The 144179-nt window shown below is 39.9% G+C and overlaps 3 protein-coding genes across 6 annotated transcripts; 2 read left to right on the forward strand and 1 right to left on the reverse strand.

Annotated features, from left to right (window-relative positions):
- Positions 1 to 1107: 1107 nt before the first annotated feature.
- Positions 1108 to 7811, reverse strand: CMPK2 (cytidine/uridine monophosphate kinase 2). Its single transcript, XM_066994903.1, has 6 exons — positions 7779 to 7811; positions 7223 to 7342; positions 6986 to 7100; positions 6042 to 6243; positions 4215 to 4448; positions 1108 to 2464 (listed from the first exon to the last, which is right to left on the reverse strand). The coding sequence occupies exons 1-6, from the start codon at positions 7794 to 7796 to the stop codon at positions 2344 to 2346; spliced, it is 810 nt and encodes a 269-aa protein (XP_066851004.1). The 5' UTR covers positions 7797 to 7811; the 3' UTR covers positions 1108 to 2343.
- Positions 7812 to 13278: 5467 nt separating this feature from the next.
- On the forward strand, positions 13279 to 21781 carry RSAD2 (radical S-adenosyl methionine domain containing 2). Its single transcript, XM_013172803.3, has 6 exons — positions 13279 to 13810; positions 14003 to 14164; positions 14609 to 14838; positions 15669 to 15818; positions 17846 to 17878; positions 18411 to 21781. The coding sequence occupies exons 1-6, from the start codon at positions 13438 to 13440 to the stop codon at positions 18573 to 18575; spliced, it is 1113 nt and encodes a 370-aa protein (XP_013028257.3). The 5' UTR covers positions 13279 to 13437; the 3' UTR covers positions 18576 to 21781.
- Positions 21782 to 22938: 1157 nt separating this feature from the next.
- RNF144A (ring finger protein 144A) lies at positions 22939 to 84826 on the forward strand. 4 transcript variants are annotated; one of them, XM_048078570.2, is made up of 9 exons: positions 22940 to 23141; positions 38408 to 38497; positions 59160 to 59305; positions 72824 to 72928; positions 73129 to 73189; positions 74188 to 74395; positions 76120 to 76267; positions 77483 to 77572; positions 80203 to 84826. In XM_048078570.2, exons 3-9 carry the CDS (start codon positions 59171 to 59173, stop codon positions 80332 to 80334), a joined length of 879 nt encoding a protein of 292 aa, XP_047934527.1. In that variant the 5' UTR covers positions 22940 to 23141; positions 38408 to 38497; positions 59160 to 59170; the 3' UTR covers positions 80335 to 84826. The 4 variants fall into 4 exon arrangements, with proteins under 4 accessions (XP_047934530.1, XP_047934527.1, XP_047934529.1 ...); XM_048078572.2 differs by lacking the exon at positions 22940 to 23141 and adding an exon at positions 23175 to 23441; XM_048078573.2 differs by lacking the exon at positions 38408 to 38497 and having other exon boundaries at positions 22939 to 23141.
- The last annotated feature ends 59353 nt before the right edge of the window (positions 84827 to 144179 follow it).

Genomic DNA, 144179 nt, shown 5'->3' on the forward strand with positions numbered 1-144179 from the left:
GTCACGTTAAAGGGGACTTAGGGTCAAACACCTGCCTGTTTCAGAACCCTGCTATGGGCTATCACCAAGACAGTTTCACAAAATTGAAAGCATCTGCAGTCCAACACTTGTCTGTTTCAGAGCCCTGCTAAGGACTTTCACTGAGATGGTTTCACAAAGTCGAACATATTTAATAAGGTGACAGACATAACAGATTTGGAACTGTCATTGGTAAGTACGCTTACTGCAATAGCACCAATATATGATAACAGTGCTAGCAAAATGCCGCACAGAGCTTACCAAGAAGGTGTCCCTGGCTTGGTGAAGGAGAAGGAGCACAGCCTGTCAATTGCCTCCTCTAGGTTTCAAATTACTTTTTTCTTCCCCCCAGCTCTTCTATTTTCCTCACACTATTTTTTTTTTTTGCTAACACTAACTTTTTTTTTTTCTTCTTTTTTTTACACTAACTCCTAACACTCTTTTATATCCTAACCTTATCTATTCCCTTCCTGAGGTGACATTTAGTATGATAGGGTGAAGAGTCGAGTACTATAGTCATATATGTTTAGCATGTACTTCATTAAGTTCATTATCATATTCAGAGTGTTAATTTTTATATTCATTTTATACTTAATGAAGCAAAGGTTTTACTCAAGCACCATGGCCCTTGAGATTCTGTTCTGCCACCAAAACACGGCCATCCAGCCAACACAAGACTCCCTCCTTCAGCAGCCTCTCACACCAAGCCTGCAGACTTCCATCCACAAATTTTGTGTCAGAGATAAACAAGAACAAGCTGCCCAACTCCCCTTTGCCCAAGGCTGGTGGTTATCAGTAAGGCTAAAAAGCCCAACTCCTCTCCACAATGCTATGCTTGGCATTCCTCAGGCCAAGTGATCTCTTACCTGGAAAAGCTAGGGCTACAAAATGTTTAGGGCATATTATTGGTACACTAGTCATCCATGTGTAGTGATACCCTCTAGACGTGGATTTCCTTTATCCAGAACTGAATACCTATATGCTTCATAATATTTCTAAAATAAGTGTATCACCTACAACTATGTATTTCTAGCTAGCAAGAGCAGAAAATCCCAAGGCTACACAAATAACACACCAAATGCAGCAGTATATATTAGCAGTATGTAGAAATTTATATTAGCATCATATACTCACAAATATCAAACAGTGCATGAATAAAATGTATTTAAATTAAGAGCATTCTGTTTCTAAGATTTTCTTTGTACCACTTTCCATATAGAGATTGGATATAGTGAATGCAATACTGAGTTCAGTTTTATTTACAAGATGGATTAATTGATAATTGCACTTGCTTAACACAGGAAAGTAAGCATAAACAGAGTTTCAAATCAAATTGCATTTTAGTTGTGTTCTTTCTGGAACTGCAGTTTATTTCTGACCTCCCAAAGGCTTATCCATATGTATTGTTTTATACTTAGGAGCAATAGTGAAACAAATGAATATAAAAATAAGCCTTTGCAGATCTGAAGTCTTGCTGGTATCCTGCGTTCACATTCAACGTGGGGAGAACAAAAAAAAAAAACACAAAAAAAACACAGAGTGAAAAGGCACAATTGTTCTCATAGCTCCAATTCTCTACATTTTTTCATTTAACATTCCCTCAAAAGAACGAAAACTCACCTTAATAAACCTATTAATAGGATAGAGAAACTGTTTTTTGAAAAAATATTTAAACAATCATTTATAAAATATATTTAACCTCTGTTTCTAACATGTCAGAATGCTTTTTCCCTCTGAAAAGAATTGGCATTTCCTTTGCATATGTTGACAAGCTTGGACTTTATTTCTTTGAGTCCTAGATACTTAGAAGCCCTTATTTATGAGAAATTTTTTCCAGGATGCCCATCACAGCAGCAGGTGCTCATCTGCTAGTCCAGTAAGCAACACTGGAATGATCCTAAAAGTTGTGATCATTTTATTGCTTTACTGCTGGATTACCTTTCAGCTTCTTCTTGCACTTCTAATGCTCCTGCTGCAATCCAATGAATCCTGGTGTGTGGCGAAGGCAGGAGCAGGTTCTCATCATGATGATGATGCAAACCAATAGCATCTTGAAAAGTCAGTGTCAGAAAGCCCTCTCATGTACTTCCTACGAGACCATTTGTGGCTTTACCGGGAATGTTTAACAATGTGTGAGTGCTATTTTGCTTTATAGAGAAAAGTACAGTACATATCAGTGAAAGAGAGAATCTCCCCAGATTACTGTAGACAGATGAAATAAAAGGTTCTTCTGTGGAACAAAATATATCACAGTGCCTTTTCAGCTATCAGATGCAGAGGGGCAATAAAAAGTATCTTTTAGGTGCTAGGGGAGAAAAGTTACTTTCACAAGGCACAGTGTTTTTTAATTAGTTGCAGCACTGTTTTAAGAACCTCTTCCTTTGAGGGGCTGGCATCGACCTCTTGGCACGCAGGATTCATCATCCTTCTGTACGACTCTTCAATTCTAAAAACAAAACAGGAGAAATAAAACTACAAATTGCAGGGATTAGTCATGAGTCTCAGAAGAAAGTGTCAGCACTGAAGAGACATGGGAAAAAAAAAAAAAAAGTGAAGCTAAGAATGAAATCTACTGCAAAGAGCAATAAACCATTAGCAGCTATTACAATAGGAACCCCAAAGTGTAAATTTTCTTTGACAGTGATCAGACCCCTATTGATATTCATATGGCATGGCATTAAAGTATTTCTTTCTTTATGGCTTAGCACTGGAAACTATCCACTATCACAGTACAGTGGGCAGCCTGCTTCTAACCCCTGAGTTAATTTATTTGGAGCCCACTAAGGCGTCTCTGAACTATATGGCATTGCACTGTGTACACGTGCTCACTGACTGATCTCAGCTTTGAGTCACTGGAGAACAGGAGACAGATTACAGGGTTCACACATCATTTAACACTTTACTCTGATTAACTTTGCTAACCAGATGAATACTGGGATGAAATACAGGATGGAAACCTCCTTGCTTAGACTAGAGGCCTTCTCATAATGCAGCACTCTTCCACTTTTAGTCTGAGGATGTGAATGAGGATATGAATATCATTTTCTCTGTTCCCAGAAGAATTAATAATGTCAAACATTCAGGCTGTAAGTTGCAAGACAAATAAAGCAAGACTCTGAATGTTCCCACATCCAGGTTGACATAATTAACAAAAAGAAATAACCAAAGGCTTTCTGGAGGGAATAAGCAACAGAATTAAAACGTGAAAGATCCTTAAATGTCAACATGTTCACTTAGTTCACCCAACCTTATGCAGGTCCTACTGTGTGAACTGAATGTCTGAACAGAGCTGCTGTCAAAATGAAGCCATAGATTTTTATTAAATATATCAACACCAGAAATGTTGAAGCCCTAGAGGTAGGGCTCAGCTTTGAGATTTGTAGATATGGACACCTATATTCAAGTGTTCATATGGAGGTATTTACATAAGCACTAGGTATTCAAGCTCCCACTGTAAACTATGGTGATCTCATTGATATATTTGGTGGTGCCTAGACAGCAATTCAACTCACTCTGAAGGCGGACACCTAGGGCACCATTCAGATGCCTAAACACATGTACTGAATACTGCTTGAGATGACCTGGCCTTTGCCATTTAGCTTCCAGTTGCTGGTCCAGAAAGGGTCCACAGGTGGTGTGTCATACCTGTTAGCCTCATGAAGATGCCTCAGAGTATCAAATGGCTCTAGATATTTATGCTTAGATCACTGGGCACCTAGCAGGTGCTCAACTGAATCACTCTGATGGTTGCATTGACTGTGTTGGCTATACTGGGACCCGAGACACTTAGCACAACTACAGATACCCACAAAAGTAGATCTAGATTTTGTTCTTTTAGTCTACAGCTGAATTCCAGACTTTTCTGGGTTATACTGATTTCCTGTTTCTCAGTTCTAGAACTTTTACATCTCCATCCTTCATGACATGGGTGAGAAAGGCACTACAATACAAGCAAGTAGCAAGTATTTGACTCTGATCTCCTTTGCAAAATGAAATTATTCACATATAGCTTTCAAATACTTTCAATCAGAAATGACAAACTTTACCCTCCTTGTCAGCCATGAATCTTTTCCAAAAAAAAAAAAAAAGTTAAACATATGGGAATCCTTGCCACAGTAATGTAAGCAGAACATTTTGCTGCTGACTCCACAGGAACCAAGGATGCCTCCATCCTCTTATTCCTCGCAAAATTATACCTTTGGCGAAACAAGCTGTTAGCTTCCATCTCAGCCTCCTCCTTTGTTTTCTCCAGCCCTCGACTCTCAAGTCTCCGGGCTCGCTCCTCAGGGCTGACAGTCAGCAGAAGAACAAGATCAGGTTTAAGCAGATCTTCAGGCCACTGGTACACCCCATCTTGAGCTGGTGGAAGATTTTGGACATCCCCATTTATTTCAGTGGCTATTGTATAAGCAGCTGTGCTGTGCCAGTATCTGTCAAGAAAATACAGAATGGAAAGAGACATTTTAGAAAGCACACTAATTCTTCAGTAATGTAGAAGGAAGGTGGCAATATAATCACAAGTGCAAAAGGGACTAGGTAGGTGAAACTATGAGTTGAAGGCTATTGCAAGGACCAATTCTGTGCCAGCTATTATTTCTTAAAATAGCATTACTACTTAATAATAGTCAGACTTACTGTGAATTAAGATTTAAAAGGTATGGTAGAACTTACACATTAGGCAAAGTGCTCCAGATACTCCCTTCAAAAGAAAGTCTTCTCGTATAATGAGAGAGACCAAAAGGGCAGTCACATTATACATCCAAATACAGTACTCAGAGTCCCCTTGTTTGTAGTTCCCATCCCACTTTATGCAACAAATTTAGCAGAGAGCATGCAGTCTTCAACCACACGTGAATGAAGACATGTTTTATTAATGGTTATGTATTTCACATGCAATTAACGTTCCTGCCACTACAAGGCACTGTATTATATACACTGTAGTGGTTTTGAAGTGGGCTAAAAATAGCGTTCACAGATACACAAACAAATTCTCTGTGTGTGCATGGGGTAGAGAGGTTATAGTACATCTACTGAAACAAGCCTGGAGTTTCAAAGTACATCTAGATATTCCTTATTAAGAGTAATACTGAAAGCTGTGTACACAGTGAACACAAGAATAGACACAAATAAAACAAAAAAGGGGGAAGCAGACTTCTGGCTTTACATCCACAAAAAGTAAGTCAACTTAAAATTTGGTCACTCTGAACCACTCAGACAAGATCAGCAGCCCTCAAAGCCCTGCTGCGGTGCAGGTTGCACGGGCCATGCCTCCATTCCTGACTGAATATACACTTGTCATATGTGCCAAAACCAGTTATAAGAATTGGGGTCCACAATATAAAAAGTTTGTAAAGATACTCAAAAGTGTCCAGAGGAGGACAACAAAGCTGGTAACAGGGCTGGAAGGCATGTCCTGTGAGGAGAGGCTGAGGACACTTGGAGAGTCTGGAGAAGAGGAGGCTGAGAGGTGGCCTCACTGCTCTCTGCAACTACCTGAGGAGGGGAAGCTCAGAGGGAGATGCTGGTGTCTGTTCTCTGGGAACCGATGACAGGATGCATGGAAATGGCACAGAGCTGTGCCAGGGGAGGGTCAGACAAGGTATTAAGAAAAAAATATTTACCATGAGGGTGGTCAAACACTGGAACAGGCTTCCTAGAGAGGTGGTTGATGCCCCATGCCTGTCAGTTTTCACAAGGCATTTGGACTATGACCTCATTAATATGCTTTAACTTTTGGGTAGCCCGGAAGTGGTCAGGCAGTTGGACTTGATGGTTTTTGGAGGTTCCTTCCAACTGAAATATCGTATTGTATTGTATTGTATTCTATTCTATGCCATGCCATGCCATGCCATTCCTTCCCATTCCTTTCCATTCCATTCTATTCCATTCTATTCCATTCTATTCCACTGACATAAATTCCTCACCTGACTTATTATACATATTACTCTTCAGAAGACTTAATGTTTATACAATTAATTAAAAAAAAAAAAAAAGATATAAGAGGTCTTCTTAAATATACAAACCTGTCTACAATCACAGGTGCCTGAGTGGATGCTTTTGCTATTTCTGAAGCAAGGATGTAGTTGCCCGCAGCATAAAATGCCCTTCTAATGGGTGTTGGCTCATCATCAAATATCGTCCTCCACTGGCTGATGCAAGCTGGTGGAGACCTTAACAGAATGGCATCCAGGGCATCCTTAACAGCCTGGGTTACAGTGGTTTTGCCTGCATTTCATTTACAGAAGGAAACATTTGTTATATTACACATTAGATAAAACTGGCTTTTAAAAACTGAAAAGTGATCTGATTTTTTCACTTGAAGTACATGTTCTGACCCCCAGCCATGAAACCTGAGTATCTCGTGATAAGGTTTTCAGTGGAAAATGATTATGAGGCTGGTTCAAAGATTATGACTCCACTTCCTACTCTGGGTCTTCCTCCCCTCCCTCCTTTAAATGAGTTATGAATGGCAATCTCTCTATATATCCTTTCACAGTATTTTTCTAGGAGATGTTGCCAATACTTGCTTTTTAAAAGGGATTTTCAGTTCTCTTTAACTGAAAATGCAGAAAACAAAGTTATTCAGAGACAACTCATATTTCTCTCGGAGACAAACTGCTGCCACTTTCCCCAACTGCCATTATTTTAGTTCCACCAGTTTAGTTTACTCACCGGTAAAAACATGCTTTATAATCTGCACAAGAAATAAATCTACTTTCCAGTACGCCACACTTTGTGTTTTTTTATTACATATATGAGGAATTCAACCACTGAATGAAAATTCGTGTGGACTGCTAGATACTTCACAAGTAAGAGAAGACAGGTATCTATAACAGCTAAGTACAGATGTCACGAGTTTCCAGCACTTCTTGACATTTTAAGCATTGGGGGGGGGGTGACAGTCACAGCGGTTGCTCTTCCCACCAACTTCTCACCTACAGCTCTTCCCCTCCCGCTGCTCTCCTACCTGTGGCATCCAGCCCTTCAAAAACCACGACGGGGAAATGTCCCTTGCGCTGCTGCTCGGTGCACTTCTCCAGGATGGCGAGCACCTCTCTGGCCTCCGGGATCCGCGCTGCGCACTGCAAGGAGAGACCAAAACCTTGGCACCCATACACCCATACGCCGTGCCGGCTGCTCTAGCAGATCCCTGTGAAAGCCGGGGGCCCCCCACAACCCCGCAGCCCCCCCGGTGGGCGCTCACCTCCTGCAGGCGGTCACAGACAGCCGGGACAGCGGCAGGCAGGGCACGGCGGAGGGGGTCCTGTGGCCCCCGGGCGCAGCTCCGCAGCATCGCCGCTCGCAGCCTGGGAGCAGAGCCAACCTGTTTCAGAGGAGGCAGAGAGAAACGAGAATCGAAACTTACCGCACCAACCGGGAAGGCACGTGTCATTGGGGAAAAGCAAACACTGAGGCTCAAGGAGGCTGGTCCTACACTGCTCCCTCCCCCCGAGGTTGGAGAGTCACCGGAGCGCTCCCCGTGGGAAATCGCTCTGTGCAGGCTGGCTGTGGACGGGGTGGAAATGAAAGGAAAATATATAAATAAATAAATAAATAAATAAATAAATAAATAAATAAATAAGATGGCGACAAATAGTTGTTTGTACATTTTGTGACAGCTGCCGTGAGTGACGCAGTCCAAAATGTGGATTTCACATTTTGCAAATGTGTAACTTGAAAAGCAGGATAAACTGCAGCTCTGCAGAATCCCACTTCTCCCTTTCAATAGCTGGAAAACTGCCACCTATGTGATAACTAACCTTAAGCTTCTCATGCATCTCCTGAAAGAATATAGAAGAGATGCTCACTCTGCAAGAGAGTCCTCAGAAACTCAACGTCTTCCTCTGGTCAGCTCGAAGCACGTTGCACAAATATTTGTTTAGCAGCTCTGCAGGGGGAAGGCTGGGCCAGAGGAGGAACTGGGAATACAGCTCCAGAGGCTCTTCAGCTGTAGCAGCAGGTGCCAAACTGGCTCTTGGCAAGGTGAAACGTGCCCTTTTCACATAAGCAAACTCCTGTGTTGTTCCACGTCACTCAGATACACGGAAGCTGCTGGGCGCAGATGCCAAAAGACACAGGGCAATGTAATAAACCAAAAGATGGTAATTTTAATAACATAACAATACGCACTACTGAGTCAGATTAGTGCTTGCTCTAGCCCAGTATTTTGTCTCCAGCACCAGTAGAATGACATGCTGTACATAACCCTGGCTTCTCTGTGGTGTCTTAGTCCTCATGCTCCTCTAGCATCCACAGTCACCAGATGAGGAATGTTAGACAGCAAATCTTCACTTCTTCCTTTTTAGCACCAATTTATGGACCCTCGCTCTATAAATCTGTCTAAATACGTTTGTGACACCACAACGGAGTCCACCTCCACAAAACCCTGTGGTGTCCAGTTTCAGCAGTGTATATCCCGTGGTGAAAAAACAACTTTCTCTGATCTGTTTAAAACTCATATCCTACTTATTTCAGCAAGTGTCCCCTTCTGATGAAATTGCTGGCTTTGGTAAATAACAGTTCAACACTCAGGTCAACAGTTCAAACACCTTCATGATTTTGTAAGGCTCACTCAGATGTCCCCTTCAGCTTTAGCATGTCTGAAGTGAGAGCCCCCTCAGCTGCTCCATTACCTTGATCATTTTGGTTACAATGATAACTTCTTTAACACCATGAGGTCCTGCTGAGATGTGGAGACCTGAACTGTACCACTGCTCAAGTTATAGCTGATATATGTACAAAGTTTTCACAGAACAGTGAAGTAAGGCCATCTCTCTTGTTCTCAGTACTTTTCTAGATAGTACTAAGTTTTTGTTGACTTTTTGAGCTGCTGCCTTCCACAGAGCAAATGGTTTCAGAAGGGTAACTGCAGCGACTCTGAGATCTCTTTCTGGAAATCTAAGTGCCACTACTGAGCTCAGCACTATGTAAATATGGTTTTGATTAGTTTTTCTTGCATGCACTGTGTTACGTTTCTCTGCACAGAAGATTATCTGCCCCAGTTTTGTTAATTCAGTTTTATGAGGGCTAGTTGGCTTGCAGCCAAGTTTCAGTTGAAAAGCTGACCTTATTACTCACTGACCTATCAGTTTTATTATTCCTCTGTTTTCCTGGTTTCCAGATGCCACTGTTGCCTTTCCCTGATGACTAAATGAGAAATGTTTACTATCATTTTCTGTTTTCCACTCCCACTGCCTTGATCTGCTCCTGTTTACAGGCATTCCTGAACCAAGTAGCTGGAATTTCTTTTCCTATTCATAGCATGCTTATGAGATCACCTATAATAGGTGTGACTTCTGCCCTATTGGCTATTTACTTAAAACATTACTTTGTGAAAGATTCTAGGCATTTCCCACCAAATTATGCAGAAACAGTTCAGGTAAAAATAGAGGAGGGCTGAGTTGCCTTTCATCTGCAAGACAGATCTTTGTATTAAAAAACTGTATAAAGTATAAATCTGTTCTGAAATTAACTTATTAAGTATTTTTTGGTTTCTTCAAGAGGACTTTTATCATTTTTGTCCTTCTGTATAATAGGAAATGAAATACCTAAGTGCATAGTTCTGTAATGTAAATAAATGGTTGAGATACAAGGCAGGAAATAAGGGGTATTTCTTAATTTGAAGGCCCATAAGTGCATAAGTACATAAAATACATGACTAAAATATAGCTGTTTTCATGTAGAATAAAGGGCTTCAGTGAAGGGCCCTTCAGTAAAAGTAAAAGTCTGGGCATAAGATCTCAAGAGCACAGAAGTTAGTATAGTGTTAGGCCAGAGACCCTGCTCTCCTGCCCATGACAATGGCCAGGCCCAGATGTTCAGAGAAGAGTATAGAAAGGACACAGAAGGATCCTTCTTCCAGCTTCTTTTGCCACTGTTTGAAGTCATCTGTTCTTGTACTTTCTGAGCTCCAGATCATGTACAGCCCATGTTGTATTAAGGGCCTGTGGTGGACCTCTTACAAATGTTCCTGATCTGTACCTATAATTATATGGTGTGTTTGATAACTTGATTGCATGTGGGTTATAACTTCTATTTGGTAATTTCAGTGGGAACCCCTCAGCTTCATGTGTCCCAGGGAGGGATGAGTCACTCCAAGTACTAGTCCTTGACCAAATCCCATTTATGGTTACGGCAGATGCAACGGGGAGATCATTTCCACCTGGGAGTGGAGCAGCAAGCAAAACAGTTACTGAGTGCTAAAAACTCCAGATGCCATTGCATGACTTGCCTGCTTGTCCTTGGATTATTTCTGGTCATGTCATGCCTCACAGGTGACGTGGTAATGGCTCCTCCTTACATCAGGTGGAGAAGTCACATATTAAAAATATTATTTATATTACTGCTTCATGTTGGCAATTTGCTTTCCCTGGGAAGATACTGTTTTGCTAGAACTGTGAACTAGCCACAATGGAGAAAGCAATTGCTGTGTTTGATTAAGTAAAATAAAAATAAAAAATAATTAAAAAAGATAAATAATAGATTATTATTTTAAATTTTTGTTTTTGCTTTTCTAGCAAGTAGGGACTACTGCTGCATTATTCATGTTTATCCAGATGGATCCTTCTATGCCAGTTGTGTGTCTATCTACCATCCAGTTTACCACTAATACCAATATTCGATCATTTCTGCAAAATTATATGTATGTTGAAAACATTTTTTTGATGTAAATTAAATGAACTGAAACATATCGAGTACCAGCATGCCAACCTCCCATGCCCCACAGGGGGCATGTCCAGGTTTGGGTTTAGTTTGCAGTGACAATCAGACATGGGCTTTACAGGTAGTGCAGAGAGTGTAATCTGAAAACATACTCAGCTGAGGCAAAAATAGAGAGAGCTTTTATAATTGCCATTGACTAAGAATGCACAGAGAAAATTATGAAGAACAGGAAGTCTTAAGTATGTTTTAGTGGTAAGCTCTCCATACTCAGCTGAGGCAAAAATAGAGAGAGCTTTTATAATTGCCATTGACTAAGAATGCATAGAGAAAATTATGAAGAACAGGAAGTCTTAAGTATGTTTGAGTGGTAAGCTCTCCATACTTTTTGTTCCTTGAAACAGAGATCCTCTCTTTCAAAAAACCACAGTTCAAAGATGGTCACCTGTTGGTGTACTGATTCATTGAGCAACACTGTTCTGACATACTCTTGGAGTCATTTTGTATCAGGTGTAAGTCTTGTGTTGAGCCAAACTGGTAATCAGCAAGGACTTTAACAGATTTTGGAAATGAAATATCTTGAAGTTTGTAAGTTTATTTGCCTATCCAGCTGAGGCAGTAGGCAACAAGCCCAGGAGAAAGGCTGCAGTAGGTCTAAGTCACTCTGCCAGCTTCATGGCTATCCAGTCAATATTCTGTGCAGAAGGCCAAGTCAATATTCAAACGTGCAGAAGACCAAGGAAGTTTCTGAGACAAGTGATAATTTGTCACCTGCAATGAGATCTCTATGCAAAGCTAAACACAGAGATTGTGAACTTGGTGGCATACGTGTACAGATACACACACACACACACGTATACACACAGACACGACACACAGAGTATTTCCTGAGAGTTTCCTGAGTATTTCCACAAGTGGAAGTCTTGAGATTGTCTTCAAGATCTTATACCTACCACAAGTATTCTCAGTAAAAGATTTTCAACTCAAAGGAGAGAGAAAATTATACTCCCTATTAGCTGTGTTGGCTCAACATGACATGAACAAAAGTTAGAAATGAGCTAAGAGAGGAATTTGAATTGGGGACAGAGAAGATACAAAATGGGAGAAAGTTCCTAACATGAAGCAGAAGGGATATATGAGTGATAGGGGAGCAGAGGGTACCAGAAAAGTCTGCTTTCATCCTTAAGCTCGTGCCTTACACAAACCTGAAGGAACTTGAAAGGCACATTTCTCCTGTAGGTAACTCATTGAATTAGTCTCTACTGATAAACTCTGAGACAATTTTGGAAAGTCTCAGGAGCTGAGATATTTTCCATCATGCTGCAACCATCCATTTGCGAGGTGGCATTATTAAGGCTAGATACAGCAAGAAGCCTCCCTCACTGGCATGAATTGTTTCCAGCAAGGACCAGCTGATAGAGAAACTGAATACTGGCTGAATGGGAAAACCTGAATCCATATTATGGTCCAGACATTAATGGGATGGTAGATCAGCTCTAGGAAAGCAAAGGAAAGGTGATGGAAAATTATGGATAGTGTGTAAGAGTACTCATTAACATACAGGAAACATTTTTATTCATAAGTAAGTATTGTTTCCCATTAGAAATAGCGAACAAGATTAACCTAGTTCTTCAACCCCTTTCTCAAGAGGACAAAAAAAAAGTCAACATAAGTACAAGACTGTCCCACTATGTTAGTCGTTCTGGCAGGTAAATGTGTAGGGGATTGAAGCTCTAATTTTTTGCTAGAGCCATCATGCAGCTGGTAAGTGCTGGAATTCAAGTGTGAATCAAGTGGGATTCAAGTGTACCTTGGCAGAACTGGTGACACTAAACTGGCCACGCAAAAACGAGGACAGCGTGACTGAGGGAGGCACAGCGCGTGTGGTGTAGGTGCTGTGCTGTAGGATGCTGTTACATATAGGTGCTGTGATGTAGGTTGCTCCCGTCTTGGTAATTAGCTGTTGTGCCACCAAGGACTCAAAGAAGATAGGAATTGTCTGCTTGGCCCTGCTCTCTCCTGATCCTATCAATTTGGGGCACTTATTTGCCCCTACACTGTGCTACCCCAGGCAGCTGCCACATTTTCTGCTATTAAAGCTAACCTATATTCAACTTGGTGCAGTAGCTTTGCTGGAGGTGTTTTAGGCAGTATATGAGACCAAGAATTAAGACACATTTCGGTATTTTCTTTTCACGACTCTGCGGAAGTCATTGGGCTCCCAAACCTTGACTGCTCTGCACTGCAAACCTCTTTAAGCCTCCCAGAGCTCACGGCCCTGGGCTGAGAAGGATGTGACACAGTTCAGCAAGCACAGCTTTCACCCTGCTTCCCAAGCCTCGCATCCTGACCCGCTGGAAGAGCACAGTGCCACTGAGACCACTCACATCAGGGGGTCCTCGGGCGCTGGAAGTGCCCCAGCCTCCAACGGGGGGGCAGCGGCCACACCAGGGCAGGAGGTGTTTCTGGTGAAGCCGCTCAGGGCGGAGAGTCCGTGGGCTGGAAGAAGCAAAGCAAGAGAGCAGAAGTGGCTCGGCGCCAAGTTTCCGTTCAGCGAGAAAGGAAAGCGAAACCCAGCGCTTCCCCGCGGCATGGCACGGCACAGCGCAGCGGGGCGGGACGGGATGGGGCTTTTAAGAGACGAGCTCCGGGCTCCTCTCTGCAGCGTGCGAGCCGAGCCGAACCGGGTCGAACCGAGCCTGATCGAGCCGAGCTGAGCCGTGCTGAACCTACCCCAGCCGTGCCGAGCCGAGCCGAGCCATGCATCTGGGCGTGCTGCTCCGCCTGCCGCTGGCGCTGTCGCGGGCAGTGCTGGCGGCGCTGCGAGGACGGCTGGGCGCCCTGTGTTGGAGCCTGGCGCCTCTGTACCTGTCTCTGTCCCTGCCCTTGTCCCTGTCCCTGCCCGGCTGGCGACGGGGACCGGTCCCCAGCCCCGCCGCCCCTCCGCCCCCCCGCCGGGAGCGGGAGCAGCGGGACCAGCGGGACGAGGCGGCCCCGACGCCCACCAGCGTCAACTACCACTTCACCCGGCAGTGCAACTACAAGTGCGGCTTCTGCTTCCACACCGCCAAGACCTCCTTCGTGCTGCCCCTGGAGGAGGCTAAGCGGGGGCTGGAGATGCTCAAGGAGGCGGGTGAGCCCGGGGGGACACCTGGGACGGCTGGGGAGGGATGCGCAGTCGCCGTAATCAGGACCAAGTGGTGTCCAAGAAGTTATCCCTGTAACTGTCATGCTCGGGGTTCCCTCTTAATATCGGGCACCGTATTGGAGGGGAGCGCTCCATAGGCAGTCAGGCTCACAGCAGCTTTCTTTGGTCCTTTTCTAGGAATGGAGAAAATTAATTTCTCGGGAGGAGAACCGTTTCTTCAGGACAGAGGCGAATTTGTAGGCCAGCTTGTCCAGTTCTGCAAAGAGGAGCTGAAGCTGCCAAGTGTCAGCATCGTTAGCAACGGCAGCCTGATTAGAGAGCGGTGGTTCAAGAAGTACGGTAAGAGAAAATCACTGCACAGGAGTGCTGGTGTGGTTTGGGAGCCTTGTTGGGGTAGCCTCATGGAAAGATGGGAGTCTTGCTCTCAGTGCAAGCGGGAGATGGTTTGTTTGGAGTTCATTGACAGTACCTGCAAACCAAGAGTAACTACCCATGAAATATTGTTAATTACATGATCTGAACAGATTCAGTTTGTTATATTGCCTCTCTGGTATAATAGTGTAATAAAATAATAGCTCAGAACATCACCATAAGGCTAGAAAGGAGAGGGCATGCATTTTGAAGATGCCACTGCTGTGGCTTTTGTGGTTCATGTGATGACTCCACAGAACTGTACTTGGGTGGCACTTCGTGACAGATCACAAGGAAGTGAAAATGGGCAGACTCCTGACAACTTTCAATTAAAGAACTGACTACTAATCAACTTTTAAAACTTGTTTTCAGGTAAATATTTGGACATTCTGGCAATTTCATGTGATAGTTTTAATGAGGAGGTCAACGTTTTAATCGGCCGTGGTCAAGGAAAGAAGAACCATGTGGAAAATCTGCATAAACTGAGACAGTGGTGCCGCGAGTATGCTGTTGCTTTCAAAATAAATTCCGTGATCAACAGATTTAATGTTGAGGAAGATATGAATGAGCAGATCATGGCACTCAACCCTGTGCGCTGGAAGGTAAGAAAGCAGCGTGTAGTGTAGGTTTCATGTTCAGTGAAAGATAAGGATGAAGTGAATTTCTGGAGTTCTCTGCACCTCTAATAACCTCAGGCAGATCTCCAGCTCCAGCTTGGGGTGGTGTTAGTGGACTTCTCAGTATTACATGGTGTTGCAATGGGTTGTCACTCTTTCTGAACTTAAATGGGGCCCAATATATCAAGAATATTTTCTGTTGTGACATTTATACTTAGTTTCCTGGGGTTTCAGAGCATGTTGATGGAAAAGGCACATTTTTTTCTCCAAAGTCTCGTCTGTATGATTTGTCATGTAGAAGGAAGCCATTCAGTAGACAAACTGTTTTGTTTCTGGGGAGTCTTCTCTATATTTTCTGCAGTTATCTGATGATAGCTGAATTTACAGTCCCTAATCAAGTTAAAGTCATAAAGGATACAGATTGACTTGATAGTCTGCAAGGCACGTAGTACTTATGACATTTTTAATATAGCCATACTAATTTAGGTTCAATCAGAAGTTTGTTTGGGCTTTGATTATCAGTGCCCTTATTAAGAACAAAGCAGTTAAGATTTCTGTGGAAATCTGGTTAGGAGCCATGACTGTGTAATTACATTTAGAACTATGCAATGGTCATTTGCTAAAAATAAATCTGCACTGTATCCTTTGCATAGGATTCACTTAATCACAGTTTCTATCAGTGTGGCTGCAGTTACAGAAAAATGAAAGACATTGCTACTGAGACAACTGATGGTATTTGTAATAATGGAATAGAATCTGTTATTCTCAAGACAAGTAAAGTCCTAAAATCTTACCAAGGTACCCTTTGTCTTCAGGTGTTCCAGTGCCTGCTCATTGAAGGGGAGAACAGTGGTGATGATGCCCTGAGAGAAGCAGAGAAATTTGTTATCAGTGATGAAGACTTTGAGCAATTCCTGGATCGCCACAAAGATATCTCCTGTTTGGTGCCAGAATCTAATCAGAAGGTAAAACTGAGACAGTCCTTTCATAACTTTATTTTGTGGTTAGCTAGAAAGATGACAAAGACCTAGAAGCTTTCATGGAAATTAACACTTTTCCTATTTGTATTGGGTTAGAAGAGGTACAGTACAATGTAGCACCTGGTTTTGTTACAGTGGAAGCCAAGATTTTTTATTTCCTTTAAGATTTTTTATTGAGCATGATGTTACTAATAGAAGAGTAAAAACTCACTGATCCCAGTCCTGTGGAAGCCAATGAAAATTCTGTCACAGTGTCTTGTGGCCCTCTGAGTTAGCTGGATGTAGAAAGTATCAGCACAAAAAGAGTAGAAACTTTATTTTCCACAACTGAGTTGTGAACTCTAAACAATAGTTAAAACCTCTGGAATTGGATAGGTCTTCCCCACCAGGGCACGTGAGTCTGATAAGGTTGAATATCAATTTAAACACACTTTGTACCATGCGCACAATTTCCTAATAGAGTTTCATCATGACGTTATGCAGTGTCATTGACCCACATGAAGTAAAGAGATCATCCCATTCAGTGCTATATTGGGTACTGAGGAACGAGAACTGGTATTTTTGCCTGACATATCTTACTAGTAACTCTTCCCTAAAGCTGTATTTTTAACATTGTCTATCTGAACTCCTTTGGATTGCATTTTCAGGCAATTTCCTTATTCACAAGGAAACTCCTTGTGCTACTGCATTGCTCAGCATTCAGCTTGCTGAGCTGCCATTTAAGTTAAATTAGCTGCAGTAAAAGACTTCAATGCCTAAGAGTGGAGCCCAGGACCTTTTTTAGATGTCTACAGACCCTACAGAAGGCAGGAGGAAAGTTAAAAATTCACTGTTCCAAAGGTTTATGAACTGAATAAATAGTAAGTTTAGCCAACTTAAGGAATGCCTTAAGTCTACCATCTCTTTCCTTTTCCTCTCCAAAGATTAAGACTCTTCATACACAGCTTACTTCCTCATGTATAGAGAGCTCTCAAGTGAACAGTTTGGGTTGTCTTACTACGTTACACCCTTGTGGCTTTCCTTTCAGAGGAAAGACATCTCTGCTGACCTTAGCCTCAGTGAATAACTCGAGCAGTAAGAAGGTGTCTGAACTGTAAGACTTCAGGCTATCATGGGATACTTCTCCAGTCTTCCTGGTGAAGTTGTGCCACTCAGTTGCAAAAAGTTCCAGATTAGCTGATTAGTCATAGAAGGGAAAAGTAACAGAGAACTGGGGAAGGAGGACGTGTTCAGATGAGAACCTAGAACTTTCTGCTCTTTCAAATTTATTTTCCATTTAAGAAGTCCTACAAAGAAAAAGTAGACATCCTTCAATAAGTTTGGCTCTCTTTTCATGTAGTAGAAGATTTCGTGCTTCTCATTTCCATCAATCCTGTGTAGAAGATGGACACCAAATTGATCAAACAGATTTCTTGCCTTGCACAGCAGCAAATGCCACTAACTCAGAGAATATTTTTTTCTTGGGGAGGTAGGGGGAGCAAGTAGGAGATGACCAGTTAGCTGAGCAAATATGTTAGATTTCTGCTCTTTGTCTATTTCATGGTGCAAACCTGAGAGCTTTTTGATCTGGGAGATTACCACTAATACACCTTTGTGTGCTGGGTTGATAAATAAACACCCTCGCTAAAATAGTCATGTCATTTGTTTGGCAAATAACTTAATCATTCCAGTATGCAAAATAATGTAATTACTGCTGACGTTGAGGTTAATAGCAAACTTGAACATTATTTAGAACAGCTTTATCTAGTTGGGCACCCACATTGAATTTGATGTTTAAGACGTCATATTCAAACAATTGCTATTTTGTTCCTGTATTGAGACATGATAGTAATCCTGTCACTTATCCTTGTAAATTTGATCCAAGCTCACTGAAGTCGTTGGGAAGACACAACCTGGTTCAAAGAAGATTTGTATCAGGCTTTGAAAGAGTAATTGTTTGTCTTGTCCTTGACTTTCTCAAGAGTGGAATTTTCATTTGTATATTAATCTGTTCTTATTTTGATCTATTACAGATGAGGGATTCATACCTCATTTTGGACGAATACGTAAGTCTTTGTTTGATACTTGGTATTTGCATGCTGATACATGCCCATGGTTAACTACAGTTATAACCAGCTTAATTTCCTCTGCATTCTGTAAAATAATGTTTACCATGTACTACAAAGAATACATGTCATTTCTTCGCACAAACATATTGAGAACTGAATATAAGTCTGACCTAAGGAGGAGTTGCCATCAGGTTGCATGCATAATCTTGTGAATCTTAAAGTATAGATGTGTCATTGCTGCTTTTCTGTAATTTAAAAATATAGAATTTGTCCTGAAAGTTAAGTTTCAAAGAGCTTACTTATTTTACACGTAACTGAAGAACAAGCATTTAATCTTCAGGGTTTTTGGTGTGGCTTTGTTTCTGCTAAGGTGTGTCAGTGTGTCTAACCATGAGCCTCTGAGCCATCTAAGGAGTGTTAATACGTTCACATTGGCTTTTGAGGGATTGCAGTGCAAGTTGTTTAATTCTGTAGAAAAATAAAGCTCGTACAGATTAACTTTCTAACGTCTTACCTATTGATTTTCCAGATGCGTTTTTTAAACTGCACAAATGGACGGAAAGAGCCTTCCAACTCTATCCTGGATGTTGGTGTAGAAGCAGCTATAAAATTCAGTGGATTTGATGAAAAGATGTTCCTAAAACGAGGAGGAAAGTATGTGTGGAGTAAAGCGGACATGAAATTGGACTGGTAACTCAATATACTGAGTTGTGACAAGTCCATTCTGTAACGAAAATGTGTGTGTACATGTGTATATGTGTATATGTATATATGTATATAATGTTATTAAGTACAATATGGTATACTATACAGACTGATGTTCAGTGCAATCCTATATTTGAAAGTGTTAAATGTTTTTAGGATGTAGATTATGTTCTTATCTGTTGTTGGGTTGAACATTATCAACTACCTACAGTGTTTTCATATAAATAGATCTCTGAAATCTACCTACTGTTCCGTTGTATGAAGGACTTAAGGGCAAACTGTTAAGATACTGACACACAGGAAGCAGTGTTAAGATAATAGATAAGGTCTGCTGGCAGGAAAACAAACCAAAATTAAAACATAAAAAAAAAAAATAAAAATCTGAAATTCATTATAAACAGCTGTAATGAGTGGTAAGTGGAAACCCCTATCTGGAAATGTTTTCTGCATAGGTCGTTATGGACAGGTTGTTGCAGTTCCTCAGTAGCTCACAAGAGGGCCAACTGGAAGGCCTTTGGAAGCAGCCCTTGTCTTTTTCAGAAGTAATAGAAGGTCAGAATCCAGTTATAATTTTCTATAATAAACAATATATTTAAAAGGAAATCAAGATTAAAAAAAAGACAGTTTTCATGCTTAAAGACTGAACTGTAAAAACATCTGTTGTTTTTCTCCCTCTCTTCCATATACACATATGTTTTTTGCAAAAATGTTGGGAGATGTAATTTTCTCTGAAAACATTTTTTTTTAGTCACGAGAGATTATTACATTTTTCCTAAAACATGAAAGTGAATTTTACTCGATAACAAGAAACTTCTTATTTCACATTGGCAATGACCTTACTTCTAACAAATATTTACAGGGGAAAGAATGTTTGCATTTTATTCATAACTTCCTCCATTTTCCTTTTATCTGCAAATATTGATTTATTATTCTTTATCAGCCTCATACATACAGTTCTGTTGAAGACCTCCTCTGAAATGAATGAATAATATGTAACGTACTTCAGATGCATCTTCTCTTGAATACTGGCACTATTACTCTCATGCTTTTTATTTTGCTAGGGCATGGTGTTACAAACAACTTATATCATGTACCTTTCTTTTAAAGGTTACTTGTTTTTCACTTTTGGCTTGATTGCCAACACACAGATGTTAAGTGAACCTAATTGGGCTTTGTGATAGCTGTCTGTGATTTGAAGAGATGGCAGCACCAACATAAAATAGAAAATAGTTTAAAAAACCTACACAGGCAATAATTAAATATGCTGCCTGATTTCTTGGTCTTCTGACAATTTTATAGCTTTACAGTTACAGTTTTTCAAATGTAACTTGTCCCACCCTTCTAGATCTCTGTATGAAGGGCACAGGGATGAACATTGCACAAAAGAGAAGTGAGCTGGCACTACTCATTCTTACTGTCTGCTGAACTTGATACCTAGATTCATGTGTTTAAATATTTGCAGTTCAGCACACATTTAATGTACAGTGTAGAGAAAATTACACCTTCTTTCCTTTTCCTGTTTGTGTTGGTATTTTTAAACGTTTTTTCAAGAGAAATGTTTTGCATTCACCTAATACACCTTCAAAGTTGAAAGGGAAAACACTTAAAATAGGAGCTGCTACTTCTGAGTAGAAAATGGTGCAATCTCTGAAAACACAGTGAAAATGTTTCAATTTATAATTCCTTCAGTTTCTGTTTTTACTGTCCTGACTGTAACTATACTGTCTCAATGATGCTCTTTTGTCTTTTTTGCATTTCACAAAATAATCACAACACTTCCAATACATTTCAGTATTTTTTTTCTTGTATTAATACTAAGTGACATTTTAAATGTGGCCCACACACATTAACCCCACAGTCTTTTGGCAGCTGTTTCGCTGACCTCAGTTGGAGTTTTGCCTGAGTAGCAACTACAGGCAGCGCAAATTTGTGTAACTGTGGTGGTTGACTTCCTCTGTGTTCCCATTGCTCAAACGTTAAGTCTAGCATCTTCCTCAGCACTGACGCTGCATGATAGAAAAGAAGTATTTTCCTTTGCTGCTGGCTCAGTCCCAGCCTGAGGAAAGATTTAGTGCATCAATGTAGCACTAAATCTACCAGCTTGCTGCTTCTGCAGAAAATGCCAGCTGTATCGCAGCACACAGATGCGAGGCGCACAAACTCCCATTCAGAGCCAGAAATCCTGCCATTCTTCCCCGTGCATTTTTCTCTGTAAATGGCTATTGTTGTGCTGCAAGAGATCCTCTGTGCCTGAGGAGGAAGCTGCAAAATAAACAGAAGGTAGCTGAAAACATGAAAATGCATTAAATAGTTTAAATGTTAAGACACTGAAGATGGCTTTTATCATAAGGCTCGCATTTCTTATTTCTTAAAATTTTAAGGAATTTACATTGCATCTTGCTACCATACGTAATTAAGGAAATGTGTTTGCTCTGTATGATACTCTTTTCCAAAGAAAATGCCAGTTGTGTACATTTCAAATGAAGAATTTGACTAAAACAATTTGACAACACATTGAAGTTAATAAATAGCTATTGGTATTTTAATATGCAAAATTTGTTTTTGTGTGAAAATAATAACAAAAAAGTTGGCTGCATCTCGATTAACCTGTATATATATACATATTTTAATCTGTAAACATAGTTCATGTTGGACTAAAAAATGGATTTGAGGCTTTTATTTTGTACTTGGGCCTAACTTCAGCATGGAACTAGAGGAATAATACTGAATTCAATAGGGGTACTCCCAGACTGAAAGATTACATGCGCATTGTGACCCTGAAGAGTCAGGATTTAAATTTAAGTCCTGTAAACACAGATATGCTTGATTGTATTTTCATGTGTAATCCCGTAGTACTGCAGCTGAGCAGTTGCTAAAAATGCTGGATCAGGCAGTAACTTACATTGCCGTTTACTAGCATTATGCAGCTGTTCATATTTTAAAAATTTGTAGAGATGAAAGTTTGGGAGAATGAATTGATTCAGTAAAGAAGTGAATGTACGCATGAATATACCTTGAGTAATGAATAAAACTGTCATTTAAGATGCATTTTACAGTGCCCTCTTTTTCAATGTGAAAGAAGCTTAATGTATTTGAATGCTGAGATGAAGTTTTGAATGATACTGCCACATAACTTGAGCTAGGTATTTTATATGAATATGTTGCACATTGCAATAAATGTTTCTGTTTTCTTAAGTTTGTCTGTAATTTCTTTCTTATAAAACAAAACAGAACAAAAACAGAGCCACAATAGCTGAATGTATGACTGCATTCACAAGAGAGCTGTAATTCAGGATGAAGCCTCTATTTAGCACCGGGGTCTGCTTGCGCGGCGCCAATGGCAGCATCTAGGCCGCAGTGGAGAACAATGGTGGTGATTCTCCTCGTGATGAAAAGCATTCGTTATATGCCTGAGTGGACTGTGCCGTGCTGGGGGAAGAGAAAATACATTGTGCTGTTCAGATGACAGCCATTACAAAAGTCACAACCGTCCATAAATATCCCGGGAGAAACAGATTGTCTTCTCTCATGGTAAATAAGAGAGAAACCTCGTCAGGTTGGAGGAGGAGTAAAGACAAGAGGCTTCTCGGGCTCATCTCCTTGTCTTCAGGCTGTACTATGAACTGTTTCATGTACCAGGCAACCCAAAAAGGCACTTTCAGCAGTAATTTATTGTGTGTGTGTTGGAAGCTTAGCATTTTTTCCATCTTGCTTTTGCCTTTTTTCTCCACATTCTAGTGTCGGGCAGGTGCCTGGGCGTAGAGCCACAGCGAGACGCTGTTCCCTACCCCAATCCCAGGGGTGCAGTACTGCCCTCACCCCTCACTCAGGGCAGGGCAAAGGCTGCGTGGCAGTAAATCAGCCAGACACCTGCAGACCATCTCAGTGCTTTTCCTTTGTGTCTCCCTGCGTTACAGAAGAAAACCATGCTAAGGGCATAAACCAACAACAGGAAAGCATCTGTTTATTTATTTATTTATTTATTTATTTAGGTAAATAATGCTTGCAAAACAGCAGCTTGCCAACCAGCCGTGACCATCATGGTTTCCTTCCTTTTCTCACAAGCAAGGCTGAAAACCCTTCCTTTGTAAACTCCACAAAGGTTTGTACATCTCTCCCTGGCACGAGCTGGGACGACCTAAGCCGCGACCAAAGGGGGCATGAAGGAAGGGCAGCAGCTCGGCACGGTTCGGCTCGGCTCGGAACACCTCCGGGAACTCTCCGCCGGCTGCCAACCGGGGAAACCCCCGGTATCCCCGCGGCCTCCGTGCCGGGAGGCGCCTCCCGGGGCCGCCAGGGGTCGCCGCAGCGGGGCGGCCGCTTCAAAGCGGGCGGGCGGCAGCAAATGGCGCCCGCCCCCGCCCCACCCCGCTCCACCTCACGCCGGAGAAAAGCCCGGGAGCGGCGCTCGCCTCACGCGCCGAGGGGGAGACCATGCCTCGGGTGGCGGCGGCGGAGGAGGTGGTGGTGGCTCTGGTGGCGGCGTCCGGCCGCGGCTCCACGGGATAGCGTCGCGCACCTCGCCACCCTTCCCGGCCGAGGCTGCAGCGGCGCGGTAAGGGCGAGGCGGGGGTGCTGCGGGGTGCCCTGTGTGGGGTCGGTGTGTGGGGTCCCCGCTCTCCCCACGTCCCCCAGATCCCTTTTTATCAAGGGATCTGCTCGATCCTCCTCCGCGGCCTCCTCCGAGGGGGCGACGGGGCGCGGCGTCGCGGCCCTGCCCGGGTGCCCCGGTGTCGCCGGGGGCTGGCTGTGGGACGAGCGCTCCGATCCGGAGGTGACAGCCGCCGGCCGGGTAGTCGCGATAAATCGCGGGCTGCGACAGAGCGAGGGCTGCCGGCAGCGGTGCGGCTCCCAGGTAACGAAAGCAGTTCCTTGCACTTGCCTGTTTTCTGTTCTGCGATTTACAGAAATGAGCTAAACCTCCGTGGGGCAGCCCAGTGCCCTTGGGACGCGACGGCTGCTCTGGGAGAGGGTTTTAAAAAAAAAAAAAAAAGCACCCCAAAACCACCCAAACAAAGCGGCACGTGGAGTGACATCCTCATCTTATGTTCTCAGGAGGCAAAGTGTGCCGTGCGGGGGGAAATTGTGTTGTTTGGGTCTCCGGGGTGAAAAAGTAGTAGTTGGAGATCTCTTTTCTGGCTTGTAATTCTTCCTTCATTCACTGCAATTAAGAGAGGCTGCCATTGATATAAATATATATTTTTCAGGTGTCAGAAGAAACAATATACGTGATAAGGGTGCTGTCCTTTCAGCCAGTCCCCCAGTGTCCCTTGAAACCAAGATTATCTTCATGAAATATCAGGCCCTGTATCACTTTCTTTTTATATCTTCTAAAGAAGTGGAACAGGGAGTGTCAGGGGGGCAGGCTGGTGGGAGAAGATGCAAGCTGCTTGCATTTCCCCTGTGTTCTTGGAAATGCTCTTGTTCCTCCCCTAGAACAAATTATTCTGTGTTCTACAATAAGGGTGATTTATAAATAGATCCGTTTGTTTGTATTGTTTGTGGTGTAGCCAAACAACTGTTTATGTTGTGAAATGGGATTGCTTCATTGTACGTTAGTTTATCAGTGCTGACCCAGAAATGGCTGCAGCTGAAGTTGCAATGTTCTTGGGCAGAGTGCTACTGGAAATTACATCAGTTCCAGTTGTCTGGTGATAAAACTTGTGGTTGCTGCCCTTTTCTTTGCCTGTGTGTGTTTTCTTTGTGGACCTGAGATCTAGTGAAGGGTGGGATGGGGAGAAGGACGGAGTGTGGGGATGCTCAGGGCAGATTTGTGCCTTTAAAGAAAGTGCTTTGTTGGTACCTCGAAGGATCTTTACAGCATAGGAGAATTTGGATGACTATCTCGTGATAATGTTAGGCAGTCAGTCAAACTGGCCTGACTTGAAGTTTGTTACATACAGAACAGAAGCAAGATTAAATGAAAGAGTAGGGAGGGGAAAAAATTCCTTTTGTTTAGGAGCTAGTTGAATAAGACATTATTTTTTTTTCCCCCTTGGGATGAAGTTCTGTTCCTTCACTCCTCCTTTCCCTGGCCATCGTGTCTCATTATCCTCTTGTGCAATTGGAATATTGGTCATGATGGGGAGAAACCATCTGTGCTTGAAATAAGAGTACGATGTTTCAGTCTGATTTAACTTCTTTGATTGAGACGTCCTTTAGGTAAAACAGAGTTGATTTTTGTCCTTTCTGAATCACCCTGATTCCTATTCTAGGAGCTGCTAGACCAAATCATGTGTTTATTGTGTACAAGCTATTGTAGACTTTTGCCCTTGAAGCATAGTCTAGTTTTGAGTAGTCTTCATTACAGTCTGGATTTCACATATTTTGGCATTTTAAAGTGCTAAATGGGGGGGCAAGGGGAAAGGAAGAGATGTCTTTAACTGTTTTTGTTTTTAACACTTTTTTCAAGAAATAGATTCCAAGTCTTTGTTACATTTTGTGTGTTTTTTTTTTAAATTTTATTTTTCAAATAACTTCTGACAACTTTCCTTTCAGTTAAGCCAAAGGACAAGACTGCTGACTTAACCATGAGTTTTGGCTGCAGTGCCATACTGAGGGTATGAATGGCTTCAGTGTATCTGCTGTATTTACAAGAATGCTCTCATAGGCTGGCAGAAAACTGTTGTTTGCCCTTCCTGTGCTGATTCAGGGTAAAATAACAACTCCAGTCGTCCTGTAGCTTGGTCTACGTGTGTAGACCCTTTCTGCCCCAGAGGGCTGGTGTAGCAGGGGAGTTAGAACATGTTAGTTTCTTGTCGTGTTTCCTGTGGAGTTGTATTGATAGGCAGCTGTAAGTAGTCTGTGGTTTGATTACCAGACTTGCTTTTAACTGCATGTCTTTTCTTATATCTTGAGTTACAAAAAGGAAATGCAAAACTGTTACAAAGAAACTCACCACTCAGTTTGGTTTGGTAATTCTGCTATGCACAGCTTAAGCCGTGGTCAGCTCTCCTTTTTATAAGACATGATCCCTTCCTATTTGCCCCTGCAGAAAGGAGCTCATAACGTTCATCTTTCATTTTCCTTTTGAAGGAGGTGAGACAAGAAGATCATAAAGATATATATTTTTTCCTAGTTCTGATGCCTGTGCTGTGCAGAGCTGTTGGAAATACTCTTGCTTCTCTGGCTGCAAAGTAATGGGAATGATTTTCTATTTTATGATCTACATGCTTCACATCATATCAGAAATGCTTTCAGTTCTTACACATGTGCAGTCATTGGATGCTGGAGCTGACTGCTTTTAAAAGTTGGTTTTCAAATAGCTTGATTGTGTGCTGATGGTGATATTTCAGGGTGGTACTGTAAGTGGACTTCCTCAAAAAACTGAAGAAAATGAGGAACAGAGAAAGTGAAACAATATCTGGTACTTCCTATTTACTGTGAGAAAGAAAGTCTTAATCAGATGGTTCTAGTCTTGCCAAGACAATAGTATTTCTTTTCTGTAGGATCACTTCCAGTGTTTCAAAGAATAGCAAGCAGTAGCTTGTTACATTGCAAGACTTGGCTATGTTATCTTCCAGGTACCACTATGTGAGTTTAATGAAGCTACGTCCTGTTCATATTGAATGGAAACAATTTAAGGTGGAAGAGGTGGACTAAAGCTTACCTCATACTACCTTTTTCCACCACATAATATCCAAAGGATCATCTGAAATACTTGAGGATGAAGATGGGTCTTGCAGGTTGTCTGGACAATAAGATGCAGATTTTGTATGTTCAGGCATGAGTTTATTGCTGTATACAAGTGCTCAGTTTTGTTTGCACTGATCACAGCTTTGCTGTTGAGCACCTGGGTTTGGAATCTTCGCATTTGCTTTTGAATTTCACTTGAGAAATTCTGCTGATGATCCAGTTTCTGGAGTGTATGTATGTGTGTGAATATATATGTGTATTTATATAAACTTTTCCCCTGGAATTTCTCTAAACAGTGTCTGGAAGGGGGCTGACCTGGCAGAGCTGTCAACAGCAACTGAATACTGTCCCACCCCCACTAGCTTTCCCAAAGCACTGCTTATCCTGATCTCTCTGGTGCCTTTCTCTTTTGCAGCACATTGCCCTTGAGGTACGTCCCCTCCAGATTTGGATATGCTGATCACAAAGCTTTAGTTTTGCTGACCAGTGCAGGCTGGGAGCAGCCTCCTCCTGTGGCTGTTGTTGGTACATGCAAACCGTGACAGCCCCCTGGTCCTGGTGGGGTGGCAGACATGGCGAGGTCAGCGAGGCTGTGCAGAGCACCTCTACCTACCCAAATGCCTCCTTATTCTGGGGTGACAGACGGGGTCACGAGGAGAGTGGGTGCCTCAGCAGGGTGGTGAGTGGAGATGTCATTGTCTATTTCATAGCTACCCCAATGTAGCTGCCAGGGCAGGAAACTGAACTCTACCTAAGCCAGCACACCTTTGAGCTTGTTTGTATATAGTTTTTAGGAACTGATGAAACAAATGCAATACAGTACTCTGTGAACTTGGTTACACTACTATGAAGGTGTTCACATCACAATTGCCTTAAGAAATATGGGCCTGATGTCATAGGCAATGTTCATGTCCTCTTGGGAGGAAAATAAATGTTATTTTAATCTGTTTTTCTTCTACTGCTACTTAAAGAAGGAGTTTTCTCTTAATTTCTCTAAACTGATATTGAGAAATTCATGCATCCAGACAGAATCAGAGCAAAGCCCTGTGATTTGAGTGGCTAGGTTTACATTTTCAGTAACGGCAATGAAAATTCAAGACCAAGCTATTTGCAGTCAGTGCATATATTATTAGCCTGGCTTTCTAAGAAAATAGAGATTATGTACAACTCCCTCTGTGAATGTCTGTCTTTCACTGTAGCTCTTAATAACTTTTAAACCTTTTGACTAATTCCAGTTACATTTGCAAGAGGGGTAGAAGCTTATCTCCAGTGAACCCACCAGTTGTCTGACAGTAGGCAGCCTGAGCAGATGGAGAGATCGCTGTAGAAGGAGCTGCTGCAGCCTGAACTCTTCCTACCACCCTGACATACGTGCCTAGGAAACTGTATTTTGCTGTCTCAGTTCCTTAGAAAATAACTTATGTTATACTGCTATTTTAATTTTTTTGACCTTACCTCAAATCAAACTATTACTTCCTCCTTGGATATTTTAAATATGGAGGAAGAGCAGGTATTTAATTTTAGTGTTTAGCCCCAGATTACTTTATAATACTGCAGAAAGTGCATGATGGGGGGCATGGGACTAGAACCCCAAGTTTTCCTTAATTGTATTATAATGTACTTCAGATATTATGCTTCTCATAATGTTAATTCCATTTTGTTAAAATAGCTATTTTAACTTGCTTCCTCCTTTTGTTAGTGTTTTCTTGCAGTAATGATTCATTAGAGACCCAGAAGCTTCAAGGATTTTTGTAGCTGTCTTTTATAAGGACTGTTCCCTGAATGGAGCATGTCGTGTGACAGGACACAAACTGATACACTTCAGTTTTATTTCCTTATTTCTCATTTGTATTTGTTTTGTGTAAATACAGTCTGGTTTGCTTGTCTCTTTTGCTCACCAGTACCTGTTAAATACATTTTCTTGTCTTCTGTTTCTTTCTTCATGGTAGTTTGATTAATGTTATGTCATCATCTTCCTTCACATACAATGTATTTCTTGTCATGTGTTTGGAACCTAGAACACCCACTTTCTTCAGATTAATAATACGTTACTTTTACCTTTGTGTCCTGTCCTTTCTTAATTTTGTGGGGAAAAGTGCTGACCAAAAGTACACATTGAGGATATGTTTAAGATGTGTATGATTTTGTGAAGAGGCAATAATCCATATTCAGTTTTTGGAGAGAGGGGAAAACAAACATGCATACATGCAAAAAATGCAACCCCCCTTTTAATAAACCTTTTCATTTTTTTATTCCTTATGCTCTTTGTATTTCTGCTATTTGTTGACATCTTGGATCTTGAAGTTTGCAGGTGACACTTCTCTCTACTGTAAATTAGTAGGTCACGTTTGCGTCAGCGATCGTTCCGTATTTGTGTGTGTAGCTTTCTAGCAAAGATGTAGTGGGAACATCCACCAGGTTTTACTTGCTGCAGCTGGAAAGCTGGGAGTGGTGGGACGGCCATGGTCACTGCTGCAGGATGCTTGTGCCAGCTCTGAAGAGGTGTTTGTGCTCACAGCATCCCGAGGCCTGGCCTGGGCTGATCCTCAGGACCAGACTTGCCATCTGTGCAGTCAGGCGTGCTTGCAGGGCTGCCTGGGAAAGTACGGGAGGGCTCCTGATGGATCAGGGTGACACCAAGCAGCTAAGTCACGTGTATGCGGAGTAAGCGGGTAAGCCTGTTGGGCTCTGGCTTGCTCCTGAGGCCACTGCTGCGGTCAGCCTTCATGCCACGGGTAGGCTGCAGGTGGAACAGAGTTTGCAACTCTTCTTGCTGACTGCTGGGAGGTAAAACCTCTGAAAGCCATTAAGCACAGTATGATGGTGACCTTTGTAGTTACTGTGTACTGACACTAACCACTTCCTAAGGGTGCGGCATGCGTTATCTCATCTGCAGCTCAGATTGTAAACAGTTACAAGCCCAGAAGTTCATGCTCTTCATCTGCTCGTGTTCACCTGTAGGGTGTAAGTTTATCTCAGGGCTTCAAGCTAGCTTGTTTATCTTTCAAGTGACATGACAATCGGTGGCCTTGGGGAATGTTATGCTGGGCGTGTTTGTGCTGTGTGTCTTGCACTAAGCAGTGCTGCTGAGCCTGGCAACTGTCCATGCTGTTGTTGGCTCCAGTACGTTTGTTTGGTCCTGCCCTGTACTTTGGAGCTGTATGACTGAGAGGGAGCCCATCTCCACTATGTGATTTTATCCTTCTCTCTGCTGCAGTTTCTCATCTTTGCTGCTTGCCTGAGCAAAAGCCACCAGGACTTGGCTGGCATCAAATGGCTTCCCTTACTGAGCATCATACTTGGTGGTATTCTGAGTACATAGTGCCCCACACTTATCTCCTTTCTTCCACGATGTGATATCCTGTGGGAACAGAAGTCTCAGACATGGGCTTTGTATAGATTTGTCTGAAAATCCATTCCCAAGTACTTCAATGGCTGTTATTTAGGGTGAAGTATGTAATTCTTGCTTGTTTTCCTGTGCCCTCTGCATCTGTGAAGAGGCATGTTAGTAGGATGATAACCCACTTTTCTTTCATCTTTTGTTTCAGGTTGACATTGTTTGAAAAATCTAACTTGAGAGGGAGCAAAATCTAGTTCTAGCTTCAGTTCACGTTGGATATTTAGTTTAAAATCAGGTTATGACAAATCCTTAGACGACTCATAAATCCGAAAAGTGTGATAGTCTTTTTAGCAAACTGTCAGTTAGCGCTAAATATTTTCACCAGTCATTTCACATTTCCATTAGCTCCTTAAACAGCTGAGGTTCACAGATTTGAATGGAATATAATGTTTATGGCTGTGTTCCCTGCCTTTCAATTTAGACTACTGCTTTGAAGCTTTATTGTAGTTAGAGGTAGATGTGTTTTCAAAAAGTTGATCGTGCGTTTGATTTCTGTTGTCTGAAAGATCTGCGTGGCTTATCTTTTCCCTTGTCCCCCTCCATGATTCTACTATACTGGTCTCCAGACCAACACTGGCCTGTTTGTTATCTTTCTTTGATGGAAATTGTTGCATTTGAATGGATGGGTTGGTGTAGCTGTAAGCAAGGGAACAGGAATCAAAGAATCATGGAATATCCTGAGTTGGAAGGGACTCTAAGGATCACTGAGTCCAACTCCTGGGTCAGCACAGGACCACCCCAAAATCAGACCTTATGTGTGAATTCATTGTCCAAATGCTTCTTAAACTCTGGCAGGCTTGGTGCCATGACCACTGCCCTGGGGAGCCTGTCCCAGTGCCCGACCACCCTCTGTGTGCAGAACCTTTCCCTAACACCCAGCCTGACCCTCCCCTGTCCCAGCTCCATGCCATTCCCTCGGGTCCTGTCGCTGTCCCCAGAGAGCAGAGCTCAGCGCCTGCCCCTCCGCTCCCCTCGTGAGGGAGCTGCAGGCCGCCATGAGGCCTCCCCTCAGCCTGCTCTGCTCTGGGCTGAGCAAACCAAGGGACCTCAGCCACTCCTCATGCGTCTTCCCCTCTAGACCCTTCAAAGGATGCTCTCTAATAGCTTTATGTCCCTCTGATACTGTGGGGCCCAGAACTGCACACAGTGCTCGAGGTGAGACCGCAGCAGCGCAGAGTGGGAGAGTGGAGGCTGAGGGAGGGTTGACCCATCACGTCCCCTTATCGTGCCAATAAAAGCGTTACACTTTTTCTGGCAAGCAAACCTACAGCTTCAGGAGGGATCGCTGGAAGGCAGCAGGGACACTTGGGATTCCTGCTTTTTTCCTCTCACCTTTTCTCATATAACTTCAGTTCTCACCCCTTGAGGCTGATGTGCTCTTTTCATTGAAATAACTGGGTATTTTTCACTGTGATACCATCAGATTCTAATCTTCAAGTGTGAAAGAAGGACAAAGATGGTGCTCTTCTCTCTTCTTTTTGAGTAACAGCTTTTGTGCTGCCCTAGACAGTGTTAACTAAAACTACAACTCAGAGAGGGCCAGAGTAAACCAGTATGTGGATGTGCACATCTGTATGTACTATCAAAGTCACCTTAATGGACATGAAAATCCACTTACCTTCTAAATATGTAGGGAGCTTTCATATGTGACTTTAATATGTGTGACATGGGAATTGTCGAGTACTGCTGTTTGATGGTTTTGAAGAACTTGGAATATCTAGAGTTTGATGTGAAAGACGAAATCCTTGTTCTGTCTCAAATTCTTTGCAGTGAAAGTAACTTAGGGGAAGCAGGCTTAGAAGAACGATGCACATTCCTGCCTATGCTATCTTAAATGAGGACATGAGATATAGGCACATCATATTTTAATGCATGTAAAAATGTTTAAGAGGGCTTCAATAGCTCTGTCTTCTGTGGTGCATCATTATATGCTTAGGGATTCTAAGTGTGTCAAATTGACTTTTTCTTTAATTTAGGTGGCTTATGCCATTTATAATTAATATAGAGCTACGGTGTTCAGAACTCTGCAGGGATCAGAGAATATTTTGTGATTTGCCTGAGGTTTTTTCAAAATACAATGTTCTCATATTTCTCTAAAACCTTCTCTAAGTTTGTTTTTAATAATAGTAATAATAATTTAAAAAAAAAAGCACTTCAATTTCTTTTTCTATTCAGCACTCATTCAGTACGTTGAAACAGATAAAAATAGGATATATTTTAAATACGGATGGTTTGCATGAATTATTTCCTGAAAGAAGTACTTGTTGGTTTTTAATGTTGCTATTTCCTATGGACGTTAACGGTTAACTAATTTAATGGAACTGTCAAAGAAAACAAGATGTGAGCTGCTCAGAAAAGAAGAATGCAAATACAGTTAAATAAAGTGGTTCTCCTCTGAATGCAGTATGCTTAGGCAGGTGTAATCTATTCTGGGTATGTACCACATATGCAAAGCACATAAACACAAAGAGTGGCTTCAGGGCAGTCTGTCTCAAAATAAACGACTCTTGGGCATATGGTGGTACACATTAAAAGTTCATATACTTGAAGATGTAAAGACTTGAGTATATGTAAATGAGTGAGCAGTGCTGTACGGCAGGGAAGACTGGAGTTAGTTCAGAGCCTTCTTGGAGGATCGTCTGGTGTTAGCAGTGGAGGCAGTCAGCCTGAATGAGGGCCTTTATTGCCATGGCGTTATGAATTACAGCATTGCATACCATGCTCTAAATGAGTAACAGCGTACACAGAGAAGGGGTTGTGTACTCTGTGTACAGCGCTGTATTTTCCTTACCATGGTTCTTGTTCAGATCATTGCCATCTTCTTTTACACCCTCCCTTTCCCTGTGTTCTTGAGTATTTGTCTGTGTAGGGGATTTGTTTTGGTTTTTGTTTGCTTGTTTTGAGGCTAAATATTAAATTTGAGGCAGAAAATTAGAAGATAAATTCCCTATGTAACTCCCTTTACCATCAGAGGACCATTGTTCTCTCAACAGTGCCTCTGGTAAGTGTACTGATACAGTACACTTAGACCAGACAACACCAGACATGGGAAGAGCAATGACAGTCACTGTACAGTTTCCATCCTACAGGTGTGGGGAGAGTACCCCCAACAAAATACCACTGCTATAGGGAGTGTGAATTTTGGGATAGCACTGTTCTACCAACTTCTCCCTTGCCTTCTTTGTTTTGGCAGTGCAGCTTCACTACCAGCCCAATTCTGTCTATATAGCTATAGGCTACATGAAATGCAGTTGTACTCCTGTTAAAATCCCATAGTATGTGAACAGCTTGTGGTCCAAAAGAAATTACTCCATATATTTCTGTTCACCTAGTCAGTTTGGTGTGCTCAAGTTTCAAGACAGAATGTAAGTGCTTCAGGGCTGCAGAAATAAGAATCTATAGTATTTAAAAATTTCCTTCATAAAGTATCCTACTGAAGAACAGTAGTATTTTGTTATATATTTCAAAGTGTCTGAAATGAGTAGCAGTCTCTCTGTGACTGATTGTTGAAATGAGGTTAGGTTAAATCTGTGCAGAATTTTAGGTCAGCTTGAAGCTGCCCTTAAACAGTGGTTTAAGTGAATAATAACTTTGAGGAGTATTTGCAAATGGAGGAAGAAAAAAATTGCTTTATGTTCTCATACGTGTCTGAAGGATGGCTAGAAATTTTCCAAAATTCAGCCTTTTTCTTTTTTTACTTTATACTGCTTGGCACTTCCATCCAAATCATAGTCAAATTATTTTAATATTTCTCCTTAAAAAGCTAGACTACCAAGCCATATGGGAAATGCAAGTTTTTCCCCACATTGTATTCCAAATGTTTAAAGTGACATGCCTGCATCTTCCTTTTTATAGGAATCTATACAGTATCTCTTCAACTTAACTAAATTTAAAGAGCATTTGGAGGGATTACAAAACCTTCTACGGTACAATAAATATGCAACGCTGATTTCATTATGTTAACAGTAGCTTTTGAATGTTTGTTCTTCACTGGAGGGAAAAATAAATATAGGGAAGACACCTTCCGTTCCAACTTTTTAATGAGCAGGTGTGCGGGGGGAGTTGCCTTCTCATGAAGGCTTAATTGTGTGTGCTTTCCTATTACACATATGGTAAACCTGGTAGTTAAATACAAGTTAAGACCACCTCTTCTTATGAATCTAAAATGACAAGGCTTCTTTTGTAAGTGCATCCAGGAGTTAGCCGAGTAGTAATAGCTGTCAGGTTCAAAGTAGACCTGGTAATTAAATCTTCTGGTCTATCATGTTGGAAACTTATTACTCTTCCCTGTTTTCAGCACACACTATCTCATGTATTGGTGTGAACAGATCTATTAAAGCAGCTTCTCTCACTACTTTGAGCACTTCCATCTTCATGAAATTACATAGCTGCTTTCTGGAAGAAGCTTCCTAAAAGCTTCCCACGTGGGCTCTGATAAGAAAGCATCTTATTGTCATGAATCAGCTAGATGAATAACTGTTCAGCTGTGGTAGCCTGAGTAATATTTGCCAAGAGAGAATGATGTGGAATATGTATGGGGTAAAACAGAAGGGAAGAAAGGGAGGATTGTAGCAGGTGGGTAGCTTCAGACTCTGCTCCTGGGAGGCCATGGGAATTTCGCTTCTTGACTTGAAGGACGCACTGACACTGAAAACTCCTATAATTTTTTTCTGTGTATTAAATAGTACAGTTGCATCCTGTTTACGTGTTTCAAGATGTAACTCCTCTAGCACAGGGATCACAGGACTTGGGTTTGGTTGTGGCGCTGTGCTAAGCCGTGGTCACACCCTGTGACCAATGCATTGTGCCCCAGCTCCTCCGCTGCCTAAGGGGGTGATTGCTGCCAGGGGGTCTCATCTTCACCCTGCAATTCTTACCTTATTGACAGGATATGGCTGCCCAAATGCTGCCTCCTGACAACATCAAGGAAGCCAGTGAGGTTATTATGTTTTGCATAATCACACATTGTCCCCACCATAAGTAAAAGTGAGAATCCAAAGCTGAAATTGTGCATATAAACTGTCACATTTCATACTCTTTCCCATGTGTCCCTAAACTTTTGTCCTTGGACCCTGTGGCTTATGGGCCATGAGCTGTATCATCAGCTCTGACAGAGTGGAGTGGAGGGAGATGAGTTTCACGGCCGTTCATGCCTCCTGGCTACTCTTGGCTGACACAAAAAACAGATGAACCATGGGCTGTCACACAAATATAGAGCAGATCCTACAGCCTTTCTTTCCGCATCTGTCACTGGTCCTGTGCTGAGCCTGACACAGGTTTTCTAATTCTGCCTGTCAGCTTGTGGCTTTGTACAATGGAGCTTTCTTGTTGAGAGAGGCATTACAGCATGTCAGCAAAAACACAGTGGGTGAATGGAGCAGCAGCTGACTGGGAAATATTAACAAGTAGATGTCTGTGGGAAATAAACTGGGAATGAAGATGCTCCAGAAGGACTGGGCCTAGACCAGACAGCATTTCACAATTTCATTTTCTTAAGAAGAAGCCAATTATGCTGATTACCAGTCTGTCATTCCCAGATTTCAAAGATAACTAAGCAGCCACAGAAACAGATTTATTTTTAATGAGTGAAACTGAATGTAGGTACGCAGGATGTTGCTGAATGCAGTCAAATTTCTTAGTGAAAAGTTTTCTGGACATCCATAGTACAGGAGACAGACGCTTGGAAGGCAGGAGCTCTGCAAAGATTCAAAGGAACGTACTGGATATAGAACTTCATTTAAGGTACCATTGTTAGAAGGAGTGCAGAGAGGGCCAGGGATTAAATTATCCTTGGCTGGGATTTGTAAAACAAATAATTTTCTCTTTGCACAGCATTAATGACAGTAATACACAAATTCTGCATCTGGTCCTAGTATTCACATCTTTAAAAGGTCTTTTTAAAACTCGTAGGAGGGATAGAAAAAGAGCCACAAAGATTATTAGTGCTGAAACAACTCCTGGTAATGATTTAATGGGGAAAGGATGAATTATTAACACCTTTTATTTACCCCTGCTTTTCTCTTTTATGGATCCTTGTCCAGGTAGTTTTAGACAGGCTTCCTGTCATCCAAAGACAGATGCCTGAAATAGGTCAGATGGGTCGCTGTGTCAGGTGCATCCCTGTGCAATAGGGTGTCCTCCAGCACCAACAGAGCAATGTCATGAGGAGGGCTGATCAGAAATAGGCAGCTGGTTCTTCAAACATTACTGAAAAATGATCAGAAGAAAATGGGCTGAGAAGATTATTGAAATTGCAAAGGAGTTTTTATTGTTGTTTTTTGAGCAAATTAAACACATTAAAAAAGGGATTAAAGGGGTAAGGTGGCATGCAAGGAATATGATCATTTCTTTAGAAATACTTCTTAAAATCATATTTCATTGGTTGAAGCCCAAGAAAAGGAGGAAGATTTTGAGTGCCTGAGTAAGTATTTTGGTCGTCTGACTGATCAGAAAGAAAAGACTGTATTTTATGTATATTTATCCATGTTCTTTTTGCACGATCTAGGGAGGCTGGATCTCATTGCATACAATGCTCAGCCCACAGGCTGGGTGACTGGCAGGATGCTGGCTAATCAAGGAAGAGCCTCTTGGGAAAGCCTTGTGTGGGAGGGGAGATAAGAGCTTTGTCTTTCTCTGTGTAGAGATTAACCTAGTAGCTGGATATCTTCAGGAAAATGCCAGAGAGGAAGACTGAAATTTCTCCGTGGATACAGAGAGAGAGGCCTGCAATAGGAGGTAAATCCATGAGATCCCTCTGTAGAGAGGCTAGCTGAATTTTTGGGGCTGTAAGAAACAGGAGAGCACTGACAAAAGGAAATTGTTTCCTCGGGTTGCTCCTCCCTTTGAAAGACAAATGAGAGGACGTCCCAGGGAGGCAATATTGGTAGAGCAGTTCGTGGTGATAGTGGTAAGTGGTAAATAAGGTGCTGGCAAGGGGAAGGTTTTGAGAAGAGAGAGGGTCAGGAGACACCTGAGTCAGACTAAGCTGACTGATGCAATGGCTGAGAGTGCTGGCTAGGACAGGTTTTGTGAGAAGGAAAAACAAGGGCTGACAGGAGAGGAGCTGGAAAGCATGTGGGCAGGAGCTGTAGGAAGGGAGCTCACAGGCATCCCTCACCCAACTATCAGGAGACTGAGCACCGTAGTGCTGCCTTGACTAAGAAACTATCTTGTATTAACTTTTCTCCTACCTTCTTTTTTCCTCTTTCATTTTTCCCCTTCTTCCCATTTAGAGAGAAATATAACTTGAGTCACTGACTGAAGCTGAAGTAACTCTAAATGAAAAGAAGCTATAGCTCCCCAAACCAGTAAATTGCTCTTCTCACCATTAGAGAAAGCAGTAGATCTCTTGAAATGTCCAGACCTAGGCAGGTCACGTGCCCTGGAAGTATTTGTTAGCTATGTACAAGTTGCCTCACTTGCTTTTGGACTAGCTGGGAAATGGGTAACCTGCAAAATTCATGTCAACAAGCTAATGCATCCAGTGGGCCTTCCGACCTTCAAATCCAGGAAGCCACTTTCCTATTTTATAAGCAGACATACCACAATAAAAATAGATATGTTTGAAACTTTTTTTTTCCCTCCTAAAATGTCAGGAGAATGTGGGAAGAGGGTAATAATGTGTTTTTGTCATATTTGCTAATTTTCAAGCAAAACTTGAGGCAAAGCAGCAAGTAGGAGGGGAAGGTTAAAAAAGTGAGGAGAATGTGCAGGAACGGAGGAGGGAACCTCCTCTTGGTGGCATAATGGTTGTTTGAACAGCATGCTGGATGGCTCTAAAATGTTATAATGCGTATATACACACACATGCATATATAAAAGCTTGTTGAAATAAGCTCCTTGTTGCCTGAGCTCTCAGGTTGTTCCTTTAGCTGCTGCTGTTTTTTTTCCCTTTTTTTCCTATAAGTAAGGTGGAAAGTTTTCCATATCACATCTGTCTCTAAGTGGAAAACTGTGGAAGATGAGAATATTTCAGAAGTGAAATGCTCGTTTTCAGAAGTTCCAAATGTTAACCCACACCTTGATAACTGCAACTATTTTTAAATAGCATATTGTTTAAAACTGTTATGATTTTGAAATTAACGCAGACCACAATCTTGTTTGACTATAAATTAATTTCCCAAAGCTGCATTTAAAAAAAAAAAATTATGAAGGATGTTTTTTATGTTTAAAATTTACTCTACTCTGAGCATATAGAATAACATTGGGATAAATCTGAAAATGGGAAATAGCTTGAAGTGGAGCTAGAACTCTTGCCAGCTGCTGTGTTCTGAATTCCTCCTCTTCCCTTGAATCTCATCATATTTAATAAAATGCTCTGCCTACAGTCCATTTTTGCTCGAAGTAGTGGGCTTTGCTTGTGGTTTTGTATGTGTATGCTGTCCTGGTACTGTTTCTTGGAGTGCTTTGCTAAATGTGTGAAAAAATGTCTTATTTTGTACACTATGAAGTGTGTGAATCTATTGCTGGATGCAGTCTGTGATCCTTCAGAGTATGTTTTCATGAAGTTATGATCATGAGTACTTAAGCTATGTGAGGTGTCATAAAATGTATTTTTCCCCTTGAGGTTTAAAAATGCATTGTATTGAAAATCTCTCTCATATCAGTTTGAGACTAATCCCATCCCATATACTTACTGAGCCAGAAAGAGTTAAGAGGTGTATTTCTTCGCTAAGATCGCTTGTGCCACTGCACGCTTTTAAAAGCTCATTGACAGAACAGAGCTGTTAGTTCCGGTTTTATACAGTCAATCTAAATAAAATCTGAACCTTATTTTTGTTTTTCAGGCTTGTCTAACTCTACCTTGAGCCAAATTCCTAGACTGGTTGGTGCTTTCTCATGGGATCCCTGTGACTGACAAAGGAGAGCTTGTTGTGGTAGGCGTTTGCATTTAACTGTCTTGACAACACTTGGCCTGGGCACAGACAGATGCAGTTTCCAATGCAGCCACTCTTTCATAGGCCTCTTAAGCCAACAAGAGCTGGAAAAAAGCTCCTGAGAGAGGGGTTTTTGGAGTCTCTGGATTTGTTGATGTGTTTCCCCCATAAAAATCGAAACCATGTAGCCCAAACTGCTACAGAGGACTGAATTTGTCAAAGCTTGTTTTTAGTTATGGAGCTCTAGAATAAAATGAGCTGGTTTATTTACAAAATTAAATGTAGGAAAACAACAAAAATCTGCATTCCTATTTACCTTCTAGAGAAGTGCAGGGCATAGAGAGAAACTTGTTTTGGTGCAGTTCTATAGCATAGTTCAAAGCATAGTTTTACTGTACTACTTTGAATAGTCTCATTAGGTTTTTATTTTTATATTGAGCTCTACAGCAGAGCCTTATTTCACAGAATCACAGAATCGTCTAGGTTGGAAGAGACCTCCAAGATCACCTAGTCCAACCTCTGACCTAACACTAACAAGTCCTCCACTAAACCATATCACTAAGCTCAACATCTAAATGTCTTTTAAAGACCTCCAGGGATGGTGACTCAACCACTTCCCTGGGCAGCCCATTCCAATGCCTAACAACCCTTTTGGTAAATTTGCTTTCATATGTGTTCCTTGATTTATTAGCTTAGTGTTCCACAATACTACACTTTCAATTTTAATGGGCAGTAATACTCTAAATAAGGAAACAGGGTAATAAAAAAGTGATTTCCTTTTAGAGATGGCTAAAACTTTATAGATGACAAATCTATATGTACTGATATCATGGCAAACTGTTGATTTATTTGATAAATGCATTTCCAATCAGTCAAAAAAAAAGATGTAGCACACATGCTTATCTTCCCTACTAGAAGGCAATAAAAATTCTGTTTCAATAATGAGTGTCCATTTTTTTCTGATAGTGGATTGAAAAAAATCATCTTGTAAATATCACCAGTTCTATAAGTGCTGCATTATGCTTACCCTAGTATGTTGCTATATGTGGAAATTAATGACACTTTTAGATTCTTCATTTCCCTGAACTTGTAGTTAGCTGTTAATAACTTTCCATTTTCCTGAGCAATGCCACTTCTGCTTGCATGCATCTCTTGGAAATAGTATTTAACAGTCATATACTTACAGGCTGGCAGACTTCTTTCTTTTTTTTTTTTCCCTTTGAAACTCATGTTCTTGGCTTAATCCTCGAACTGTAATAATGTTCTTGCATGACTTTTTCTGAGCACAAGAAGAACCTAGTGTGAAGAAAACATAACCATTTCCGCATTGGCTTGAGTTTAGCTATTGAGTTTTTATATAACAAGATGAGTGTTCAGCTTGAGTAACATGTTTTAGTTCGAAGAAATACTGTTTAAATGTAAAGCTTGCTGAAATATTTCACCTGGTGTTTTTTCCAGCTCACTTTTTGAGTACTAATTGGAAAAAGCTTTTTTTGTTTACCTTTTTACTAGCAGAAAAACAAAATGGGAAAAAAGCAGAGAAATTTAATTTGAAACCAGAATGTATCATTGTTTTCTGTACCTCTTAAAAAAAAAAAAAAAGTTGAACAATTCTTCGACTTCATTGCTTGGTATCTTAAAGATTTCTTTTAAAATTTCAATGCAGAGAACTGGAAATAATTTCTTGTGTCCCCTGCAATTTGGACTGTAGATTGTGTAACTTCATAAACTTTCATCTCACAAGTAATCACTATTTCTGTTCCCCCTGCTTCTTTTGGAAGGCAGTAATAGAAGCATTTGGTGCATCTCTACCACTCTAGGAACTTTCTTCATGTTTTTATAATAAATGTATAATGACAAGTTTATACGTGTAAGTTGTTGTGGTCAATGATGAATTTTAGTTTGGATAATTCCTTTCCTACTTTGTTATGCAGGGAGACCGTGTTTCTTCTTGATCCCCACATGCAAAGCTAAATAAGCCAAGGTCCCTTAGCCTCCTTCCTTGAGGTCAGCTCTCCATCCTTCTCCTGTGAGAGTCCCAATATTTCGTACATGTTGGTCTGCCTATGCATTAATTCCACATCACATTCTTATAAGCAGTTCAGCTTGTTCTGTTTATTTAATTTTCAGCTGAGGTCTTTCTGAAGACCCTTATAGCTCTCCAGGCATCTTACTGCCTTTTCTGAAATATAAGGGGCAAGTTTTCTCGAAGTACTCTCAGGATCTGTGTCCAATCTCTTGGAAAAAACATGCAGAAAAGGGCTATTATTAATACTTTAAAGGAGTAGAAACTACATTTTAGTGTCATTGTTCTACCAAATGTGAAACAATTGAACTTCAACAATCTCCTTTAGGCTTCTGTGATCAGTCTGAGCAGCTCAGATCCATTGTGTTCTTCCATAGCTGAAGTGCGATTTGATTTTGCATCTTTCTGCTCCCTGCCAACCCCGTTTGCACGGAAATGGCTCTGAAGGATTACTGAAATGGAGCATATTCTGGCAGAAGTCTGTATTGGAAAATATTTGTGGCATACGGATGATCATGAGGTATTTGTGTAATGAACAAGAACATACCATACATAGTTCAAGCTATTAATATGAAGCAGAGGAGTGCTGCCATCTGATTTTTCTTGTCTAGCAGGCAAAAGCTCACTGCTCTGTCAGTATGATAGTAAATGTATCGACAGAACCCACTGATCTTCTCTAAGTATTGATCTTCCTCCCTAGACATCTAGAGAAAAGCTGTGTATTTTGTCTTTGGAGATGCTTTCATAGATGGAGCTTTGTAGCTCGCTTCTGCTCATTAGTGGGGGGGGGGGGGGGGAAGGGAACAGATGGGGAAAATTAGTTTGCCAGTAAAAGGCGAAAGTCTTCCCTAATGATCTGGTGTTGGCTTGAAGTTGTGGAGCTTTCTTATGCAGTTGTTTATTTCAGTCTCATTGTTTATAGCCTTAAAATAGCTGTTTTATTTTACTGTGGAAGGAAGCAATCACAATATTTTGGCGTTGCCTCAGATGTCACAGCAAAGGTAAGATTTCCTTACTAGTTGTCTGTACCCCTTGTGGTATCTGAGACCTCTGTGCTGAGTGTACCATCATTTATTGGTGGGTGCAAAGTGTGGATGATCCAGCTCCAGTGACACATGCATAATTTGCATTATTATTTGCATCTTGTAGCCAAGTGGTGTATTTGGGTAGTGCTGAATCCAGCTTGGAAATTTTGATAGGTAAAATGAAAGTTAGTGAAGATGTGACTGTAAAATGCCTACAAAAGTAAAGTAGTGGTTTTTCAGCCTGTGACAGGAAGAAAGAACTGCACTGCAGAGGTGACAAACCCATTCTGTGGCAGCAGCCACAAGGGTTTTTGAATTATAGTTCATGAAACAGGATGCAAAGGAAAATCCTTTTTTTGGTCTTAGTCCACAGAAAATCTCCTCTGATAGCAAAGAAAGGTTTGAAAGTGATAAATGACTTATTTTGGTATGCAAAATTTTAGGAAGTATACCAGATCATTTTAGAGCCATCTGTGTTTCTTTGTTTGCCTGGTTGTTTGTATGTACAGGGCTGCAGTTTGTGCAAAGTGACAAGGCATGGTCCTAACCAGGCCGGGAGTGTAGTCTTCAAAATTAAAAAAAAAAGGGGGGGGGGGGGGGGGGGGAAACAAACTTAGTTCTCATTATCACTATTACAACAAAAGAACTTACAGCTACTGATTTCAATAGGATGCTAAGTTGCATCTCTGAGGCTTCATTTCAGATACCGGAGGTGTTTTTTCCCCTCTTCTTTGTTGCTGTTTTTTGAAAACATTGTACTGGTTTATAGATGATGCAGATTGAATAGGCTGTTTTGGGGGTTCTACTGTATGCTAATAAATAAATGGGAGTTTTTTCTCCCCTTCTTTTGCATTCTCTAGAACTGAAATCCATCTGCAAATGCTTGCTTTTGGACAGATGCTGTATATGTGTGAAACTGTCTCTCTGAATAGTCTGTTCCAGGTTAAGTGGCCACTTCTCTACTAAGAATGGATTGGAAGAGTTGGTGGGGTCAGGGATAGTCCACTTTTTTTTTCCCCTGATAGTGAGTGAGAAGGGAGTAGGGGACACTGACTGCTGCAGACACACAAAGTAATCAGGAAAGCAGTAGGATTCCAATACTTAAATGTGCTGGAATGTACTGGCAGTGCGTGAAGTGGAGAAGGAGGCACAAGTCAAGACACTTGTCTGTTGTTGTGTATTTTGACCTTCATAGGGAAGAGTTAAGCAACCACTGCATACCAGTCCTTGTAGCAATCGACTGTCTTATGCAGAAGGGTCTTGTTGCTCGTAACAAAGTCAATTCCTGAGCTTTCATAAGCAGAACTACCATTTTTTTCTCATTTTAAATGAGATTCACTACAGCTGTGCTTGAGAAACTTTCTTGCCCCTTCTTAGATTCAGGGGTTACTCTAGATCATCTAACTTTCTCTTACCAGTTTTTCATTCTCCTGTTAGTGCATTGTTCCCATCTTTTTCCAAGTAAAACCAGTTCAAAAGCTCTCTGTTTTCTCTCAGCATTACTGAATTTTCCCCCCATCCTGAATAGCTAGAAATTTTCTTCCTTTATCTTCAGTTGAGGCTTGCTTTTTGCTTGACTCCATCCAGCTTCACTTCTCTATAAAATCTGAAGGTTGGGTTGAAACAATCCTGCAGGGTAAGAACTGCCCAGTGGGGAAGAAGCTGCTGAAGGGCTTCTGCATCTCAGAGAGAAAGGATCTGTCAGCTTCATCCCTTTCCTTTGCCACTAAGGTAAAAGGCTGATTTACAGCTTGCCAAACAACTTTTATATTATTCAGTGGTCCTTTTAATGTCTCTGTCTTATTGAGGTGTTGGTTCCCAGTTCTATAAAGGCTGGAATCCAAGGCAGAGGAAGCAGCAGATTGGTGTCTGGGTCTGTCACAGGAGCAAGCTGAGCTGTGCAAGATAAGGAGCTTTCTCAGGGGCTGTGGAAGAAACTTGTCCATGAACTTGGAGTCCTCTCAAACCTCGCCACTTGCTGTTCCAAACACAGTACTCACTTTTCAACCATGCTTTCTTGAAACAAAACACAAAGCCAATCTCCTCAGAACAAAACATTTCGAGTATTAGTAGAGAAGGCAGAAGAGTACAAACTGACTGTGATACAGGATAATTATCTTCCCTTAGGTACTACATACCACTTTGCCTGCTTTTTCCATCTGCTAAGCCTCTAAATGCTGCTGGTGTTCCAGCATCCCAGGCCTCCTGGTTATTTCAGGTCATTAGCAGGTATTGGTGCAGTCTCCATCAACACAGCTCTTCTAACTGTAGATTTGAATTAAGTTCAATTTGTCTCTATGTCCAAGATTTGTGACCAGTGACTGGGGGGAAAGAGGTCTCTGCCCCTCAGCCTGAATTCTGGTTTCACCACACTCTAGTACCCTTATTTTGCATCCATATTTTTTAATATATTATATATTCTTTTTTTAACTTATGTCATTGTTATCTAGCATTTTATACATGGCTAGTTAATTCCATTCATTTGATAACTGCCACTCCGTCAGAAGCTGCACGTGGTCAGTTTATGCTTTAAATGCCTTTTAAATCTTGTTATTTGGATGGCTCCTGGTCTGCATATCCTTCTCTCTTCATTGTTATCTTCTGTAAGGTTTTGCTAGCAGGGTTTAGATTTTTTTTGTTGTTCTTGTAGAGTACGGATTAGACTACAAATATGCCTGTAGTTAATCAGTTCTGACCTAGTTGCTTTGACAGTCACATTCTCAGACAACCCATTAATTCAACTGCATGACTTTAGCTATTAGACCTCAGGTGTTTAAAGCTTATGTAGCAGTCCCTTGGCTTACGGCTGTTGTAGTAAGTCTGTTGCAAACACAGACATGCTCTCCATTTAGAGCAGTGCTTGGTATGGATGAAAGGAGCTCTGGGTTTCCCATCTTCTGTTGTGCTGTGGTCTTCCTATGCTGGTCTGCTCAGGTCTTCATGCTTGAACGAGTTCTGAAACCCTCCGAGCACCTCTGTTTGAGTTATGATGCTCTTGCTCCCATTTGTGCTGACTGCTGTAAGGGAGATGCACTGCCCTTCTCTCCCTCCACTTTTGAGACAAATGATTGTTCCAGCTTCTTTTGGAGAAACAGCAGCCAGGTACTCTATTCCTCCCTCTTAACTTGTCTTTAAAATAGCATTGTGTTGCTCTTGAATTTGTTTAATTGATTTCCTGATGGAAAGAAGCTAAAGAGCTATCTTCCCCAGTTAAATGGGGGCAAAATACTGTATTAGTAGTCAATGAAGGTTAACTAGGAATTTCATAAAATTAAATAAGTGATGCCTTTGAGACAGTTTTTCTTTTCACGAAATATAAAAATAGGAATTCAAAGACATTTTAGTGTTCAGTTCCTTCCTTCTAACAGCTTTTTTCCTTCCTCTCTAGTTTTAATATGGACAAACAATTTAATCCTAAAAGCATGTAGAGCTTTTAACTTCTAGCCAAGTACTTATTGTCCTTTGTGGGAGGGGGGTGGGTGGGAAGAAGACAAAAACCTAGAGAATAATTTCAAGCCTGTGACAAAGCTTACTCATTTAATAAGCTATCTTTAGGAACATTAATAGCCATATTTTTAAATGAAATTTCTATTATCGGTCTCCTAGATTGCTCTCTCTTGGTTGACTTTATTGTACCTAGCAATCAGATTGAATTTGCTACTAGGAATATCTAAAAACAAACCACAAAAGCTAATTTTAAACAGTGGGTTGCAACTCGTGTTGTTTGGTTTAGAACCTCTGGAGCAATTCCTCTCCAAATGCTTCTATTTTAAACTTGGTATGTCAGACAAATGTGGCTGCTCTTTCACCATCTCCTTAACATAAAAATGCTATGGTGACCATTAAAGTAAATAGGAAAAAGCAACAATTACAGAACTTACCAAAAAAAGATTTGTCTTAGTACAGTGGATTTTCTTTAAATAGGGGATTATGTCTTGAGCTGGGTGGGTGGCGTGTGACTGTGTGCATACCACGGTACTCGGCTTAGACCATAGTGAACGACCTCATCTGTGATCTTCCCAGAATCTGAAAAGAGGGCAGGCTTCTGTGTTTTTTTCTCTTGTTTGGTTTGGGAAAGCATGAGTTGAACTTGGAAAGCTTCCTACTATCTAAAATGCTCAACACGTGGCATCTGGAAAGCGCAAAATGTCTTTAAATACCACTTTTGAATTCAGCATTTTTTTCCAGTGAAATTTTGCTTTACTAAGTTTTTTGCTTTAATTTTTAATATTAAAATATTAAGTATTTGACATGATCACTTGCCTTTTTTAATGCTGCATACAAAAGGAAAAACTACAAGACAAATCCTGTTTCTAAGAAGTTTCCTGACACCCAAATGGGTCTAGAAAAAGCAATTGCCCACTAAATTCAACTACTCATCCAGATTTTGAGGCAGTGAATATAGTATCAAGGGTATTAATTAGCTGAATTGTTTCATAACTTTATATTGTTTTTAGCTTTGGAAACCTGTGGTCCACTGTAGCATACACTGTGCAAACATAAAACTGAAATATTTTCTTCCCTACAGAGCAGTGTGCAGTTTGAGCACAATAATGTCTGTATTCTGGCTATCCTGCAGTGTGGAGAAAGCTGACCTAGTGTTTAAGGTAGCTTGATTCCTGTTAGAACACTGTTTGTCAGAGTGCAGAGCAACCATCTATCAGTTAAAATCCTTTTTAGAAGGGTATCTTTCAGACATAAGTTATGTTCAAGGTAAGAAGCTTGAGGTGGATGTTTTGCATAGGGAAGGGAATGTCTCTAAAGAGCTATTAGCTGTTTCATGGGTGTTGTTTTCATGCAACAAAATTCTGTGACCTTTCAGATAATGAACTGATCACTTGGAAGTGTAGGAGGAGCTCATTTTTATAAAGGGGCTTGGGGAATGTATTTTTTATGGATATCAATGGTTTTTTTTTTTTTTGAAATTAAAGAAGTTAACATGAACAGAATTAAGTCATTTAAAAAAAAAAAAAAACAACACAACACAACATCAAAACTCTCCTAAGAAAGCTCTTCATCTGTTTGGTTGGTTTTAAAGCTCTTGTTTATAAACCCCTGAAATGATAAGCACAAGCATAAGCTGCCCTAGAAATATTTTTTCCTTCTTGTCAGAATAAATCTTATCAAATTTCCCTTGATTTATGCTGCATGCCAGATCTCTCTAAGAATAAGTATGTTTTCTATCACTGCACCCAGCGTACAGTCTGACAGTAAGCAGGTAAGCACTGCAACCTATAAGAAGGCTGCAGCAAGGGTGGCATTTTGGTGCTCTTCTTGCCCAGAACCACGAGTGGCATGCACAGAGCCAAAACCCAACACTGCTGTTGTGAATATGCAGTGCGTGATACACCTAACACGCCAGAACTGAGTCTCACAGGATGGTTTAGGTTGGAAGTACCTGTTCCAAAGTGTGTGTGAATTTGGAGAAGGGGCTGATACGTCCTAGGAGGAAGGGACTAATATGTTCTAGGAGATCTAACAGATATCACAAAACACTTGCAGGTAATTCCCATCTTTTGAGTAGGCTGTCATCTTTACTAAATATCAAGCTTACAGTATAGTGAGTACTCTGCTCACATCAGGTGTTTTCACATGTATTAATTGTAACCCGAGATGTTCCCTTGCAAGCAGATGATTTGTGTGGTATGTGGATAGTGGAAGGGACTGACTTCAGTCCCTTCAGCTTTCCCTTTCCAACAATGCAGTCACGTGTAAGGCAACGTACCTCTCTTTTTCTTCTTTCTTTTACTACAATTCAAACTGATTTTGGGATTCAGTTTGATTATTCTGACATATCAGAAAAGTCCAACACCTACTGATTTTTAAGAGCTGTGCTCAAGTTTACAAAGCATCATTGGAAAAAAGCCCAATAGCATTCCTCTACACGTTCTATAAATCAAAGGTTTGTTGTAACTTGTCAATGCTTCTTGTCTAGACAAATCTAGCTTGGGGAGCCCTGAAGAGAGCACTTCTGCTGTGGTGAACCTGCGGTCTTTCGTTTCTTCCTGTATGTTTTTGGCTGTCCCAATATGCCACTACTTCAGTCTCCTGGTCTTTCTGCTTTTGCTGTCATTTTTGCAGTTGTCATGCGTAGTTTCTGCTCTGTGCAGATGGGGTGCTACAGTGCTTCTGATGTCTGCAGTAAACAGGTGCATGTGTTATGCTGTAAAAATTGTTAAATGTAGGGAGGAGGGAAATGGGTGGGGTGGGGGGGGAACTCAACCAAACAGCAAAGCAGGAAGAATTACTATATAACAGCAATATTACTGTGAAGGAGTAGATCTGGGGCTGATGTTGTGAGGCTGATGCATTGCTCCTCTGAAAAGACAGCAAATGCTGATTCTAATTCTGCAGAGGGAGTAGAGAATGGAAAATATGCTCATAGGCAGCTAGTGCACTGCTCATCCAACCCACAAGCCTACATGATGTGGTAGGTACTAGCTCACACATCTGCGTGCAATATAAGTAAACTGAGCTGCTCAGTTCTGCAGTAAGTTTGGGGCAGAAGGGGTTATCAATAGCTTCGTATTCAAGTAATGTTCTAGTAATCACTAGTTCATCCTGTTTTTGTGTGTAATGTTAGTGGTTCACACTGGTTATAAGAACTTTATCTTGATTGTGTTTGTTGAAGGTCTTCCACAGCCTGTGCTAAATGACTTGACTATCAGTAAGAAGGTAAGAGATTACCAAATTAAAGATCTGCCCTTAATCAGTATTATTGCATAATAAGGATCTATCTATAGGTTCCATAGCTGTGCTGTCAGGGGCAATGTGAGTGACAGGTCTGTGTCCACCCATGTGCAGGCTGAGTGTTACATCAGGACATGATTAGGAGAAATGAGTTGGAAGATACAATTCTGTAATGTGCAAATGTGATATTAAATGGACATAATCTCCCTCTGAAGGCCTTCAAAATTACCTACTTAGACAATGAAAGGCAAGTTATGTAGGCAGTTATTTTGGAAAACCTGCTTCCTTGGGCACCAACAATGAAGTGACTGTCTTAGACTGAGTCTCATCCTCCTCACACTTAAGCCTGGTGTGTCACACTGACACAATAAGAGTTATGTATGCCGTAACATCCAATTCAAATCCACTGCATTCTCTATCATGTGATGACTGAAAGTGCAATTCTGGGACAATGTGATATGGTACAGTGGAAGCTGTTAGTTCTACGAAGAAGCTGTCCAACTTCTAGCTGTGTTTGATGCTTTTAGATGTGGTTTTGAAAAAAAAAAGTAACTTTCCAGATAGCATTAAGTAATTATTGTATTGAATGTTTCCATGAAGATTACCTCTTTCTATGAAGAATCATTCTCTTTTTTTTTGTATTTCAGCCTTGTTTTCATATTAGCCCCATTGACTGTACATGCTCTGTTGGGTTTTCTGCCAGTTAATATTAGTGGAGGTGAGCTCTTCACAATATAGGAAAGCTCCACGCTAATCTCTAAGGGGCAGAACTGAGTCATGAGTCTGGGAACTTGCTGTCAGCACTGGGAGCTCTGGAAATGCTGTATCTTATAAATATCTACCTGGAACTTGGTTATTATTCAGTCAGAAAAAAAAGTTAGTTGTAGGTAAGTTAACCAGACTTCATTCCACTCTGAATGCAGTTTTCACTACAGGCTTATCTGCTTTAAAGCACAATTGTAGCGTATGTGGGGATGGTACTTTGTATGTGTTGTCTTACAGCTAGGATGTGAGCTGTTGTTAAAACCTGAGTTCCACTGTTAATATAGACGTGACAGACAATAAGAGTGTTTTCAGTGTTCTTTTTTTCATTTCCAAGTAATTTTTCTTCATCTGAGACTTGTGCAGCACTGGGCAGTGCACCAAGCGTGCATTTTGTCATAGTTACAAGAAAGAAGACAAGTTTGATTTTCTTTTTTGGTGGAAACAAGAGAATTGCTCAGCCGGTCTCTCTGAGTGCCTCAACTAGGGCTCCACTCCCCTTGCTCATATTTGCATTTTCCCAGTAATTTCACACATCTTTAAATGTGGTTTCTAGCTTTAAGTTTCCAAGGCTTTTCTCTTCCCTTCCCTTCCAACCCCTGCCAACGGAGGAAAAAACCCACAGAGCTTAAGCTTGGTGTGATTTGGGTTTTGTGTAAACATAGCTGTTACTTTTCTAGGGGGAGTCGACTGTGGAGAAGAAAATCCTTGTGGTATGTTAAAGTTTCAAACTGCTTCTTGCTGATTTATTGTTATTGTGGAGACAGCTCAAAGAGAGCACTAATTCATCAGTTCCTTGTAAGCAGAAGAGAGAAAGAATAGGAGGAAGTGAGAAAAGGGGTGGAGGGGGAAAGAGTTGGGGGAACAGAAAAATGAAAACATGGGAAAATGCTGGGGGTGGGGGGAAGGCGAAGAGAAGCAGTTGGTTTTGATTGGGTGGTTTATGAGTTTCTGGAAAATAATAAAATGAGATGTAACCCTAGAAAGTAGTAGAATAGTCTGTACTCTTCTTATTACTGTTGCCTTCACAAGCTATAAAATAATTCAGATTTCTCACTGCCAGTTAGTGTCCTGAGGTTTTTGCAATTGTGAGTTGCATGCCTAGGTTACAATTGTCTTTGGTTAGAACTAGTCTTTTTTCTATTTTACCTCACTTCTAGATCCCTTGGAGGTGAAGTCCCATTGGTTTGCCCCAGGCTCCTTTCATTGTGGGTGAAGTTCAGCCCAGCAATAGGGCAAGGCCTATGGGTGAGAATTGGCCTAAGATTTAAAGCATTTTAAATTGCAGGTATCTACTGGGTTACCTTTACCTAGTAGTAGAGCTGTAGCCAGTACAGCCAGCAGCACTGCTAACATAAGTCAGCACAGCCAGAATTAGGCCCATGGCTATAATGGGAGCTTAGATAGCTGGAAAACATGCTAATATTTTCACTTCCATGTGTTAATATGGAACAGGTCTTAACTGCATACAGAGCTGCCTTTTGTGGCTGATGAGTGCTAGCTGCGTATACCTCCATGTACCCATGCATGAATTATGTTAACAAAGGTGGAGGCAACAAGATGCAGAATACTCTGTAAATCTGTAAATCTAAACTTAGTAACCATCTGCTTTCTTTCAGTATAAGCAAAATCTGTAAGCATTCAGTCAGGAAAATGAGTTTAACTGTTTCTGATTTTGTCTTCTGATAAGCAAAAAAAAGTCAACAGGATGTTGGTCTTTCACTCTGAAAAAAGATGTTGCCAGCATCTGTTGAAATGCTTATATATATCACAGTTCCTTTTAACAATGATACTGCTTTAATTCTAGTCGACTGTCAGTGGGGAGGGAGTTGTTTTTTTTTTCTGAATTCCCACGTTTCTTTGGTCATGATGCTTATAAATTGTTCCAATCTGTTTGATCTCAGTCAGACTACTGTATCAGTCCTGTAGCCTTAGTTCAAGTTTGAAACTCTGGGAGAAGGGGAACAGCAGTGTGTATAGTGCCACTCTTAATATGGAGAAAATATTTCTTATTTCCTAGATTGCCTGAACAGCAATTTTTCTAACCCTAAAATCATAGAATTGTTGAGGTTGGAAAAGATCTCCAAGATCATCTGTCCCAACTATTCCCCTACCGCCACTATCACCCACTAAACCATGTCCATAAGCACCATGTCCAACCTTTCCTTAAACACCCCCAGGCACAATGACTCCACCACGTCCCTGGGCAACCCATTCCAGTGCCTAACCACTCTTTCTGAGAAGAAATTTCTCCTAATTTCCAATTTAAATACCAAATACTAAATTCAGGTAAATACTCAAAGAATTTAAGCACTTCAACTGTTAATGATTTAATGGCTGGTCTTCCATGCTTTTGATGTAAGACTTTGTTGTTGCCACAACAATTTATAGGTTGTAACTTGATCTTGGCTGTAGTATTCAAAGGCAGTGGCTCATTGCATTAAAGTGGTATTAGAAAACAGCTGGGAGCTCTTAATGAGGGCCTAATGGGTTCATGACTTAAAACAAACAAATGAGATGGCCAGGCTCATTTTCTCCAGAGCAAAATGTTTGTTGCCCATTTCAGATCCAGGTGATGTACCTGTGCTACTGTTTCAAGGCTTTTCCTTAATATTAGGGGGAAATTTTCCTCCTCAGGGTGGAGGAAGACACTTTTAAAATACACATTGTCTTTGATTAGCTGTTTCAAATGGTCTTGAGGCATTGTCTCTGGTTCCTGAGATAGTGCCCTGAGCGGAGGGTGGTCTGTGACTTCCCTCCTGGGAGATGAGATGGTGCAAGGACATCCAAGCTCTGTCCTGAGGTGCTCTGCTGCCCCAGGCCTCCTATAATCTCTTGGATAGCAAACATCAGCAAGATAAATGAATTCTGAGCAGTGTTCCTTAATATTACGACCTCTCAGTCCTTTTGTTCATGTCATCTTTTTACAAAAGATGTTTGGGATATTCGGTGTTCTGGGCATATTACACTTCAGTTGTTATTGTAGCCTGTATGACAAAATACACTTCTGGGAACAGGGAGGGAAAAGATCCTTTTATCTGTGTTCCTGCTGTCTTTCTTCTCACCCCTTTTTTCTTTTCATAAAATACATTTTTTTCCACACCTTTGAATTTTCTAGCTCTTCCCCTTCTTTTCCCTGACCACAATTTCTTTCAGATGGAATCCAGTGATTTTTTTTTCCTTTGAATTATTTTCGCCACTGTGTATGGGGTCTGAATAACAGGCACACCCAGTTTATTTCAGGTTGCTGCTGCTTGGCAGTGCTTTGAGAAGCCACAGCAGCACCAGAGCTGGTGACAAACAGAGGAAGATGCAAGGTCAGAAAATTCTTTGCCTCTGTCACATTATGCAGAAGCTGTATTCTTCAAAATAGGTGTTAGGCTCTTGCACTCTGAGGCACTTCTGTGTCTCAGCTTGCATGTGACTATCTTTTAGACAGAAGGTGAGGTTCTGGGATGTCTATTTGTAATATTCTCTAGAAGTCAAAGCTTATAAAAATTTGTTTTCTTTGTCTTTATAATGTCTATTTCTCTACACCCACGCATGCATTTGATAGGCAATACTTGATATACATCTATAGATCTACAAGTCATCTGATACCTTTATAATACTTAAAACTTTTTACGGTCTGTGGCATAATCAAACCAAGTTGTTAAATTTTTCATTGTTTTATAATTAGTCAATAAAAGCAGGGGGATAAAAAAAACAACAGTCAACTGGTTTTCAAAAAAAAAAATCTTTGCTATTGCCCCCTAACTCAGTGACCTTTTCCAGGAGTAGTTCAGTACAGTTTTGCATTCTTGGTGCTATTGTTCAGTAGTATTTTTCACTAGTGACAAGCATCCTGGGCTTTGTCATTTTTCTTGGACATTGGCATGTCTGAAATCTTTATTTTTGTATTTTATGTATATACTGTAGTATGCATATAGATATATATGTATGTAAAATATGTTTTATGTTTGTCAGAAAGGTAAAATAAACACACTCAGTTGCTATTTGTGGGGTGGACCCTGGAAAAGTTCACTTCAGTTACAACTCGACCCAGGAGGTTTCCCACATGCTCTGTTGGCTGGGAAACTGAAGTTGCCGACAGTGCTCTAAGCTTTTGCATAGTCTGTCTTTTCTGGGCTCAGGCCATAGCATAGCTTGAAGATAAGAATAGGGATGGTAAGCTTAAAGTTGATAGGTAGCCAGTGTAAGGAATAGAGGCCATAAAATCATAGAATATCCTGAATTGGAAGGGACCCACAAGGATCATTGAGTCCAATTCCTGACTACACAGAGGACCACCCCAAAATCAGACTCTGTGTGAGAGCTTTGCGCAAACACTTCTCGAACTCTGGCAGGCTTGCTGCTGTGAATGCTGCCCTGGGAAGCCTGTTGCAGTGCACGATCACTCTCTCAGTGAAGAAACCTTTCCTAACATCCAGATTGAATCTTCCATTGCAGCTCTATGCCGTTCCCTCAGGTCTTGTCGCTGTCCCCAGAGAGCAGAGCTCAGCGCCTGCCCCTCGTGAGGGAGCTGCAGGCCGCCATGAGGCCTCCCCTCAGCCTGATCTGCTCTGGGCTGAACAAACTGAGTGATTTCAGCTGCTCCTCATGTGTCTTGCCCTCTGGACCCTTCACCATCTTTGTAGCCCTTCTTTGAACACTCTCTAATAGTTTTCTTTCTTATATTGAGATAAAACCGTTCATTGTGTCCAAAGGTCAGGTTTGAGGATTTCACAATACACTATGCATTGACAAGATGTTCTGTACAAGCTGGAGCTTCTTACGTGTTGAAAAGTTATGTCATAGTATGTCAATCAAAGGACAAATGATATCCACAGGACTTCTCTAGTAAATTGTGGATCAGATTTAAGAGTGACCTTTAAGAGTTAAGAAGGCATTTGGCAGGACATAAGAGTTTAAGGAACGTAGGCAGAAAACCTATGGAAGCTAGTCATCTCTAAACATCTGTGTAAGTCAGGTCTTCTGTGTGTTTGTTTGCCTGACATCTAGCAGAGAAAATTATTCTTCTCTACCTCCTGAGCAGTTTGTGAAGATTAAGATTTAGAGGCAGACAGTTAATGCAGTGGTAGACACCGGTAAGTAACTGGAATTAGTAAGAGCCACTAAGTTGGCCTGCTTATCTTTATCATAAAATCTACCTAGTGGGTGAACTTGGCCTTATCAGAAAGCCATTATTCAGTTTCATAATGTAACTGTCAACATTAACAAAAAATATTTAGTCATTAGTTGATTCTGTCATGTAGGTTTCCTCCATATTTTCCTAGCTATATAATTCTACTGAGTATCCCTGGAAAAGCAAAGGAACAGAAAATATCATCAAGCTCAAACCCTGTCGGAAGGAAACAACTCCAACTAGCAGGACCCTTGTTCAACACCCTCAGCCACCAACCTCACTCGTGAACTGCTTTCTGCTCCCTTGGAGATCTTGTAGACATCTATTGATTCATGGGCAGTGAGGTATAGTTGTGGCTACCTAGGGAGGCTCAGAATTGTTTAGGACCCAGAGTGAAAATATTCACTTAACAGATGTGGCATCAGTGCTGGTTCCAGACTGCTGTGTAATAGCCCTGCTACAGATGATTTCACTTCAGAAATGAGTATTTTTTTCCACAGAAGTAAAATATTCAGAGAAACTGTGCTATAGCTGATGTGCTTGGTTCCTCCTAGCAAGAAGTATAGCCTGGATTATGTTAACTGGCGTTATTTTGACAAAAAAGGGCAATAGGAATGAGATCCATTTTTAAATCCTATTTAAATCCTTTCCTTTGACTTCTAAAAGAGCTGTTTTTCATCATGCTGACAGTAAATTCAGTTAAGATTAAGATAAAACCTAAAGGCAGGTGACTTTAAGTGTACATGACTAACTGTCTTAATTTAGAAATTAAACCCATCCCTGATCTAAAGCTTAAACTTAAATTCTGTTGAAAGCTCTATTTTGAGTCTTGCTAGGTGAAAAAGACCCACCAGCTAAAGCACACAGTGTATGACTATTTTATTCAACTGTATTCTCTAGTCACTTTTTTTCTCACCTAGCTGGTCATGTATCTGTGAAGTGTTAACTTGACGCAATTGCAACTTAACTCTACAGTGCCGTGAAATATTTGACTGAACAGTGCAATAAAAATCCATATGGCTTTATAACTTGTCAAATGACTTGCACAGAAGAAAATGTTGCATTTTCTTTGCTTTCACATAATTTTTCACAGAAATTTATACGTTATTTCTGTTTCATAGTTTTCATCAACTTTTTTACGCTTGGAAAGAAGGAATTATTCTGATCTTGGCTTATCAAAGATCAAATCTTCCAGTTGTTCTCACTTAACAATGCAGTCTGTAGGTGGCCAAAACCTAAGGGATTTACAGATCAGAAATCCAGTTTATCTTCACTTAAGTCATTCATTATTTCTGCACAATAATTGTTTGTTTCCCTTCCATACCCATCTTACAGAAGGAACAACACCCCCACTTCAAATACAACTTAAATCTTGTTGCTGTAACACAATGTTTCCATGCATTTATGCAGTGGTTCCCCTTTCCTGTGGACGTGCACGTGGCTGCAGAATTACTCTCTCATTATTCAGGTTGCTGACTATTTATGAAAAGAAAGCTCTGAACAGAAGATTACATCAGCTGTTTCCTGTGATTCCTGTTCCCTGCTTTTTGGGATGCTGTCACAGAAAATGTGCTACATTACCATATTTTTTACAAATTCAGTTTTACCAGATATATACTTCATTCTGCAGAAATTTAAAAATGAGGCTGACCATGGCTACAGTAGAGTTTGGAGTATGAACTGAAGACTCTGTTTTCTTTCTGCTCTTGTTTTCTAAGTTGATTAAGTCTGACTTAGTATATTTGTTACCAAGACCTGCGGAGTACTGATGTGTGTACTGAATTTGATAATCCACACTCATCTGTAATGACCTAAATATTAATTGGGGTAAAATTCGCTCAGGCGTGGGATTGGACTGTAGCTATACCTTTATTAGCTATATTTTCAAGGGCCTACTAGTAGATACTCAAAACTTTCTACTGGCTGGTGCTGGAACTGGTGTTCTTAAGCACGGGGGCACTCCAGTATATATTTTTCAATGTCTTGTTCCTCTACAGCTCCTTTCAGCTGCTCTCTCTTTCTCCTTGCTGTTACTTTACATCATTCTCCCTGAAACACTGCACATCACTAGAAAGCATGAGAATACAATCTAAAGCTATAAAAGACATGGCTATGGAACATTAGGAGTCCTTATCTGATTTTGACTGAAGATGATTTCTCTTCTGTGATTTTTTACCTAAAATATATAAATTATCCCTAATATATACATATATCTATATTAGTCATCATGATGTAAACACGGAAGCTTGTTAATTAGTTACAATGGTAAGCCAGATGATCATGAAGCAAGGTAAAATCTCTTGCTTTGGAAAACTTCATTCTTGGTGTTCCTTTACAGGGATGCCCAACAAAGATGCTCTCCTGGAACATGATAGCTTTCCATGTCTTTTCCAGTGCTAAGTGGCAGATCTCTTGACCCTCACTTTAATGTTACCAGTGACAATAACTTCCCCCTCCCCCCGGCCTTGCAAATGAATGTAAGATTTCATTATTAAAAGCAAAGACTATTTTTAATGTAGATTTAGCAGATCTAAAAGCCTGTGCTCTGCTTCTACTTGGTGCTGTGGTCGGGTTTTGTTATCACCATGGCTGAGTTCAAGTCATGGATTACATGCCAACTCTATCGGGTAGCCAATTTCTGCTGGCCTGCAGGACGCCACGTTGAAAGAAGCTGCACTTTGCTTCATTCTTGCCTTGCCAGAGAAGATAAAAGATAAATGTTTCCCATTGGGATATAATTGCCGTGTAGTCGTGCTGCAAAAAAATAAATTACCACAGTGATACCAGTAAGCTTCAAGTGTAAGACTTGGAGCCGAAAGGTTAATATTTTCCCCTGTATCATCGCTTAATTACAGATATTGAAAAAGCATAAGACTTCTTTTGGATGGATTTCATTGTATATTTGGCAAGCTTTTAGTCTGAATTGTGTTAGATTTTACATCTTTGCTGTAAAGCTTGCTAGTAGTTTGGTCTGCCTGACACTTCTAAGTGCACCCGTAACTTACATTTATCTCTCTTCATTGTTCATCTGCTGGTTTCATCTGCTTGCTGCAATAAGCAACAGATGTGCAATAAACTGGGCAGGATGAGCAAAGGACACTCGAGCTAATAGAAAACAGTCAGGTTGGGTGTGTTTGATCATTGCTTCTCAAATACTTCATAAGTCTTTCTGTAAATGTCAGATATACCAGAGCTGGGAAGAATAAAAAATATAGCTGGTATTTTGTGTTAAATTAAAAAGTAGTGGGAATTGACAGTAAAGCAGCAGTCTAATAGCCTCCAAAAGCTTGGGCTTTAATTTGTATCATGTTGGACTTTCAGGTTAAAGTCTCAGAAAAGACAGCACAGCGCTATTCTTATTTTGTGACCTGGAGCCATTATCCGTGTGCTGTTCTGCCGGGCTATTTCATCTGTTTCCTTCAAAACTGGGGATTTTGCGTGGGGGTTTTCAGAGAAAGGGATCCAGAACATCCCTGGATATGGAGTTCTTTAATTTTTCATCTATTCCCCTTTCTCCTCTGATGGCTGCGCTAGAAAGAAATGCAATTAGGCTCTGATTTTCTGGTGTCCTGAAGTACTTTTTAAGGGGCATCTTCCAGTGGGTTAGACTGAATGGAGGACTACTGTAAAATCTCCACTTTGTTTCAGAGAATTTAGAGATCTTGGTAGAGTCATGTCCACAATGAATTAAATACCAAAGGCTCAGATTTCACAACACTTCTTTGAAATCTTCATGTGATTTGTTTGGGGACAAAAAGCTGTCTTCTCCTGAATATCTGCCTAAACCTCATCTATAAGACACAAGTCATATTTGCTGCAGTTCTGGAAGACTTAGGAACTTCACAGGTAATAAGGCTTAGATATTGTAGTTCATGTCAGTGCGAAAGGTGGGGTTGGAGGGAAAGCTGTGATCATAGTTGGGGTGCTGTAACCTCCTGTGTGGGGAAAGGTAAGAAAACAGCCAGTTTGGGGAAAGGAGGTGGTGAGGTAAAGTGGACCTCCTAGCAGTCTGTGGATGTGAATTTCCCACTTCTGGAAGGTCAATGTCACTGTGACAATTACAATACTAGTAAATATCACATTAAGATTGGATATACTACATAAGTTACCCTAGTTGTTTGTGGGAGTGTTTTTTTTTTGTTTGCTTTTTCTCTCCCATATGTGTAACTTATAAATTAGCTTTTTTCTTTGTAATAATACATTTGGTATGTGTGAGGTTATTTTCCTTCTCCTTAGTCATTTGACAACTCTCCATCTGGGCCCTGAAGCCTAGGATAAAGATGCTCTGCTTAGTCCTATCCTATTGCTGTCTTGAGGGTGATATAAAAGTATTATAGCCTCTTTTTATAGCACATTTTTGTGTTATTTGTCCCAGTTGTTTGTTGCTGCAACAAAGCTGTGCTTTCGGCATAGAGCAAGCATTGAGAGAGGAATGCAGGCAAAGAAATGCTGAGGATGCCCAGAATATCCATCGTTCTTTCTAAAATTAACTTAGCAAACTGATCAATCTGTCATGCTCTTAGGAACAAAAATATCTGGCTCTGTGAGCTGCAATACCATCAGACTGGAAAAGGGTCATAACGGATCCTTGGCTTATGGAAGAGACCTAGCAAATCTTGCCTGGGTAGCTAGAGGGGGGGCGGTTAAGGAATTTGTTTTGAGTAATGGGTAACCAATGTCAGTGAAAGCAAGTTAATAACTAGAGCTGAAAATAACAAGAATTGGGTATGAGATTTTATGTATGTAATGTCAGAGACAAGTCTGTGACCTAAGGATGTGTCCTGATGTCTCTTGATATTTTGTCAGTGCATAGCACGGCTTTTTCCTTCTGCTTGCTGCATGTGTGCTCTGTTAGGCAGGAGATGTATAGCCTATTTTAAGTGCCAACACTGCCCAATTAACCATTGCTATTTATAATTTTTTTTTTTTTACCAAATAGCTAGCAATTGACGGTGGGGTTTGCAGTGGCAGAAAAGTGCAAAGTATCAACATAAGGAACTGATGAAGTATCTTGACTTTTGCTCTGTTTTTCAGACTGCTCTGCAATGACTACAGCAAGATATAGGCCTACCTGGGACTTGGTACTTGACCCACTAGTGTCCTGCAAGCTCTGCCTTGGTGAATATCCCGTGGAGCAGATGACAACAATAGCACAATGCCAATGCATCTTCTGTACCCTGGTGAGTTTGCTAATTTATTTATTTATTTATTTATTAGGCATAGCAAACAATGCACAATTCTTAACTGCAGAAATTATATGGGTTTCTGCTGAGTCGGTTTCACCCAAAGTGTTGATGCTGCACTGGGCATGAATACTGTTGCTACGTGCTTGACATAAATACCAGCGAATAGACTTTTCTGTTTTCCTGTTTTTTTGCTTTTGTTTATTAAAAAAAAAAAAAAAAGACTCAGCGATTTAGTATACCGCTGTTTACAGCTATGTCCTTATGTGTTACTCACATTTCCTTTGCCCTTTTATCTGTCTGCAACTTGGATTTTTTCAAGCCATGAACTTGCTTGTTACTAGAAAAATATCTAATATACTATGATTTTAAATTCATTGCGTATTATTATAATTTCATAACATTATTTTTTTACTACTATGTTGCACAAGTGCATGCCTGGAAAAAATTGGCTTTTTTCCAGGAATAGCCTGGAAAATCTTGGCTTTTGAGTAGAAAACAATGGTGAACGCAAGGGTAATGTACACTAAGGATCGTCCTTATAGTAAATCGGTATTGCTAGCTTATGGACAGAGAAACAAAAGTAATAAGTAGCTTTATTTCCACTCATATTAGTTTGGAATGAAAATGTTAGATCCTTTAATTTTGCAATGACCACAAGAACACCAAAAATCTTGTAATGATTCAACAGTGGAATGTAATTTCTAACAGAAATTTCTAACAGAACTTTTTTCTAATGTTGATGTAAGGATTTCTAAGTGATCTTTTTTTTTTCTTCTAGAAATATTACCTTGTTTAAAAATGTATTTATTCTGATGGTTATTGAGACAGTATAGGGGATTACCAACTAAACAGAGAGCCCCTTTTTGTTGCTGTGTGAATATAACAAAAAGAAGCAATTCAAACAGCTCAGTTTCTAATATACGTAATATTCCAGGAAGTTCAACTTGTCACAAACAACTTTAACGTTAATGTTCCAAGGGAAAAGATACAGTGAATACACAGGCAGGTAAATAGATAGTCTTGTTGCAAACACTATCTGTCCAATTAAAAAGTAAGTATTGCTTCATTATACACTTCAAAGGGAGTGTTTACTCAAGCATGCACAAGCATATAAAATTCACAAAAAAAAAACAGAATAGCAGACTGCATACTCTTTACTGCTCTTTACTGCACAATGGGTAGTTCTCAGAGCTGGGTTTTCTGCATCTCTCCATGTTGCCTGGATTGAGACAATATCTTAATTTCACTATTTTAGTAACCCTTAAGCGATAGCTGAATGACTGCATTACCAGATGCCTCTTCTTCCCCACTTTGTTCCTTCAAATGTTCGCTGCCATCCCTTACCTTCCATTTCTTCTTGGTGGAACATGCTTACTTACATCTTTCAAAATGGCACTAAGAGTAACCCGTTACAGATACTAAAGATGATGATGTAAACTTCACTGTTAACCAGTTCTTAGGGTCAGTTATAAGTAAGCTTATCATGGTGACAGTAGTTTCTTGTCTCCACCTCTGTTCAGCTGGCAGCATCAGTCCATTTTTTAACACCGATATTTGATTGTATTGAATAATTCATTCAGCTTTGACCTCCTTAAGAGAACCAACACATCTCTCTTGTCTCAGGATTTGTATGACATCTATGTTCAAGTGCCCTGAAAAACTTACATGCCCTGAAGTTTTCTTGTGAAGTAACAGGAAAGTAAAATTACCTTTGCTTTCACTGACTGGAGGTAGGGAAGGAAATGAGAGTCAATCTCAATCATTTGAAGGGGTAAACTATAAATCTGTGGTAGCCTAGGAATTCAGCATGACTGAACCTTAAGTTCTCAATCTCTACCTTCTGGACAGGTTAATATAATAAATTGCCTAAGGAAATACTCACATAATGAGTCAGGCTAAAGACTGTTTAACCCATAGTGAAGGATGAGTTTGCTGGCTGTGCATGGATTCCTCCAGTGGTGGTCTTCCATGTTTTTGGAAACTTGATGTTTCTCGAAGTCATCATTGCAGTCTTCAGTATGAATGGTGTTTTGTAAACAGCTAAATTAGTTCTAAAAGAAAAAAAAAACCCTTCTGACTTGAGACTTTGGATGGAATCTACATACAGTGGATTCAGTACATTATACTAAGACAAGTGGAAATACACTTGGGGAGAGATTTGACCTGCAGGGTTTTGGTCTTGGTGAATCAAATTATTTTATATAAATATATAAAACTTTGTTCTAACTTCTTGCTTTTTTGTAAAAGATTGGAGATAAATGGTGACCTCTGCAGTGATATGAGAGGGAAAAAGAAAAATGGATGTCAGTTAAAAGTATGAAAACTATTTTTGCTACAGCTCTTGCTCCTGGCTCTAGCCCTTCAGTGTAAATCTCAGCAAGCTGAGACAGCGTTAGTATGTATTACAAAGAGATCTTTCAAGTGAAATGCTACCGGTATGCAGGCAGAATTTAGATCACCTTGCAGATTTCTCAATCCTATAACATTTCTGTCTGCAAGTCTTCGCTCCTTTATAACCATAGAAGTACTGTGGTAAAGATCTCATGAAGGATTGTCTCTTCCCAACATTTATACAATAACACAAAATTGCTATTCAGAAAGATAGAATGGGGGCACTGTTTCCTTCTGCTGCCTGGCGGAGCTGTGCATGGATTGAATAGAGCTGACTGCCAGTCCTCTGCTGATCAGGCATAGAAGCTACAATTTCCCATCGTATTATTTTGCCAGTTGTGGCTATTAGTACAATACTCCATTATGGTTTTTATTGTTATGATTGTTAATGCATACACAATGCTGTGAGCTCTCTCAGGTTTTGTTCATCTCATCCATTAGGAATATATCTCTTGTTGGACTGCTCAATGTACCAGAAGAACGAAAGTCTAGAGAACAGAAAGGAAAACAAGCTATTTGCAGTTGTTTTTTGTTTGATTTTTTTCTGAGCATTGTCAAGGGACAAACTAATAATCTCTGTCCTCTTGGATTCATGTCAACAAAAGGGGGAAATCTTAAGCATGCTTTTAAAATTTTGGTCCAAAATGCTTCAGTGTCTTGCTTTTTATTAAGTCACTTTTTCTTACTAAGAGTTAGCACACATTAGGTAGCCTTAAATTTCAATATAGTGTGTCTCTTGGTAGTTGGTTGCCCCAGGAGAAGTAATAGATTTTTGCAAGTTTTGCTCAGAAAGCTTTTCTGACGACACTCATCTCTTTATGTAAGGAAATGGAGAGTAAAGCAAACAGAATCACTTCTTTCTTTTTGTTAGACTTGTATTAGTTCCTGCATCAAAATCCTTTAGTTATTAGGCCTCTGCCTGCTTTCTCGGGGGAAGCAAGAAGACAACAAGTTTAGTCCATTTGCTGCCTGAGGTTGTGACCATTTTATAATCTGATGAAATTCTCATGTCCTAAAGGACAGGATGTTCCCTTGGTGTGTTACAGATTGTATATGTGCTAATGTTACAACAGGTTTTTGTTCCATTTAATCAATTAGCTACTGGAGATCTGGTCAGTTTCCTGATTGTGTGTGTGCATATATTGTATACAATTTAAAAATAAAGCATACAGATAATGCTAAATGTGTTGCAAGTACAGTGATGCCACTACTTTCTCAAGCCAGGCTAAGGTCTTCTTACCTTGATGTCAGACTGTTCAGATTCATTCAAGACTTTATACCTTGCTGATAATTCTAGTACCAATGGTTTCATTGCTTTCCTTTCTTACATTAATAAATGAATGAAAATCAGTCAGGTAGGCAGTCCAGGGAAACAACTAGCTAAAAGAAATACGAAGTCTTTGAGAGAACTTACCTTTGTTGATAGAAAAATCTATTTTGATCACTCATGCAATTTACCTGGCTACCAATGGAAAGGAGGAGCGCTATTCAGATGTGAGATGAAGTCCTACAATTAGAAAATACACCAGCAAAGCCTATGTTAAGACCTACCTTCTGCTGCCTGTTAATGACTTCTTTTTGGCCAGCTGTAGATATGTGTATTAGCTTTGCTGTATTAGGAATTAACATTGCTATGCAATTTTATCTGTTAGTAGATAACTAACACTCTTATCCACAGGGTCTGCCTTAAGCTGTTGAGACAGCTGGCTCATCTTCCCTCGTTCTTCAGGTGTCCCCCTGCATTTGGTTTAACTGATTTGAGTCTTTATCTAAGTGTATTCTATTTCAAGAAGCATGTCAGTGGGATAGTGATAGACCATCCTGCTGTCACCAGTCCCCTTTAACCAGGATTACTGTATCTGCTTAATCTTGACTCTACACATCTGCTTACTTCTAGTCATTTCTCAAACTGAGCTTCCACATAGGATGAAGACCTGAACGGAAGGGAAGACCTTACAATCAACAAGGCAAATGTTATTAACCTGTCTGTAACTGGCAGTAGGCTTTTTTTTTTTTTTGCTGCACTTGACTGGAAGCATATAGAGCTTTGCTGGAAAGACAATAAAAAGCAAGGTTTACTTAATGCTCTCCCTCACTCCAAAAGAGGCAGTTTCCCCTTTCCCCAGGGCAAGACAGACCAGGAGCAGAGTGGATGGGAGCTTGGCTGCCTTCCCTGTCCAGCCACCAAGAGCTGCACAACTCACTTTGAAACAGGAGGGAGGGGAAAAACAAATGGCTTGTGAGGTTTTTATAGAGCTTTGAGTAGTTTTCTAGCAGCTGTAATGCTTTCCTGTTTCCCACCAGTTTTTGGCAAAGCTTAGAGCTTACTGCTTGTTCTCACTTCCCCCAGACCTTAGCAGAGAATTGCTACCAATCTGGGCACATGGTGTCAGAGGCCTCATGGTCAGAGGTCACTGGTCTTTGCACAGCAATTCACATGGCAGTCCAGGTTCTGACTCACAGGTGTTAGAGTGTCAAAACTCCCTGCTTTAATAATAAACTGGCCCATTTGCAGAGTAATTAATGTACAGTTGGGAACTGAAGAACCCTGAGTGTGAAAGCTGGGCTTGATCCAGAGCCTTCAGCTCTCTGCTCTCCCATGTGTTGTTTACTAAATGAGAGAAACGTTAGTTGTCTTCATTCAGATGTGAGAATTATTTCTTTATTGTTTGGTTAATGTTTTGCATATGAAAGTCAAAGGTTCTTTGTGCTCCCACTCAAAAATATTCATTCTGTTCTGAAATTAAAAAATAACAAACAAAACCACAACTTTCCTCATACAACTATATAGGGAAAGACTTTTTTGTTGTGTTTATATGTTATATGTGTCTATGTATGTAAGCCCATTCAAAAAAAGCAGTTCAAAGCATAGGCCAGCTGTAAGTCTTCATTGCATTCCCTTTCTCAATTAAGAAATTCAACTGGAAACACACACTTGAATTTTCGGTTTGTTTTGTTACTGTCGCTTGGTCCTGCTAGTGGTCTTTCCCAGCCATCAATTTCTATGCCTCAAATAATATTAGCCTTATTCTAACATTTCTTGTGCTGAAGAAGTCAGTAGGGCTCCTCTTTAAGGAATATGTCTCACTGAAAATACCTACATCTTAATGATGCATACATTTTTTTTTTTCTTACCTCACCTTTGTTTGTTGACTGATGGCCATATGGTGGCACATTCCTGTACTCAAACTGGCACAGTTGTACTCTGACACAGAGGGATGGTGCACCTGTTCCTAACATGAATAACCTTCTTTGAGTTGCTTGCATCAGTTGAGAAATGTGTTCAGTGAGTGCTGTGATATTGGAGTGAACAGTCAAAGTACTTGGATAGAGGCAGAGCCAAAGCAGCAAAGTCTGCCCCGCTGTCCACAGGAAAAATCAACAGCACTTACCACAGTGACATCTGTACCAGGGGAGTCTCTGCTCTGGGCTGTCGTGTTTCCCAGCCTGAGATTCTGCCAGCTGATGGGAACACAAAGACTTTTATAGCTGAGGGAAGGATGCTCAGATGGTTTGTCCAAAGATGTGGAAGCATCCAAGTTGTATGCATCTTCTACAGCTAAGCCACCACTTGGCCAACATCCATGGGCAAGAAAAAGTGACTGGATTTACGCTGAGAATATAGGCTATAGCAGGGCTGCAGAGCAGCTGGGGTAGTCTTTGAAAGCTGAAAATGCTGAAGGAGGAACAGGTGTGTACCTTTTGCAATCTGAACAAAAAAATGTGTTTAAAAAGAGGCCAAGTGTGCAGCAAGTAGAGGCAGGAACCCTATCCTAAATGGAGATTTTTCAAATTACTTTCTACTTTGGTGATAAGCATTTGGTGCCTGTGATGTTACCCACCCCTGGCCCTGGCCAAAGTCCTTTTCTCAGTGCATGCCTTCTTCCTCGCTGCATAGCAGGCCAAAGTTGAGCACTAGGTTTGCAGAGCTCTGGAGAGCCTTTGTAGGCTCCTGAGTGAATTTTTTGTGTGCCTGTGTAGCGTGATTTTTGCCACAGAAGAAAATGAAAGGATATAAAGAATAGCCCCGTGTAAGAATACTGTTATTGCTTTCAGATAGTAGATTTGAAGTACTATATATCAAGATAAGTGACTGTTTTCTCATCTGATTTATTAAGGATGATGAGTCAGCTACAGGATTAATAAAAAATGGGATTTTGATAGTCAAGATTTCTTTGAAAGTAAATTCTTGCCTCTGAGAAAATGTCTAGGGAAGTGGTAATGATCTGTTGAAGTTCAAAGTAGAATCTCAAACATTAGACATCTGTCTAGTGTACATCTGTCTCAGATCTAGATAGTTTGTGAGGTTGTGTATAGTTTATGTTCTTGGATTTGGTCAGTAATAGCTGACAGTATATCTAATAAATAGGAAAAAAAAAAAAGACTCCAACCATTGTGTGCGTGCCTCAGATCTTTGTGATTTAGTGTGCGTAGATATCTTTCAGTAAATCACTTATCAACCAAATGGGATTAAGGTGGTACTAAAAAGCCAGATTGTAGATTTGCAGCGGAGAACTGTGCACAGGGGAACAACAGTGCAAGAGTATTTTGAAGCTGAGCCTGTGATTAAATAAGAATAGAGTTGAGCAGGATTATAACTACTGCTTTGCAGGAAAAAAAAGACTGCATAGTAGGTTGGGAAGAAGCTTAAAAGCTCTCCAAGAAACCTACCATTTTTTCTTCTCTCACATGTTTTCTTTTCTAAGTATACTACTGAAATTTGGCAAAGTGTTTTTCTCTTTCTATAAAACACTACGATTGAAAGCACCAGATAACCATTCCTGTTGCTTTTAGAAGGATGTATACAAATATTAAGGAAATTAGCATATAGCAGTAATACATGGCTACAGGAATTCCTACTCTTCAGGAATATGAAAGTCTTAGGCTCAAAAACCTTAAGCTATCATCCTTTCTTCCTCTCCAGAGACTATCCCAGCTGTAGACTGTTTATTTTAGAGGAGTTTTTCCTCTTGAAACTGTTCAGCTTTGCTTTCTAGAAAGACTCAATTTAGTCAATGTTTTCTTTGGGGTAAGGCTCACCAGTCCAGAGTGCATTTGCTGCTTGGGATAAAGGGAATGGCAGTGATACTCCAAGGGTATTGGCTTCCATCTGAGACATAGGTACCCAAATTCATCTTGATGTTTCATTTGTAGCAAGAAATACTCACTCATACACATGCTAACCCTCCCTGTCCCCAGTAGAGGCTATTGCACACTGCATCTCTATTTACTAGTCTAGTCCAAAGCTAAAAACTTAGTGTTACATCACATTACCCTTGAAGACTTGTGCGGTGTCTGCCAATATAAATACCTGTTCACCAGACAGACTGCAGAATTAGCTTAGCAGAATTAGCACAGAGCAGTGGAATAACCTTGGTATTGTGCTATCTTCCAACAAGAAAAGAGATGGCCTTCTCTGTATTCATTTATGAACAACGTAAAGAAGAAATCCTGGAATGCAGAACATAAAAACGTTATTAAATGCTACCAAAAGTAGTCGTTGCAGTATATTTTCTCATATTTCTTATTCATCATTGTACCTTCATCACATGGATTTTTAATTTTGGTTTAGTAGATTTTTAGCACAAAAAGATTTGTAGCTACAAAACAGGGCTTCTCACTCAGTATTCTTTCACATTTCCTTCTTTCCTAGAATGTTAGGCAAAAAGGAATGATCACATTCATCTGGCCTGATGTCATTTGTAATGTAAACCATAAAATACCAGCCAGCGTTTCCTGTCTCTTCCTGTGGTTGAATGCAAGTTTATATAAATATATAAATGTGTGTGCATATATGTACATATATTTATAGAAGTTCATCTAATCCTGTTTTAGAGATGATAAACAATTTGCTAAACTCGTAGTAATTTTAGTAATTACTAACTCTACATGTTAATAATCATCTTGGAAACATTTTCTTGTTCAGAACAAACTTTCTTCCCTGTGTTATTTTCCATTTCCCGTCTTTGCATTGAAATTTAGGACAACTAATCTTAGAATCAGAATTTCTACTTTAAAAAAAAAAATAATCTCCAGTGTTAGAGAAAGCATGTCAGCCCTTACTTGTGTCCCTGAAGTGGGATTGCAAAACTTAGTGATTGTCAGCCCAAGATGAAGGATTATTTTCCTGGCTAATATCTGTGCGAAATAGTAAGTGCTTTTATCCAACTTTAATATTAAACTTTTACCAAGTGCTTTGCAAGATTTTTTTTAAGGACATAGTGTACACTAGGTTTATTTCCTTTTATGTATTCCTTTCAATTTTATCAGTAGATCTTAATGTTTTTGTTGTTGTTGTTTTCTTTGTTTTTTAAAATGTGTTACCAATACCAGCATACAACAATTTTTGTGAAGTGCATGTTTCATTTTGGGATGGGTTGCGGCTTACTGCCAGCACTAAAATACATTTAAAGCTTTAAGAAATAAATCAAATGATATGGTGATAATATATTTGGCTCTGCAGTCCTGTCATGCTTTTTGGCCTTTCCAAATCCATTGACTTATTTATAAAATTTCCCATATGACTTGGCACTTACATCTGCAGCATTAGTGTAGTCAGAAATATGCATTTTGAGAAAATCCACCTAGCAGCTGTTAAGAAAATAATACAGCATAATCTTTTTGCCTGCCTAACTCTCAAATAAAAAATGACATCTCAAAAAGACATTGCTTGTTTCCTACGATATTAGCAATAACGTGTTCTTGATAGCAAACTTGTTACAACTTTTCAAGAAGGTATGCTCTTATACGTCAAAAAAAATGAAATTGTTCACAAAAAATACCTTCAAATCTTTCTAATTTAGTGCATTCTGTATTGCAAACCAATGCCTTCTAAGTGAACGTGTTTTTTCTGCCAAAGTAGGTGGTAGACAAATGTTGCCCTATGTGGAAAAAAACTGGAAGTAAGATTCCTTCTAATGAGTTATGGTGTCTTTTAGGGTTTTTTTTGTTTTTTTTTTTTTTTTCTCTTTTGTGTCAGAAAAACAAGTCAAAGCATCGTCATCAGAAATAGGCACACTTGTTCAGGAATTCTCCGAAAAGAAAATGAAAATCCAGACATTTTAATTCTTTACATTGAGATTTTGCTATCTTCTGCACAGGTTTGTTAGAGTTAAATACAGCAGAGTAAGATTATTTGTTGAGGTTTGGAAGTTAGGCAAAAAGTAATGTTTTTGATTCTCATAGGGTGCTTTGATCTTTATAGCATTAGACAAAAAGATGTTCAGCTCTAAAGCAACAGCACATCAATCGTGATTGTTTCTTTCTGAGCAGTGTAGTCCTTGATGTACAGAGGTTATAAGGACAATTCATTGTGCATAGCTTTAAATATCAGGCTATATTGACAACTTTGGAAGTGAAGTTGTTCGATTAACCATCTATTGCTGAGGCGAATAAAAATAAGGAACACAAAAGGAGTGTGCAAGCACAGAGAAAAATACAGGTGTAATGCTCAGGGGAGCTAACCAGGCTGCTCTGACTGATCTTGAACTGTTTGGCAGCAACTGGGGCATGAGACAGCTGTTGATGTGCAAATGTGTTGTGCAGTGGCTTGCTTTCTTTTGCCTAAGGGATATTGCAAAAGTTATATGGTAATGTAATGATAATATTTTCATGATAGTTTATTACTGTATTATAGCAGGGTTCCCCAGGGCTCCATTTTAGGGGAAATTCTCTTAGAATGATAGAATCATTTAGGTTGCAAAAGAGTTCCAAGATCATTTGGTCCAACCTTTAACCTAGCACTGCCAAGTCCACCATTAATCCAAGCATTAAAGCTAAGCACTACATTTACACAGTTTTTGAAGACCTCAGAAGATAGGTAGACTCAACTACTTCCCTGGGCAGCCTGTTCCAGTACTTCACAACCCTTTCAGTGAAGAATTTTTTTTCTAATATCCATCTAAATGTCTCCTAGTGCAATTTAAGGCCATTTTCTCTTGTCACGGCTCATCACTTGGTGCTTGGGAGAAGAGACTGATCCCCACCTTGCTACAACCTCCTTTAAGGTAATTGTAGAGTGAGAAAACATCCTCAGTGTTTTCCTAAATGACTTGAGTGTAGGACTAGAAGGTGTTTTGAGTAAGTTTGCAGATGATACTAAATCGGGAGGAGCTGTTAACTCCATCAAGGGTGGAGAGGCTTTGCAGAGAGATCAAGACAAATCAGAGAGCTGGGCAACCACCAACAATTTGAAGTTTAGCAAGAGCAAGTGCTGGATTCTGCACCTGAAACAGGGCAACCCTGGCTGTAAGTTCAGAATGGGGGATGAGAGGCCAGAGATCAGCCCCACAGAAAGGGATCCGGGAGTTCTGGTTGACAGCAAGTTGAACATGAATCAGCAGTGTGCCCTGGCAGCCAGGAGAGCCAGCTGTACCCTGGTGTACATCAGGCACAGCATTGCTAGCGTGTCCATTAAAGAAAGGCTAAAGATGTATATTAGGTTTATAAGAGTTTTCTATTAGGATATTTTCTCCTAATATGGGACCACTAAAAGCAGTGTGGAAAATGAACAACAGTTTATTTGTCACCGTCCTATACAAGATCTTTATCTTTTAAAGAATTTTGCATTGTGTAACTGGGCACCTCATCCTACTGTGCCGTTTTACTTGCATACTGGTACATTTCTGGTACTGCAGCCAGTTTAAAATTTTTGCTGCAAGCGGAACATCTTGTGTCCACTCTCAAGCCATGGGTAGCCTTCAAACTCCCTGCAACCGTTCTGGATTACTGCTTTTCCACCCGAAAAATCTCTGTAGTGGGAAAGTCTAGAGTGGACAGAATGCTTAATCCTCTACCTAATTTACAATGTTATTTCATGGGCTCAAGACAGCATCTGTATTCCCAGAAAGCATATAATCAGAAGTGCACTTTAGCTGGGTTTATTTTAAGGATACAAGGGCCAGTGCCACGTCAGTGGAAAGGGAAGGTATTGAGCGCTGCTTGTGGCAGGGATGAACTGTATCATTCCTTGGAAGACTTGAGGAAAGAGAAACAAATCGAATGAGCTTTGGCAATGCTCCCAAACAGGCCGAGGAAGAGAATTAACCACATTAATGATTAATGATAGCAAAGCTCATTCAGCTTGAAAAGTACTTTCTATAAGTGCTAAGTGCTGGCATTAAAAATGCATGCACTTTCACTTTAATCTACACTTGGCTTGAAAATGGAGGGGAAAGGGAAGAGCCAGCAGTGTCATTATGGCAGTGCTAATAACCTTGCTACAGCTGAAATCACAGCCTGCCAAGGCACGCAACCTCTGGCCTAGTTCTTACAGAGCTCAGCCAGCTGTCCTTGCTGCTACCCATCCTCTTGAACCGCTCCACCACCCACCCTGCAGGGCTCTAAGGGACAGGTTGGAAACCTTCTGCAAGACAAGCATCTGCTAAGTGAACTGTTATCTTTGTTAAATTCTTGCTGGTAAAGAAGATGTATCCCATAATCCATCACATAGGGATTTTTTTATGCATACAAAACATTTAAAGGTACCAGTCTATTTTTCTTTTCCAAGAAATAGACCTGTCCTCTCTGGTGAGAGGGAGATGCGGGGAAGGGGAATCTGACAGAAATGATTAGGAGGCTATCAAGGCAGTGGCACGTTGTCACCAGCAAAGCTGTGTACCACAGCAGCAGAAATTATGCAGGTAGGAAGTGAAGTTTTTGCTGCAATCAAGCTGTGAGAGGTAACATCCAAAATAGAGCATTAAGGTACGTTAGAGCATTAAGGTTCTCTGAAAGAAGCAGAAAAGATGTAGTGAGAGGCAGAACTGAAGATAAAGAGAATGAGTGAGCAGAGTGAAAGTCTGGACCATGGCAACTGCAAGCCACCTGCAAAGGGTTAGGCTGGAAGTGTGCTTGTTGGCAGGCCTGGTTGGTGGCGTGGTTGGAGAAAGAGGTGACTTTGTGCTCTGAACTCTGGTGAGGCACACTGGACTCAGCGAGGATGAAGCAGTCCTTTGACTTCCCAGGCTGATAGCAGGCTGGTGGCTGCATTCCTTTTAAAAGAGTAGTCTGGAGACGCTATTTGAAGTCCCCGTTCTTCCTGCTTGCTGCAAATGTGCAATTCCTCTCGCCTCCCACCCATCTGTATGCTGAGCTTGTTTTGTATCTTCATTTTGCTTTGCTGTTGGTCTATCTTCAGTGCATGTTCCACAAATCTGGTAACAGAGAGTTGGGGATCTGCTTTCTATATTTGTCCTTAGTTTGCCATTGCCAGCTGAGCTCGTGAGATCTCCAACACAGGGCAGCCCACCCGATGGGAGCAGACCCTCATTTGCTCTTTCTGTGTAATGTCAGGCTGGTCGAAGTTGTGGGGCATCTGCAGAGGAAAACATTTATTTCTGTACATCTTTCCCCTTTCCTCCCCAGCAGACACCTGCGTGGTAGCTCTCAACTTGATGTGGGAAGTATGGAGGTGGAGAGGGGTGGTGGTAATTCTTCAGGACTATTTTTCTAAAATATCCACTTGCCCTCTCTCTTGTCAACATTCATGCTGTGTGCCACTGTGTCAAGATGCCACGTTTTCACTTACTAGGTGAAATGCTGTGGTTGCTAGGAGAGAAAAGTATTAGTATTACCAATATTTATTATTCAGTCCCCATGGAAACTGTAGTTCTTCTGGGAGTCCTAATTCTCACATTCCTGTTTCCTATGGAAAAGATACATCTTTAACCATGAAGTTTAGATAGTTATTTTCTAGAAATAGCAAGATACGCTCCCTTTTGCTCTCTGGTGTTCTTGACAGATGTCTGTCTCTGGGTAGTTACTGCTTACTAAGCTGTGTTGTGGTTTCCAGTCACATGAAGACTTTCAGAATGTGGTTTTTCCTTTTTTTCCTAGATCCCTCTTTTATTTGTCCCTTTTATTATTATTGCTATTGTTCTTTTATGTACTGCATATTTAAATTGAGGAAGAGTTATTTGATAAGGAAATGAACTTGTTATTTTCTGCTTGAGAGTATAACCATAGCACAGTCTGTGCACACAGACCATGGTAGTAAAAGGGGCACAGCAGTATGTTTTTCAAAGAAGTTTGAGTTCTTCAGATTTTCAGAGGAAAAGTGTTAAAACATTGAGTGGTTTATTCTTGATGGAATAGTTAAGTCAGTCTTTGGCTCTCCTACAGTGCCTAAAACAGTATGTGGAACTTTTGATCAAAGAAGGTCTAGAAACAGCAATCAGCTGCCCTGATGCTGCTTGCCCAAAGCGAGGTCATCTGCAAGAAAATGAGGTATGTTTTTACTGCAAATTGTTCATTTTTTATTTTCCTTTCCATAGTGTTTAAATGTGTCTTGCTCTGTATGTTACAAATGTCATTGTTGCCATCGTGCCTTTTTAATAATTCTCTAAAGGTCAAACATTTTGTCTCCATTTGTTGAAAATACCCTTGCTGTTCTTAATTGGAAATTTGTCTTTTCCTTTCTTCAATAGATTGAGTGCATGGTTGCATCAGAAATAATGCAGAGGTATAAGAAGCTACAGTTTGAAAGAGGTAACATATGTAACACTATCTACTGCAAGGCAGTGGGAATGGTGTCACTCCTCAGTGATCCCAGAATCTGGTTCTGTGCAAGTTCATGCAGTGGTATTGTGCATTAATTGGTAATCAGAAAACATAAATAAATAAATAAATAAATAGTTTCTGCTTTCGTTGGCATGATACCCATTGCAACATTCTGGGAATAAACTAAGGAAAGAAAATTACTATGTATTATATTGCCCTATAACTAAGGGAGGGAGTAACTTCTATTTAGGGCATTACTGTCTGCGTTAACTCTCAGTACTGTAGGGGCTGGCAAGGCAGAGTGGCCCTTTTTATTGAGGAACCAGCATCTCTTGTGCTAGAATCTGGTGCAGAATTATTAGGCAGTTGTGTATGTAATAATAACGTGAACCTTATTTTTTATGAGCATGTAAGCTGACTGGGTGCCTCTGGTTATATGAAACTGCATGGAGTTTTGTAAAGAAGGTACAGTACGTGTGGCCATAGAGAACTTAGAGTAAGGCTTTTGCTGAAGGAAGGACCCAGCCAAGAGACCACTAAAGTCAGTGGTAGGTTTCTGTTGACTTTGGTGGACTTTGAAATATGAATTGACTTACCAGTAAGCAGTCTCCAAGAGAGGGATGAAACTGGGTAACAGTTTAACACTATTGGTAATCATGTGGTTGCACTAGCGCAGAGATCACCTTGAAATACAGTCCTACTGGGCAAGGCACTGAAGAAAAATGCCACGTCTCATTCTCAGAATGAGTTTAGCTCAGTGAATGAAAGTGAATAATGAATCCAGACGCTATAAACTCACTTTACTTTGGTTCCTGTTTGCAAAGCAGGCCAGGTTTATGTCTAAGTGGGTAGTATAAATTAAAAGGGTTCCTTTGGAAATGTGCGTCTTCAAATGCCCTGCCAGTCAACCTCAGCTAGAATACATTGTTATGGAAGGTTGGTCTTGTAACTGCCTTTGAATGTTGTTCTTTTATATCCCTTTATAGAAGTGCTTTTGGATCCGTGTCGGACTTGGTGTCCATCCTCTACTTGCCAGGCAGTTTGCCAGCTCCAGGAATCAAGCCCACAGGACCCCCAGCTGGTCCAGTGCAAAGCCTGTGACATTGAGTTCTGCTCTGCTTGCAAATCTAATTGGCATCCAGGTCAGGGCTGTCAGGAGAACATGCCAATCTCTTTTCTTCCAGGAGAAACAAGGTAGAGTATTTCAAAACATCAAGTATTTAGAAACAAAACACTGAATATTTGAACAAATACAAATATGAATAGTAAAGAAGCACTTCCCAGACACTTTGTTTTTAAGCAGTTTCCTTCACCTAATCATTCTCCTTCTTTTAATGCTGTATTCCAAAAATGGATAGCCCTCAGCAGCCTCACCCCCTTGTCACCATTCCCAGCAAAGCACAAAATAGCTGCTGCAGCCTCTATCAGCAGTTCTTTTGCCCTAGTGGGAAAAATTTGATATCTACCTAGCTCGTGATCTTCACAGTTCTCATTGCTGCTGCTATTCTCAACAGCAATGATTGTTGGTAACATCATGCCAGACAGTGACTTTTAGAATACCCTGTCAATCATCCGAATTGGCATACATCAGGACAGTGATCTTAAGTTCTTTTTAAGGCCACAACAAGAAAACTATGAGCCGTTTCCACCAGCATACTGCAGAAAGGCCATTGTGCAGATGTTCTACCTAATGTTTGGTCTTCACCAAAGATTGTATAGCAGTTCAAGGTATCATTAAAGCCCTGGCCAACCTTGGACTTATCAGTTCATTTCAACTTTTGTTGTAACAGATGACTAGCTAGGATGCTATCATTATGAGTTCCCAGTTAAATATTTTAACTTTTGTATGTGCTTTTTGTGTGTGCTTGATCGAAACTGAAGCTAACTGAACTACATGGAAGGATAGAAGACCTGATCTATTTTCGTTAGTGTTTTCTTTGCTTTTAGTTCATGCTTCAGTTTTTACTCTGTTGAGGAGGGTTTTCCCTAGTATTTTGGAGCAAAATGTTCTAGTAGCAGTTTGTGCTGCATGCATTTGGAGTTTCATTTACGGTTTATGTATTCAAAGCATTTTTCTGTGATTTGGTTTCCCCTAGTGTGACTAACAAGAGTATGTCCTTTTATCCAGCCATCGGGTAAACATGGTAATCAATCAAGGGTCAGTCCTGTTTTTCAGCAAATTGTTGATACCCTACCAGTCACTCTTGTATCTCCCGCTGGCAGTGGCTGCAGGAAGCAGCACATTTTAGTTGTTGCCATGCATAAAGGCTCTGCAGGTTAGAAAGACACTGAAGGGAAATAAATGTTTTTCCACTGTTTCCTCTGTGTTTTGTCCACTGTTTGAAGGGACATCCTACAGTTTTGCATAGTGGTACAAGACAACAAGAGGTGATGCTGACCCTAACTCATTAACTGTGATTCATTAGGGCAGTGTTAGAGATGAAGAGATCAGCTTTGAAACAACAGCATGTCTCAAAAACCTCATGTTTCTTTCTCAAGAAAGCAGAGACATGAGATCTCAAGGTTTTTTGAAACGCCTTTTATACTTAAAGAGGGGTTATAAAAACTATGGAGACTGACTTTGTAGGTGGGCAGATAGTGATAGGGCAAGGGGTAGTGTTTTTAAACTAAAAGAGGAGGGATTTAGATTAAATGTTAGGAGGAAATTCTTTACCCAGAGGGTGGTGATGCCCCATCCCTGGAGGTGTTCAAAGCCAGGCTGGATGGGGCTTTGAGCAACTTGATCTAGTGAAAGGTATCCCTGCCCGTGGCAGGGTTATTATTAAGGTCACTTCCAACTGAAACCATTCTATGATATGAATGAAAAAGTAGGCTTAATTTGTCAGCACAGTTTTTAGAAATTCTTCTCTAAACTGACATGGCCGCACATCCTGTTAATTCTCCACTCTTTCCCACAGTTCAGTTTTTAAGATGGAAGAAGACGATGCTCCAATCAAGCGCTGTCCAAAGTGTAAAGTTTACATTGAACGAGATGAAGGCTGTGCCCAAATGATGTGTAAGAACTGCAAGCATGCCTTTTGCTGGTACTGTCTGGAATCTCTCGATGTGAGTAAATGCAGTACACTGGTTTTCAGAAGTTAAGAAGTTCATGGTTTTGCAATCCAACTGTCTCATCAATTAATACTAGGATTTGTATATTCCATTTTATTTGGCCTGTGTGATCTTAGCGTTTTTACCTACATGAGCCAGAAAATAATTATTATAAAGCAAAATTTTGTGAAACGTTTTGTTTTCAGTCTTACATAGCATCTATCATGGTGTTTTATTTTGGTTTTTATTTTTTAATAATACCTATTTAGTACTGACTTTTCAATGTTTCCCTTCTTGAAGGAGTTACAGGATGAGTATAGCAATGTTCTCAGTTCTGTGGAAGTTTGAGACAAAAACTAGATTTGGTGCATCACCATGCAGGGGGCTAACAGTCAGATTTTTTACTACTCATTGTTTCTATGGGACAAGAAATAGATCTTACATATCAAAAAGAATGCAATGTTTTCATAACACCAGAAATTTGTCAGTCTATAAGCCACAATTGTCATGTGTTTATGATTTTTTAAATCAGCCTGTTATTGTGCTCAAGGATCAGAGTATATACAATATATAACATCTGTTTCCATGTCATCCGTTTTATTTTGTAGCATTGTTAACAATAACAAAGGAAATGTTTTAGGTTCCACAAAGCTACTCAGAGTATTCAAATCCTGTGGTTGTCCCATTTGAATGCTTTACCAACAATCCTAAAGTTACAGGCTTCTTGCGTGCTCAGCTATAAGGGAGTGTTCCCTTGGTACATGGCCTGCTATCTTGGCTGGTTTTTTTTTTTTTTTTTTTTTTTTTTTTTTTTTTTTTGAGGATGGCAGGACAGACTGGGGAACGATTTCTCAAAAATCTATATTAACCTTACTTTTATTTTTCAACTAATAAAATGAACCAAGTTTGGAAAGCCTGTGATAGAAATATTATCCTTTGCTCTTTCTATTTGTGTGTGTAGTATATGCTGTGGGCGGCTTATCTTCCTGGATCCTCTTGCTCACCTGCATGCTACCATTTAAATATTCATGTTCAGAGCATTTGAGATAAGAGATTCCTTATAGACACATAACACTTCTTAAACAAACCTGTTTGTGAAGACACTTAACTGTAAACAAAGCACTTTGGAAAGGTTGGATCTGGCCATATCCACTTTACCAAGCTTTTGTCTTCCTGGTTGTAAGTTTTTACTTCTCTTTATTGTCTACCTTTCCATTTAATATTTTGTAGGATGACTTTCTCCTCATACATTATGACAAAGGACCTTGTCGAAATAAGCTGGGACACTCCAGGGCATCTGTTATCTGGCACAGAACACAGGTAAAGCTCAGATCTCTAAAAGCTCTGTGTGAGTCTACAGAGAAACAATACTGTGATAATGCCTTTCTTTGCCTTACTCATTTTAACAATGATTAAAGTTTTGTGCTGTATGGTAGCTAATGTCCATAGCAGGTTTAAAGAGGACCGTAGCTTGGACAAAAAGTTTTGGAGTGAGAAGACTCACTCATGTGGGTCTGGACAAACAGGCAAAATGAAGTGAAATTAGAAGGATCATAGCCCTCTCCCTCCCTCACCCTTGGATGCCTCTGCTGTGGGCTTGATGTTGCTTGGCTTAGGCAAAGGTATGGTAGAAAGCGTATGGGTACATAAGCTTTCTTTATATACCTGTAATAAGAGAGGATTCATCTGATATTTGAAATCTGTTCTTGGCCACAGTAGTTGGTACAAATACGTTTGATAGACAAGAATGCATGATGTTCTGGTCATTGCTGAGAAAGAAAGTGGTAATTCTCTTTCAACAAGGATATAGTTCTGCTAAACTTACTAAAGCTAATTCAACATTCATTTTCTTAAGTTAAATTTTTGAGTATTTATGCAAGGCAAGTTGATTTTGGGATTGTTTGGAGATTATATAAAATATATACTATTTTATATATATTTAATTAATATTAATATAATATATATAATAATTAATATTAATATAATAAAATATTATATATTTTATATAATAATTATATATTATTTATATTTGTTTGGGCCAGAAAGAATGGCTTGATGCTGCGTAGAGCTGCAACTTCTTCAGAAACAACTAAACTAAGTGGAAAATGAGTAACATTCAGCAAACAACCTACTTTTAAAACAAACAAACAACAAAAAGACCACAAAACAAACCAAAAAAGTAAAGTGAAACCTAGTTAAGTCTTTAATGCCATTTTGAGGCTGAAATTGAAGGTGTAAATAGGCATCTTATAAATGTTAGCAGTTGCCAGTCCAGTCCACTGAATTGGCATCTTCCAGTTTGACTTTGCCTCACCTGCTGTGCACTTTTTGCCGGGGCTGTAAAGAGGTAGGCAAGAGCGTACTGTCTCCAAAGAGCAGTATGGGGACAGTTACAGCTCACAGTTTGTAAAAGAGATGAGAATTCAGTTTCATTTTATGTCTATAGCAAATGAATGCAGAGATTAGTAAGTGGAAGTTGCATCAGATTGTCAGCACCTCCAAAAGAAGAATGAGTAATGAAACGTGCATGCCACTGAAGCTGGAAAAGAAATTGCTCTTGGCAAGAGATAAAGTTGTTAGGGCAAGGAAGTTTGACCTCTTTATCCCTAGACAGCCAAAAGCCGAAAGAAAAAATTTAGCGTAACTGAGGCAGTCTGAAGGCAAGAGCTTCCCTCTTCGCTGTGACCGCTGTCCCACAGCGCCATCTCCTGCAGCCAGCGCTTCATGTCAGGTCCCCTCTCCAAAAATCCTTGGCTAGTGGAATTGCAAAAGAAGAAATACGTGGTAATCACAAAGAGAAATGGTCCGTGGCAGACAAAAGTACTCGTAAATCATTCCTTCTATTCCAAGGCAAATTACTCATTTGCCAGCTAGTTGAAGCGGCATATCTAGCACTGGCTAGAAGAATTCGTAATGAGTGCTGCACTCTAATTTCATTTTGCCTTCTGTAGTGAGGTTTTGCTGGCAGATTAGCATTCCACTCCTGCATCCATTATTCAAAATTATTCACAGACACTCTTACGTGAATAAATCTAAGTGATTTTTTCAAATAATTTGCAGACATATTATTACGATATTACTGTTACAGCTGCCTATGGCGAACAGGAAAACTTCTTCAGGCAATGACCCTCAACTTGAATTTTTGTAAACAATTTTCCAAATTAAACCCTGTAGAAACTAACAGTTTGGCAAACTAACAGTTTGGCACACTAACAGGACGGGTAGATCTGAGGTTCTCTGCCCCTTCTGGAAGGAGGGTGATCAACAAATGTAGGTGAAAAAACAAATGCTTTTAGATAGAGTTAGGTCATATCCCCTTAAACAGCAGGATTAGCTCAAGTCTGAATGCAAAAAAAAAAAAAAAATAAAAAAGAAATCGCTATATGCAAAGTTTTTCTTTAGTCCGTAGTTTTTGTAATCTCTGGCTGAGATTCCCAAGCTTCTGTTTTTGTTGGTGGAAAAAGACTGTGGGAGTCTTCCTGGGTTCTCCATGAACAATGCCAGAACATGGGCGGCTGCTTTTTTGGAGCTTTCTCCAGCAAAAAGGAAAGCACCTGAAGTGGGAGTCTGTCTTGTAGTCTTGATCCTGATATTTTATTTAATATTTAGGTTTGATCAAGAAAAAAGTACCTAGTGAACTGTTTCATTAGTCGTTCCAGATACAACAAAACTCAAAACGGCAATAGCCATCTGCCTTATGTTGTATGACGGAACTGAGTTGTACAGCACAGTTCTGATTAGAGCAATGAAACAAGAACATTTCCTCACTGATCTCACTCATGCTTGCTGATTTTGGCAGTTGACTGTAGCATATGCACAGGGGGAAGTCCTGGCTCTGGTGAGGCCAGTGGCAGTTGCTGAGATCCTTTTGAAGGACACTGATGATGTGCTGATGTCAGCAGGATCTAGACAAGTGTTTTTGCTAACAGTTCTATTCCTTTCTCTTTCAGGTGGTAGGAATTTTTGCAGGATTTGGTCTTCTGCTTTTGGTGGCCTCCCCCTTCCTTCTACTTGCTACACCATTTGTTCTGTGCTGCAAGTGCAAATGTAATAAAGGAGATGATGACCCTCTACCTACCTAGACCGAGAGAAGACTGGGCTCATCACAACACGTGTTTTGATTTTATTATTGCTGTTGATGTTTCCCTCTTGCACTTACGTTGCTGTAGCCTTACTTGCCCCGTTCTGCTTTTCGTTTACTCACAGTCTTGGTTCCAGGAACTGTTGCATAGATCAAATGATAATAGACAAGGAGGGTAATGGAAGGCAAGTTCGGTGCTTCAGGGAGACCATGGACCCAGACAGCTATCTGAAATGAAAAAGTGATACTGCTAAAAGTAATACAAAAGGTTTCTCCAGCCCTGCTGGTGGACTGGGAACTGTGCTGAATGACATGAGCAACACAAGCTAAAAATGCACACAAATCTAAAGTTTCTGCACACTTGTTTGCTTCAGAATTCAGTGTCTTATTCCTGTATATTTTTAAGTTGCCTGTCATTTAAATCAGTTAGTCAGTTTTGTTTGACTTTACCATGTTTATTACTCATGTTTTTGTTAATGCCATCACATCTTTTTTAATGTGTATTTTTCCAAGTATAACAAAGTCAATAAGGTGCATATAGGCCATCCTATGCCTTTCTTGAAATTTAGGGAGGGACAGAGGGACAATGTTGGTCCTGTTGCCTTCCAGGAATTTTTTGAAGTCTTATTAGAAATTTGATTGAAAGTACATTATTAAAACAAATTGATGAATCTGTAAGGTTGAGTGGTGACTCAAACCTGCTATCTAATCAAGGTTCTTTTAAAAATGCATTGATGGTATTGATTACTGCTGGACCACTAGTTTCTCTGAGTTGTTGTTTTTTGCTGTTGTTTAGGGTTCTGCTACACTTACAGGGCTACATAACTTCTAATCCAGGTATCTTAATCTTTTTATATATATATATATAACCCTATTTAAACCAAATGTGTAAATAGCTGTGCTATTGAAATATTTTGGAAGTTCAGAATAGCTTGCTTACATCTTTAGGGCGCTTATTAAAAAATACAGGATTAATTTTACTATTTAGCAGATGCTTGGGTTATCAGTGAATCTTTCCTTCTAAGTATAAAAGTACATCAAGATCATCATTGTAGTTAATAATAAAAAAATGCCTGGAATATTTGTGGACATTGTACTTAACATTTAAACTACTTAGGCCATTTTCAGAGTTAATATATGGTGTATGCTGTTAATAACAATACTGTGATGAAACAAGTTTTCATTTGACAAGTAATCACTGACTTGATATGATAGTTTTGCAGAATTCAGTGCTGTGTTTCTCCAGGGTAGTAAAGTGTGCTAGTCAACATACTGTTAATCATTGTAGTTTCTCTTTAGTAATATTTTGTTGGAAATCATTTTGCTCTGATTTTAAAGCTGGCAGAAATTTGACTAATAACATCTCTCCACAAAATATGAAGCACCTGAATCAATGTGTATGTCTGTGTGTAATACCGGAGGAAAACCTTCTGAATGGCAGGTAGACGGAAGTTTGACTGCATTTTTATCATCATTTATTTCTGTACTTTATCAAGGTACTGAGGTTGATGAATACATTGAAGCGAGGATAACTTTGCACTGAAAATGCATTAAGACCTTCAAATGCAACTGTTTCTGGCTGCTGTTACAGGCTGGGAATTTGTTTTCATATCTCAAGCATAAGGAAATTACTACTTTTTTCATTATCTTTTATTTTACAATGTCCATCTGTTAAATAAAAAGACTGTAGGGTATAATTCTGAAACAGGCCACTGTCTTTTTATGAAACTACACTTGAATTTCTTCTCCCTTTCTTCCAAGTTTAATGGTATCCAAATTCAAACTATATCTAAGCACAGATCTTAGCTGCAGGAGCTGGAGATCACCTGCAATGCACTTATTTGGCTTGATTTTAACGAGTTCAGCCATTATATTGTGAAGGAAAAGGATAGCGGGTTACCAGCAAGTCTGAACTCCTTGGGATGTGTTCAGATTGTTTATGGCAATGGTTCAAATCTTTACTTGTAATATCTACTTTTTGTTATCATAGTATTTTGAGTATGTCTTCGTTATTAAAAATTGCATAGCTGTTCCAAAATATCTGTAGGAAAGTCTGGGTAATGCATTCGATCATTGGTTGCAAAGTATTGTGTAAGCCTGGGCTGCCCCAAGTCCCACCTTCCATCCGTTGCAGAAGCAATGGAACAAATGTCCTTCTGTGAAGGAGAGCTTCCTGCAGGTAAGCTCACAAGACAGGGTGGGAAAACTTGACTTACAGTCTTTGATCCTTGGTCCTATAATTCTAATTAAATGCAGAAAATGAAATGGGCGAAGGGACGTAAGATTTCCTAGGTTGTTTAAGTTCTCTAATTGGGAGCACTAAAGAATTTCTCTGTATGTGGCAGTGGCTCTAATGACCAGTTCTACTGGGATGATAGGAAACAGCTGAGGTGCAGCAGCCTGCTAGCAGTACTTGGAGTGTCCTGGTTTGAGGTTTGTTTTCTACTGTGCCTTTCTTAGAGACAGCCTCTCTGTGGCAATATAGCAAGGCTGAAGATTTCCACAGTATTGTGTGGCCAGTTAATAATCAATGTCAAAAATAATGCATTTCCAGATTTAAAAAAGGGAAAGACAAAAATGTGGACATTTAAAGTTGTATATAATTGACGCTTGCAGTTAACATAATGTGTAATCAGAAAACTGTATTTCTGTTAGCATCTCTCTGACTCTGATCTCAACATACTTGAATTGCTGAAGATTTTCATGATATATCTTTTGATTCATCATATCCTGTCTGTTGGGATAGACTATATGCCTACATATATTTACCAAATACCTAAACTTTTCAGGTATGCTAAATATTATTCCGTCTGTTTTCTCGGGGATTTTTTTTTAATGTTGTTTTGTTTCCAAAGTAGCATACTTCTGTCGGTGATGCATTGAGTTTGGGGTGTTTTTATGTTACAGCTTCTGTTGACAGTGTGACATTTAATACTCTGAAGTTGAATTGTAAATACATTATTATAAACTCTGACATTTAAACCCCCTGACATGGAGAAGTGAATGTTTGTTTGCTTTTCAGCTGAAACTCTGTTACAACAGCTTTGTCTTTTTAGATTTACACCTGAAAAATAAGATTTACTGCATGATTTCTGTTGCATTTTTATAGCTATATGCTATTGTTTAGTTTGTTTGCATTGTCTTAAATGCTGTTTTTAATGTAGTTTGTGACAGTACATCATTTGCACGTTCTGTTGGGGTGAAATAGTGTCTTGTTTAGTGAGCTTGGGACTGAGTGTGGAGTCCAGACTCCAGAGACTTCTCATCTCCCAGACTTACCATTAGTTGGGCTGAAGTCAGTTCAGAGAGAGATCAGCAGCACAGCCCTCACCGACTTCAATGGCAGTAGCATTGGGTCTTCCCTGCATGACATTGGGCAGGTCACTTATCTCTTTTTTTCTCAGTTTAATCATCCTTTAAATGGATGGACCGATGTTCACCTACCTCACAGGAGGGTTGTGAGGACTAATTCATTGGTTTTGAGAGTCTTAAAAGATTCTCTGATGAAAGACTATATTTAAATGCTTACAGTAGCTTTATGTTAATATTTCAATTTTATTCACATTGGCTTTAATTCTAAAACCTCCTACTACTGACCTTAGCATGCCAAGAATTTGGGATGCTTTTCCCCCACATACCAAGCAGCATGATCTTTCCTCAAATACTCTGGCTTATGAATTAGGCAAAATCCCAAAATAAGTACTGAATGATACAGCTCTCAATTTACAATTGATGTCCTGACATGCAGGAAACACAATCAAAATTAGAGAAAAGCTCTTTTGTTTGTGGACAAAATAAAAACATTCATATATCAGAAAAAAAGATGAAGAACTTTCACATTGTTATGGGCAGGAAAATAGAAGTGAAGTTTTATGCATTTCATCTGTAGTGTTTTTACTGTAGAGGGATAAATGTTTAATACAGGCAGTTTTCATCCCAGTAAGGTGCAGCATGCATAAAGCTTTGTGCAGGTTTGTTTTTTAAAACCAAAGTTCAGACATTTCAGATAAAATCTGCAGTCCTGAGGAAAACAGGTAGAATGTGGTGGTTGTTGATGACAGTAATATTAAGAACGTCAAAAAAGCCTGCGTCAGTGCTTAATTGCTAATGCACTTATACTAAGTAAGGCATGCTGTTTGTGTTTAGAGCCCCGTGGTTTTCATTATTGCTTTGATTTGTGTATCTCTCTTATAAAAATTCCAGGAACATTAGGTACAGGTACGTGGTACAAAACTGAACCTTTCTTGATCATTTTATCATGGATGTATTTTAAACACGCATAGGGTAAGCATGAAGGAGTCATGCGTATGTATAAATAATGTATTCGACCAGTGTAAAAATAGTTCTGTTGATGTATTGAAATGTAAGTACATTTTGTGCCACTAACACTGTGATGTATAAAAGAGCTGTTGAATGCCTTTTAATGTTGTGTTTTGTACTTTGAATCATATTGAAGAGTTTAATTTGTAATTTGAATAGATATTTTAAATGAATGTGTCTCCTGTGATTCTTCATAGTGACTTTTCAGTGTTACATGTCCACTAAAGAAAAGTGCTTTCATTATGGTAGGACTGTTTATGCCTACCTGCCTCTCCTTCCTTCAGAGCAAGCACAGCTTTGAAGACCTCCTACCTTACTTCTGCGCAAAACTGAGGTTTCTGACACGTAGTCTCACACATTAGCCAAGAGAATGAATCTGGGTATCTCTAGAGCTAACTTAAACCACAGCCAGGTCTTCCTTTGGTCCAGCTCCTGTTGCAGGGAGTTAATATAGGCTCTACCTGGGTGAATTTCACAGAATCACAATATGGTTTGGGTTGGAAGGGACCTTAAAGATCATCTAATTTGACACCCCCCTGCCATGGGCAGGGACTAGACCACTAGACCAGGTTGTTCAAAGTCCCATCCAGCCTGGCCTTGAACACTTCCAGGGATGGGGCATCCACAGCTTCTCTGGGCAGCCTGTGCCAGTGCCTCTCATAAAGAATTTCTTCCCTGTATCTAATCTAAACCTACCCTCTTTTAGTTTAAAGCCATTACCCATTGTCTTATCACTATGCTCCCTGACAAAGAGTCCTTCCCCAGATTTCCTGTAGCCCACTTTAGGTACTGGAAGGCCGCTGTAAGGTCTACCCGGAGCCTTCTGTTCTTCAGGCTGAACAACCCCAACTCCCTCAGCCTGTCTTCATAAAAGAGGTGCTTCAACCCCTTGATCATTTTTGTGGCCCTCCTCTGGACTCATATATCCACATCCTTCTTGTGCTGGGGGCCCCAGAGCTGAACGCAGCACTCCAGGTGGGGTCTCACAAGAGCAGAGTAGAGGGGGAGAATCACCCCCCCTCGACCTGCTGGCCATGCTGCTTTTCATACAGTCCCGGATATGGTTGGCTTTCTGGGTTGCAAGTACACATTGACTGCTCATGTTGAGCTTCTCATCAACCCACACCCCCAGGACCTTCTCATCAGGGCTGCTCTCAATCCATTCTCTGTCCAGCCTGTGTTTGTGCTTAGGATTGTTCTGGCCCAGATGCAGGACCTTGCACTTGGCCTTGTAGAACTTCAAGAGTTTCATATAGGCTCACCTCTCAGGCCTGTCCAGGTCCCTCTGGATGCCATCCCTTCCCTCCAGCATGTCGATCACACCACACAGCTTGGTGTCACCAGCAAACTTGTTGAGGGTGTGCTCGATCCTACTGTCTACATCACTGACAAATGTTAAACAGCGCTGGTCCCAATACTGACCCCTGAGGATCACCACTCATTACTGTTCTCCACTTGGACTTGGAGCTATTGATACAACTCTTCTGAGTGCAACCATCCAGCCAATTCCTTACCCACCAAATGGTTCATCCATCAGATCCATGTTTTTCAAATTTAGAGACAAGGATATCATGGGGGACATTGTGAAATGCTTTGCACAAGTCCAGGTAGACGATGTCAGTTGCTCTTTTCCTATCCACCGATGCTGTAACCCTATCATAGAAGGCCACCAGAGTTGTCAGGCACAATCTACCCTTAGTGAAGCCATGTTGGCTGTCACCAATCACCTCCTTGTTTTCTCTGTGCCTTAGCATAGTTTCCAGAAGGATCTGCTCCATGATCTTGCTAGGCACAGAGGTGAGACTGGCTGGCCTGTAGTTCCCTGGGTCTTCCTTTTTCCCCTTTTTAAAAATGAGGGTTATGTTTCCCCTCTTCCAGTCAGCGGGAACTTTAGCTGGTCTTGAACTTGATCTTCTCCTACAGTGGGCAGTTCATCATTCTTCCAGTCCCTGTCTTTGCCTTCTGGGGCCTGGACCATGTGTCTGGAGCTCTTGTTGATGAAGGCTGAGGCAAAATAGTCATTAAGTACCTCAGCCTTCTCCATATCCAGGTCTCCCGTTTCCTTCATGAGAGGGACCAAAATTTCCCTAGATTTGCTGCTCTGAAGATCACTCTGAGCCACAGGTATGTTCTTGAACCAGAGGTTTGGGTCTGATGGAGGTGGCTGTAAGAAGTCTTTCCACAATGAGTAACTTACATTCCCTTCAGTTCGGTGGTGTTGAGGTGAAGCTTTTAAAGGCAAAGCCAAACCTCTTGAACAACAGAGCATACTTAACTCTGCAACAGTGGGAATTTGTCCTTGTGTTCTTGGTTCTTGGTGTGACAGTCACTTTGTGTTTTGCCTGAACTGCAGTTTAGGATGCAGTCATTTCTTTGGTCCCTATAGTTTCTTTCTCACTTGCTAAGAAACACATTGTCCCATTAAAATAAATAAATAAATAAATAAGGCACAATTTCTTACAAAAAATAAAAATAAATAATGGTGTGCATAGCTAATATACATGTGTGTGCTTAATCCCTGATAATTTAAGGAAAATCAAGGGCACTTAATAGCTGCTACTCACTTATTCCTTTCTTCCCTTTTCATCGAGTGTAATGATTTTTCAGTTGAGATATTTTGTTCAATTAATTGGGCAGAAAGTAGTCTATAGATGCCAGGGCTTTTTGATCTATTCTAGGAGCACGTATTATTAACAAAGCAGGCTTTCTACTTTCTTCCTCTGTTCCCACAGCCTTGCTTCCAATTAGAGTTTGTTTTGCTTTGCAATTTTCTTGTAGAGGGGAGAGTTAGTTTTCAGTCACTTGCAATTTTCTTTCAGTTTGGTAATGTTCAGCCTCTCCAGCATGTCCTCAGTCTCTCTGCAAGGTTCAGCTTACCTTGCCATACCAGGATTTTCTGACCCAAGCCTTCAGCTATGTGAATGGGTTTCTGTACAAAAGGTCCATAATCAGAGAAACAAGCACTGTAGAAACTGTATGTGGTGTAACAGACGTCAGGGCTTCAGCTGTCTAAAAATTAGAGCATTTAGATTGGATTTTTTGGGGGCAAACTTCTAACCTACATGTGTTTTAGTAAATAGAGTTTCCATGTTTCTGCTATCACCCTGAAGCCAGCTGGCTTGCATTGACCCACATCCATAGCAAGAATCTCAGTTAGGAGTGGCCCCAGCCCCACAATAATTCATGAGCTGTACCTGGGCACTGGGTAGGAGAGTTTGGGTCAAAATCATGCCAGTAGCTGCCTTCTAGGAACTGAACGATTTGGACTATCAAATGCCACAGCACAAGAACTTGGCACTGTTAAAATGGTACATGTAGAGATGTAACTGTAGGAATTGCACATAAAATTCATATGGTTAAAACTGAGCGAAGCACCTTTCACTCTTAGAGAGCCTTACTGCAAGTACTACTTTCAGATATCAGGAAAGAATTTGCTCATACAAATTAGAACCAGGTCAGTCTGCTCCCGTATGGCATTCCCAGATGAATGTGTGTGTGATGGCTGTAATTCAGATATGGCATATATACAAAACATTTCAATGGTATAAATCATACAAACCAAGTCACACGTGCAAACAACAGAAATGCACTAGAGAGACTGAATAGATGGTGAATAGCTGGTGGATGTCTTTTTTCTTTTTTCTTTTTTTTTTTTTTAAAGCCAAAATTGAAATAAATGCTATAATCAGTGCATGAATGCTAAATTTAAACCTCATTCCCAAAGAAGAGAGCCCCTGGGAGTAAACTTTAGGTGTCCTAACTCAGTGCTGTTTTCTAAATTCTGAATGTAAATATGTGTGTCTAGACAACGTGTGGTACTTTATTTTTATGCACAGCATGTTCTTAAATGTCAAATGTGTCTTCTAGTTAGTGTAGCATATCTACGTCTCCAGGAAGAAGAAATTCTCCTGCATAAATTTGTAGAACAAGAAATCTGTTCCTGGAGCAATGCAGGTTGCCCATACTAAATAGACTGATAAAGGCTCTGGGATATTTTTGGCAGCTTTAAGTGGAAGAAAGTGTATTAGGAACAGAATTTAATCATTTCTTCCTTCAAAACACTGTTTTTTCCCCCCAAGTAGTTGGAAAAATAAAAATAAATGCCTACAAGTGTTAAGTGGTACTCCATGTGTGATATGAATTGGATTCTCAGAGCACATTAAAACGAATTATTCTTCACATTACTTTAAGTGGGTTTGCATTTTCATTTGAGGTGAGCAATGGGCTCTTCTTTGTAGTCCTATTCACCTTCCTGTGAAAGAAAGCATGTGCAACAGGGAGCTGTGTTTATCTGGCAGGGTTTTCTCTGCCAGTGACTTGCTTCAATTGTCATGATGTGTTTTGTGTGACAGGATATGAGACTGATCTCAGCTGTGGACTAAAAAAAGTTGCACATCATTAAAAGAGAGTGAACATAACACATTAATTTGGCAGATTCTGGGGGACTGACCTACTCATAACAGCCTAAATTAAAGTCAGTGCACTCAGATGTTCCTGAAATCTGCACTGCTCTGTTTTATTCTTGAGAATGACTAAAAACAAACACACATCTTATTTTTCATCTTCACTCTCTTGAGATGATGTTTTGGGTTTGGTAGGTGGCAGAAATGCTGCCTTAAAAGCCTAAGGTCTCCTATTTTGTGGGATTACTTGCAGGAGAAATACATAAAGATTGTGCAAAATTTCATCTTAAAATTGGCATGCTAGAAGATGATGATGCAGCATTTATTTCCTCATATTCATACTTCAGCAATAATTAGCATACTCATTTCACTGGTGTATCATGTAACTTCTGTTGTGGGTATAGGTTGAATGAGGGATACTGAGCTGGAATATTAATAGACTTACTTCTCTTTAGTGCATTTTGAAAAGCACACTAAAAGAGGATTTCAAGCCCTCGTGCTGCTGCAAGCCAGCAGGGTGCAGTCTCTGAACACCATTGCAGGCAAGAAGGAATAGCAGTCTGAGAGTGCTGCACAGAAATCCATATGAACAAGATTTCTATCTCGAGCCTTTAAAGTCTGTGTTTCAAAACCTGCACAGAGTTAATTGTGATGATATCATGGCTAAAAATAATGATGTTGTGTTGGGCCTGCACACTCTGCTGGGGCTGCTCTAGTCTCTAGATATTAACATATGTTATTGCTCCTCTTCTCTGAGCGTATATAAACCTTTTCTGAAAGTTAAAAAGCCTAAGCATTTGAACTTTCAGGAAACTGATCTAAGCACAGAGATGTTTCAATCCATAAATCTAAAATAAGAGGTGTAAACCAGAAGTTTCTTTCAAAATGCCATGTTCAGAGAGTAACGATTAGTCATACTGAGAAAATGAGGGGGTAACACTAAAAATCAGTTGGTTCCAAACATATTATGCATTGGCTAGTAACATTGCATCTTCTTTATATTTTATAATTGACGGATGTTGTAACTGAGCCAAATTATTCTCTTCTCCCTTCCTACCCACGCCTGCTGTCGTATCTGTGTTCCTCAATACAGATGTTCAGCAGAAACAATGCAACTGGCCAAACAATAACTCCAACCATCCGTTCAGCAGTCAACATGTTTGGCAGAGGAGACGAGCTGCAATGGGTGTTTGCTGCAAGTCCTTCTGCCTTTAGCTCACTTTATTTATACATGGCCAAATGTTTGTGTGTCTTCTTCCCCACCTCACAAATATCCGAGTAAAGTGAAGTGAAAAGTTAGTTTCTTGCATTTGTTGTGGCCTGGAGGTGTGCTTCGGGATCCTGCCAACACGAACACAAACCCTTACTTTTAGAGAATATATGAATGTGGTGTTCTGGCTGCCATCATCTTCCTGCTAAACTTGCAGGTATTCCTGGGAAATGTACAGTTCATGCCAGTTCCAGACTGTTTGGGATGTGTTTGGAGCATGGCTTTCAGCTGTATACATTTTTCCTTTGCAAGACCTCACAAATATCTTACGCAAAGCAGTTCAGTTGGAGGATTGGTGTAGCTTAGCGTGTTTTACCAGACTGATAGCACTTTGCTCCCACCACGTCACTGCATGGGGTTCAACAGATTTCCACAGCCTTCAGCACTGGTTGGGTGATTACAGACTGAGGACCTCCTCAAACGCTGGACAACTGCAGCCTTTTGGTGCTGCTTGCAGCTGTCACTGACTTCAGGGTGTGCTTTCTGGGTGCGGAGCAGTATTGTGTGTTGAAGAACAGCCCTTGGAAGATGCATGTCTACAGGGGCTGTCTCACTGCTTCCCACAGTGGGAAACAGAAAGCTAAGAGACCCTGAGCAGAAGAAGGGAGAGGCACTGGGGAAAAGCACCTTTCTATCTGTCACCTCTAGCTAATAGGTGACAGATAGATAGAAAGTTTGGTACTTAGTTCACCCTTACCAGCAGTTTTTGTCCTTTCTTGTATGATCTGAGGATGTGCTGCACTGCAGGCTCTGCAGGCCATCAATGGCATCTCCTTACAACTAGGGGTTGATGAGGGAAGCAGAGGTTGTGACTGGGTTAAAATGTGAGAGGCAAGCCTCTGAGTCTGCTTCTCCTCTGGACTAAAACCAAGCCTGTTAACCCAGATATTACCTCTGCCAATTGTCTGTGGAAACAAAATGAATGCAAAAACCAAAATGAATGCAAAAACCTTCAGTACCTTCAAGCAGTATCCTTGGTCCTCCTAGAGACAACCCAGGGCTCCCTTTAAACCCAAACAGCTCTTGGGCGCAACCATCTCCCTTTGCTAGCTGCTACCATTACAGCCTGAAAAACCTCCTCTGAGCCACAGAGCTTGGCCAGAGGCCCTGGCTGTGAGGCAAAGGAAATGGAGAAATGCCTGAGGTTCCAGCTACGTCTGCTTTAAATCACAGGATACCTTAATGACCCTTCAGGACACTTAGTACTTATGGTCTTTAAAGCTTTTGACGGCAACCTCAAATGCACAACTTGTCAGCACAATTCAATAAGATTATAACACTTCTTTTGGCTGGACAGACTATGGCTTGCCTTACTCCAGCTCGAATACAAAATCCACAAACTCCAGCTGCTATCCAGCACTAGCAAAGCATCTGGGAGCTGCCTGCCCGCCCCTTCCCTGCAGATCCCAGCTCTGGGGAGCACTCAGTAGAAATGCCCATGATCATCTCTGCTCATGGGTGATAATCTCCAAATACGTGGTTGGCAGCACTCCCCTGGAGGTAGCTTTGGTGTTGCTGGTATCTCGCTTCAAGCAACAGTTATCAGTCTCAGTTGGGAGGCTGTGTTACACAGGATTTGCCAATAAAACCACTAATGATGCTTCATTAGAAGGGTCTTATAGGGCTTTATGTTTCTGAGACTTCATCATCCACATGTGTGAAACACTGTGAACTATAAACCCCCCTGGAAACAAGGGGTGTTCAGCATCTTGTTAGCAGAAGGAAAACATTTTCTATTTACAATAAAATTAACATAATCTCTTTCAAGTCCATAAAACATGAGGTCCCAGAAAATCTCCCCTGCTCTTTAGTGTGCCCTATATGTCCTTTATATAAAACAAGCATTTTCTCCCTGAAGAACTTAATCTCTCCTAGCATCTCTAAAGAGCTACTGAAGACTCGGTACAAGATTTGTGTGCTGGGTGTGTGGGTTGCATGCTGCACTCTGGCTGATTGCTGCTCCTGAGGCGGCTGGGAGTGGGTGGCTGCAGAGGAATATTAAGCGAGGGTAGTCCACAAAAATTAGAAAAGGTGATAATCACTTGGTTTTGCCAGGAGGAGGATCAGGCAAGCTAAGCAAACATTTCTGAGTCATTATTATTATTATTTCCTTAAATGAGACAGATTTCAAAAGATATCTGGCCTCCACCTCTCCTCTCCCACTATATGGAGGAAAAACCTGTCTGGTGCTACTGCTTACTTTTGTTTCACTATCATGGAATTTTCTTGCTATTTTAAACATAAGAAGAAACAAAATTCCTACAAGCTTTTGAGTGGTGCACAATGCCTGGCTTATTTCTTTTTATGCCTGGTGTCATGGCAACAGGAAGAATGCAAAATTAATTATAATCCAGGAAAGATGGCCTCTACTCATAATAGACATTGGTTTGAGCCTGGCCTTGTGATTTATTTCTGCCAAAATAAGATCAATGACATTCTTCGCTACTATGGACTTTTCTTTCTCTGCTGAATAAATCTTGTGGTCACTAATTTGAACACGTAGCAAGCTGTAAATGAAAATTATGATTTTGAATTAACATGAAGATATGAGACAAAACAAGATTCAAAGGGAAAAGCAGAAAAAGGCGGTAAATCACAGAATCATAGAATATCCCGAGTTGGAAGGGACCCATAAGGATCATCTAGTCCAACTCTTGGCACCGCACAGGTCTGCCCAAAGTTTAGACCATGTGAATGGTCACAGTCCAATCGCTTTTTAAATTCAGACAGGCTTGGTGCAGTGACTACGTCCCTGGGGAGCCTGTTCCAGTGTGCAACCACCCTCTCAGTGAAGAACCTCTTCCTGATGTCCAGCCTAAACTTCCCGTGCCTCAGCTTAACACCATTCCCGCAGGTCCTATCACTGGTGTTTACAGTGAATAGGTCACCTGCCTCTCCACTCCCCTTCGCGAGGAAGTTGTAGACCACGATGAGGTCCTCCCTCAGCCTCCTCTTCTCCAGGCTGAACAGGCCCAGTGACCTCAGCCGCTCCTCATATGCCTTCCCCTCTAGGCCCTTCACCATCTTCGTCGCGCTCCTCTGGACACTCTCCAACAGTTTAATGTCCTTTTTGTACTGTGGTGCCCAGAACTGCACACAGTACTGGAGGTGAGGCCGCACCAGCGCAGAGTAGAGCGGGACAATCACTTCCCTCGACCGACTAGCAATGCCGTGCTTGATGCATCCCAGGATACGGTTGGCCCTCCTGGCTGCCAGGGCACACTGCTGGCTCATATTCAACTTGCTGTCAACCACAACCCCCAGATCCCTCTCTGCAGGGCTGCTCCCCAGCATCTCATCGCCCAGTCTGTACGTATAGCCAGGGTGGTCCCGTCCCAGGTGCAGGACCCGGCACTTGCCTTTGTTAAACTTCATGTGGTTGGTGATCGCCCAGCTCTCCAATCTGTCCAGATCTCTCTGCAAGGCCTTTCCACCCTCATCAGAGTCCACAACTCCTCCAAGTTTGGTGTCAGCAAATTTGCTCAAAACACCTTCTAGTCCTACATCCAAATCATTTATAAAAACATTGAAGAGGACTGGCCCTAAAATGGAGCCTTGAGGGACCCCACTAGTGACCATCCGCCAGCCAGATGTGGCCCCATTAACGACAATCCTTTGAGCCCTGCCCAATAAATGATCAAGGGAAACAGATCTTGTTAAACTTTAGCAAACCCTGTGGGTAAAACAAAGCTTGCTTTTTATAATAGGAACAGCTCAATGAATGTTAACAATTTCTCTAAAAATATTTGATTTATGGGCTTAGTAATCAGATATGGGAATGTGTTTCATCTGAGAAATATTCCGTACCTGCCTTGATATGGTGATGCTTTAGCCTTAAAAACACTTTGATGGTACACAGAGAGAACTCAATGAAAATTCAATGAGGTCTTCCAGTCTAACAGGTGTTTCACTTGCTCATTCATATACAATGTCCCAACTTCTTAATTTATCTCTTCTGCTCTGCATTGCTGAGAGTCATATATCGCATACATTTTCCAATGTAAAGGACTAGATTTAAGATTTTTAACCATTAGGTAGCATTCTTATGCCTAGAAAGCCAGCTCTGCAAATCTGTACCAGTAAGGCTATTTTGCACTTTTATCTGCAGACATACCATGCATCTTGTGAAGGGACAAGAGCTGCCAGGAGAGCTTGCAAAGGCTGAGATTTCCCTCAAGCAGATTTCACAGCCTCTGTTCTGTGTAACACAGAAATAAGCCTTATGTAGTGAACGAAAGGCCCATTTATGAGACAGCTTCCCAAAAATCATGAGAAATGTACAAATTTTTTATGTCCATCTATTTTTCTTTGAACCATGAGCATCTATATCTTCCTCTGTATGAAGAGCAGAATGATGTGTTTGAATAAAAAAACAACAAAAGCAAACAAAATCTAAAACTGAAAGATCTGAGATTCAGCACGAGCTCCAAAAGCAGGCTTTGTAAATAAATCTTAAATCCAGCCCCCCAGATACTAAGTGTGATGCTGTGGGGTACAAGCACCTGGAGCAGGTTTCCCAGAAAGGCTGTGAACTTGCTGTCATGGGGAACATCCAAAACTCACTGGATGAGGTGCTGCACAACCTGCCTCCCTTGGACCTGCCATGGGAATACAGATCTAGTTTTAGTGATCAATTAATAAAGTACTCTGTAAGCAGCAGAACAATTGAAACTCACAACCCAATGTCCTTGTGCCTCATGGCTAGATCCTCTGAAAACAAATGAGATGAGATAAATATTGTTCTAGTGTCTGGAGACTCACAGACTCTTTTTGTCATTCCCTCCCCTCCCCCAATGGCTTCTCTAACATGAGTCCATCTTATACTGAAGCCCCTCTTGCATTAGAAACATTAATAGACCTCTCTTACTTCCTCAGAGCCTACACCTGTAGGGCATTCATCTCCTTCAGACTGCTACTCCATAGACAAATTTGGTTAGATTTGGTGTGGCAGTTAAAAAAATTATTAGGGTGATATGCTAAGAAGCATTCACAAGAACACAGAGTATAAACACTAAAGTGGAATTCCTTCAACATACATTAATGTAATTTACTCAGGATTTGTTATTCGCCAGGAGGTTTCTCTGAATATTTTGCCAAAGCTCACTAATCAGGTACTTCCTTGCTTCTGCCTCTTTGAGCCTTGATTCAACTTGAAAGGATGGTGACCGGACGACCCACCGTCATGACAGAGTCCAGGCAAGGAGGGCTGTCACTCGCCTCCTTATTCTGTACAGGACTGGGAACAAAGGAGAAAATCAAACTGTTTTGCTGCACAATGTAGCTAAATTTAATCCGTGTGTAGTTACTGCAAGAGGATTTTTTTTTTCTTCCCCATTGTCGTCAGATTGCAGTTCATGTGTTTTGTGGATGCAGGCCTGTGTGTATTGATGGCACGGAATGATCCTGGGTGTTGAAATACTTAGCAAAAAATTCCCCTGAATGTCTAATACTTTAAAATATGGGTACAATGAGGGTTTAATTCCAGGGTTCATGTTATTTTGACGCAGTTCTTTGACCTACATTGTCACTGAAACTGGTTAGCTTTAAAATGTCAGACACGAAAGCCTTACTTATAGTGTCTTTCTTACTTCCAGCTGAAGTAGATGAGCAAAGTTTGGGAGTAAAGTGGCAACCTGACTTCTGTGTAGACACTTCTGTTGCAGACAAGCCATGAAGATTTGCTAAATATTCAATGAAGCTTTCTCTGGAAAGCTTTAGATAGTATTATTTTGTAGCCAGTCAACCTGTTGTTTGATTTTTAAGTATTGTATGAAAATTATTTCAATGTGCCCACTGAAAAGTAGAACTTACACACAGCTTGTTGTTGGGTAGTTTTCTCTCCTTTTATCATTTTTTTTGTTTGTTTGTTTGATTTGGGGGTGGGAGAAGTGGCACATGTGTTCTAAATTACTTTCAAGACAGTTAGCCCTATGTGGAACAAAAAGAGTCTTGCACAATCTTGTTTACAGAAGTTTGATTTTGAAAGTGTTGGACATGGTGTCTGCTGTGTTTTTTTTTTTATTTATTTTTTCTTTCTTTTTAATTAAATAGACATATTTTAATCTGAATTCTGTACACTTTGAATTTTTGAACTCAAATTCATTATATTATATTTCAAATATCACTTTTAGCTTTGATTTTGAGCTGGGCCCAGAACACTAAAACTGTGTTCTTGTTCTGATGAGGTAAAAGCTGACACTGGCAAATCTGGGTGGGATTCACCGTGTCTATACCCACATTAATTATCTTGTCCTACTTCATTATCTTCCAAGAGAAGTAGCTCCTTTTAGGACCTGACTTACATGACCAGGTCAGGATATCTATAGATTTGGATACAATGGGCCACCAAATTACCAGGATGATAAAAATGTCCTAAATCATGAGCTTTACAGTTCTAATAATCAGGAGACAATGAGCCCCACCACAGTGGGGCATTACCACCACAGTAAGGGCATTTCATAACACTGCAGTGTTGCTGAGGCCAAAGAGTACACCAAGAAAGTCTTTGCTTAATTTAAACACATAATCTGTATGAGATTCCATTCTCTACCTGTTTCTATTATCTGTGTATAAACAGCTTAGGGGAGATCTACCTTCCATTTTGATGGACATCACAGGAAAGCCTGAGCTACTGTGTACCATAGTTACGTACCAGATTTTTGACATAAGTCAAAACGGCAGTGAGATGTTCAAATCAGCCATGAAGTATTCTAATAATTTGTGAGCTAAGGGTTATTAATAACTAAAATTAGCAACTCACCTTTATTTAATGGCAAGATGCATAGCCAGTTAGGGGAAAAAAAGCATCTATATCCAGGTGCTACTTCACATTTATTTCTTGACTAAATGAAGGCAGCAAGAGAAGACTTTGTACTAAATTACAATACCTCAGGAGTTAGGCACCAGGCAGTTCTGAAGACTTGCAAACATCACTATTATTCAAGCCTTTGCATGCAGTCTGTGTTACGTGAAGGGCACTTTAACCCTAAGTCTCTCCATTCTTATTTGTCTGTACAGAAATTCTAGAAGAGCTTGCACAAGATTTTCTGATGACAGTAGAACTTCCAGAAGATAATGCCATGCAAGACATGATACACAAAGTTGGCATTAGGTATTACACATGGTATTCAATGGTATTACACAACTATTTTCTGGACAATGTGACTACATCCTACCTCAGAACAACAGCTACAGTTCGCAACAATTGACTAAGAACATGTGGGAAAAGTAGCAACGAGCACTGAACAGTATATTAGTGCATGTCCTCCAGGCAGAGTGCTGGAGAACTGGTCCACTTACCAGATGTATGGGAGAAGTCCAGGCACCTTTCCCAATTCCTCGTCTCCACATGTGGAACAAAAAGAGACAAACAAAGACTCTTATAGATTTGTTTTTGAAGGAGGAAAGTTACTCACCCAGTTCTTCAATAGAAATATTTAACAAGTGTAGATACAACCCCAAGATGGAGAATGAAGCCATTCTGAAGTTTTTTTCTGTACCAGACTTTGTGGATAGCCTAAGGATGCTGGGAATAATAATAATAATAATAATAATAATAAAATCATAATTGCCTTCATAGACTGGATAGATTCTGTAAGATTAGCTTTCTGAAGAAACCTGTGACACTAAAGGAGAGCAAGCAAAAGACAAGGAAGCAACCCAGTGTGTTTTCTATCTGTACTGCCCATAGTCAGCACTGTTTATAGCCACAATGATAGAGGAAGGTTTATAGCATCTGAATTGCTCTAGAGTGTTTTCAGATAGTTCCACAAATGAGTATTGTCATTTATTTTGGATATTGTTTCCAATGACATTTTTTTATTGCATGAAAATAATGAGACCCAGGTGTTTTTTTTTTTTTTTTTTTTTTTTTTCCATATGGAATGGCCAGCAAGCAGTGATCGAGAGCAGTGACATGCACCAATAAGCCCTCTCTGCCAGGAGCATGCTCCTAAACTGCCACATCTGCAATTCTGAAAATCCTGCTCCCAGTTAGCAAAAACAGTGAGACTACACAGGCAGCTGAAGAGAGTCTGTATGTTTAATTCACAGTCAAACAGGAGAGGGAAAGCAGTAGTTACCCAGTATCTTCTTGGGTATGAGCAATGCCATGTCAGCTGAAAACTTGACATGGTGGTTTCATAAAAGGAGCAAGGACAAAACGTGAGACAAAGAGCTAGGGGAAAGGTACCCTGTAGAGTACAAAAGGACACTGTATTTATTAAAATAAATAAATAAATAAAATAAATAAAATAAAATAAAATAGAATAAAATAAAATAAAAAGAAAAATCCACAAATATCAGTATAATAAAAAAAAGCATGCATGCAAATACAAGTGAAAGGAAAAAGAAGCACCAAATGCAAATCAAACAGGTGTAAAATGTTTATGTGAAAAGCCATACATATGGTATTTCATACAACACCTGTATAAAATACTATTCTTAACGTGTTTGATAAACCGTCTATGTAGAAAAGTGCATATCGAGGTTACTTTGCACCCACTATGCAAATCTGCTGAAATGAGGACTGCCAGCAGGACATTTTCCCTCAGTGACAGCAGTATTCCTGCCCAGCTGAACCCAAATAGATTTGACTTCATTCAGTGCTCAGCCAGGGTCTATGAAGAGGGGGCATTTGCATTCAGAGACAGGGCAAGTTCAAGAACCAGGCCGTGTGATCTCATAATTTTGGTATCTCATTGCTGAACATTCATTAAGAGTTATAAAGTTGTAAAGAATGATGAAGAAGTTCCAAAGCTGACCATGGTAAGCTCTTCTCAACCACAGGGGCTAAAATTGAATTAAATGAATTTGGAAATAGAGAAGAGCCTAACTTTGACAGAAGGTGGTCTGAAATAAGGGACTGGCATCCTTTCAAAGATGTCATGCTAGTCAGTATTTTTGTTTCCCCAAATTAGAGGTTAAGCATGCTAGTATGAAGTTAACAGGAGCCAGAGGTGCTGCTTCTCAGCCAGACAATGTGCCACTGATGAGAGGTTCAAAGCCCTCAGCAGACAGGGCTGGGACCTGCTTCCTCCTGTAGGAGGCTGGGCAGTCCCAGCCACTTCTGTCCCCGCTGATAGGGTCCTGATGTCTTTCCAATAAAGTATGGCTGCATATCACTTTTCTGAAATCTCTAACCCTGACTTTCACTTATTTGTTTTCTATTTTGTTATATTAAGTTTTAGAAGCAAAAACTAAGACGATTAGAGATATGGACCCAAAAGTCAATCACAAAATGTCTTCTCATAGGAAATCGAAATCACTTGACAAGCAGACAAATCCTTAAATATCTTGGAGAAATTTCAGAGACAGAATAAATAAATAAATAAATAAATAAATAAACAAATAAATAAACTGCACAAAGCAGCAGTGAGGATTTTAGTACTGGTCAAATAACAATACCTTTCAGTAACACAGCAAGCTCCCAACCCACATCATTCTTGACACTGGAATGCAGACAGCGACATTGAACAGGTGTCTAAAACTAACTGAGTTTTGCAAGAGAGCTTTATTTCTTCAATTTTTTTCTCTCCCTCTCACACACAGAGAGACTCACAATATTTATGTTTGGTGTGTTTCGTTTCCACTGCTCAGTAGTCGTTCATTTGTTCCTTTTGCACAGCTGTGCTGAGGAGCTTTTCCCCCTGATTTTCTCCCTATTTTATCTCACCCAAAGTGGATGTCTACAAATCAGACAAACAGACAGCAAAGTTACATTCCATTACATCCAATGGAAAGAAATAGAACCTCCAGAGCAGGCTTACTTCACAAGTGAGGTGAGATTTAGACTTGTCTCTAAATTAGGTGTCTGAAAGGGATGAGATGGGATGTACTGCTCACTGCTTCAGTCCACTGCTGATGAAGGAGCTTCAGGCTGGCTTCCCAGTAGCCTAAGTCAGATGGACTGCAGGCTGATATGGACGTTTACTCAAAAAGTCAGTTGTTTTTTACCTTCCCTGACACTGAAGATGGAGCTTGTGGAACCCCTCTGTGATCTTTTTCTGCATGCTGATTTAACAGGACATTATTGTGGTCATAAACTGTAATTTAGTCCAATGTGTCCCCAGGTCCAGTGAAAATGAGAGAAAAAATGCAAAGACAGAAGCACAGCAGCCAGTGGATGGAACAGTGAAGTTACTGTAAAATTGTAGTCTGAGATGAATAACTTTTGTATGCTTGAATTTGGTGAGATTATATATTTATTTGTTTGTTTGTTTATGTTGGGACTAGTTAGAGGGCTCCTCATTATTTATTATGGAGGTTACTTCCCGTTCTGGTTTTTGAGCTGACAGGATAAACTTGTTGTTTTCAAGTGTTATTTCTGTGAAATAATTGTAATAGTAATAATAATATTAATAATAGTAGTAATAATAATAGTAATAATAGTAATAATAATAATAAAATAAAAGTCTAGAAAACTTTTGGAGAAATTAAAATGGAGTCTGGCACACACTGTATTTCAGCAGCTGAATTCCTAAAGGAAGAACCCAATACTGGGAAAGTGTATAAACAAAGTTGATACAGTTGAAACACAAAGTGAGTTTGATTAAGAGTAAAAACAGCAAATGGTTGAGCCTTTGTGTCTTATTTTCTTAACTCTGATTAGAAGCAGTCTGAAGCTCCCTGTGCAGCAAACTTGCCTTAACTCATCTTTGCCATCTTTGTAACTCTTCTATTTACTGTTGTTTATACCCATCAGGTATGCAGGTGTACATTTTACCAGTTCACCATTTCATATATCCAGATGTAGACTGTACATAAGAAGGTCCATTTCAGGACATTCACAACTTAAATTGGTATCACTTTAGGAACATCACAATATTCCTTCTTTGCATTCTTTTCTAGTTGCTGTGTTTCTCTTCCAGCTTAACCACACATCACTGATGTAAGAACCCATATGTCTTCACGTTGAGTATTCCTAAGTAGTCTATAGTCCCCTTGGTTTTATTTTTTCTGATTAATCTTTCTTTTTAGAGCAATTCATCATTTTAAAAATAGACGGGTATGTTACAATCAAAAATCCCCAAGAGGATGAATGTTCTGATATTTTTTCTTATTCAAAAAATGCTAAATAATAATTATTTATATGGTATGACTTTCTAGGACTGGCTTAAAACAAGTATTTATTTGTTTCTGAGCAATTTAATGGGCCTAAGTAGTATTTTATTAATGGAGTTAAAAAAAATGCAAGTCAAAATAAATTCTCTTATTTTTTTCATTAATGTATTTTTGGCAAACCTTACCTCTCTAATATATTTTGGATAAATTCAAGGCTCATACTTCCATCTTAGATTCACTTTTGTTTGAAAGTGTCTAAATCTGAAGACCATGACCAAAAAATATTATTTCTGGAGTAGTAAGGCCTAAGTTGAAACACCTATTCTTTTTTCTTTCTTTTGTTGTTGTTGCTATTCTGAAGTCTAAATCCCTTTCTAACCCAATGTGACAGGGTTCTGAGAAACAGAATGAAAATAAAAATTGCTTATTTTTGAGTCATATGAGTGATTTTGGGATTCTGCAATTTGCAGCCTACCAGGCTGCTGAAGTATATGTTGCCGTTGAGGAAGGTTATTGCAACCCTCTGCAGCAGAAGCTGAGTTCTGTAAATGAGACCATCTCTAGAGGATGCCCCAGCTCCTGGATGCTGGGTGTGCTGTAGCCTGTAATCCCAGCTACACAGGGTGCTATGTTGGCTATATGACAAAAGCAAGAGATTTCTTCAGCTCTCTTCAAATTAGACAGTCTTCTAATGCCTGAGTAGGTGTTGAATGCTTCCTTCAGAAAACTGGTAACCTTCAAGTCAATTATTTGCATCTGCAACCATTCAGCCCTTGAAAACTTAAACTGTAGTCTTCTGAGTTATGAACCAAAATTTGGATTCATTTGAAAATGCCTACTTTATATGGACAAACTGAAGATTATCTCAAAATTGGCTTGGCAGGACTTTGTGGTCATTTGCTCTCACATTTTCCCACAATAGCATCCTATCCCACAATATTTGAGCTTCTTTCGGTTCCTAAGGGTGAGATACTGGATGGCTGAGAAATGTTCTGTCTGTAGTGGGTGGGCAAATAGTGGATTCAACCTACAAAAAGAGACAATGAATCTAGAAACAAAGTTTTCCAAATGGGTAAGATAACAGAGTCCCAAAACAGGTTAAGGATTTAGGGGGTTCCATATGTTAGAGGTTTTAGGAATAGGTTAAACAAATATTTCTCACCAAGGGTATTATGGTGATGGACTGGGACCTCATGAACCATCTCTGAAGTCTGTTGTCTGAGAACACAGAGGACTTGCAGAGAGATCTTGCCAAATTAGAGGGCTGGGCAATCACAAACTGCATGAAGTTCAACAAGAGCAAGTGACAGATTCTGCACCTGGAATGGGGTAACTGTGGACATATGTACACGTTGGCGAATAAGAGGTTGGAAGCCCCGTGGAAAAGGATCTGGGGGGTTCTGGTCAATGGCAAGTTGAATCTGAGTCAACAATGTGATCTGACAGCCAAAAGGGTTAACTGTACCCTGGGGTGCATCAGGCATGGCATTGCCAGCTGGTTGAGGGAAGGGGATTGTCCCACCCTGCTCTACACTGCTGCAGTCACCTTGAGTATTGTGTGCAGTTTGGGGCACCACAATATAGGAAGGACATAAAACTATTAGAGAGTGTCCAAAGGAGGGCTATAAGATGGTGAAGGGTCTGAAGGGCAAGACATATGAGGAGTGGCTGAAATCACTTGGTTTGTTCAGCCCAGAGCAAAGGAGACTGAGGGGAGGCCTCATGGCGGCCTGCAGCTCCCTCACGAGGGGAGCGGAGGGGCAGGCGCTGAGCTCTGCTCTCTGGGGACAGCGACAGGACCCGAGGGAGCGGCATGGGGCTGGGACAGGGGAGGGTCAGGCTGGGTGTTAGGGAAAGGTTCTGCACACAGAGGGTGGTCGGGCACTGGGACAGGCTCCTCAGGGCAGTGGTCATGCCACCAAGCCTGCCAGAGTTCAACAAGTGTTTGGACTACGCTGTCAGACAGGGTTTGATTTTGGGGTAGTGCTGTGCAAACTAAGGAGTTGGACTCAGTGATCTTGGTGGGTCCCTTCCAGCTGAAGCTATTCTATGATTCCATGATTCTATAAATTCTAAATCTGCAATGAGACCTCCTGTTATCAATAGCCATTCAATTAGCATCCCATCCAAAAACTTCAGGAAAATTCAGAGATGTGTTCAAACAATCTGCTGCAGACACTTGGGTGAGTCATCATTGCCCCAGTGGTGTTTTATAACTCAGGAAGGCTACCAAACCCTCAGTCCCTGGAGTCATATACTCAGGATGGCATATGCAGCAAGCAGTCTGAGTCAGTGACAGAGCTGTCTCACATTATTAACAGGGTGCATGTACTCACATCATTAAGTGGCTATTTGTGAACAAAGGAGATAGAGTCTCACTTAGCAAATGGAAGAGGCTTTTTCTTGCACCTCTAATGTCCCACTGCAAAGGCAGTGAGAATGAAAGAACAGAGAGCCCATCTGCACCCCTCTCCTCCACAGCTACCCTGGCTAGATGCCCCAAGGAACTGCAGATGTAGGGTAGATATGCAGGGACTCTCCAGACAAGGCTGGAAGGACCTATTTCATTGCTTTTGCCGTGGGCTGTGCTTTATGGAGGCTTTGAGTAAAGATAGTGTGAGGAAAAAAAAATCTGGCAAAAAAAAAAAAAAGGTCTCAGCATGAGCTTGGGAGTGAAGAGTACTCAGGAAACAAAAAGACGCTGAGAAAGGGTATTGAGGCAAAAAGGCAGGTAAGGGAAAGCTTTGTTTCAAAGGCTCATGTCAAATCTGAAATAGAAGACAAGTTTATTTGTTCAAAGAGTAAGATTTTATGCAGACACATTCAATAACCTTATTGTCTTTTTGATACCCAAACAGTGGGACAGTTTGACATTCCAGCTGTGCCAGATCAACTAGAGTTAAGGAAGAATGAAATGCATCTATGGGTGGAAACAAGAGTTGCTGTCTTTGCAGATAGTGGCTACCGTGCTCAAGGAAAGTATTTTATGAAGGGAAAGAAACAGCAGGCAGTGCTATTTGCCAAGTCAGACTTACTTGGGAAGTCAGTAGACTAAATCTTTACTTTCTTTCTCTTCTTGTTGTTTTAGAGGAATAAAATCATCTCTCAAAAGCTGAACATACCATGGTGTTTCTGGATTCTAGAGACCCTTTCTGAGCCTACACATTCACACCACCCAAAAATAAATTCGTCCTGCTCCTACTTTGTGTAGATCAAAGCACAGATAACATTCCCGGGGCAGATAAAATCCCCAGGGACATATTGACATGTTACTTTTTTTTCCAGGTGTGTACTGTATTATTCCTTAGTCCCTTCGGGCTAGCTATGAGCCGGACAATTATAATGCAGAACAATACTTGCACTGAGGACCAGTAGTCAGGCTCAGAAGTACTCATGAAAACCCTGCACAGACTGATCTCACACTCTATTGTACGTGTTTGGTGGACCCCAGCTGGACCTTAACTCTCCCCTGCTCCTAAAGCAATGGAACAAAATCCTATTAATGTGTTTTCCTGTGAGGTGAAAAGCAAGGAGGCAGCTGCACTTTCATTTTCCCTGACTACTTCTAACATAAGATAGCAGCATAATTTAAATATGGAGGAGTGGCAGGAAAAGAGGTGACACATAATTTAATCTCATATGAGAAAAGAGGTGAGGCATTATTCCTTTAGCAGTCACAATACAACAGTTTCCACCCTTCTTACCTGTATTTTACTGTGCAGAATGGAAAAAAAAAAAAAAAAAAAAAGCAATCTCAATGGTTGCAAGGAAACAAAACACTAGTAAAACAGAGTATTAAGTCTGAGTGGTCACATTCCAAAATAATGTTTCACATCTGATTGTATATGTTATTGCTTGAGAGAGAAAGAGAGAGAGAGAAAAATTAAAGTAGGAAACAGAAAGGAGCCATGGGAAACAGCTGAATGATGACATTCAAAGAATGGCATGAAAAACTGAAGAAATGCTATACAAAGCCAGGAAATTGTCATTTTGCAGCAATGGCATCTATCTGTGATCGTCTCCAGCGCTGTTTCACCACATCCATCAATGAAGGACGCACACATGTCACCATGAGAAATTCACAATTTGAATCAAGTTCCACAGCAAGCAACGGAAAGGCTTTGATTGACTCCAGTGGGCTTTGGATTGGGCTCTTTCCATATCCCGGCTCGTTTTGGCTCAGGCCCTGAAACCACTGTTGTTCTTTTTAATAACAACACTTTCCACTTCTATAGGGACTTCCATCCAAAGAGCTTAGTGAAAGTTCAGAATATTTCCTCTTAGGAGTTCTATTAATATCAAGCAAGATAAAGACCTTTCTGCTTGAAATACAGGTCTTCTTACCCTCTATTCCTATCACAGCTCAGAGCCAGCTGAAAATTGTAATTAATTTTGAATAAGAAATTGTAATGTGTTGAAATGTGTTCTCATTCTGATTTGGAGCAATGCATTTCTTATCAAATGACTATTATAAAACAAAACTACCTAATAAGTTACACAGGTTTTGAAATATCAAGAAATTTTGCAATATCTATCATTAATTATTGTATGAAATGCAACATATTATTGCCTCAAACACAAAATGTAACAGAAGAATAGTTGAAAAATTAAGTTATTTTGTTTTTGAACTATCTCTTTTTTTTTTTAATCAATATCTCCTATTTATGTTCCAATGAAATCATTTGATCCTTTCAGATAGCACAACACACTAGGAAATATAAAAGCAATAAAGTCAAGAGGTCTCCCTTGAGCACAAAATCTAGTATGGAAGTTGTTCTGCTAAATGTTTAAGGAATGGAAAAAGTGTTTGTGCAGAGCAATATGATGGAAAAAGTGTTTGTGCAGAGCAATATGATAGTAGATACTTCTGGGAAATCTATCTTGGGTTATAAATAAGTAAAAATTTTGTTTTGCTTAGGGAACCACTGACTTGTAGACAATGAAGATAAAATATCTCTGCAGAAATATAGATGGCAATGAGCACACAAGACAGGTGTGTTGCGTGCGTGTGCGCATGCAGGTTGCACTCCCCTCCCTTGGAAGCGATTTTCAAATCCCAAAAGATAAGACCAATAAAAAGAAACAATAGTACTGCTATTTCAGCAATAAGAAATGAGAAAAAAGGCAGCTCCAGCAGGAGCAGCTTGATGCAAGAAAAGGGCTTTTATCTCCCCTTCCATCCTGATATCATAGCCAAGCATCATGATGAGACTTTCAGTTCCAGTGCAACAGTACACTCCATTTTTAAAGGCCAAAACGGATTCTGATGAGGCTGTCTTGATTCATTAAAAATAGCCTTGTGCTGAAGTGGAAGAGGGCTTGTTCCAAAGCCCACTGAAGTCAATAGGAGTTGACTTCAATTGCCTTTGGATCTAGGCCACGGTAATGACAGAGGCACCATGAGGTCATAGTTTAACAACTTTGTTCTGAAGGACAAAGCCTAAAATGTTCCAGCCCTTGTGAGTTCCTCACTTAGCTGCAGGAGGCTTCAATGGACAGTTTGCATTATGAACTGAATCCACTATCCTTTTACTGAGAGAATGCTACCGAGTGCTCAAGTTAGAAAAGCTTGTGGTTGCGGTGGTTAAGGCTGCCTTGAGAACAGTGAGGGCTCTCAGGGACCTCTGAAGCTTTCTCCATAAATTGCAACAGTGCATCTCAATTCCCTTCTTCAGCTGCCACCACAGATGGCCTGGATGGGTTCAGCAACTGCATGTCACTGTGGCTGTGATTGCAGAGATCGTCCTAAGGGCTTACATTAGTAGTTTAGCATTCAGCCCTCTGCAGCAGCTTTGTAGATTATTTTTATTTATTTGATTTTGCAATAAATAAGTAAACATTGTAAATCTATTGAACACAATTTTATGCCTATCTCTCGTTTGTAGAAGCCTTCCTCTTTTTCTCTCTCCTTCCTTCCCAGCACTGTTACTGCCCTTTGTTCCAGTTGGGCAGGTACAGCACATCACAGGTTTCTGGTATTCTGCCTTTGCACATTGGCCATGCAAGGGGAGCTCATATTAGCTGAGTAATCCTGGGCTGGTAAGTTGTTACCTTCACTTTCCTCCCACAGCTGTGTTGTAGGCTGTGTGCTTCAAAAATGCTCTTATGGGAATGCTTTTCTGAAGGACAGGAATTGTCATTATATTGTGCAGAAATGCCACGGAGCCAGCACGGGGCAGTGCAGGGTGTAAAGTTTTCTCCAGTGACTCTCCCAAAAGGGCAACCCAGATGTGGGGGAGGCTGGCGACAGGTTTGGGATGAGGCAGGTGAAGTGCATGAATGTGGCCTCACTTGAAAATAAATTCACAGAATCATAGAATTACAGAATAGTTTGGGTTGGAAAGAACTTTAAAGATCACCTAGTTCCAACCCCCCTGTCATGGGCAGGGATACCTCCCACCCAACCAGGTTGCCCAAAGCCCCATCCAACCTGGCCTTGAACACTTCCAGGGATGGGGCACCCACAGCTTCTCTGGGCAGCCTCTGCAGTGCCTCACCTCCCTCAGAGTAAAGAATTTCTTCCTAATACCTAATTTAAATCTACCCTCTTTTAGTTTAAAACCATTTCTCCTTGTGTTATGACTACACTGCCTGATAGCATCTCTATCATTCCTGTAGATCCCCTTTAAGGCTGCTGTAAGACTCTGGGGACCCAGAGCTGAACGCAGCACTCCAGGTGGGTCTCGTGAGAGTGGAGTAGAGGGGGAGAATCACCTCCCTTGACCTGCTAGCTAAGTAACTGATTTTGACCCACTTTGGACCAACACACAGTTTCACATACAAGACATTTAAACTCTGTACCTTTTCCCTGAGTATTTGAGGTTTTATGCTTACACTTAAATCTGTGTTTAAGCCTAAGGAAATATATGATGAATTATTAGGAATGAAGCCACTACAAGCAAATGGGTCTCAGCTGCCCCTCTGAGTAAAATCCTACAGTGTTCTTTTCCTTCAGCAACAGTTGAAAAATCCAAAGAAATAAAATTAAAAAGGAAGAAAATATTGTGACATTGGGCTGGATTTCCTTGTGCAAAACAGTCCCATAAAATTAACAGTCTAATACTGTGGGGGTGTGGCTTAGACAATTTAGCTGAATTATCATAATCATAAATATGTTAAATAAAGCTTTCTAAATGTATCAGGTTTTGAGAAATATTTAGTAACTTATAAAAAGAGATGTAAAATTAGGTTTATTTCTGGGAAAGGGTGGTGTGACCCTTTGGTACGATCAGAAGTTAATGAATTCAATATCCTAACGGCAACAACAACAAAACACTCTATCTTAGTTGCATGCATTTCCCAGCATAAATATTTGCTACCTGTTAGAATCTATAGATACAGTCCTCTCCCTGGTTCCAGCAGTTTGAACTCTGGTATTTCTGATGAGATCTGCTGTTAAGGATGCTGCTGGTTCTTATCCTCGACCTATGCTTATGTCAGTAAGTATTTCACACCAATATTATTAAAAAGGTAGCTTGAGTATTAATATTAGCTAAATAAATCACACAAATTTCATTTTCTGTATATGAAGAAATTCTTTCATGGACAGTAAAGTTCTTGTCCATACTCACTGAATAAGCAGTATTTTTAGTCTATTATCTCCCATCATTATTGTAATGTTACTCAATAAAACTAAATGCTTTATTTGTTCAGCAGGGTGACAGTGTATTTCCTTAACAACACAACATCATTGTGTGCTTTAGGAAACAGCTGCGCAAGCCAGTAAAGTGATGACACATACTTGGAATTTTCTCCATCTCTCAACCACATTTTGATGAATATCCCATGAAATGAATAAAAGCTATCTGCTGTAAATGTCAGGCAGGTGCTATGCAGCTGCACACCAAACACGGAAAGTCTATTTCATGAGAATCTAACTATCTGCTGTATCTATCTCTTCATCTCTCCATCTCTGCACTGTGTCTACCCATCTACATCTTTTCTGTCCAATCTGTCTAAATCTCATCTCTAAATCTATTTCAGTCGAATCATCCACTTGCTTCTATACAAATCCAGGTTTTACATTTTGCTATGGCTATATCATTCAAACCCTTTTCTTAAGGATATTAAATACATCTTTTTTGTAGATTTGGTGTTCATTGGAATGTCCAATTAGGGTATATTAGAGAAACTCAGGCCACCTTTAATCACCATTTAATTAAAATTTTCACAAAGTAGGATTTTCTTCTGAATTTTGAATATCTTACCCTAATCACTTGATCACTTGCACAATATTTGCAGTGTTTTTTTTTTTTTGTTTTTGTTTTTTTTTTTTTAATAGAGATTTGCCTTCCCATTGCTCTGGGTAGAGGCAAAGAAGAATCTTAATACCATCTTCTCTACAGTTTACGGTCAAGATAGGTATGTGTGGCTCAGCTGGCTGCCAAACAGTATGCACTTGTTTCTTTGAACCTTGACACAATGTACAGCAATCTCAAGGCTTCCTGAAGAACTGATAAGACCAGAGGAGTGTTGGTGTGTTCTGTCCCTGTGGCTTTGCTCGGCATAGGCTGATGATTTGGATGGGGGGGACTAGCTGTCTGTAAACATATTTCTCTCCATTGGCTGTGGAATATGAATGGTTTGGACACTTTCTAAAATGTGCTTAAATTGAATTTCATCTGCTTGAAATCTATCCATAGCCCATGAACTTGTCTACTACCCCTAATGTATACCTATATGGATATCAAAGTATGTGTGTGTGTGTATATATACACATATATTTGCATTTGTTCTATATAATCTAGTAAATAGTATGCATGTTTGCATGTGCATTGAGGAGATCCGCCAATACTGCACATAAATCCGCAGTGTCAGCTTGTATGGATGTGGTTACAAAACTGGGAGGAGTAGCTAATATACCAGATGCTTATGCTGAAGTTCAGAGGGACCTCGACTGCCTGGAGAAACGCTCCAGCTTACGAAGTTCAACAAAGGGAAATGCCAAATCCTGCACCTGGAGAGGAATGACCCCATCCACCAGTACACACTGGAGGCCAGCTGGCTGCAAAGCAATTTTGGAGAGAAAGCCCTGGGAGTTCTGTCAGGCACCGAGTTGACCATAAGCCAGCTATGTGCCCTCACAGCAAAGGTCAAAAACATCCTGGTCTGCATTAGGGCCACATTGCCAGCAGGTCAAAGGAAGTGATCCTTCCTCTCTGTTCAGGCCTGCTGAGCCACATCTGGACTGCTGGGTCCAGTTCTGGGCTCTCCAATATGAGAGACACACACATACTGGAGCAGATCCAGTGAAGGACCACAAAGATGATGAAGAGAGTGGAGCATCTGACTTATGAGGAAAGGCTGATTCAGCCTGGAGAAGAAAAGCCTCGGGGGAAGTTTTGTCAATGTGTATAAATACATGATGAGAAATTGGAGACAGACTCTTCTCAGTTGTGTTCAGTGACAGAACAAGAGGCAATGGTCACAAACTGAATACAGGAAATTCTGTTTAAACATCAGGGTTTTTTTTTATTATTATTATTATTTTTCTGATGTGAGTGTAGTTGAACACAGATATAGGTTGCTCAGAGAAGTTGTAGTGTCTCCATTCTTGGAGTTATTTAAAACCTGGCAGGACACAGCCTTGGCACAGCCCTGAGCAACCTGCTCTAGATGACAGTGCTTTGAGCAGGGATTTGAGCTAGATGATCTCCTGAGGTGTCTTCCAGCCTCAACAGTGCTGTGATTATGTGAGTGTGTGTTTCTGTGGATAAAAGTTCCCAGCACTTATTTGCTCAGCATTTTGGCTTAATTTTGGGTCCATCACACTAGACACCTGGAAGCAGATATCTGCCTTAAATACACTCAGCAGATTTCTAGAACCACTGATTTTGCCCATTTAGTGTCTGAGAGATGTGTGGACTGGCTTCCTTGCTGCTCCACACTGTCTCTGAAGTGCTCCACTAATACCCATCTTACTCAGTTTTTGGTTTAGAGAATTTTATCAAGCAGTTATATTATGGAGATTGTATCCTCTTCATACTGTCCGCTGCAATGCTACTGAGACAGAGCAAAAATAATGTAAAATAAGTGGTCTATATCCAGATCTTTTTTACATTGCAAAGTGATATTAGTTTATTCAGTCTAACTAATCTGTAGTCTTTTCTATTATGATGACCGTATGAATAAAATAATAATAATAAAAAAAAATTGCTAACTATAAGCATAATGAGGTCTCTTACTTTGTTTTTACTGTCGTTGATTATTTGCACTGAAAAACCTTGCCAGGGAGAACAAGGGGTCTGTTTTTCTAACTTTCCGAAGGAAAACACAACATTTAACTGAACTAGCATCCCGTTCTAGTACTTTCCACCCTCAAAAACCAAGACTTTCTCAGTTAAAATGAATAAAAAAAAGGATAACTATTCATCTGACATGGTAGAAGCTGGATGATTATAGTTATTGCCTGACTAATCCTAGACTAAGCCCCATCTAAATTCATAGGAAAGACATATGAGAATCTTTCCCTTGGAAAGACTCCTAAAACTAGTTTCTTTAAACTTTCAACACATATAACAAAACACGTACACAGTAATAATTAAAGATATATAATAATTATCCTCTATATTTAGTCAAACAGGTTTTCATTTTCTATTAGTTCCTGAATGTTAAATTTTCATTAGATAGAATTGATAATAATTGTTCAAAAAAAAAAAAAAAAGTGTAAAGACCTATAGTATTTTCCCATGTTTTACATTAAATTTAAAAAGTTAAACTACCTATAGGGACTGATGAAGACTTATTTTTATTTGTGCTTTCCCTCCTCAGCTAGTATATAAATGTAAAGGGAACAGGACTGTTAGGTGTCAGAAGTAATTCTAATATAATAATAGATTCTATAAACACGTAAAAATGTTTCCTCTGTGCTTTTTGTATTAATTATTTTAACTTCTTTTTCTTGGTGTACATAAATAAAATCAATGAAGCTCTTTCTGAAATACTAATTCTTCCCAACATGTCAGAAAGATGAAAATTACCCTTAGTAAGGATAAAATTTCAGGATTAATGCATGCATTAAAAAAGGAGAGAGGTAAGACAGTTCCACAACAATTAAAACTGAAACTTAATATATATTTATTTGCTAATATAGAAAAAGGATGCTGTCTGCATTTATTTGCTTTTCACCTAAAACAACCTTTTTGAAAAAGGTTGCTTTAAGGATGCAACTTAAGGATGCACCTTTAAGGATGCATTTGTGTATCACACATACATTGTTGGTAAACACTTTATTTTTAGGGGCCTGACATATACATTTTTTCATTATAGTTTATGAGATAAAATCAACTAAACAGAGGTTAAAGGAAATGCATTCCTGTTGTGTCTATTTTTCTCCCGCATCCCACTCCTTTTTTTTTTTTTTTTTTGATTTTACTTATATTTAAAACTGAATGTAGCTCTCTACTTTTCTTCACACAGATGAAAGGGATTTTTGACTTACGCACAAAGATTTCAAACAGAACTGCTCGTGGGATAAATTTTCAGTCAGCTCCCGCTGATGAAAGAATGTTCTACCTGACAGATAAGGAAAAGGTACAGTTATTTATGTCTTTTTCTCTCCTGAAATGGACTAAATTCATACCATATTCCAGAATATGAATCTGTCAGCAACACAACTTGTCTTCCAAGCTCTACACTGGTTTCAAAGCCTTTGAGATATGCTATAGACTGAACTGAGGATATCTAAAAATAACTCTTTAACTGTAGGCTCAGAGGTAGCTCAGTTCCTTTGGAATAACTGCACACTTTACAGTTAAGTCTCACCTGCAAGTGACATGAAAGTTTCTCAGAGGAGTAGTTACATCCATCACATCTTACACCATTCCAGAGCAGATGGTATTCCCAATGTCATGACTATTTCTCATAGTCTTTTCTCTACATTTGTTTTTCTCAAAATGGATAAAATTTCCAGCAACTGACAATGGAACTGAAGCAACAAAAAGATTAATTTTTCTCTGTATCATTCCTGAAAAGGAAAGAATAGAATCCAGTAAAGATTATGGAATCAAAGAGAATATGTAGGGTAGAGTCTAAAGGATGTAATCCACGTAATCACTAAAACCAAAGGTAGAACTTCTACCTACGTATCTACTTACCTACTCATTATGCATAATAGCTTTTTATCTAACTTGGTCTAAAAACTTTTAGGATTCTATAATCATTGTTGGAAAGCTAATCTGACACTTCTCTTTCCTTACAGTAAGAAAATTTCAAGCATATTTTCTCTGCTTCACCTTAAACCCACAAGGCTTTTTCTACCTCCAGTGTGTATGAAAAAAGAAATAAAATTAAAAACAAACAAACTAAAAAATCACCCGAAACACTAGTACCAAACATTTCTTTTTCCTTTTCAGAAAACTTTTATATAGCTGAAAACTGCTTTTAAGTCACTACCTCATTTCCTTTATTAAAATAAAACAAAATCAAATCATTGAATTCAAGATCTTCCTTGCTAGGTCTTATTCAGCTTTCTGAAAAAACTTGTTGCTGACCTTTGAACACTCGCCTATCTTTCAGGAGCATGTGTGGAACTTGGCTATGGCTGAAGTCACATTTTATTCTAAGTGGAAGGGATTCTTTCTTGTCTTCCATACAGTATGTCGGCTTATTATTACCAATTTGATGTTAGCTCTTTTGTAACGTGTCACCATCAATTTACGTTTACTGTGTGATCCACCATAGATTCAAGTGCCATTTCTGTAGAATTTCTCCAAAATGTTGTTTTCCTGTTGCATTTGTACTCCATTTTTATTTCTTACTGTGCTGTGTTCTGCATACATCCTTGTTGAATTGTATCCTATTTATTGCATGCAATTCATTCAATTTCCCAATGTAATTCTTGACGTCAATGAATAAATTGAATTTATTAAGGTCATTTGAGTTCTAATCCTGCCCTCTAATATACTTGCAATTCCAGGTTGGTACAACCACTGCTTTCATAAATATATTTATGTTTTACCGTCCAAGTGTCATGGTTTTCACTGGAATAGAGTTAATTTTCTTCTTAGAGGCTTGCATGATGGCTATGTTTTGTATTTTTGATAAAGATAGTGGTGACACCACATGGATGGTTGAGCTGTTGCAGAGCAGCGCTCACACTGCCCAGGGCTGTTCTGCTCCTCGCGCTGCCCTGCCAGCGAGGTGCCTGGAGGGGCACCAGGAGCTGGGGGGAACACGGCCAAGACAGGTGGCCCGAGTTGACCAAAGAGATGCCCCACACCATGTGGCATCATGTTATGCAGTAACAGCTGGGATAAAGGAGGGAAGGGGAATGTTTGGGTTGATGGCATTTATCTTCCCAAGAAACCATTCCTTGAGATGAGCCCTGCTTTCCTGGGAGTGGCTGAACACCTGCCTGCCAAGGGGAAACAGCAAATGGATTCCTTGGTTTGCTTTGCTTGTGCATATGGCTTTTGCTTTACCTAATAAACTGTCTTTACCTCAACTCATGAGTTGCACTTTTACATTTCCAATTCTTTCTCCCATCCCACCCTGGGAGAGTGAACAAGGAGCTGGGTGGCACTTAGCAGCCTGTCGGGGTTAAGCCACAACACCAAATTATTTAAAGTGTATACTGGAGAGTACCAGACCCACCACAGAATCCTGTAGATTTCATCTTCATGCATCTTCCCAGCTCAAAATTGTTTAATATTGGGATTTATTTCTCAATTAATACCATGTAAACAATTACTTTAACCACTTATTACTAACCTGTTTATGAAATTGAAATAGAAGACAAAATCAAAAGCTTAAAATACAAAAGTGTATAATACTTTTTTTTTTTCCTACCCAAACAGTTTTTTAATCCAGCATCAAAGACTCTTCAATGGAGTTGATAATGTTTTTCTTTACAAATATAAAGTGTTGAATACATTTTTATTTATTTCCGTGTCACTCTGGAGCTGAAGTTAGGCTTTACTGGTCCATAAATTACTGGATATCCCTTTCCTTATATGTCATACTATATTTTCTCTTTTCAGTCTTCTGGAGCCCAGTTATCCAATACAATCACTCGATTTTCTACTATTACCCTAGACAGTGTCCTAAGTACTCTGAGGAGAATTTCAACAAGATATCAAATGATTTGAAAACATTAGGTTATTTAGATAGCCTCTGAGCTGCTCTTTTCCTATGCCAACTGACTTCATGTTTCTTCAACATTGATGTTAATTGTGTTAGCTATCTAATCATAGTCAGCAAAGACTAATGCAAAAAAAATATAAAACACTTCAGATTTGTTGGCAACATCTGTCATTAGCCTTCCCTCTCCATTAAGCAAAAGACTAGATCTTACTACTTAAAACATTACAGAATGCTTTCTTGTTACTCTTTTTCTTGTTATGATTTTATAACAACTGCATCAAAATAATTCTGTGGTTTCGTCTTTCTGACATTGCCACTTCATGTTTATATTATTCTTCATGCTTGTCAGTAGCAATTTGACCAGTTTATGTTTTATATTCATTCCTTTCTTGAGAGTGAAGTACTGAAGAACTAACTCAAGTTTAACCTCTCACTGTTAAGATTGTACGTTAGTTACCAAGGAGAATTTGAAGTGGAAGCCATAGCTAAGACTAATTTTCATTGTAACTAATGGGAAACAAAGAGATAAGGGAGGAAGAAACTTGTGAGGGAGTGAAAGGAGTTTCTTCTGTTCTGGTTTGTAATGCTGTTGAACACAGTAGCGAATCCTTTAAATTAGAATGTTAAATCAGCCTTTTAGATAGCAGTTCTTCCTTATATTTTGCTGCTCATCTTTCTTTTGCCTTTATTTGAGAAACTGCTAACTCCCTTTGACTCTCTTTCCTATAGTTGTGTTTCCTATTGGGTCTTACTTATCAGCTCTCTGAGTTATGAAAATCTGCTTTTCTGAAGCCCACTGTCCTTTCTCCTGCTGCTCCATTTCAAAGACTTATCATTTCTACCACTTCAATGATCATTCTCCTTTAAGTTGCCTGCTCCTTCCCATTTTCAGTCATTTTCTCCTTCTTGATCAGAATCAAATCCCGAAGCAGTTTGAATACCATTCAGCACAATTTTAAAACATTTACAGTATGAGAATCCTTTCATCTGACTTTATCTTAGGCACTTTGTACTCTAGGTTTCCTCCATTGACGATGTAGACAGACAGGCTCTTCCAGAGGCAATTCTTCCCATCCTAAAATAGCATTCTAAGACAGGTGGAAGGGACTGATTACAACGTGAGCTTACCTGACTGGTTTAAATTAGATATGTAACTATGCAATGGCTACATTTAAATAAAACATACCCAACTTTTCATTCTCCATGTCCTGCTGTGTTTCTTTCCCAAAGATGCCCTTTCCTTCTTCAGTTATTACCCTGGAGAATTTCAGCAGGTCTGTCTCCCACCAGATTCCAGATCTCAGAGTGAACATGTGCATCCTGCATCATATAAGGCAAAATAATTTACACGTATCTATGACTGATTCAGTCATTTCCTTCTTGTCCCTCTTATGACCCTATTATGAATACCTCCTCCCCCCTTCAGGAAACCCAAGTCCTCTAAAGCTGCACCATCTGTATAGCCATATATTTATCTCCAGGATGTGCCTGTCCTTGCTCAGGCTTTTACCCTCTCCGATGGGATTGATAAGAACACCAGCTGAGGCTCCCGTTCTCTCATCATCAGTCCAGGAGCCTTGCTGTTTCTTATGGATTTCTCTAGCTTGTTCCTAGAGTAGCAGAATTAACTCCCAAGTGAATGAGCCACATGGAGGAGTTGTCGGATGGCTGAATGAGCCTTGGCAAACTCATGCAATAGCTCTGATTTGGGCAGAACCTCTCCATAAGCATTAGGTCACACCAACAAATGCATGTTTCTGTTACTGAGAGAAGTGAGTCACCAACCACTACCACCCTTCATTTTGCCTTGTGAGCAGCGGTCATGAACCACTCAGCTGTCAGAGCATGTGGTTTTTCTTCCCTCAGCATTGCTGTTGGTTTCCCACTCATTGCCAAGAGTTTACTACGTTTTTTTAAAAGCTTGATAGATTGCCAGCTGAGGCTGAAGCTCCATCTGCCAGCAATAGTAGATCACAGCCAGCTTTCTCCCTGTGGAGAAATGTGTTCCCTTTTCTTCACTGGGGCTTCTGCAGATCTCAGCTTCTTTGTTCTTGGAGACTCCACGTCCACTATGTCTATGAAGTCTTTGCGTTCCCTCATGCTTCTCAGAACACCCTCCCTTCCTGTAATTCTTCCATTTGATTTCTAGGAAATTACACTTCCTGGCTCTCTGGATTTTGCTACAAACCACGTTCATTGAAAATCCAGACTGTGACCCAGATAAAAGCATCTACAGTTGGGATCCTGGTCTGGACATAGCTCCCCTGAGGGCAGGTAGAGGAAGAGCTGGTTGCTGAGTCAGCTCTAGCAAGGAGAAATTTCTCAACCTTTATACCCTATTTTCCATAGCCCCATAAACTCTCTGAATCCTGGTTTATTCCATTTTCCTTATGAAGTTCCCTTTTGTTGCCATCTGTTGTTGGTTAACTGATCCCAAGGCTTCTACAGGAAAGAGGTTTTCTAAGTCCCTGAGTTAATACTTCAAAGCTGAAACTGAATTTTAAATCAAAACGTGATACACTCTCAGCTGATGACCTGAAAATATTTTATTCGCATTTTTCTCAGGTTGTAACTATGAAGTCTGCCTCTGAGCCACCACAGTTAAGATCAGATGAACAGTCTGGGCTAAACCTCGTTCTTAAGGCCCCATTCACTTCTGGGACAGACTTGTCCATTGAGCTGCAGCTCGTCTGCATATCCCCAGGGCTGAGCCTAAACTCCATGCCTATACTTTTGCAGCTCCTAGGTTGGCAACTTTCATGAGGCAAATGAAGAAAAACAAGGTCAACAGTTTTTGGCAGGAGACAGCGAGTGGAATTTAAAGGAAATTTGCAGTTGAAAGAAGACATTGGGGTTAATGGTACTGGGATTCAATTGAGGGTTACTGTGCACGGCATAAGACTCAGACTGCTATTGTTTCAGCCAGAAGCCTCAGCAAAGTAGTCTGAGAGGGTTCTAAAATCTCAAATTCTAAAGAATCCACACTGGTCTTTCATCCATCATCTACATGGTGGAGATGTGATGACAGAGGAAGATGTGGCGAAACTGCAAGAAAAAATAAGAGAATTGCAAAGCTTACTTTTCTGGATTGCTGTGCGGTTATTTTTCTACATAAAAATCTGAGTTTTTTTCTGTGGTATGATAGATTTTCCAGAACAAGATGCAGTACACATTCTCCTGCTATTTTCTTGCTCTCATATTTTTCATCCTGATAAACATAGTACATTTTCATTTGTTTAGGTCTGACTGAGAGTTTTAAATGTTTTGGTTACTGCGGAGCTATCAGTGGTCTTAGTATACATGTGGGCAAAGGACCAGAATAGCTGTTGCTAAATGTTATTCATAATCAGCAGGCAGAGAGAAAAGACAATATGCTATTTTAATTCCAGAAAAATAGTTAGTTCTGTTTTGTTTTATTTTTAACTTTAGTCTTGCCACATCCTCAATCTAATTCCTCCCATTCCTCCTCCAAACTTGTATGTTTGTACTCTAAATAACAGATGCAATCACACTTTTCTTCTCTCTGTCCTATCGGAGTCCTGATTTTCCAATCAAGAGGAGAAAGAGACCACGAATTTTCCTGGATTTTCATGGATCTGGTAAAATTGCAGGATTATTTCAGCTTTTAAAAGTCACTTCATGTACCAGCTGTCTGTCTTGTTTCAGTGTCTGTTTTTTTTGTTTGTTTGTTTGTTTGTTTGTTTTCCCTAAATTGTTTTTCTACTAAGCTTATTCAAAATCTCTAATATATCTTTAATTTAATTTATTCTTTTTCCTTTGTGTCACTAATACACTTCATGTTCTCTGAAACTCTCACCAGACTTAAAATAAGGTTGTTTTTAGTGTGGATGCACTGTCCTTTTTTGGAATTTCACAAAATTTTGCCCTCTCCTGGATTCCCTTCAGACACTTTGACACTTAATTTGTAATTTCCTTTAGCAAGTCTTTTTCTTCCCCACTTTTCCTGTCACTTGATTATACACAATTCTCGCCTCCACCTTTCCTTGTTTTACTTTCTATCCCTTAGCAGTCAAGTCTGTTCCCCCACATCTCCATGACCAGTGACTCAAAACTGACCTTCCTGCTCATTCAGCCTGCATTTAGTGCTTATATAAATGGAAACTCCTGCTCCTTACTGTCTTTAGCATAATCGTTCTTCTTTGTCCTCCTCCTCTTCCTCAATCAAACTGCTCCTTCATTTCACTAGGGACAGATCTAATACATTTTCCACCTCGCGGAAAGCCATGGAGTTACGGGTTGCCTGGTAAAGCGCAGAGTGAGGAAGGAGAAGTCAGCCTGGGGTACCTTCTCCAGTCTGGTGTGTTCTGTGGGGCTTCCCGGCACCTCTGCTCCCTTCAGGGTGTACTGCCTTGTCTGGAGGATGAAACGTTCAGGTTCTTTCCAAACTCTTAATCTTGTGAAACATTTTCTTTTGGTTTTGACAGGAACAATTTTTATCTTTCCTTTCATTAACTGCTGTGCCCTTTTCTCAGCATCCATTTCCCTTCCCTTCCCTTCCCTTCCCTTCCCTTCCCTTCCCTTCCCTTCCCTTCCCTTCCCTTCCCTTCCCTTCCCTTCCCTTCCCTTCCCTTCCCTTCCCTTCCCTTCCCTTCCCTTCCCTTCCCTTCCCTTCCCTTCCCTTCCCTTCCCTTCCCTTCCCTTCCCTTCCCTTCCCTTCCCTTCCCTTCCCTTCCCTTCCCTTCCCTTCCCTTCCCTTCCCTTCCCTTCCCTTCCCTTCCCTTCCCTTCCCTTCCCTTCCCTTCCCTTCCCTTCCCTTCCCTTCCCTTCCCTTCCCTTCCCTTCCCTTCCCTTCCCTTCCCTTCCCTTCCCTTCCCTTCCCTTCCCTTCCCTTCCTTCTCCCACCTTCTGATCCTTCTGCTCCATGAGGCAGACTACCCCACTGAGGAGGATTACATGATCACTGCTGTTTGGCACAGTGATCTGTGGTATTTTTAACAAACCATCTCTGCACACACAAGGCGCAACTTCTCCCTGTGACAGTCAGATGATGCAGCAGTGGTCACCAGTGGTTTTGAATCTTCCACTGCCAACAGGTCTATCCGTGCTCTACAGTCTGCAAAGGTTTCTGGTGTGGGAGGAGTGGTGTGCACAGATCACATCACACCTGTCAGGATAAGTGGAGGAAATTCATGGACTAATAATTTCAGGGCAAAGAGAAAAGGAGAAATAAATTACACATCTAATGATATGACATTTGAATTTTAATATTATTGTTCCCTGTATGTACAACTGACACTCATCCTAGTACCTTTCTTTAGATAGCCCAAAGCCCTGCTCTTTAGCAATCTGTTATATATTTCTAGTTTCTTAAAACAGTTACAATACAATATGATACCTTCTCTGTTGTTCCTTGATCAGGTAAATAGTGGACTGTAATGGAAATTAAGAAAATAATGAATCTCTTATCTGTGAAGTTCATAAAACAATTTATTTAAGAAAAGTCTTCAATTTTTACTTAGCACTATTTTAACCATCTAGATGTGAAAATAAGAGCTATATGTCCTCAGAACCCTTATATACTTCTGATCAGGAAGAGATTTCAATCCACATCTTAAAGTAAGTCCATTTTAGAGCTATCAGAAAGCAGAGTGAGAAGCACAACAAGCAAAGTTTCTTAAAAAACGTTAAAACTGTCAGATATGACAGACTTATAAATCAATGCCATGACCATACTACTAAATCATTTACCTTTGAGAGTTTATTAGAAATGTTGTGGCTAAGTGCCACACATCCCTAAATCTGAAGGATTCCTCCAGATACCTTCTGTGTCTTACACTTCAGTGTTACGCACATTTAAAAATAATTGATAACCTTTGTGAAGGGTATTAGAGAGATTTATGCAATGCTATTTTGTTTGTCATGATGTAATGTCAATAGGTGAAGCAACATCTGCCCAGGTGGTTTTGATATGTAAAATGTGCAGTGTTTCAAAATTCTTTCTCCTGGAATTTCACACAAAAAAAAAATAAATCGTAAAAAATGTAATCTACAGCTGATGCAGGCATGACTCTTTAATTCAGAAATCCTTTGAGCCAGATATGATGGATAGAAACCCAGGCCAACTGCATTTTTCCATTGTTTTAAATGGAGCCAAGTTCTCAGCCCATTTGGTTTCTAGCTTCTTGTTAGGCTGTAACATTCATCACAAAATCAGCCTTTCATATATTTGCACTGGGAGAATCTGTTTCAAAGAGAAGAGTGATCCAACTTTGAAGAGCTCACATGCAAAACTGAAGATGATAGTTTTCAAGCTATTGGGTATGTTTTTATTTATTTTGGATTTCTGAATAATAATTATAATGAAATATATTGTGCTTTTGATGACAGAATACTAGAACAGAAAATAGGGAAGCAGACATATATATCTGAAAAAAATAAATAAGGCAACACAGAAAAATCAATAACAAAACTTTTCTGATTTGCAGGTAAGGCCTCGGCTGGACCGCTATATCTAGTTTTGAATACCATACCTCAGGGTACCATACTACAAGAAATACATGGAAGAGCTGTTGGCTTTGGAAACTGAATAATAGATCTAAAAAACATGAGGGGAGGGGAAAGAAATCTGAAGAAGGGGATTCTGAAGGAAGACCAACATAACAGGCTTCAAGTATGTAGAGTGATGGTGCAGAAAGGAAAGGGATAATCTGTTTTTCACATCCAATAGGGATATACTGAAAAGCAATGGAATTGAAGAAAAACAGTGAACATTTATTTCAGACACTGAGAAAGCTTACTAAAGTAAAGTTAGTGAAAGAGGTCACTTAGGTGTCAGGAGGTAGAGGTATAGCATATACCTATAGTTAGGGGGCATAGTTAGGGTATAATTAGGAGGTATTACTGATCTCTTCCTACAGCAGTATGGGTTTTGAGGTCTCTTCTAACCTTACTTTTCTATGGTTCTATTTTTTTTTAATGAATCAGGACTTCAGTATTTGGCTCTGATTCACTTACTACTGAAATATTTTTGGAAAAGCTGTGTCCTAAATGCAGTCTTTAAATGTGTTTCTTTCTTTCTTTCTTTCTTTCTTTCTTTCTTTCTTTCTTTCTTTCTTTCTTTTTCTTTCTTTCTTTCTTTCTTTCTTTCTTTCTCTTCTCTGTCTGTCTCTCTTTCTCTCTCTTTCTTTCTCTCTCTCTCTCTCTCTCTCTCTCTCTCTCTCTTCCTTCCTTCCTTCCTTCCTTCCTTCCTTCCTTCCTTCCTTCCTTCCTTCCTTCCTTCCTTCCCTTCCTTCCTTCCTTCCTTCCTTCCTTCCTTCCTTCTTTCATTCTTTCTTTCTTTCTTACTTTCTTTCTTTTTCATTCTTTGTCTCAACAGATATTTACTTTCCACATTGAATTAAGCCTCTGTGTATTAAGCCTCTGTGTGCAGAGTTCGAGTTTCTCTCTTGGTAGAACTCGCCAGGACCAGAAACATTCAGAGGAGTAAAATTTGAAGCCCCTATCTCCCCTGCAGTGACTCGCACATAATTCAGGAGACTGTTCGCTGGCTGTGGGGGGACGCAGCCAGAAAATATTCCAAGCTGGCACAATGAAGCAAGCCGTAACAGCGAGGCAAGTGTTACAAGAGCACTCTGCAAAGGAAACGTGGAGCGTTTATAGACAGGGTGCCAATGGTATTAAAGAATACGCAGCATTATTCACAGATTTTGCAGATGCCGTGGGTTTTTGCAGCAGTGTCTTGCCATGCGTTATGCATGGGAGCCAGGGTCTGACTCTCACTGGAGCCTCCCGGGGGGAGCCTGCAGGCGCTGCTGCAAGTAGCAGCGCTGCCACAGGATGGAGCGATCTGCCCGAAACTGCAAAACTTGGCTGATACATTTCACACTGTAAATTTAAAACAGAAATCCGAATACGGCAAAAACATAAGCTGTTTCTGGATGTGTCTCAACAAGACATGGCTTCTTGCAGAGAGCAGGCAGAAAAGAGGGAAGAATTCAGTTTAAAAAAAAAAACAAATATGCCCCACCAATGGAACATAAGGGCAAATTGTTGTGAAGCCTACTGAGATAATTTGAGCGACTGTTTTGCTCTTTCATATTGCTGAACCGTGTTATAGAAATAGAAACCCCTTTCCAGGACTCTCTGCGAAGATTATTGCCCTTCAATAATTATTTCATTCAGGGCATCACTTAGATTCTACTTCCTAAACTCAATATTTTCCACTCTTTTTTTCAAAGTTGTCCAAAGTTGTTCAAAGTCCACCCATCTGCAGAAAAGAATATGAAAAAAAAAAAAAAAAAGGTAGAGCAAGAGGTGGTCTTGTTGTCCCCACACAAAATATTTGAACTGGAAAACAGAGCTAAACTACCAAACTCTATTTGTGAACTGCATCACTTTAGACCTTAGATGGCTTGCGCTATGCATCATCTTTTACATTGTGAGAATGTACACTGTTTCAGGGAAATTTTTTCAGTGCTAGAGGCTGGGAAAAGCCGTGGCCAATTTATACTGTGGACAGAGTCTAAGCAAGAACGGGAGATGAATAGGACATATTTAGTCAATGAGACACATTATCAGCAGGAGTAGGGAACTGATCTCTTAACACTGAAGATAACCTCTGTTTTCAGTGAAAAAATCTTATGGACTGATACTATGAAAGAATTTTAGTAGGTATTTGGGAGGAAATCACTAAGAACCCTCATGGGAGCAGAATATTATATCACTTATAGTTTGTATAAAGAAGAAAAAAAAAAAGCTAATTTATACTTTCAGGTTATAAAGAAGATTGCACGACAAGAAAACTTGGTAATTTAAACATCCTTCAAAGCTAAAGACTACTTTTTAATGCTTTTTTCAGAGTTAGTTAACTTATTTTGTTATTTATCTCACAACAGACAATGAAAAACTAGCCAAATTCTTTTTGTGTAAGGGCACTTTTATTTTATTGTCAAATTTTATGACTTCCAGTTTTCCTGTGAATTTACATCAAAGACTTGAAGGTAAGGACTAAGTACTGCCCAACAACAATAATCACCTATATGGAAAAAAAAATATACATCTGCAAATGTTATAAGTCATGGGAATTGTTTTATTGTCTCTGTATTTTGTTACTATGTCTTTGTAAAGAAAAATATATTAAATTCACCCCGTGTTTTGACCATTAAATTTCATCTGCCTGTGTGACTGAGTATTGAATTGGTTTAGGAAATTCAGAAGTGCCCAACTTCCAGGAGATGGTGCTGTAGTACTTCAGCTGCCCACTGCCTTCCAGACAGGATGCATGCTCGGGTTTCCAACTCTGATAATCTTTTTTTTTTTTTTTTTTTTTGTTATTCTTCAGAAATGCAGGAGTAAACCCTCTATGCACACACTTTCCCCTCCCATGAAACCCTTGAATGTCAGAAAAATTCAGAATTTTTCAGGGAGCACAACTACCGCCTTATGATTAATACAAGGATCAGCAAAGACAAGTATCAGGTAATGAGATGTAAGATCAAGACACTTATTTTAGACCTGGCTGAAAACTGGTTTTGAATACAGTTCTGATATTTTGGTTCAGCTGCTTTTGAAGGTACAGGTCTACAGCTGAGGTTTTTATCTTAGTTGGTCACAGTTCAGCAATATTTAAATCCAGAAATCTGAATTTCATTCTGACTTACCTATGCTCCTAGAATATCTTCAACTGTTAATTAAAAGAGTCAGGTCTGAAGGCAAGTTATTCCTCTCCCACCACTGTCTGTCCCAGCATCTCCCATGGAGTCTACCTACTGCTTACTCAACTTTACTTAAAAAAAATAATAAGCAACAGGGGTGGAGGCCAACAGCAGCAAGCTTAAAAAATTGATATGAATAACACTTTGTAAAGGTCTACCCCTGGTCTCCTTCCCCTTACATCCCCCAATGACTTCATCAAGCTGATGGGTATCAAAAGTGTAAATCAGGCGCAGAGGAGGTCTCTGAGTGAGCCACCATGGAGGAAGAGGCTGAAGTGGAAGTGTGGGGCTGAGGCCAGGAGTGCCCAGCTTTACCCTCCCTATCTCCAGGGAATAGTCTTGATTTATGGCCTTGCAAAGCCAGGCTGTACAGCCTGCGGTAGAGATAATTTGGGTCTGACAGCTAACTCTATAGCTGTGGTGTTGCAGACGTGGAAAGTCTATCAATGCTGAAAAGGCTTGGTATCTTTTTGCAGCATGCTCCCCTAACTTTTGTCTTGCAAGTGTTGCAGGAAACTGGGAGTCCTGGATGCCATCCAGTATCTACATTTCTGTTTGCTTTATGTAGATAATTTGGAGCTGTGTTTGGGGAGTTTTCTTTTCTTTCCCTTTTTTTTTTCCTCTCTCTCTCTTTTTCTTTTTTTTTTCTTTTCTTTTTTTTTTTTTTTTTTAACATAATGTTTCTGGAATTGTAGCAAGAAATGAAATACTTAAGTGCAAAGGTCTGGAAATCAGCACTTCCAGATTCCTTTACTGGCACTGACTACCACAGCTAAGAGGGAAGCAGTATTGTCCACAAAAAAACATTGGAAAAATATGAAAAATACAGGGCCTTAAAAAAAATCACAATTAAAAACAAACATCTCTTTTTTGAAAAAATGACAAAAAGAACAACAACAACAACAAAACACTGCTCTCTGAGAAAATCAAATATTCTCAAAAGAGAAAAAGAGCCTTTTTTTTTTTTTTGAGGGTAGTTGTCTTTCAATGTATTTTCCACCAGGTTTAGTGGTGACTTTGACAGACTCTGCTTGACCTTGAGCAAACCCTTCATCTGCTTGTTACCTAAGTGACTCCCACCTGTGTTAGAAAAGTTTCTACAGAAAGATAATGAAGCCTATCTCAAGTGTTTTTCTGCAGACACGTTTAGCAGAAAGACTGTAGCTCTATCCCATAAAACTGTGTTTGAAACATTTATTCCTCTGCTTCTTTTTGTGTTTCTTCTAATGAAGTGACTTGAATTTCATGTTTTGCTTCACTTTGTATAGGCAATAGTTGGTAGCATGTGCAAGCAAGAGGCAGGAGAGTGGTTTTCTCCAATGTAGCAATAAGTATTTTGCAAGTAATGTCTCCTTTTCCTATAGGACACCCAGAAACTTTATCGGAGACTAGTTGGTACCCAGCTAGATATGCCTATCAACATCATGAATACCCATGGAAAGACACGTTCCAGAGAAGAAGCACTGCCGAATAGTCTCTTGCTTTCTAAAGTGTTTGCAGAAGTTGTAAAAGTGTCATTGAAAAAGCTGGGTGTGTGCATATAAGTGTATGTATGCAGCTATTTATTCGAGCACTTTATAGGGTGCGACTGATCACTGTTGTAAACCACTTGCCAACCTTGTCAAAAGGAAGGGCAGGTCCATTTCATAGATAACCACTGGAGTCACAGACAGAGAGAGTAGTGCAAGGTCTCTGCAAAAGTCTGGGGCAGAGAAGGGACTTGGGCTGGGTCTTCCCTACATCTGGCTGCTGCAGACACTGGTGGGGGCCTGCTGGTCTCACATCAAAAGTGGGCAAGACCATAGGGCAAACTGTAAAAGAAGAGGTTAAGCACAGAAAGGTAAAAGTGAAAACTGAAAACTGAACAAAAAGCTACATGAGATGAGTCTTAGGTAGATTACATGTACCAGCTTTTTCACACCCCCCCTTTTTTTTTTTTTTTTTTTTTTGAGATAGAAGATATCTAATTTTTGAGAGAAAGAAAATCTGGAAGATTTAATCTATCTGTCCTTCCACAAACCCTCTGACTCAATGGAAGCATCTGATTCCAGAATACAGATATGAAATTTTTCATTAGACTGAAAAGATTGAATAAAGACAGGAATTATAAAGGATTTATGTATGTAACAGTGATAATCAGTTGTATTATATTCCTGGAAAGATCTGAAATCTATGGTTCTTGAAGAACTGGGGCTTTTTAGCAGGTTAAGTGAAAAAAATATTTGTAGCGATATAAAAATATTTTACAGAGTTTATTTTTCCCCCCCTATTTTTCTATGTATCATTTCTTTTTTAGCTTTGCCAATTCTTCAGTGTAAATCTGTGGTTGAAAGTAACATCCATCATTCTGGGGTTTTCCTTACCTGACCTTGCATTTCTGTAAACTCACTGCAATGTGGAGAACTACGGACACCAACATATGGTACAGATAAAATAAGGGTACAAATTGTATTCCTCACTTTAGCCAACAGAACTGTAAAGAACAGCAGACGTTTTGCTATAGCTGTCACTAAGAAATTAATGTTTTTGTCAGTGGCTATACAGTCTCCAGAACTAATCAAAGCATTATATAAATGCTTCCTTATTCACAAAGAAAAACTTGTTCCTAGCCACACCCTTTCAAATATTTGGCCCGAGTGGCTATGTTTTGGCTTGGGTTTTGATGTGCTAGATAATGGGAAAACAATAAAGCTGTATGTGCTGTAGCTGTTAAGTAGTTTAACTGGGAGATTAATCTTGTGGATTACAAAAATCCAAGAACAAAGGAGAAACTGACATTGAAAATGAGTTTGTGATATTTGTCATTTTTAGTTCAGCAGAGCCAACATGCTTTAGCTGAGCTACTATCCATATTGCAATGCACAGGAGAGTAATTGTCATAGCGATAATAAGCTCTCTTCCCAGCATGGATACTGCATGATAGAGAAAAGTGACAATTTAGCTCCTTTCTTATATAGCTGTATCAACACAAGTAAGTCTCTCTCTTCCACCTGTCAGCAGAGGTAAATTTGTTCCAAGCTATATTCATAAATGGTGCTTAAATAGTAAAGAACACTGATTCTTCACTGATTTTCCCACTTTGGTTCAGCTTCATTGAAAGCTCACATAATTCCATAACAGTGAATGAGCAATGCTTTGGATGGAGGGAGAAGGCTCTCTTCTAATGCACAAGTGAATTATGTAGAGAAAAAAAAGAACAGGTCTTTTGACACGTACCTCTTTATAATTGTCCCATTGGGTTGGTGGGTTAAAGGAATTACTTACTACCATGTGGAGTTACCCACAGGGTGTCCAGGGCTAGAAGTGGTGTAACAGTCTGTCTTGCTGTACTGCTAATATTGCTGCATAGCTCTAGGTAGTATCTTGGTATCTGCACCACATGCACACTATCCAGAGCATGGAGTCCAACTGAAACCTCAGAAATTGAGCCCTTTGAAGGCTCATCCTTGGTTGTTTCTGTTTAATTAAAAGCACAATTAAATTTAGCAAAATGAGAAAATCTTGTAAGTTTTTAACGTTCATCAAAACGTCTGCCCAGGGCAGAGTTCCATGTACAAGTACTCCATTCCCCACTTTACACAGTCAGTAGCATCTTCTCTGAAAGGATTAACTGAGCTAAGTAGTGGAAATGAAATATTAAATATGACATCCTCAATGCTAGCTAGCACTACAGCTGTCTTTTTACAAAATAAGCAGCAATGTGCTGAGTATCTAAGAACTGTGGCATACAGCCTGAAAACCACCTTTCACCAGAAATGACCCTTTGATACCTCAATCTTTACCTTCCTGAATGTTAAATGATGTATTTGTTCCCACCCCCTTCTCCTTCAAAAGAAAATGTTGATGCCAAATTCACCAAAGGCAAAGGGTGGTGTCCTGATATATTTCAAGATACTATTCAGTAATGAAGGCAGATTTTGCAGTTCTGGTTAATCTCAAACTGCAAATGCAGAATAATTTTGCTTCCTGTTACAGTTTCAGAAAAATTTGTTTGTTTGATTTTCAGGCAGTTGTACAGAGGTAGTGTAAAAGTTCCTTAAAATAGATAATTTATTCTCACTTTACAGTTTGAAGTCTCTTTATATTGCTAGAGTTAGTAAAAGAGCACTAGGGTGAAGAAGAATGGAGTGCACTTTGCCAGGGAGATTAAAGCAATACCACAGGCATGAAAATATGCAAGTTCAACACTCTTTGCTGCTTCATTCTTTTACCCGGATGTTACAAACTTCTTATGCAATGAGAATTTATTTAACTTACTATAAATGCCCCAGTGTTTAAAATAAGTTGTTCATGGAGTATACATGTCTGAGGTCACCCATCCCAATAGCTAAAGGATGTGCAGTTATGCCCTCATTTGTCTGACTGTTGTCTTGACAATGTTCCTGTAAAACAGTAAGTTTCTGCAAACTGATGTTTCCAAGGATAAATACTATGGTGAAATATTCTTGACCAATATGAATAAAAATCCGAGACACTATATTAGTAATTCCTTCTTCTTACCTCTGTTAGAAGTGAGGCTAGACATCACTTTCTTCATCTAGAAAAGGGCATTTGTAAGGGAATATGCTGAGGTATATACAACCATGGATTGTTTGAATAAAGCATGTAGGGTATATTAATCATTACATCTAAGAAAGCAAGAACCACAAAGCAACCCATGGCAGACCAAAGTTTGCAAGAAGAGAAACTGTATCTTTAATTAGAACAACTGGTATAGTTAGAAAAATTGTCATGTTTGTAGACTATGGTCAAGACAATATAAAGTGTACTATGTGCAGAAAACAGTGAAATTAGCTGGTGACAGGTTAAAAACAAGCAAGCAAACAAAAACGTGAAAATAAAAGGCAGGATTTCTTTGTATCAAAATGGAATGAAGTTATGCATTTCATTAAACATGATGCAGTACATCTAGATTATCAGAAACTGGGAGTGGATAGCAGGGAAAGGAGTACCCTGCATGTGACCTACTCTTTTATACTTTCTCAGTGTCTTTTGCTGCTGAATGTAAGGCAAATTACCAAACTGGATAAATCTTTCATCTGATTCAATACATGGAAGGCCAAAATCATGTAGATAGTTTTCCCTTGAGAGGAAAGGTTGTGGTTTTCTATAGGATAATAAGGGAAAGGGTGGAGATTTTTATTTTCTTATTTATTTTTAATATAGTTTTGATAGCAATGACACCACTAATTTTAGCCATTTTTTAAGACTTCGCTACTTCATAATAGAAGTGACAGCAGTTGATTGAGGCTCTTGTGAGATACTGTACTTTTGTATTACTGTAACCTATCGTCTTCAGTGCTGAAGGAAGATTATGGCAGCTGCTATTCTTACTGCTATTCTTGTCTTCTCAATATCATAAGCTTCCTCTCTAGTGGTGACGGGGTCACAGAGAATGATGACCATCCTAAAGAGCTTATTAGCATAAGGGAATCATTTCTTTCAACCTATAAAATCTCTTATTTTAAAGGGAAAATCTCCTGGGAAAATCACCTGAGTTATTCCAGTAAAATGGACTCCAATAGCTTCGGTAAGAGACTTCCAGCTCACTTCACTGCAGTGCCAATGCTATCACTAAGGTGACTTACTACCCCTGAAAACATCTTGTATAGAAGATTTAGCTTGTGCTCCCCATTTGTGCAATGATTGCCTCACCAGTTTCACATTTGTTATTAGCATTATAGGTTAAGCACTTATTCTATTCAGCCACGAAGAGCTGCCATTCTCCCTGGAAGTGTCAGAAATGGTTTCTATCTGGAAAATTGTTTTAATGGTGGCATTTTTTTTCCTCACAATAGAATAAAATAATTATAGCACACTGGTGATGGGGTGATATTTATTCCTCCTCACCTTGCCATGAAATTTTGAAGCAATCGAAATGTTAAGGCTTCTTGTTAAGTGTAAAACTTTTCATATGCCTCCAGGGGACAACTGAGCTTGTGAGCAGTTGCATTCTGGGATCTGCAGCTCTCAGGTGTCCTGCTTTCCTTTGCACAGAGGTAATGTTCACTGGCACATTTGCCAAGGGCTGTTGTTTTGCTTTTGCAAATGTATTCTGGGTAATTCCGTAAACTGCATTCAAATACATGGATTATGTGGTAAATACCTTTGTCTGGCACATAAGGTCTAAACCCAAGAAAGGTCAGACAATGCAGTATGAGGATGCATAAGCCTTTTTCATTAAACACCGAAAACAACATCTGTTTTTCCTTATTTCAGTTTTGCTTTAACAGATATTGGGTGGTTAATGATTATACAGCAATTTACTATTATTAAGCAGGTGAGCCTCTACAGCACAAAAAGGCATTCTTTGGAGCCAGTGGAAAATGACGCTGTACCACAAAAAGTGCAGATCACATACTGCTCAGGAGCTGCTGGAGGGCAGGTTCGGAAATGCACAATACTAATAAGCTTTCCTCTGGAGACATACACTCTTCACGTGCCTCTAAAATAAACTCAAGTCCAAAAGTACTTAACAGAAAGTGGTGCTGGGATGCCAACAGTCAACATTTTAGCACTCAGAGCATCCCATCTGGCAGCACACAAAAATCCAGGGAAAAAAAGTCACCAAGTTTGGGCTAGAACTTCAGGGAAAAAAAAAAAAAAAAGCTGTATTTGTGGACAGATGTGTGTCACTCTGCTTGAGAACAGAGGCCAAATGTATAGCAGCAAACTCTGAAGATTTCATCATATATTTTAGATTTCATTCATATCTTGAGAGTGTTTGAGGTGGCTGTTGGAAATATATTTTTGCCCAGTAACTGTTCTTGTTGGAACAGTTTTTGAGTACTTTGAGTACTGTGTTCAGTTTTGGGCCCCTCGCTACAAGAAGGACATGGACGTGCTCGAGCGAGTCCAGAGAAGGGCGACCAAGCTGGTGAGGGGTCTGGAGAACAAGTCTTACGAGGAGCGGCTGAGGGAGCTGGGATTGTTCAGCCTGGAGAAGAGGAGGCTCAGGGGCGACCTTATCGCTCTCTACAGTTACCTTAAAGGAGGCTGTAGAGAGGTGGGGGTTGGTCTGTTCTCCCCCGTGCCTGGTGACAGGACGAGGGGGAATGGGCGAAAGTTGCGACAGGGGAGTTTTAGGTTGGATGTTAGGAAGTACTTCTTTACCGAAAGGGTTATTAAGCATTGGAACGGGCTGCCCAGGGAGGTGGTGGAGTCACCATCCCTGGAGGTCTTTAAAAGACGTTTAGATGTAGAGCTTAGCGATATGGTTTAGTGGAGTACTTAGTGTTAGGTCGGAGGTTGGACTCGATGATCTTGAGGTCTCTTCCAACCTAGAAATCTGTGATACTGTGAAATAAAATGTATCTGAACCAGCAGGGAAAGGCTTTCTGTATCTGTATGTGTTTTACAAACCTATATGGCCACACTGAGTTATCAGCGGTACATGAATGATATCAAAGAGTGCATTCACAGGAGAGAATTTTCATCATCCTTTGAAAGTACCTGGCAGGGGACAGACTCTGCTCTCAAACTACTGAAAAGTGGCTTCATTATGAGTTTGTCCTTGGCTGTCCAACATGATCACTAAAAGCTTCATACAACAGACTCTTCCAACTTTTACTTCATCTACAACTAACTCCAATTTCTCTTTGCTTGTGCTGTGTAACATGTTGTAAAGGGCACAGGTTGGAGAATGTAATGACCTTACAAAATTAGCTGTCTTCTGCCTAGCTATCCATGCTAAGGGTAGCCCAGGTTGAGAGTGGTTCAAGTCCTTATATTTTCCATGTTACTGCATAGGATAGACCTCACTGTGATAAAGTGTTAATGGAATGAGCAGGGCCAATGAGTTATGTGAGAGTAAGCAAAGATCAAACAAGGACTTCAATCCAGGCTCCTCTAGGGTAGTGCATACTCCCACTTCCTACACGGTGACATGTTAGTACCTGGGAAGGTCACAGTTTGGACTTTTGTCCCAAACTCCCTTCACTCTGTGCATACAAGCCCCTGCTGACAAGCTTTGTTTAACTAATTAGTTTATATATGGCCATGCTTAATTTCTTGTGGGACTACATTCATATAAGAGCCCTCCAAAAGAGCAGACAAAGTCAATGAGACAAGCTTCTGAGGACAGAAGAGAAAATGCTGGGGGCAAGGAAGGAATAACAAACAACAAATTATCTTATTAATATCTAAGAGTTCGAAGATTTTATTTCCATCATCTTGGCTTTCTGCATATACATTAGCCTTCTTACACAGTTCAAACTCCTCTTGGCATTAATGGGATCTTAGAAGTTAGAGATGGAAGAAGCCTATTAGATTACGCAGCCATCTCTCTGCTGATGCAGGAGAGGTCATTGAATTATTTATGCACATTGAAGAAGAGAGACCTAAAGGTTGAACTTGCCCTTTCAAAGGTAATTCACATGAACCAACATCAGCTACCATTCCTGTAACATTTTGAAGCTTGAAGATCAGCAAGTGACTGAATTTATAAGAGAAAGTCATAAAGAGCATAAATAATGAAAGTTAATATTGCATCTGTAGTAAAAATAGTATAATTGAGGTTGGGTTCTTTACAATAGTGAGCACAAGTCTCACTAGCATGAAATAATACTAAGGTAATTCAAATAATACTGATTTTCTGAAAGTCTAGACAAGGTAGATAAATATTACGCAAGTCTTTTTGCAATTGCAATTTAAATCTTTAACACTTTGGGTCCTGTTTCTAGTCTTTGTCCAATGTGTGATGTGCTCTTGTTTCCCTACAGATTTACTGTACTTAGCCAGCAGATGCAGATGGATAGACAACTGTAGTTCTTGCCTTTTGGTGGCTATGATCACTGAGGAAAGCAAGCTGCATCTCTAGCTGCTGGGGTGTGTGATGGTGCACCTGTTGGAACTGGAGCGTCCAGATCAAGATGCCACTCAAATTATGCACTGTATTTTTCTGTCTTGTTCTTCGGTTGCTTTTACATGGAAATCCTTGCAATACGAGTGAGAAAACCAGTTTCTACCATCACAATGCCTTAATGCAGTAACAGAATACAGCTGAGAGATACGCTAATCATGAACTTGAAAACTGAACAGTTTTGGTAGCCACAGTAACTAGTTTTCTTAAGCAAATAATTTAAAATGGGAAGAAAAGTGCTGAGAAGAAAATAATTGTAGAACAATAAGCCCCCTTCATGCATACCCTCCCTACCAAAAATCCCATCATCTCAAGCTGGTGGATTGGACTCTTCTGTTTTGCAAACATACCACAAAAATGGACTGTGTCCAAACAACTCACAAGCAATTCCTGCCTCCCCTCTGGAGAGAGCATTTCTATTTGGCCATGAATCCTTGGTGGTCCCCTATAGTCAGGCTAGTCAAAAATAATGTTAATTACTTTGGAGTCAGGAGTTTGCATCCTCACAGGTTATAGGCTGTCTATTGTCCCTCCACACTGTGTTAGCATTTATTACAGGCTCCATATCTTGTTTCATACCATTCTTCATTTTTTACTGCATTTTTCTCTTACAGCTATAGTCAGGATGAGCTGGCATGTTCACACAATAATTATTGAATAGCCAGGTCACATGAAATATTCATAAATCATTGCAAAACATCCACATCAACCATCATACTGATTTTTTAAAAAATGTGTCCTGAAAAATAATTACTGATTTTTATGTTGCTATCTCCTTACATAGACATCCTTCTTTCCTTGCTCTACTGTACTCACTTCCCATTACCATGTTAAAAAAAAAAAAAAAAAGTTTTAGCAATTCATCTGATGGTTAAGCTGCAGTTATTTATAATTACGGAATATTCTTGGGTGTTTGTTTAAAGTGTGCTGGAGAGCTGCTGGTTTTGTTTTTTTTCTGGTAGGCGGCTCATTACTTCATAAATCTGTGCCTGAATGGGAATTGTGGCTGGGGAGCAACTGTGCTGCTTCATGCATCATGACCAAGTGTGTGTGGGAGTCAGGAACAGCACCTCTCTGGACCAGCTGCTCCATCCATCTGCAGCTGGGTCTAGGTACAGTGATCTACGGTCAAGATCTGCACTGGGAGTATTTTTATAGCTGTTTTATAGCAGCTGGTGTGAATGGCAGTAGAAAAATGAACGATCAACTTCCTAACCATCAGGAACAAACTAAGAAAGAAAAATAAGCATAAAAATTAGCACATTTTTGTTAGTATTATAAAGACACTCTTTGAAGTTCAGTTTCTCAGAAGAGCTACAGTGAGACTACATATTTATTGGTTTGTCACTCAGCTGAAAATTTGCTTTATGCCAAAACTTGGCACAAAAATGTATTTGAGTGGCAAATGATGTTTGTAATTTCAGATGCTTTTATGTCCTCTTAAAACTGAAAAATAACTATTTAAAAAGGAAATGTTACTTGAAATTGGTCTGTTTTTGTCAGTCTTCTGGAGAAGTATAAAGGTAAATGATCAAAATGAGTTATTTTTAAAATCCAGGTAGCATGGAAGCTTATGGAATATTGAGTTTATACTTTCAGTTCATGTGGAATCCAGTGTATGTTAACTAAAGTTTTATTAATAGAAGGGCCAAATTTTGCATGGTATACATCTAATAGAGTGAGTGATTTGTCTTTATTATCCTAGTTTCAACAAAACACAGGGAGAAATATTTTTATACCACTTTGGCTTTCAGCTTTGAATTTAAATAATCATGGGGAATCTCAGCACACTTCAGATGATATCTGGAGCTGTATGATGTGGCTGTGAAACTTCTGCCAGAGGAAATATTGTCATCATATGTAAGTCTCCCTTTTAATATATCTACCATAGCATAATATATCATGACAGAGAAAATGAGTTTTTTTTTTTTTGTCAGAGATCTTCTTAATATTACTTTATTGATTATTTAAACTTTTGTTGAAGGGGAGAAGTATTTTTCTGTCTTCTAGAGTCTACCTACTTTCTAGAAATGCTCAAAAAATCATCAGAAAAATTACATTTTGAATATAGCAACTTGCACCCAGTTATCAAGAAACATTTGTCAAGAAGAGACTTTGGAAAACAAAGTGTGATGTACTGAACATGGTGTTTTGGAGCACAATTGCTGTGCTCATTCTGTCTTTCAGAAAGGAAGAATCCCTTGCCCATGAACAATAGTCATATAATTGCCAAGCCCTGATGTGTTCTTTCTTGACTGTTCATTGTGTTGATGGAGAATTCAAATTCTCCCAGAACTGACAATCCGCACATTGTCACCTATTGTCACATTGCTCCTACCACAGTGGATGTAGCACAGGTAATTTCATTGTTTCTGAAATATTGACAACGTATTAGCATTTCAGAACCTCCCACATTAATATGCTTATTTCCTTACTCATTCCTTCGCTCTGGTTTCAAGAAACAAAGGCATGTTGGGTGGCCTGGTTGTTTAATTCCCATAGCAAATAAATCCAAAACTCCTGTTGACATCTGGGACTGAACTTTTTCTGATGATGGCAGACAGGTTATGGACACAGTCTGATATAAAATAGAGGTAAGAAGGAGGTACCAAATTAGTAAACTACTTGGGGAAATTTCTAGAATTCTCTGTAGAGGTCAGAATCTGATTTACCTGAGCCTTTTGCACGGTTCTGGTTTATGTCAGTCTTTCAGCTTCTAATCTTAGCTGAAACTTCAATGCCCTTTAAAAGGACATACATTTTGCTAACATTTATAGCACTTGTGTCTGTCCTATTTCTTCAGGAAAAGCTTTTTCAAAGACTATTTTTTGTTCTCTCCCTCCCCAACCCCCCCCCCCCAAAAAAAAAAAATTTCAAGTTACACTTACACCATTTAGAAATAAATTATTAGCCACATTTCATACAGATTATTTTGCATCAGTCCAACAAAAAAATGATGTAACCAAAATGGAATAGCATAAAACATTCAGAAAATCTCATTAAAGGTGCATTGCATTAATACTGAATATCGGCAGTGAACATAGTACATAGACCCCGGGAGAGATGGTTATTTTGGGAACATTCATAGGTTGGCTTTGAGTATTCAGGCCAGATCATGGAATGCTCTGGGCAGAGCTGAATCTTTTTGCACCAGCTGAAGTTCTAATCCTTTCTGTTTGGAGTGTTTTAATCTATGAATGATGGCAATGTGGCTGCTAAAATTACCAAGAAGTTGGGGGGGGAGGGAGGGGAAGGAAGAAGCAGGACATAGTCACCCCTTGATCACAGCCCTTCTCAGGCACTGATAAGAAAATAGTAGGATCAAGATTATGTGCTAAAATTCAGACCAATCATTACCCATTACAACATAAAAGTAAAAGAAGAGCATTCATGAGATATGAAAGAGTCTAATCTGATAAAATCAGCTGCTCTTTCATGGCCATGCACAGCTTAGAGCTAAAGAATTAGAAAATGCTACTGTATATTCGATGGGAAAACAGGTCTCTTTAGTGTTTTCCAGTCAGCAGTGACAGTCTGTCTTCCCCGAGCTTGGTGCAGAGGGTCAATTTGAATCCTCTGAAGTGCCAAGAGCTCCATCTGCTCTTCCATCTGAAATGGGAATATTTTTGCTCTTTTTTTTTAGTCTTGATTTGGTCTTTTGGTGTTTGTGTTAGAACACACAGCCCAGATGCCAATAATGAGGAAAATATATTAAGTGATAAGGGAGAAAACAGAGAAATTAAAATGAACGAGGTAGGAAAATTGTAAATGGAAAATGGGAGCTGATTGCAATATCCAGCCCAGGTGTGGCTGTGAATTAAAGTGCTTTCCTGAGAGATTCCAACAGATATATCCCATAATCCTACACATCTGGGAAAGTGTTGGTCAAGACAGTCCTGGAAGTTGTGCCAAAAACACCTTAAAGATATTCCACACAAAGATCCAGCTTGCTATATACTCCAGCTGCTGTTTATTAGTGATGCTCATATTTTATGTATGCTAGCACACAGAAATTCTGTTACAGACAAAGCTGTATATATAGATTTAAATCCATTGATTGTATATTCCACTTAAATGGGCTTTACTGAAGCATTTTTCTGTATGCAGCCACACAGCTACAGTTTTTCTATTTGGAACTGAAATATATATCTACCTACAGACACACATATTTACAAAGGAATGCTTTAATTTGCCTTAAAGAAAATTGATAAATGACAGTGCTTCTCCTCAGGGAAAAAAAAATATATATATATTTCACTTCTCTATTATCTTTGTTTTCACAGATACTTTGAGATTTTCTAAATCCAGTGAATTTGAAAAGTCACAATTCTGAGGCTGAGAAATTAACCTTACCAATTATGCTGATGTATGAACCAAAGTATTCACTGAAGAAGAATTATTTAAACGTTTCTGATGTGTGTAAGAAAACCATGACCAAGAAATATCAGAAAACATGCTCATATTAAACCAATTTTTTTTTCAGAAAAAGTCTTAGTAATGCAACAACTGATACATATCAATTAATACTTGTGAAAAGTTTTTCTCTTTTTCTTGTTCTTTTTTTCTATCTCATTTTCTCATCCTTTCTTTCCTTCTCTGTCTCCCCTCTCCTCTTTCATTGCTTTCTTCCCTTCCTTCTGTTCTCTGCCATTTTCTTTTACTCTTTTTTTTCTTTTTTCTTTTTTTCTTTTTTTTTCTTTTTTCTTTTCTTTTCCCTTTCTTTCTTTCTTTCTTTCTTTCTTTCTTTCTTTCTTTCTTTCTTTCTTTCTTTCTTTCTTTCTTTCTTTCTTTCTTTCTTTCTTTCTTTTTCTCTTTCTTTTTCTCTTTCTTTTTTCTTTCTTTCTTTCTTTTTCTTTCTTTCTTTTTTCTTTCCTTCTTTCTTTCTTTCTTTTTCTTTCTTTCTTTCTTTCTTTCTTTCTTTTTCTTTCTTTCTTTCTTTCTTTCTTTCTTTCTTTCTTTCTTTCTTTCTTTCTTTCTTTCTTTCTTTCTTTCTTCTTTCTTTCTTTCTTTCTTTCTTTCTTTCTTTCTTTCTTTCTTTCTTTCTTTCTTTCTTTCTTTCCTTCCTTCCTTCCTTCCTTCCTTCCTTCCTTCCTTCCTTCCTTCCTTCCTTCTTTCCTTCTTTCCTTCTTTCTTTCCTTCTTTCTTTCTTTCTCTTTCTTTCTTTCTTTCTTTCTTTCTTTCTTTCTTTCTTTCTTTCTTTCTTTCTTTCTTTCTTTCTTTCTTTCTTTCTTTCCTTCTTCCTTCCCTCCCTCCCTCCTCCTTCCCTCCTTCCCCTCCCTCCCTCCCTCCTTCCCTCCTCCCTTCCTTCCTTCCTTCCTTCCTTCCTTCCCTTCCTTCCTTCCTTCCTTCCTTCCTTCCTTCCTTCCTTCCTTCCTTCCTTCCTTCCTTCCTTCCTTCCTTCCTTCCTTCCTTTTTCTATTCTATTCTATTTCTATTTTATTTTTTTTCCTTTCCCTTTTCCTTTTCCTTTCCCTTTCCCTTTTCTTCTCTTCCAAGTTAGGAAATCATGAAAAATCCCAGATGCTGTTGGTCTTAAAACAATCCATGCTATGAAAAGGATTCTCTCATACCTGTGAGATATTAACATCTTTGCTTTCAACAGCAGGTGTCACTGCAGTGATAGAAAATCTTAAAATATTTTGTAGAACTGGTGAACAAAGCAAGTTTTTCTAATGAGTATGAGAAAATAATTCCAAACTTAAGGTGACAATGGAAACAAAATAAGTTTGTGGAACTCCATAAAGTAGCGTAGCTGGCATAAGCATATAACGTTGAAAGCAAGCTGGAGATAACAGAACTTTAACTGTAATATACAATTGCCACAATACTCTGAAATTAAATTGACCAATCTCTGTTCTTTGTACTTGCCTATAGCATTACAAAACTATTTTTAAATAATATTTAAAAATATTATTTGCAAGCTTAGATAAATTCATCAAATTCCAAAATGTCAGTACTTAAATGAAACGGAACTGAATTTGTCAATGTTTTTCAGGGCACAAAATAAATTCAAAAGCAGATATCAAATGCATTCTGAGTAGCTTTGGAAACAATATTGTACAGCGGTGTTTTACAGAGATTACTTCAGCATGTCAGAGAAGTTTTGGTGAACATTTACAACACTAATCTGTTACATTTTACATTGAATATATTTGCTATTTTTATCACTTCCATGGCATTTTGTAAAAAAGGTTTAGAATCTCCAAAAACAGGAATAATATTCAGCAAAATTTCTCACAGAAAATTATTTCTATTTTTAGACCGGCTCTAGAAATAACCACAAAAAAGTCACAGAGCAAACATTTGTTTCCTTTTTTTTTCTTTCTTTTTTTTTTTTTTTTCCCCCACTTCCTGCAATGCTATTCCTTAATTTATTCCCTCACTACTAGCTGCTATGTAAGGTGATACATAGCACTTACATCCAGTGTTGTACTGGATGCCAAGGTGTTGGTATCTCCCCTGAAAGGAGAGGCTGGGGCTCCCCCATGCTGGACACAACCAGTGCCAGCCGGCTCCAATTGCCCCAGAGCTGGGCCCAGCAGCCAAAATGGTGGTGCCTCTGACAAAATGTATTTAGGAAAAGACAGAAAGTGCTGCACAGGCAGTGACAAATGAGGGAAAATATGTGAGAAACAGCCCTACAGTTAAGAAGGTTAGACGGTCTCTGTGGAGACCATGGGCTCAGTGGTGGAGCACACCATGGTGGAGCAGTTATTTCCCATGGAGGGGACTGTTGCTCAGCAGGTGTATCCTGAAGGAACTGCAGCCCATGGGAGGGACCTGTGCTGGAGCAGGCAAAAGTGTGAGGAGGGAGAAGCAGCAGAGAAGATTTGCTATGGACTGACACAACCCCCATTTCCCATTTCCCATTCCCCTGTATGACTGTGGGTCCAGAGTGAAGTAGAGGAGTTAAAAATGAAGGAGTGAAGTTGAGCCTGGAGAATGCAGGAGGAAAGGTGTTGTTTCATTTTGTTCTGTTCTGCTTTGTTCTTTTGCTACCCAAAACCATAGTAATTGGCAATAAATTAAATTAACTATCCCCCCAGAAGAATTTTTCACCTGCTTGATATCCGTGTTTTTATCTCAACTCATGAGCTGTTTCATTCCATTTTCAACCCCCATCCCACTGAGGAAGGGGAGTGAAGAACCAGTTGGGCAGGCATTTGGTTAGCCAAGGCTAACCCACCACATATCTAAAGGTGTTAAGATCAGTGGTCTATTGCCTTTACTAAGGTGCTAGAACACTTTGTTCTATACACTATTACACTACTACTATACACCTCAATACACCATTTATCCTATTTACAGCCAGAAAGCTGTCTTCAATAAAAGGATATACCTTCATGTACTTGTCTTGGCATAACATGATTGTGGCACTGAAAGTGTCTGGCAATATGCTAACATAATTTGATTACCTGTTCTTTGTTTTCTCATGAGAGGAACACCTGAGAGATATTTGCATCATAATAAATACAATAACATTAAAATGTTAACATTTGTTGAATGGCATATCTATTAAAGCATTCTGAAAAGTTTTGATGTTGCTCTCCTAATTGTCCTTAAAGTCATCCAATAAAACATAGTTCAGGAAATATAATGTGACAGTTTATACCAGGGTCTTGAATAAATCTGTTCTCTTCAATCACCATCTTCACTCGTCCATTTTCACGAAAGGGCTGTGAAGTTAAATTCATCCTTCATTCTCCATGCATAAAAAAACATCATTGTTTAATATCTCTCAACATGAAAGAGGGACACTCAGTGCAATTATGCTGCTGCAACTGTAAAATAAACTGATGGAAATACTATTTTGCGCATTTCGAAATGACGGAACTTGTAGGTATAGACTATTAAGAGCCCAAAGGTATGGTGGGTTCCTAAAGAGTCAAGGTAATTCATGGAGGAGAAATCTTGTCATGGTCAGGAAATACAATGTCTAACGTATAAACTCTGGATCAGAAAGTTTGTGTTCTGAAGATTATGCCAGGGAAAATATAATTAAGTTCATGCCTTGGTGTCTTGTTCTCTCTAGAGGTCCATGAAAAGCTCCCCATGGAAACTGAATTATGTTCTTTGTATTCTACAGGATAAACTCTTGATCCACAGTAAACAGAAGCATTCCTACCTACCATCCCTACAGGATGCCTAGTGGAAATTTTGTGAAAGTAGAAACTATAGGAGCAGAAATATAGTGGGAGTCCATGATCAAATGTGAGTTACAGTGCTGTCTTACTGAGTTACTGTTGATTAGCTCAGTCACCTTAAATCTTACTGTGTATGTTTTGGCTGAGTTAGTTGCATAGTAAGGTTATTTAACTTAAACAAAATAACCAATACTATTTTTCCGTACAAATGGGTCAGTGTAAGAATATACACTGCAACAGTTAGTTTGACGATTCAACTAATGGGCAATGACTACTATAGCTGACTGAAGCTGAGCATGAATGACAAAGTACCTGTAACCCTCAATAAAGACCTAATCTATGCAGTGTTTTTACTTTAAAACACAAGTGTGGCAAGACTTGTGCATCACCAGAGAAGTGCTTACAATCTGTGCTACAATTACACTTCTCTAGGGTTTGCACTGTATGCCTCATCCCCCAGTTATACAGCTCAGGAATGACAGGAACTCAAGGATGCTGCTGTCTCAGGAGTCACCTAAAAGCCCGGACTTGCCAGAAGGCTGGAAAAAGAGGAACAGGCCTAGGACCTCAAAAACTTTGTTGTTTTTGAGAGACAAGACCCAGTCTCAATGTGCTATATCCAGGGTCTTATTTTAGGGCCCAAATATGTTCTCCTTTAATATGTTCTGCTTCTCACATATGTTTCTTCCTAATTTTGAAATAAGTTTTTCTGATAAAATCAGAAACTTTTCTATGTGTACTTTGTTTTGTTAATATTTAGTCAGTCTGTACACAGAAAGGAATGGAATTTCTGTTTTTCACAGAGCTGGTGGCAAAATCAAACTAACTCTGTGTCCTCATTTAATACTTATGCAAGTTTGGGACAGATTTTTTCTTTTCTACATTGTATATAATAAGTGAAAAATGGTACATCATCTTGATATGTCAGATTCCTGAATCCAACTTTCTCCACATGTCTGAAAATGCTTGGAAATTTGGAAACCTCTAAGAAAAAAAAAAAAATCTTGTCAAAAAGTATATTTTCCCATAGAACTTGAACACAAAAAAGTCTTTCTGTTTCCAGAAAAAAAGCTCTGTGAGTTTAAGGTACCCAAGAAGCTCAACTTTTTCAATATATATATATATATACATATATATATATATGTATATATATATACAACACTCCTGTCAAGTAGGAAAATCCTATAATCCACACTTCACAGATAATATATGAAGGCAAAAGGAGGTGGAAAGTCAACTTTTCAAAGAAATGTTGACCTAATGAATTTTCCTTACTTTGGAAAAACTACACAAACCAAATCTTGGAGACATGTTCATTTTCTAATGAAAATGTTTACTAACTAAAGAACGGTCTACCTTTGGAAAGCTTCCTAGTATCCCACTTGATATATATTTTCAGAATGGATGTGAAGCCATATATTTTAGACTAGGAAGACTGTGATTTTGCTGGCTCAGTTTGTGCCCTCTTTGCTAAGTTAAAGACACTATTTGGACACATGCAAAGTTTTTCTAGAAAATCATGTCTATGCTAGCAGTTTGCTTTGCCATAGTTCTGACAATCAAGCTTTGTCACAACACCTAACTAACTATGGCAAGCCAGCGTTTGTTGTGCAGACCTGGCCTCTACATCAACGTCTAGACCTGATATACCACAATATAGCCAGGGAAATGTCTGACTGAATTCCCAATCCAAGATAATTTCTGCATTGGGCTAAGAGCATATCAAATAGTGAAAATTGTTGTGTACCCCTGTTGGAACATTGGCTTTGCGGATGCATTCATTTAAACACACGTCGGATCCATTAGGCTTTATTCCAGGCAAATGCCTCTGCTGGGAAAGGAGCTTCACAAATCTTTGAAAGACCAAGAGCTATCACGGCTTTGAACATGGGTCAACAAACATTTGAATCCTACCCATTCACCTATTCACCCATACCCACGGAGGGGCAGAGGGTAGATGGGGAACTTTTTTTGTATGGGACCACATAGGTAATTGTTAATGACCGATATATAATTTCATCATCTAGGTATC

This window comes from Anser cygnoides, chromosome 3 (assembly GCF_040182565.1).
Source record: "Anser cygnoides isolate HZ-2024a breed goose chromosome 3, Taihu_goose_T2T_genome, whole genome shotgun sequence".
NCBI classification, from domain to species: Eukaryota; Metazoa; Chordata; class Aves; order Anseriformes; family Anatidae; genus Anser; species Anser cygnoides.

What these genes read in the sequence shown, in the direction of transcription:
- CMPK2 (XM_066994903.1), bottom strand. An exon ending in TGAAGGGCTGGATGCCACAG is followed by an intron (nt 6,244 to 6,985) that starts GTAGGAGAGCAG and finishes AATGAAATGCAG; the next exon opens with GCAAAACCACTGTAACCCAG. An exon ending in GCACCTGTGATTGTAGACAG is followed by an intron (nt 4,449 to 6,041) that starts GTTTGTATATTT and finishes TTTTCTTGACAG; the next exon opens with ATACTGGCACAGCACAGCTG.
- RSAD2 (XM_013172803.3), top strand. Translation starts at nt 13,438, where the DNA reads ATGCATCTGGGCGTGCTGCTCCGCCTGCCGCTGGCGCTGTCGCGGGCA. An exon ending in GGAGATGCTCAAGGAGGCGG is followed by an intron (nt 13,811 to 14,002) that starts GTGAGCCCGGGG and finishes GTCCTTTTCTAG; the next exon opens with GAATGGAGAAAATTAATTTC. An exon ending in GCGGTGGTTCAAGAAGTACG is followed by an intron (nt 14,165 to 14,608) that starts GTAAGAGAAAAT and finishes ACTTGTTTTCAG; the next exon opens with GTAAATATTTGGACATTCTG.
- RNF144A (XM_048078573.2), top strand. Translation starts at nt 59,171, where the DNA reads ATGACTACAGCAAGATATAGGCCTACCTGGGACTTGGTACTTGACCCA. An exon ending in GAAGCTACAGTTTGAAAGAG is followed by an intron (nt 73,190 to 74,187) that starts GTAACATATGTA and finishes ATCCCTTTATAG; the next exon opens with AAGTGCTTTTGGATCCGTGT. An exon ending in TTATCTGGCACAGAACACAG is followed by an intron (nt 77,573 to 80,202) that starts GTAAAGCTCAGA and finishes TTTCTCTTTCAG; the next exon opens with GTGGTAGGAATTTTTGCAGG.